This window comes from Cervus canadensis, chromosome 11, assembly GCF_019320065.1.
Source record: "Cervus canadensis isolate Bull #8, Minnesota chromosome 11, ASM1932006v1, whole genome shotgun sequence".
NCBI classification, from domain to species: Eukaryota; Metazoa; Chordata; class Mammalia; order Artiodactyla; family Cervidae; genus Cervus; species Cervus canadensis.
In genome coordinates, this window is record NC_057396.1 from 49,496,770 (window position 1) to 49,613,053 (window position 116,284).

The following is a 116,284-nucleotide window of genomic DNA, read 5'->3' on the forward strand; positions in this document are numbered from 1 at the left end:
GATGTGAAAACCACCAACATCCATTGTACCCATGGGAAGACTTGGACCAAACATTGAGAACTACTATCGGAAACTCTGCCCAATGGAATGATGCCTTGTCAGAGGTTATAGTGAGATACAATATTTATACAGAGCAGAACTGTATAAAGCCTAAATATATAGTTTAATTGTAAAGAAAATATTCATGTCACCATCACTTAGCAGAGAATGAAACATTGACAACACCTCATAAGCTCCTTGGCAGCTGTCTCTGAGAACAACCCTCTCCTTATCCTACAGAAATAACCATGATTTTGATGTTTGTAATAAATATGCCTTCTCTTTTCTTCATAGTTAATGATGTCTGTATGCATTAATAAAAAATGTATTTAGCTTTGCCTGTCTTTAAGCTTTATACAACTGAAATCATTATCACATGTGTCCTTTTGAGTTGTGATTCTTTCAATACTGTGAGATTCTTCTAGGTTGTTGCAAGTGTATGTAATTCCTTCATATTTTATTGGCATATAGTGTTACATTTTAGGAACATTTCACAAATTGGGGAAATGCTGCTGTTGCTAGATCGTAGAATATGTGTGTCTTCAATATCATAAGAGAATGATAAAGTATTTTCCAAAATGGCTGTACCAATTAGCATTCCCACTCTCGGTGTATGAGAGCTCCATCCATCCACATCCGAGCCAACCCGGGTATCATATTTACCAGACTTTGGCATTTTAGCCAGTCTGATTGGTTTCTAGTGGTAACTATTTGCTGTTGTAATTTACACTTCTATTACTAAAGAGCTTGAGCACATTTTCTTGTATTTATTGGACATTTGTTTATTCCCTTTTGTGCAGTATTTTTCTCTAGCAGTATTTTTTTTTTATGGCTTGACTACCTGTTTAAAAAATTGAGTTGATTTTCTGTATATCCTGGCTATGAATCTTGAGTCTTTTTGTTGATAATATACATAAGAAATAACTTCTTTTGTTCTGTAGCCTGGCTTTCCAGTCTCTTTTTGGTGCCTTTGGATGAATAGAAATATTACATTTTAAGGCAGTCAAATTTATGTTTTTTTTCTCTACATTTAGAGTTTTAAAAATCTTACTTAAGAAATACTTTCCTTCTCCAAGATCAGGACTATAGTCTCCTACACAGTTGTATAGTTCCACCTTTCCTATTTAGGTTGAGATTAATTTTTTTTTGACCAAGAAACTGTTTTTATTTTTAATTTTTTTATTTACCAAATAGATTTTATTGTTTTTTTTTATTTTTTCATTTATTTTTATTAGTTGAAAGCTAATTACTTTACAATATTGTAGTGGTTTTTGTCATACATTGACATGAATCAGCCATGGATTTACTTGTGTTCCCCATCCCGATCCCCCCTCCCACTTCCCTCCCCATCTCATCCCTCTGGGTCTTCCCAGTGCACCAGCCCTGAGCACTTGTCTCATGCATCCAACCTGGGCTGGTGATCTGTTTCACCCTTGATAGTATACTTGTTTCAATGCTATTCTCTCAGAACATCCCACCCTCGCCTTCGCCTACAGAGTCCCAAAGTCTGTTCTGTACATCTGTGTCTCTTTTTTTGCTTTGCATATAGGGTTATTGTTGCCATCTTTTTAAATTCCATATATATGCGTTAGTATACTGTATCGGTCTTTTTCTTTCTGGCTTACTTCACTCTGTATAATGGGCTCCAGTTTCATCCATCTCATTAGAACTGATTCAAATGAATTCTTTTTAATGGCTGAGTAATATTCCATTGTGTATATGTACCATAGCTTCCTTATCCATTCATCTGCTGATGGGCATCAAGGTTGCTTCCATGTCCTGGCAATTATAAACAGTGCTGCGATGAACATTGGGGTGCACGTGTCTCTTTCAGATCTGGTTTCCTTGGTGTGTATGCCCAGGAGTGGGATTGCTGGGTCATATGGCAGTTCTATTTCCAGTTTTTTAAGGACTCTGGGATTAATTTTTATGTATGTTTGAGGTAAGAGACAAATTTCATCTTTTGACAAGTGGATATCTGATAGTTATAATACTATCATACACTGACCTACAGTGTCACTTATATATCAATTGCCCATCTATTCAAGGGTCTGTTTCTGGGCTCTCTGCTGTGTTTCATTGATCTACATGTCCATCTATGTCTTAATAACTACTTTGTCTGCATTCCTGTCTTTATTCTTACTTTAGACCTATTATGTTAAAAAATCTAATTGATACTTTTAAGAAGATACTTTACACACTGTATCTGACATTCTTATTTCTTTCCACAAAAGGATTGATTTCATTACTTAGCTTTTCATTAATTTTGGAAAGGGAAGCTCCAATAGTGCATTTTTGGTCTTGCTATAAGTCATTCTTTCCTTCAAAAAAAATTTTTTATGGCATTCTCTCTTCTTAACACACAGGTATCCTGGGTGCAGGATTAACTATATCTAAGGATCAAAGGTCCTCATGATGCCCTAGGTCTTGAGGACATGCTATTTTGGTGATGGCTGCTTTGACATCCTTGTTCCTCAGCGTGTAGATGAGAGGGTTGAGGACAGGTGTGAGAATAGCAAACACCACGTTGCCCACTATGTGGAAGTCAAGGGGTAGGTCAGCCCTGTAGGCCACATAGGCTATGGCAATGGATGAGTAGTAAGTGCCAACCACCAGGAGGTGGGAGCTGCAAGTGGAGAAGGCTTTGGAGCGTCCTTCTCGGGAGCTGATGCGAAGCACTGAGGCCAGGATGTGGGCATAGGAGAGAAGCACCAGGAGAAGGGGCAGGAAGGACACCACCATGGCGATGCAGAAGCCCATGAAGGTCTGGGGTGTGGTGTCAGAGCAGGAGGCTTGGACCACAGCTAAGTGGTCACAGAAGCAGTTGTATATGTAAACAGTGCTGTCAAAAGCCATGTGGGAGGTCTGCACCACTGCTGGGATGGGCAGAAGGAGGGCAGTGAGCCAGGCACTGGCTGCCAGGGCAGCACTGGTCTGTGGGGTCATGAGTACAGGGTAGTGCAGTGGGCGGCAGACAGCCACATAGCGGTCATAGGCCATGACCACCAGTATGAAGGCTTCAGAGCAGGAGAAACTGTGGAAGAGGTACATCTGCAGGAAGCAGGCAGAGAAGCTGAGGTAGTGGTCCCCAAGTAAGAGGAGGGATAGCATCTTTGGGACAGTGGATGTGGTGAAGAGGATGTCCAGGGCTGAGAGGTTAATCAGGAAAAAGTACATGGGTTTATGGAGTCTAGGCTCTATCACCATGGCCACCAGGATCAGGGCATTACCCACCAGGATAAGCAGGTAAAAGGACAAGAAGGTGAAGAAGACAGGGAGAAAGAAGACATCCTGTAGAGAGGGGATGCCCACCAGGTAGAAGATGGGTGAAGAGTCTTTTGACCCGTTACAGGCTGAGGCATACATGGTGGGAGAGAGCTATATGCCAGGGTGACAGGCAGTCAGAGCATCTGGAAACTAGATAAAACAGAAGTTTGGAAGGAGAATTCTGTATAGTTCACTCTACAATGATTGCAATCCAAATCATTTATGACTGAGTTTGAAGGACTGGGGCTATCATTCTTCCATCTTAACCCACAATTTACTCCTTCCTTCTTCCATAATGTATTTAGTAAGTACCTACAATGCACAAGGCCTTGAGAAGGTAAATAAGGCACATAAGGTCCCTGCCTTTACAAGGCTTAAATTCTAGTAGAAGGATGGTGGGTTTAAAAGCAAACCACATAGGATTTCCCTGGTGGTCCAGTGGTTAAGACTCTGTACTCCCAGTGCAGAGGGCCTGAATTCAATCCCTGGTCAGGGGACTAGATCCCAGATACTAAGACGAAGATTCCCTATGTGGCAACTGAGACCCAGAAGAGCCAAATAAATAAATAAATATTTTTTTAAAAGCCAATCACTTGGTTAATGATTAGTTATAGCTATGATAAGTGCCTTGAAAGAGCTACTGTTCCTTCTCTGCTCCACGTCCCACAGTATCTTTTGAGCATCAGATCTTAGATGATCGCTTAAGATTCCTACGTCATTACTTCTTCTTCTGCTCTTGTTTCAGGTTCTACTAAGTGATATCACTCTACCACATCACTAGAAAGAGCTGACTTTTCCAATATTTTCTGCAGCATGCTGCTTGCCCAGGCTACTCATTACCCAGGGAAGGGCTCCCCTTTCATTTTCTGGGTTCAGCAACTCTGCTGATTTCTCTCCCTGCCAAGTTCTCTGGGTGCTCTCTCACTCATGTTTCAGTGATGGGAAGGACCCATGCCTTCAGAGGGACTGCCTTCTTCCTGATGGAGCCCAAGCTGACGGGGCATCTTCTCCTCCTTTAGGGTCTGTCAACATCCTTCCTCCTGGCTGCCACTGCCCAGCCAGTGTTGTATTTAGCTCTTTGATGCCAACAGTGCTGTGGGCTCCTCCAAATACCAGCTGAAAAGACACAAGGAGCTGTCATGAGAGCTAGAAAGGACCCAGAGAACTGAAAACTGTAGCTGCCCAAATACAAAAACCTCATACCATAAGTTGTTCGTTAAATGTGTGCTGGGGTCAATTCAGGGACTGCTGGGGCAATTTTGGCTCATCCCTACTTCAGGATGAGCCTCTAATGTGCGGTCCAGGTAGTTTTATATTTATAACTCTATCACTGCTCTTTGAACTCTTTTGATGTCATCAAGCAATTTTCCTTGAAATTCTTAGGAACAATAGCTACTTTCTTTCTTTTCTGAAATAAATGCAAAACAGACTAGCTACAAACACCTCTCATGTCCTACAATCATAGAATGTCAGACTGAAACAAAAAGGTTTTTTAAATCTTCAATTCCAACACATCTTGCCCACCTGTTAAAAATGCACTAGTTTGCTCTGAGATGGATTTGGATTGTACAGCCTGGCTTCTAGATTTGGACGTGGGGACTGGCAACTGCATTGTCTCAAATGAGCACGGGAGGGACAGCTGTCCTGTGTGTGTGCTCCTGGAAAGAGAATCTCAGAGGTCACACCAAGGACCTGGCAAGAGACTGACCTGATTGTCTCCACGTTAAAGCATTCACTCTCAGTTAACCAGAACCTTGGTCCAACAAGTATGGTCACCAGGTTTTTTTCACACCTGAAGGAATGTAGATTGCACTGCCCTGGACATTTCTGCTCTCAGAGAAGCAATTATGGCTGCTGGCCCTGGGTGAGGCAGAGCAGGGGACTGAAGGGGCAGAAAGGCAGGGAGCCGAAGCCAGCATGGCCCTAAGGGAGCCATCAGATCAAGTTCCCTTCCCCCTTGCAGATGGAGAGAGGGATGCTGAGACCCCCAAAGGAGAGGTGGCACGCGGTTTTTCACATCAACTGGTGCTGGACTGTCCAACAGGCAGACTAGGCATATGCTGGGTCACCAGCCAAGCAGGGGCACCAAGAATACTCTTGGAAAGAATTTGACATTTAATCTTTCAAAGCACAATTCAGCTGGTGATCTTAGGAAATATCTAGAGTTAGCTGGACTTTCTTACACTATTTTACACATTAGGTTCTCATTTTGTTTTGGACTGTGCACCACATCTGAGGGATGCAGTCCTGTGCTTAGGGTCTTTTGTTGCTGTTCTTAATCGCTTAGTCGTGTCCGACTCTTTGTGATCACGTGGTCTGTAGCCCTCCCAGCTCCTCCATTTGTGGGGTTTCCCAGGCAAGAATACTGGAGTGGCTTGCCATTTCCTTCTCTAGGAGATCTTGCTGATCCAGGAATCAAACCTGCATCTCCTGCATTGCGGGCGAATTCTTTACTGCTGAGCCACCAGGACCTAATAGGTACTATTTCCCAGGGCACAGAACTTGCCCCAGCAGGTCCTCCCCGTTGGGATTGTCTAGGAGAATGTTACAGTGCAGGTGGGGACAGGGAAGGATAGAGAATCACCAAGGATCCAACCTGATGCTTTGCTTCATGTGCATCATCTTCTCCCATCATCCAACCTTGCCAGGGAGTAGTTGTTCCCTTCAGCATATGGAACAAGACCCTTGTTTAAGGCAATGGTTGGTGAGGGGCAAGAGCACAGGTCCTTCTGGAGCCAGCCTGCTATAGAAGAACCCTGCCTTTAGCAACCAGAAGTCCTGGCTCCTGGACCAGCTCTGCCACTCACTTCTTGTGACTCTGGTGTATGGCTGTTAACAAAACCGACACCATCTTGGCCCCTTTCAGTGTCTCCCGTCCTTCCACTGACCCTAACCAAGATTGTACTGTGCAGTAAACCACTTCTCTGTTATCAAGGGCTTTGTAGTTAACAAATATTGCTTAATAATTAAAAAAAAACCCAAATGTTGCTTAATAATTAGGATCATGTGGCCTCTATGCTGTTAGTCCCCAAACAATGCTGGAAATCTTCCGTGATGTACTCCCGGCACTCACGAGACCAGTCATCCAGTCATTAATCTTGATTTAGGAATGCATATCCTGTCTCCAAGCACTTACCCCCATGCCCTAGATTAACTATAAAATTGTCCCAGTGGCCCCTCCATGGTGCATAGTGCAGCTATGAATGCTTCCAGATTGTTGTCTACTTGATCCTGATGTTACCCTATAATAAAACCACCTTGTAAGTTACCCTATAATAAAAAGATCCATTGATCATATGGAGCTGCCTGCCTCATTTTACAGTCTCAGAATGCCTTCTCAATTTGGCGGAAACTTTTCATTCCCTCCATCCTCCAGCACTTGGTTTTCTCATCTGTGTAGTGATGGGTTTAGGGGAAAAGAACTCCGAGGGGTTTCTAATCTGATGAACCCTTTTCCAAGTGTCTGCTCTGTGTCTGGCAGAGCACATTTCACAAGGTCCATGACCCAAAGGGAGAGGGCGAGGGTGAGGGCTCTCCCAGCTAGTGAGCACCTGCTGCCAGCCAGGGGCTTTATCTGCAGCGTGTCCTGAGGGCCTTAGTGGTCAAGTGTGTGCACTGTGAGTCAGAAAGGACCAGATTCCCATCCCAGCTCCTAACTGCAAGCTCATTTCCTTCATCAGTGACCCCCTGGGGTTGCTGAGTCCTGCAGAGAGAATACTTAAGCAATGCTACACAAGAACCTGGAACAACTATAAACCCCAAGCGGGCTAGTGTCTCCAATGTTACTGCTGCCATCAACCTTGCTTTTCCATGGAAGGCCTTGACCAGGACAGTTTGAATCCCACCTCTGAGCACATAGAGCTGACAGGGTATGTGGTCCAAGGTCCCACAGCCCACATACACACAGCAGACCTGGCTCCTGGGTGCCTGCCTGTTGTGCATATCCAACTAGTCTTCCTGATCCCTGGTCCCAGTTCTAGCCCCCCTTCCCACATCCTTGCCCTGTCTCCACACTCTGGTCTTTGCTGAGCTCTGGCACATCACCCTCAGCTCACTCACCTGCCAAGTCCTGTCTACCTTGATGCCTCTCGTGGTGTCCCCTATGTGTCTTCCAACCTGGCTGGCAGAGAAGAGCCTGGTAGCAGATGGGCTGTGGCTAATTAAACCCCTAACCCTCCCTTTCAGCCAGGCCTGCTGGAGTACTCTCCCTAGAGGCAGGGATTGAATCCCTACTCACCCAGGATTGACTTCATGGCCCCTCCTAGAGTTTATGTTGGAATGGGATTTACCTCTGAGATTTGCCGATAGTGAGAACAACATTGTTAATAGCCCTCATGGGTTCCAGAACTTTACAACCAATGGGGCAGCTTTTACTGACATTATTCCATTTGGTCCCCAGAACAGCCAAGGGAGACAGGCAGGTCAAGACGAGGAAATTGAGGTCCAGAGAAGTGAAATGACTTACTGATGCTTATGCTAATGTTTAATATTAAAGCTACATGGCAGACCCAGAACTTCATCCCCAGGACCATACTCTGCATATGGGTCAGGGCAGAGGGTCTAAATAGGGTCCTGGGTTTGAATACCAGTTCTAATATATTTTAGCTATGGTTGGGCAGATCCCCTAGAGAAGGGACAGGCTCCCCACTCCAGTATTTTTGGACTTCCCTGGGGGCTCAGACAGTAAAAATCTGCCAGCAATGTGGGAGACCTGGGTTCAATCCCTGGGTTGGGAAGATCCCCTGGAGGAGGGCATGGCAACCCACCCCAGAATTCCTGCCTGGAGAATCCCCATGGATGGAGGAGCCTGAAGGGCTAATCCATGGGGTCGCAAAGAGTCAGAAACAACTGAGTGACTAATCACAGCATGTCACTTAAGCAAGTTACTTTAACTCTGAGTCTGAGTTTCTCCATCTATAAAATGGAACATAACAATATTACCCACCTCATAGAGTTGTTGAGAGAATTTAATGAGATAACTTAAATTGAAGAAAGTAGGGAAAACCACTAGACTATTCAGGTATGACCTAAATCAAATCCTTTATGGTTATACCATGGAAGTAAGGAATAGATCTGATAGACAGAATGCCTGATAAACTATGGACAAAGGTTCATGACATTGTATAGGAGACAGGGATCAAGACTATCCCCAAGGAAAAGAAATGCAAAAAAGCAAAATGGCTGTCTAAGGAGACCTTACAAATAGCTGTGAAAAGAAGAGAAGTGAAAAGCAAAGGAGAAAAGGAAAGATAAACCCATTTGAATGCAGAGTTCCAAACAATAGCAAGGAGAGATAAGAAAGCCTTCCTCACTGATCAGTGCAAAGAAATAGAGGAAAACAATAGAATGGGAAAGACTACAGATCTCTTCAAGAAAATTAGAGATACCAAGGGAATATTTCATGCAAAGATGGGCAGGATAAAGAACAGAAATGGTATGGATCTAACAGAAGCAGAAGATATTCAGAAGAGCTGGCAAGAATACACGGAAGAACTATACAAAAAAGATCTTCATGACCCAGATAATCATGACGGTGTGATCACTCACCTAGAGCCAGACATCCTGGAATGCAAAGTCAAGTGGGCCTTAGGAAGCATCACTATGAACAAAGCTAGTGCAGGTGATGGAATTCCACTTGAGCTGTTTCAAATCTTAAAAGATGATGCTGTGAAAGTGCTGCACTCAATAAGCCAGCAAATTTGGAAAACTCAGCAGTGGCCACAGGACTGGAAAAGGTCAGTTTTCATTCCAATCCCAAAGAAAAGCAATGCCAATGAATGCTCAAACTACTGCACAATTGCACTCATCTCACACGCTAGTAAAGTAATGCTCAAAATTCTCCAAGCCAGGCTTCAACAATATGTGAACCATGAACTTTCAGATGTTCAAGTTGGTTTTAGAAAAGGCAGAAGAACCAGAGATTAAATTGCCAACATTTGTTGGATCATGGAAAAAGCAAGAGAGTTCCAGAAAAACACCTATTTCTGCTTTATTGACTATGCCAAGTCCTTTGACTGTGTGGATCATCACAAACTGTGGAAAATTCTGAAAGAGATGGGATTACCAGACCACCTGACCTGCCTCTTGAGAAATCTGTATGCAGGTCAGGAAGCAACAGTTAGAACTGGACATGGAACAACAGACCAGTTCCAAATAGGAAAAGGAATATGTCAAGGCTGTATATCGTCACCCTGCTTATTTAACTTATATGCAAAGTACATCATGAGAAACACTGGGCTGGATGAAGCACAAGCTGGAATCAAGATTGCCAGGAGAAATATCAATAACCTCAGATATACAGATGACACCACCCTTATGGCAGAAAGTGAAGAAGAACTAAAGAGCCTCTTGATGAAAGTGAAAGAGGAGAGTGAAAAAGTTGGCTTAAAGCTCAACATTCAGAAAACTAAGAATAGGGCATCTGGTCCCATCACTTCATGGCAAATAGATGGGGAAACAGTAGAAATAGTGGCTGACTTTATTTTCTTGGGCTCCAAAATCACTGCAGATGGTGACTGCAGCCATGAAGTTAAAAGACACTTACTCCTTGGAAGAAAAGGTACGACCAAGCTAGACAGCATATTAAAAAGCAGAGACATTACTTTGTCAACAAAGGTCTATCTAGTCAAGGCTATGGTCTTTCCAGTAGTCATGTATGGATGTGAGAGTTGGACTATAAAGAAAGCTGAGTGATGAAGAATTGATGCTTTTGAACTGTGGTGTTGGAGAAGACTCCTTGAAGTCCATTGGACTGCAAGGAGATCCAACCAGTCCATCCTAAAAGAAAACAGTCTTGAATATTCATTGGAAGGACTGATGTTGAAGCTAAAACTCCAATACTTTGATCACCTGATGCGAAGAACTGACTCATTTGAAAAGACTGATGCTGGGAAAGATTGAAGGTGGGAAAAGAAGAGGATGAGGTGGTTGGATGGCATTATCGACTCAATGGACATGAGTTTGAGTAAACTCCGGGAGTTGGTGATGGGCAGGGAGGCCTGGCATGCTGTGGTTCATGGGGTCGCAGAGTCAGACATGACTGAGCGACTGAACTGAACTGAATGAGATAACAGACATAGGGTATTTGGAGTGAAACACAATTATGGAAAATTACTCCAAGAGTTTTGTTTGCATTTTCTAGCAATACCCAGGGAAGAGGCTGCCTGCATAGATTCAGTTTCCCAGGGGACTAGTGATGTTCCTCTCCTGCAGGGAAAGATGCACTTTTCATGGGCTCTTAGGGTCTCTAGATGCCTAACAGCTGGCTTTATAGATACTGTACTTCTATAGGATGTCAATAGCTGGCATCCAAGCTTTGACTGCTTAGTACCCAGTAGTTGGTTTGTTCTACTTATAAAGTTGCTCTCTTATTCCCTTTCCCCCAAAAAGGAAAGCACTGAGGGTCAGGGTCACCATGCCGCTATCTTAGGGTATATGTGTGTGAGTTGTTAGCAGCCAGCACTCAGCTGCTAGAGGACAGACCACTGTCTACTCCAGTCTATCCCTTGAACCTCTCAGATGCATTCACTTTTTAAAAAGTTTTTCTAACATGGACCATTGTAAAAGTCTTCACTGAGTTTGTTATAATATTGTTTCCTTTTGTTTTGGTTTTCTGCCTGTGAGGCATGTGGGATTTTAGGCTCCCCTACCAGGGATTGAACCTACATCCTCTGCACTAGAAGGCAAAGTCTTGGCAACTAGACCACAGGAAAGTCCCAGATTCATTCATTTTTCATAGGTTCACTCCATTTGGACATAGGGTTTCCAGAATTCTGACTGGTCACATTTTCAAGGGAAATTTCCAAGAAAAAGATTAGTTGAATTAACGACTGCCCCTGCAGTTGCAGTCAGTCCCAAGGCTGCAAGCAATCCTCCTCTTCTCCCTCCTCTTTCACCCATTCTAGCTCCCCTTCCCCTTTTCCTTCACATTCAATCATTTCAGTGGATCTAGATGGAGTCCCTTCTAGCATGATCCAGATCCTCGTCCATGTCAGTTCTGAACCCCTGGTTGCTATGCCTCATCATGCTATGGTTGTTTTCATGGTCCACTAAGAGTTAGAGTTGGCAGAAATAAGAAATGCTTACTTGCCTGAGTGCCAACCTCCCAGTCCCCATTGTGGAAGAGCAGTTTTCTTTCCTCCTGAAGATCATGGTAAATTGCCCTTGTAAACAGGGTAACTCCTCTTTGTGACTGCTGGTCTACTCTCACAGTGAGCTTAAAATGACCAGGCAGAAGGTGTAGCTTTAAATTTAGTGAGATTTATTGTGTCTCCAGTTGAATCAGGACTGCTTAATCCACAGAGGCCAGAGTCATCAGGACTGGAAACACAAATTTCCCCAGTTGGGTCACTGATGAGTGGAGCCACTCTAACTTCCACCCACCAGTTCTTGGCAGGAAGCATCCCTTTTTAATGGACATCCAAGCTGAAAACGGATCCATTCCATTGGACAAGAACACAGACCCCGTGACCACTCCCTGACTGGAGAAGCTAGTGGTTTTCTTATGCAATCTTCTCAAGCCTTTCACCCAACTGTATTGCTGACTCATGAATATTTGCTAACAAACAAGTGATATCAATGCCCAAAATAGAAGAACTTACAGGAAAATTTTAACATTGAATCAAATGCTAACTTCTTGGCTCCTTCAGTCCCCTCCCCTGTTGCTTCTCTCTGTCATATTGCCTTATACTACTTCTATGGGTCTGACTCTCCAGTTAAATGATAAATACCATGGGAGCAGCAAATAGGTCTGGTTTATTTCTGTCTCCTGCAGATCAAGTAAAGATTTTTAATATGAATCACTGGATGATCAAATTTTATTCATCATGTTAATGACTGGGGGAAATTGTGAAAATCAATTATTCTGTGGCACCAGTGGGAAGACTTCTTGATCCATTGTTTGAGGACCAGGTTTTAGGTGTCTGATCAACCAAATGAAGTCAATTTGGGTTGCTATAATTCATTTAAAAACATTTATTGTGTTTATTCTGTACTGGGCACTGTCATTTGTGTCCAGGGAGCTGAATTAGTTGTAACTAAGGATCAAGGGCCCTAGAATTCCCTAGGTTCTGGGGACATGCTATTTTGGTGATGGCTGCTTTGACATCCTTGTTCCTCAGCGTGTAGATGAGAGGGTTGAGGACAGGTGTGAGAATAGCAAACACCACGTTGCCCACTATGTGGAAGTCAAGGGGTAGGTCAGCCCTGTAGGCCACATAGGCTATGGCAATGGATGAGTAGTAAGTGCCAACCACCAGGAGGTGGGAGCTGCAAGTGGAGAAGGCTTTGGAGCGTCCTTCTTGGGAGCTGATGCGAAGCACTGAGGCCAGGATGTGGGCATAGGAGAGAAGCACCAGGAGAAGGGGCAGGAAGGACACCACCATGGCGATGCAGAAGCCCATGAAGGTCTGGGGGGCGGTGTCAGAGCAGGAGGCCTGGACCACAGCTAAGTGGTCACAGAAGCAGTGGTAGATGTGAGCGATGTTTTCAAAAGTCATGTGGGAGGTCTGCACCACTGCTGGGATGGGCAGAAGGAGGGCAGTGAGCCAGGCACTGGCTGCCAGGGCAGCATTGGTCTGTGGGGTCATGAGTACAGGGTAGTGCAGTGGGCGGCAGACAGCCACATAGCGGTCATAGGCCATGACCACCAGGATGAAGGCTTCAGAGCAGTTAAGGCCATGGAAAAGGTACATCTGCAGGAAGCAGGCAGAGAAGCTGAGGTAGTGGTCCCCAAACAGGAATAGGGACAGCATCTTGGGGATGGTGGTTGTAGTGGAGAGGATGTCCAGGGCTGAGAGGTTGATCAGGAAGAAGTACATGGGCTTGTGAAGGCTGGGCTCTATCACCACGGCCACCAGGATCAGGGCATTTCCCACCAGGATGAGCAAGTAGATTAAGAGGAAAATGACAAAGACAAGGAGGAAGAGGGATTCAGGCAGAGAGGGGATGCCCACCAAGTAGAAGACAGGTGAGGAGCCCTTTGATCCATTGCAGGTGGCTTCCATTGTGAGTTGGTGCTGGATATCAGCAGACAGACACTGGAAATATTAATACATTCCTGTTAACCAGAACAAGCATGAAAATGCCAACTGAAACACGTATCTTTTTCCTTCCAACCATGGATTTCAATCCTAACAGTTTCTTTGTGTCTAGAATTTCATTGCACGACTAAGATGCCCAGGATGGTGAGTTGTCTAAGGAGCACTGGTTGCAAAGCTGGTCCTGTCTGGTGGGGAAGAGAAATGAACATAAACCCCTGAAGGGCTGTCAAAGGACAGGTAGAACACACACCAAGAACTGGGGCCAGTGTGAGCAGCTCCAGGGATGCAGAGAGTCCCACACATGAAACAAGTTTCTTACAATCTGCATTATCCCATGTGGCAAAAGACTGGCTTGAAAATGAGCAAATTCCATATAACTAGAGGTATGCAAAGCTGGGGTCTTTTTGGCTAAAATGGTGCAGAGGAAGTTTAATATTTAGATGGGAGCTATATTAAAAACCTTTAAGCAACTGTCTGACCCTAGGTCCATTGGTTCTTTTTAAAAAGTAATATAACTTTACAATATTGTAGTGTTTTTTGCCATACATTGACATGAATCAGCCATGGATTTACATGTATTCCCCATTCCGATCCCCCCTTCCACCTCCCTCTCCACCCGATTCCTCTGGGTCTTACCAGTACAATATTGTAAAGTAATTAGCCTCCAACTAATAAAAATAAATGAAAAAAAAAATAAATAAACATACCTTTTAACACACACACAAAAAAAATAAAGAGAATGTGAACTGGGGGGGAAAAAAAAGTAATATAACTGAGTGACATTAATCAGAACTTGGAGGATTCCCTTTCTATGATGTCTTATTGATACAGACAGCTGCTTTCCTCAAGGACCACTACAAAATGCCATCTGCTTCAGCTGAGAACAGCTCCTCTTTCCATGCAGCTGCTGCTGGGGCTCTGTCTGTCTCAGTCTAACATGAATGCCCTGGGACCTGTCCTTGGATCCTGTCTCTTCGTCATGTCCAGGGACCAACCATCCTGCTCTGCCCAGATCTGCCTGGTTTTAGCACTGCTAGTGCCATGTCCCAGGAAATCCCTTAGTCCCTGGCAAACTGGGATGTTAATCTCCCTACAAAGGTAGAAGCATTTTATATGCCTTTGGTAAAAGGAGTCATTTCCCCAGTGAATCCAAGTGGAACATGGATTCTCCACCTATTGGGAAAAAAAGAAAAAACCAGACTCCCAGGCACTTCCTGGACCACTCCATGGTCTTCCCCACATCAGGCTGCTGCAGCTCAGCAGATATCACTGTTTAGCCACTTCATGCCCACTGCCTGGGCCCCAGTCCAGAGCGCACCACAGAGGACTAAAACATCTCAGAAGCAGTGTCAGGAGAGACGGCCAAGCCCTTTGCAGAGAGTAAGTCCGCTCCTAGGACCACTGAAGAAAGCTACTGAGGATGCGTGGCAGCCCAAGCCCCCCTGAGTGAGACTTTCCAACCCTCAGAACTGAGCCAATGGCAGTGTTGACTCACCCTTCACCTTGACTGAGCAATCCAAGGCCAGGTTACATTGATGTTCACTGCCTCTCTGCCCCAGGAACCCCTGGAGCAGATCCACTTGATTTTCCAGAACCATCTCCAGCGTCTCTCCCTCTTCTAACAAAACGTTCTTGTGTCAAAGATTATGTAAGCACGAAAAATTGCTTGCAGACAGTTGAGTCCCTGACCCTTTCTTTCACAAATGAATCTTCAGGCTGGGGTGGGAATGGGGAGTAGCCTCAGGTCAACAGCTAGTCTGCACCAGCCTTGGTCCTGGAATCTAGGCCTCTGGATCTGGTCTTAGACTCTTTCCACCAAGACAGGCCACTTGGAGGATTCAGAAGCTTTGGTTTCCACCTGGGAAAAAAATAGGCCAAAATTTTTCTTTTCCTCTCTCTGTTTCTTAGACTGCTATCAGAGACAGTTGTGAATTTCTCTTTTGTTCTGAGGGTGTTTTCAAACAGTTTCAAGTGGACTGGTTACTAAACAGAGGCTCTGCGTGACTAGTAAAAAAAAAATGCTATTCTCAAGAAGTGACTTCCCTGGTGGTCCAGCGGTTGAGAAACAGCCTTGCAATGCAGGGGACCCAGGTTTGATCCCTGGTGAGGTAACTAGGACCCCTCATGCTGCGGGGGAACTAAGTCTGAGTGTCACAACTACCGAGCCTGCGAGCTACAACTAGAGAGTCTGCAACGCAAGGAAAGATCCCACATTCTGCAACTAAGACCTGATGCAGCCAAATAAATTTTTTAAAAAAGAAAGAAGTGACTTAAAGAAGAGGTGGACTGGATGCATTTGCAAGCAGAAAAGTCACGGCAGTCAGTGCACCCATCCTGAGTAAAACTGCTGTACACTTTGTGCCTGGTAGAAGCTAGCTCATAACAAACCCTCAACAAATACTTTTAAAATAAATGAATTAATGAATGAGACGGTTAACCCAAGTTCAACTTAACTTTTTCCTATAATGGACAATCAGCAGGGATTTTTACTTTTTTTGTTTTAGCATCTAAACTAATACAAACCATATTTCCGGGGAAGCTGATTCACTTCTGAGATGCTGTTCTCTCCCCCCGACTGAGCCCACGTAAGTGGGTTATGTGAGGTTTGTGCGAGGTTTGCAGGGCTGCCACAGAATATCAGAGCCAGAAGGATCCTTAAAAGCAAGCAAGGTAGTCCAATTCCCATGGCCCTCCACTCATTTATCCAATAAAGTAACTCAGAGAAGGGAGCGACTTGCTCAATCAAGGTCACACAAGGAGATGAAAGTCAGATCCCCGACTCCCTGCCCAGGGCTCCCAAGGGTCCACCACAGAAGAGGCACGCCCCTGTCTGGCAGCCCGGATCATTCATGTTTCCCTCAGCAGCCTGCGGCTTTCTTGGGGCTGGAGACTGAGCCGGCTCCTCTCCTGTAAAACCAGCATCTCCGTGGGGCCTGGCACCTCACTTAGTGTTTCCACAGAACTGTCCTGACCACCCCCAGGGCTTTCCCTCCAGCGTTCTGTGGAATCAGACCCTGATTCTGTGAAAGCTTCTGGCCCTGCTCCCTTACTGTTGCTAATAGGGAGGAGGAGGCCTAGAGAGGGGCTGTGCCTGGCCATGGTCACACAGTCAGTGAGTCAGCAGCCAGCCTACATGCCCAGTAGCTTCAGCCACGTGCTATTCTTTGCAACTCCATGGACTGTATGTAGCCCACCAGGTTCCTCTGTTCATGAGATTCTCCAGGCAAGAGTACTGGAGCGGGTTGCCATGCCCTCCTCCAGGGGATCTTCCCAACTCAGGGATTGAACCCATGTCTCTTACATCTCCTGCATTGGCAGGCAGGTTCTTTACCACTAGCACCAACTGGGAAGTCAGCCTGCAATGCTATAAATTGAGGCAGAAAGAGTTTAGCCCATTTCCCTTCTCTTGGAGCCCCTCTCATTGTGGGGTGAAGGTCCCTGACTGTCTGCCCCTTAAACCATGTCCTTCCAGAGCCTTGTCCCTCCCTGGGCTCTGACAGGCTCTGGGCACTTCCCTGTAGCCTTCAAGTCTCCATGAGGGGGGCTCAGCTCACCTGCAGCTCAGCCCACTCCAGCTGCCCCTTCCTCTCCCCAGGCCAGTGTCACCTCAGTAGGGAGGACCAGGCTGGGGCTGAAACTGGTTTCATTTGTCCCCTAAGCCCTCATCCCTAGCCTGCTGGGGTCCTGTCCCCTGAGGCCCCCTTCTATCAGGGCCCTGTGTATTGCTTTTCTGGGGACTCCCAAGTGGCTGGTTAGCAGCTACCACTGGGCTTTGCTAGATATGAGAACAACAATATTAATAGTCCTCACTGGGGCACAGAACTCTGTGGTCTATGGAGGCTTTCCCACCAATTGAAAAACAATTCAGAACCCCATGTGACAGGTGAGGAAACTGAGGTGCAGAGGTGAAAGGAATTGCCCAATTCACACAGGACAAGCAGAATTGAGATCTCAGGTTTGCTAATTCTTAGTCTAGCCTCTGAGCCAACCAACCACACAAATGAGAAAAAGTTTGTGGAAAAATCTCCATGTAATTGTAAACTGTGCTATTGGCCAGAGGATGGGGTGTGGAGAACTTCTGAGGGTTTTGAAGTTAGAGGAACAGGTATTACAGAGCAGAGAGTTACTCAGTTTCCCAAATGTTCACTCTCTCTCTCCTTGGCTTCTCTTACTCTGTCTTAGATGGAGTTTGTTCTCCATTGAATGAGTCTGGGAGGCCATAGAGTGGATATGTGCTCAGACCCTGGTGGCAGACCAGTTTGGGTTCAAGCCTGGCTTGGAGCTCTCTGAGATTCTGTTTCCTCTTCTGTTGAGCGGGAGTCTGTTCTGTGCAAGCTCTGTACTGCTGAGGTGCAGGGTGAGAAGAGGCAAAGGGGGCCGTCAGTTGTCAGAAGCATCTTCCACCCAGTTAACATGACCCTGCCTCTCTCCCAGGACTGTGGGAAGGCCCATAACATTCCCAGTCCAAGTCTCTTCCATCTAAGAAAGTGGATGGGGTGGCCCAGAAATGTCTCCAGAAGGAGTCCATGTATCTCAGGAACATTTTTTTAAATTTATAGGTTCCTTTTTATTTAAAAATTATTTTATTTATTTTTGTGGCCATACTGTGTGGCATATAAGATCTTATTTCCCTGACCAAGGACTGAACTTGTGCTCCCTACAGTAGAAGGATGGAGTCTTAACCACTGGGCCACCAGGGATGTCCCGTCTCAGGAATATTTTCGAGTTCCGAACAGAAGGCACAGCCTGGCCCTCTAAATTCCTCCCCGCCCTGCGCCCACCCCCAGTGGAGGCCAGCTGCCTAAGCCACTCTGCCCTGGAAAGTCGTCAGTAACGCCCTGTCTATCTCCGTCTCGCCCCTACTGCTCCTCACCTTCCCTGGCGTCAGGCTCCGACAGATCCAAGAGGCTGGAAAAGGAAGGCGCCAAGGAGAAAAGGGAAGCTATAAATACACTGGGGGAGAGACTGGGCTGCCTCCTGGTGGGGGCAGGAGGCTCCTGGAGTGCTGGGGAGGAGAGTCCAGAATCCAGGGCCATCACTGGGGCCTCCAGCACACTCATCACTGTCACCATCGTTTCTTCCACCAGGAGGCAGTGTGCCATTGGCTTTGGGGGCCACACACTTGAGTTCAAATCCCAGCTCCTCCACTTGGGCAATGACATCACTTCTCTTTGTCTCCCCTTCATGAACAGTAGGTAACAGTAGCGGCTATATTGGCTGGAGTGAAGGTTTAGTGAGACACTCTAGGTGAGAGTTCTTTGCAAGCTGTGAAGTGCTGTGAAGAAGATTTCTATATTATCACCACCATAGTCACTGAGAGGCCACCCCTTAGATGTCTTCCCCTCTGAGGGGGGACAGCCTTCTCTGATGAAGTGGCTTGTGCTATTGGCCGCCTGAGGTACAGGTACTGTGACAGCTGGTCATGCGAGGGGATATGTGCCTGGTGGTCAGGTCTTAGGTACAAGTGTATCACTGTCACTGTCTCCCTAGGTAAGGGGACCTGAGGTGATCAGTCACCTCTGAGGTACCCTTGAACTGCTGTGACAGCCTCCACTGGTGAGGAGGGGGGTGGTATCAGTCATGTCTGAGGTACACATACACTGCTGTCACAGTCCCCTCAGGTAGAGAATTTAGGCTTAGTGGTCATGTCAGGGGCACCCCTGCACCACTCTCACAGCCTCCTCAGGTGAGGGGGCTGTAGTATCTGTCACATCAGAAGTAAGTGTGAAATGCCGTGAAAGCCTCCTCAGGTGAGGGGAAGTGTGGTGATGGTTCGTGTCTCACCACACGCTCCTGGCCTGTGGAACTGGGACATCACTTGCATGTGTACCTCAGACCTCATTGCACAACACTAACCTGTATAGGGTAGGACATGTAGCATTATCACTGGTTAACCAATGTTAATGGGAACCAACGTTCCCAACCAACCAATGGTATTCCTATCTCTTTAAGAATTTTCCAGTTTGCTGTGACCAAATACAGTCAAAGGTTTTGACGTAGTCAATAAAGCAGAAGTAGATGTTTTTTGGAAATTCTCTTGCTTTTTTGATGATCCAATGGATGTTGGTAATTTGATCTCAGGTTCCTCCTCTGCCTTTTCTAAATCCAGCTTGAACATCTGGAAGTTTATGGTACACATACTGTTGAAGCCTCACTTGGAGAATTTTGAGCATTACTTTGCTGCTGCTGCTGCTGCTGCTAAGTCACTTCAGTCATGTCCGACTCTATGATGAATGCAACTGTGCAGTAGTTTAAACATTCTTTGTCATTGCCTTTCTTTGGGATTACAATGAAAACTGACCATTTCCAGTCCTGTGGCCACTGCTGAGTTTTCCAAATTTGCTGGCTTATTGAGTACAGTACTTTCACAGCATCATCTTTTAGGATTTGAAACAGCTCAACTGGAATTCCATCACCTCCACTAGCTTTGTTTGCAGTGATGCTTCCTAAGGCCCACTTGACTTCGCATTCCAGGATGTCTGGCTCTAGGTGGGTGATCACACCACCGTGATTATTTGGGTCATGAAGATCTTTTTTGTATAGTTCTGTGTATTCTTGCCACCTCTTCTGAATATCTTCTGCTTCGGTTAGGTCCATACCATTTCTGTCCTTTATTGTGCCCACATTTGCATGAAATATTCCCTTGGTATCTCTAATTTTCTTGAAGAGATCTGTAGTCTTTCCCATTCTATTGTTTTCCTCTATTTCTTTGCAATGATCACCGAGGAAGGCTTTCTTATCTCTCCTTGCTATTGTTTGGAACTCTGCATTCAAATGGATATCTCTTTCCTTTTCTCCTTTACCTTTAGCTTCTCTTTTTCAGCTATTTGTAAGTCTTTGTTAGACATCATTTTGCCTTTTTGCATTTCTTTTTCTTGGGGATGGTCTTGACCACCGCCTCCTGTATGATGTCATGAATCTCCGTCCATAGTTTTTCAGGTACTCTGTCTATCACATCTAATCCCTTGAATCTATTTGTCACTTCCACTGTATAATCATAAGGGATTTGATTTAGGTCATACCTGAATGGTCTAGTAACTTTCCTTACTTTCTTCAATTTAAATCTGAATTTTGCAATAAGGAATTCATGATCTGAGCCATAGTCAGTCTTATTTTTGCTGACTGTATAGAGCTTCTCCATCTTTGGCTGCAAAGAATATAATCAATCTGATTTTGGTATTGACCATCTGGTGATGTCCATGTGTAGAGTCTTCTCTTGTGTTGTTGGAAGAGGGTGAAGAAGTTCTGGAGATGGATGGTGGTGGTTCTACCACAATGCAAATGTACTTAATGTCACTGAACCACAAACTTAAAATGTTTAATAGGGTAAATTTCATGTTTTAGATATGTAACCACACTCACAGAAGGCTATGGTTTTTTTCAGGAGTCACATATGGATGTGAGAGTTGGACCAAGCGGCAAAGAATTGATGCTTTCGAATTGTGGTGTTGGAGAAGACTCTTGAGAGTCCCTTGGACTGCAAGGAGATCAAACCAGTCAATCCTAAAGGAAATCAACCCTGAATATTCATTGGAAAGACTGGTGCTGATGCTGAAGTTCCAATACTTTGACCACCTGATGCAAAGAACTGACTCATTGGAAAAAGACCCTGATACTGGGAAAGATTGAGGGCAGGAGGAGAAGGGGACAACAGAGGATGAGATGGCTGGATGGCATCACCAACTCAATGAACATGAGTTTGAGCAAGCTCTAGGAGATGGTGAAGGACAGGGAAGCCTGGAGTGCTGCAAAAGAGTCAGACACGACTGAGCGACTGAAAACCACCACCACACCCCTCCCCCACCCCAAAAAATTAAGTGACACAGCTACCAAGTGGAAAAACCAGTACTCCTGCCCCAAAGCCTTGTTCTTGTCCACCCACAATTTCCTCTCATTGCAAGTGGAACTTCTAATCTGGGAGAAGACAGAGGAGTAGTAGGCATCCACATCAGGCTCAGAGAGAGGTTGATCCTAAGGGCCCAGGGTGTGGGCCAGGGCAGGGTTTCAAGCAGGGAGGGGCACGGTCAGATTTAAGGGCTGGAAAGTCCCCTCTGGCTCACAGCAAGATGGAGACTGGAGATGGGCAAGAGGCTGGGACACTGCCCAGGCCAGAGCTGCTGGTGGCCAGCACCAGGGCAGTGACAGCAGAACGCGAAGAAGTAGGCTGGTTTGAGAGAGGAGCGTGGAGGAGAGGGAGAGAGGGGAACAGGCAGTGACTGCACCCACTGCCTCCCCTGGCCTGTCCACTTCAGCCTCCTCTGACAGTCTCCTTTCCAGCCCCCTCCTCCCCACCCCCGCGCCCCGCCACTAGAGTCTTAAATGAGGAGCCAGGGGCGCAGATCTCCTCTCTGGCCCCCAGGGGGCAGTGTTACAAAGTCTGCAGGGCACTGGGGAGCCTGCAGCCAGGGGCAAAGGCTTGCTCCTCTCCGTCGCCGCTGCACCCCTACCCCTGTGTCCTCTCTCCCAGAAGTAAAATTATTAATAACTGTAATCTCTCATGTCCCACACTTGATACTTTACAAAAGCAGTGGTACATCCATTAGCTCACATGTTCCTTCCCCAAAGATGGGGCAGAGCAGGAAGAGACCCAGAACGACCACTTTATAATAAGGAAACCTAGGACCAGGCAGGAAATAGGACCTGACCAAAGCCAGTGTGTTAGTTACAGCTGGGGTTGGGAGCCACAAGCCAGCCAGTGCCCAGTCTGGACCCTGTGAGAAGGAAGAGTCTGCAGCAACCACGGAACAACAGGCCACCCCACCAGCCTGGGAGCCCCAAATTCACCCTCGAACTCCCTTCCACCTCAGAGGTAATTGAGTCCCATGTCAGTGGGGTTGTCAGCGAGGTCGGACCGCCCTGGCATGCACCTGATTTACTTCTTCCTCATCCTCCGCCTCCAGAACTACAAGAGTCATCGCCATTACCATCATCACCATATTAATAACGGCTTGTGTCTGCTCAGCTCTCAGACTTAGTGAGCACTAATACTAATCCATCAACTCATCTGAGCCCTCGGACAGCCCTGGGAAGGTATTTCACAGACAAGGGTACCGAGAATCAGAGACAGCAAGAGACCAACCTCAGATCACCCAGCTAGGTCTCCAGAGAGTTCACAGTCTCCTGGGAGAGCTACGCATATAGAGTTGAAGACAGAGTGAGATGGTTGGGTTTAGTGCAGCCCTGCTGGGAGGTTTCCCATCATCTCTGCAGATGAGGAAACTGAGCCTCAGAGATCTTCTTATTGGGTCAGGATGAAACCATCTGTTGCCACACTCATGCTCTGTCTGGGCACAGTGCATGCAGAGTTTCTAGTAGAGTACATATTCTCTCCAGGCTGGAGGGAGAGGCTGGTGAGAGTTAGAGGCAGCTGGCCGCAGGGGAAGGCTGCTGTTAGGGCAAACGGGCTTCTCCAGGAAGAAACTCCAGGCCAGCTTTTAGCTGCAGAGAGCAGAGCCGGGGCTGCACGGGGCTGGATGGGCCGGAGGAGCCAGTGGCTGTGCTGAGCCAAGGTGGATAGGGCTGAGTGGCCAGGCTGGACGCTTACCTGCCTGCAGACCTGTCTTCTCACCCAGTTGGGAAATTTGCTGTGTTCTGATCCAGGAGCCATGCCAACAGTGGGAAAGTCCCGAAGCCTTGGCAGGAGGGGGCTCTGTTTCTTTTCCACCAGAGGGAGATATCAAAGCCCAGGGAGAGACTGTGATTTCCCCATGGTCACAATGTAGCAGAACCTGCTGGTCTCTTGGCCTCAGTCTCCCAATCTGAAAAAGTGAGGGACTGAATTAAATGAGCTCCAAGTTCCTTCTGGGCTCTGATCTTCTGAGTGCCATCCTTGCTGTCCTTGGCTCAGACCCCAGTCTGGCTGTATCCTCGACATGTAGCCCTGGGCAAGTCACATGGCCTCTCTGAGTGTCAGAGTCCTCATGGCTGAAGTAAGTATGATACTGCCTCCCTTGGGCAGATCTAATGAGCCATGCATGGGATCACGTGGGCACAGCTTGGGCTCTGACCCCCGCACAGCCTCTGGGGGTAGGGATGACTGAGGCTCTGACGGAGGCCATTGCTTGTCTGCCTGGCCAAGGGCTCATTTATAGATATCCGCTCCCTGGCTGCCAGGCCAGAGGGAAGTGGGAACAACAGTGCTGATGTGGTAGTTTAGGACCTTTTTTAGGAAGGAGCCTCTGCCACTCTTCCTCTTCCCCCAGTGCCCTCTCCTGACCTCCATCTTCTGGACATTTTCCCAGTGATCCTCAGAACAGTCCTGAGGTTGGGCCATTTGATGTCAGCATCTCCATTTAACAGATGAGAAGACTGAGGCCCAGGGAAGAGAAAGGGCTTTCTCCAAGTCCCACAGCAATGTTGTTACAGAGCTGGGACCAGAATTGAGGTCTTAAGGCTGAAACCTGGGGCTCTCCCCTTGTCTCCAAATTCAGATAGTTCTACAAAATGAAGAGTCCCCTATCTTGCCTGGTTTGCAAAAGAGCTTGGGTTCTGCAAACGGCTTGGAGTTTCACAAGCAACATCAGACTCGACACAAGATGCAGGACTGTGCAAACATCATGGGACCTTGAAAGCTGCAGAGTTCTATAAACTGTGCCAGGCTTTGCCACCAGCATGGGACTCTAAAAAGGCATCAAGCTTTGCAAGCTGTGTGTATCCACAGATGGTGTTGCAATCCATGCACATCCTAGGGCCCTGTGAGATGTACAGGGCTCAGCAAACACCATGATGGTAAGTGGCAATGGTGGGGTCCAAACCAGGTTGGTTGAACCTCAAGCCTGGGCCACCCAAAAGGAAAACCTCACTGCCGGATTAGTCCAAGAGTTATCTGAAGGCCTGTTAGCCTAACTCCCAGAAGGCCATGGAGATTGGACTCATCCTCTAATTCCACAGCTGAGTTCAGGAATATTCTTGGACCTGGATCAGCCTGGGGAGGCTGAAGTGATAAATGAAGGCTGCTCATGCCTGAGGTTACTGTATGTTCTGCGCCCTGTGGGGTGCTGTGCATGGTTAGACTCAGAGATTGGTGAAATGAACTTAGCCAGCCAAGCTGGTCCCAACATCATTCCATGTGCAGAGTTTCCACAGCCTCTAGAGCCGCGGTGGGGGTAGTGAGCTTCCAGAAAGTTAAAAGGGACCTTTCCTCTCTCAACCACGTGCCTGCAATTTGGAGTCTGGAAGGTGCCTCTGCACCTCTGAGTCTCTGTGAGGACTCACATTGCCTGTCTGAAGGATTTAGAGAGGGAAAGCCAGTTTGGCTTTCTCAAAGAGGATTGGGGTCTGGTTTCCTATTAACTGAAGCCAATTGTTGACCCCTCCCTGGGCCATGGTCCTGCATTCCCATTTCTGATCTCTCAGAGACTCACACTACGAGTATCTGTCAAGGGCCTACTAAGTGCCAGGCTGATCTGTGATTATTTCAGATACTCCCCACTTCCTTCTAGCATCCCTTATGCCACTAGGAACCAAGTGGGGCTCATGTTTATCTCTCTATTGTTGCACTCCAAAAGCTGGACTCCAATCTCACATCCCTGTAACATGGGACTGGGTCGGGTTCACTTCTGTATCTTGGATTTGGGGAAACCCAGAGGTCTTCCTCAGAAAATGCAGCCTGGGTGGAGGAAAAAGCCTGGTTCCTAGCATCAGAGGTTCAAGGCCAGACCCCACCGCCTCCTAGCCAGGTGACCTCTGAGTGGTTACTGAGACTTAATGCCTCATCTGTAAAATGGGGGAATATGTTCCTGGCCCGAAAGGTCATTAGGAGGGGCCAGTGGGGCCTCACGTGTGAAAGTGCTGAGCAAGGCGGAAGAGGCAAACCAGGTTCACTTTCCCTGCCCTGTTCTGAGTCTCGCCTCTGCCACTCCCTTCTCTGAGCTCCGGGCCTCAGGCTTGGGTTCTTTCCCACACTGAACTTGCACGGCAGCCCTGCGAGTGAGGACTATCAGTCCTTCTTTATAGAGGAGGCAGCTGACGCTCAGGGAGGTGCAGGGACTTGCCTGAAGTCACTCGACCATGGAATGACAAAGCTGAGATCGGACTCAGGTCTGTCTGGCTCCAAGGCCTCCAACTCCAGTCTTCGGTCCAGAAAACTCTGGGAATTTCTTATATGCTCTTCTGCTCTCCAACCCCACCCTCTAGTGAGATGGCCATACTTTATGGAGCTGCTGCCATGATTCCCCACCTCCCAATTGCTGCCATGATTCCCCACCTCCCAAGGGCTGGCCACTGTGATTCCCAGTGGATGGGGTCCCTCGTTGCTCTGGATCTGTGGAGCTCAGAGAAGAGATAGGGGTTCAGTGAGAGAGGAGGAGAGCTTGAGGGAGACAGGGGTTCAGTGAAGGAGGACAGTGGGAGAAATGGCCTTATATGGGGCTCATGAAGGGTGAAAAAAGTTCTGTAACTGAGACAAGAGTTTGATGAGGGAGGAGGCTCAGAGTGAGTGCTGAGAGGAGACTGGAAAATCAGGACTGAGTGACCCCAGGGCTGGGAGGGGCTGTCCACATTCCCTCCACCCCCCATCTCTCCACCACTAGTAGGAGAAAATATCCAAGGGAAATGCCACACCAAGAGGCTGGGAAGGAACAGGCTGAGGGGAGGCTCGTCAGCAGCCTCCTCCCATCAGCGGGGCTGGATCTAAACAAACCCAGCCTCCACAACTCTGGTCCTGGGCTGCCCCAGCCAGAAATCAGAGGAATTCAGAGAAAGAGACAGAGAGTAGGAACAAGTGACTAAGGGAGATTGACCCTTGGGGGGCAGGGTCAAGTCTGAGCAGGACTTCCTTACCCACTTGGAAGAGGGGGCTGCTGTCCAGCGTGGCCCAAGAAGCATCGGTCAACCCAGTGGCTGGAATCTGCACAGTGGTGCATCCCCACTGTGGCTCCCCAGCTGCTGTCTCCCGGAGCTCCCATAAGCTCTCACTGCCTCTCCTGCTAAAATCCAGGCCTGTGATTGGAATAGGGGCTGAAACTCACCGCCCCGCTCCAGAAGTCATGGCACCCAGGATAGGTAAGTCTGGACAAAGTAAGAAAGCGGCATTGCTAGGGAGTCTGGGGGCCATGTTCCCAGGGTGAAGGGTGAGGCTGTAGAGCTAACATATGTGAGCTGGGGCCGGGGAAGTAGGGGCTCCCAGTTCCCTACATCTGCCAGGCATATGGGCAGACCTAGTGAGTGTGTGTTGAATGAATGAATGAAGGACCAGAGAGGTAAGAAGGGTTGCTGTTTACTCAGCTGGAGACAGGGCAGCCAGCTTAACCTCCCTGCTGAGGCAGAGAGACCGAAAGGGCAGTGGAAGGGCAGGCCCCCTGTTACTCCCCATGCCCTATCCCCTCTCTGAAGCAGGCAAAGATAGACAAAACAGGCAAAAATAGAGACAGAAGTATATAGTCAGAGATCCAGCAAGTCCAGAGACACTCAGAGTCAGACAAAGACAGAGACAGAGGCCTGAGATGGCAGGAGAAGACAAAGATCAACAGGTGTCAGCTGCAGCGTGCGGAAGACAGGGGCTCCGGAAGAGACCGGAGAAGTAAAGAGAAGCGGAGACAGAGAGAGGGAAAACTGCCAACAGAGATCGGGAGAGAGCAGACTGTGGAAAGCTGAGAAGAGAAGCGGAGTCAGAGAGAGACCTGCAGAGACCTTGGGCATTGGGTTGGGGAGCAGGCGGGCAGGAAGGTGTCTCGAAACCTCGAGAAGAGATGCTGAGACCTGAGGGTGATGGAAGCACCGTTTGGAGAGGGCAGAGGTTCTGGGAACAGGAATGCCCAGTTTCTGGGACAGGAAGAGGGAGGTGGAAGAAACAAAGGCTCTTCAGACAGGGTGGCCCTCGGGCTGGACACCCTGTGGTGATCACCTCTGGCCTCCTTGCAGCTGTCTGTGTGCCTCACACCCACTCAGATGAGGCCTGACTTGCGTCCAGAGGGAGGAGACGTGAGGGCTTCCTGGGTCGAGCGGGCAGACGTGGCTGTGTTGCAGCCCCGATTTGGGGCCCATGGTGTGGAAGGAAGGATGGGGGTGGATGCTTCCTCTGAGGGCCTCACAGGAGAGATGACAATGAAGTCAGATCCAGGTGAGTTGGTTTGGAGATGGGCCACCAACAAACTAAATTCTCAGTCAGCCTTGGCAAGCTGTGGGATCCTGGTGATCCTATGGGAATGGGAAGAAACTAGAGACTTTGGCTGTACTGCACCTGTCCCTCAATTGTTATTCTGATACCAGCAGGGCTTGTTTCTGGAACGTTCTCTAGCTGGTCCTCCACTTCCCACACATACAGTGGGAGGCAGGCTGACGCCAGCAGCTGCCCACTGAGCCACCAGAAGCTACCTCTGGCCTCCCTTCCTGAGCCCTAATCTGAGCTGAGACCAAGCTTCCCCCATGCCCTCTTTCTGGTCTGAGGGTTGTGGGCAGGACAAAGAGCCTGGGAAAAGACCCACACCCAGCTCCCCCGAGGGAGAGGGGCCAGCAGTCCCAGCCAGGGGCAGACAGCAGAGAGAGGAACCAGGGTCAGAAATGGCCCTTAGTGAACCCTCACCACCAACTCACCATGTGCTTTTAGGTAACAGGCAGAGCGTCCTGGTCTGTGGGGGAGGTGCTTGAGAAAAATGATCTCCCCAGGCCATTCCTATTTTTGTGATTCAGAGAAACCACTTTCCCTTCTCTGCACCTTTGCTCAGCTTTGCCTCTACCCAAAGGAAGGCACCTGCCCACATCCCATTATGGTAAAATCTGCATTGTTTCCTAACACTTCCAAATGCCACCTCTTCCAGGAAGCCTCCCCGACTGATCCTTCCGGTTGGAAGTAACCTCTCTCCCATATGCTGTTTGACCCTCCCTTTGCAGGGAGGTTCCTTGCAGTGTTGTTTCTGTTGTTCTCCCCAGTCCTAGGTTCAAATGTGGGCCAACCCAGGGTAGGAGGTAGGGCAAGGGCCAGGTTCACACTGCAGCTCTGCCTCACTGGCCTGATGAGAATGCATTCTCACCCTTGTTTTAATATGTGAGGAAACACATGCTCACAGAGGGTAAGTGACACATCCAAGGTCACCAGTTTCCGGGAGAGGCTTGCTGCAAGCAAGCAGCAGAGTGGGGGGCCAGAACCAGATCAGCCGGATGCCAAATCCCTTTCCCTTCTGTCTCCTCGCCTTCGGGGCTTCCTCTTCCCTCCACACACCCCACACTGGCGAGTCTCCACCCACCTTGGGCACTTCTCCACTGGCTCCAGACAAAGCAAGCTGTTGTCTGGGAGCTAGTGACTGCAGAGGGGGCAGGAGAGTTATTCCTCCCAGGCTGGGCCGTGCCCTCTGGGCCAGATCTCGGGCAGCTGGAAAACACATGGCAAGCTTGCTTAGACCCCACAATTGGGTGCCAGGTATCTACTCCCCAGTCTGTGTCTGTTTCTCTCTGGGATTCACTTTCTCCATCTGTGCAGTCGATGGTAGGGGTTGGCTGAGGTGGTCACTTGGTCCCTTCCACTGCTGAGAAGCTCAGCTTTCTGTCTCTGGAGGGAAGAGGCCTCTTGTATGGGGCAGGGGCTTGGCTATCTCCAGGGTGCAAGTCTGGACCCATCCACACCCTGGGGGTAGAGAAGAGATAAACTTGGCTCCTGCTAACCCTCCTGGGCTGCAGTCCAGAGCCCTAAGTGCTAATGTTTGGAGTAATGGAGAACAAGGCCCACCTCTCCAGCCTGGAGTTCCCTGGGAATGGGGTCTGACTTGATCCATTCCTGAGGCCCCAGAACCCCGCACAGGCTGGGCAGAGGTCAGGTATTGGGGAAGGTGCAGCCCGCAAGTTGTTTTTTTTCTTCCTCATTCTCCCACCCCCACCCCCACCCCCATGACATTCCTTCCCTCCTCCAACCTGCTTTGAAAGCCTACTCTTGTTGAGGACTGGAGATTCATGATAAGGAGTGAGATGGGGCTACAGTGAGGCGCTTGGGAGTAAATGTGAGCACAGACAGAGATGAGCCAGGACTCGTGGTTGGTGGACAGGGTGTGGCCTGGGCCAATGACCATGTGTCTCTGAGCCTCCGGCCCTGTGTTTTAGGTCTAAGAAGGCCGGCCTGGATTCCCTGCAGGCTCAGGGCTCACCCTCCCTTCTCTGTGCCTTCATCTCTATTTTTAGGGTCATTTTGGGTCTAGATGGGGTAGTCGGGGTCAGAATCGGGAATAGAAAGTCCCAGCCCAGGGTCTGTGACCCAGCTTGGAAACCACCAGAAAAAAGCAACAGCTGGAGGCCTGCAGCATGTTATTGTCTTCCCAACAGACCACCCAAGGGTCCTGCTAGGAGGAATTTCCCAAAGATGAAAGCCAAGTCCAAAGCCTGAGACCTGACCCCACTTACTGTCTTTGATTCTAACCTCCCCCCGCCCCCACCGCATAGAAGCCCCGTGGGGCCACATGGGGAACTGAAGCCCTTTGGAGCCCCGCGCTGCAGCCCCTGCTTCCCCAGACCCCCACACTCCAGCCTTCTCTTCTCCCTCATTCAGTTTAGCTCAATTCAACAATCATGTTTTTAAGCTGAGCCCTTGCAAGATGAGAAGTGGTTTTCTGAGAAGGCAGGACACCTTGGGAAGCCAGGCTGAGGGTATAACATGTGCGAAGGCAGAGAGGTGGAAAAGAACAGAATGAATTTGGGGAATGGCAGGCATCTACTGGAGTTACAGAAGAATGTTCACTAGGGTGGCCTTGATCTCCAGGACGCTGAGGCGTCTGGACTCACATGCTGCTGATGGGGTGGAAGGGTGGTTAACCATTGTTGAGGACCACAGTGTACCAGGCAGAATGGTCTCCTTTAATCCTACCAAAAATGCTGTGTGCCCAGAGAGGGTAGCTGAGGCTTAGAGAGGCTAAATAAACTGCCCAAGTTCATGGGTACAATGTAGCAAACAAATATTTGAACTCAAAGTCTTCTGACCCAGAGGGTTTCAACACGGACCTGCTATAGTCCATCAGGACCCAGGAAAGGAGAGCCTCTGCCTGGGGATAGTCCACTGGCTTATCAGGTAGATAGGAGGGGGACATAAATGATGCAGGGGGGTGACATCCTAGATGGGCCTGGCATCCCAGAGAAAGGGCTGAGGGAACTGAACCAGGGGAGGGAGGGGAGGTGGAGGGAGAGGGAGCTGGCATGGGCTGCAGGAGCTAGGCGGGGGAGCCAGCAGGCCCAGGGAAATCTAGGAGGTAGGAAGGGCTGGAGGTGGGGCTGACCTTGAGGCTAGCCTCCTCCTATCCCAACACATTCGGAGGGAGGTACCTGCCATCATTGTGACAGATGGATTGCCCAGTGTCTGCTGCTGTGAATATTTGCCTCCCAAGGCTCAGGCTGTGGGTGTGTGAGTGTTGGAGGTTGGTAGGTGTTCCAGAAACATCTGGACTCCTTTGTGACACTGCTCTATCACCTCAACCTTGGCATCTGAACATGGTTCCAGCATCGGTTCCTCCTTTTGCTCTGTCTTCCTCAGTCTGGTCATGTATGCATTGGGTCTTCTCACTTTCCAAGCCAAGTTTGCCCATGTGTGGCTTTTCTTTCCTTCTCTCCACACATGCCTTCCAGATGGAGAGCCAGAGGACTGGCTTTGGCCCATGTCCTCTCATGGGCTCTCCTGGGGCCCATGTCCTCTCATGGGCTCTCCTGGAGCCCATGGGCCCCTAGGCCTCTTCCTCTGGGAGCGCCCCTACCAGCCCAGACTCATATATTTAAGGCTGAGCTCACCATTACCCTACAATCCCACCTTCCATGGCAGTACACCCAGACCAAAAGCTGTACCTCTCCCCACTCCCCACTCCCCTGCCCCCAGGGCTCCTCGGCTTCCTGCACTCCCCACCCGCCTGCTTTTCCAGCAAATCCTGTCCATCCCACCTCCCTGCTGTGGTTCATCAGCTCATTGCTCAGCATCCCTACAGCCCCTACCTGGCCCAGGCCCCACGACCATCTGCTCCCCTGCTCCTTACTCCTGCCTTCTCCCTGGTCCCGGCCCACAGCCTGACCTCTCCACTCTCCCCCAAATGGCACGGAGGTCTTCATAGGAGGCCAGATTAGACCTCATCCCTGAGCCCAGGATGAAGCCCAGCCCTCCAGCCTGGCATTCAAGGGCAGTCATAGACTGACCACTCCAGCCTCACCTCCCCACCTTGACCCCAGAGTTCCTGTCTTCCTGGACTATTTGTTTCCTGAGCATTCTTTGCAGTTTCATACTTCTGCCCTTTACTCTGATGTTTCTTCCCTGAGGAAGCCTTCCAGAACGTTCCAAAGTAGGTTGGAGCCTCTTCACTATGTTTCTAAAGTCTTGGAACTCCTTATGTCACATAGTGAGCACGTGCTGTGATTCTGTGTTAGAATTGCCCTGTCACCACACATACACACACACAGACCCTCATAGCTCCCTGACAGCAGGGACCTAGGCTGCTTGCTTCCAAAACCGTGGCCACCTGTTTTGTGGAGCTGTCAGCACGTGTGGAACCTTTGTTCTTACTCCTAGAAGCAGCAGAGACCAGCTGTGTCACCCACCGTGGTGACCCTGGGCAAGTCATGGCCTTTTCTGGTCTTGTTGCCTCATCCTTCAAAGGGTTCACCCAGCCCTGGCTTCCTGTCCAGCAGCACTCCGCGGGCCCAGGGGTGCTGTGGGTCACAGACAGGGAAGCCCACGGGCAAGTGTAAAAGGTTCTGGAGCAAGCCAATTGAGCTCAAAGAGGCTCTCACAGGGCAAATTGCCACATGAAAGGCCAGCATCTTAGACCAGCTGTTTTCATATGGGAAAATAGGCCCAATGTGGCCAGATCTGCTAATCTTTCAAGAAAAAACAAAAACTGGGAGTTTTGTGTGAAATTTCCTGACTTTTAAATGCTGGCAACTAACTTAAAAACACTCAGTGAGCCAGCATTGTTGCATTGTTCAAGCCAAATAAAAACGGCTAGGAGTCAGATGCGCCTCCAGGCAGGACTGCCATCCACCGCACAACTGCAGAGGGCACCGTTCACCTCACAGCACACAGCTCACACAGCTGCACAGAGGGCCTTTGTCCAGGCCCTCCGTGTTGTAACCATTGTCCTGTACTATCTCTCTGCCAGTTCCTCTGACAGCCCAGGCAAAGTGTGTGTGGTGGTAGGTTTCCGGGAGAGGCTTCTCTGTTTTTGGAGTTTACGATGTTTATTTTCTTGGCTGTGCCGGATCTTAGTTGCGGCACATGGGAAATCTTTGATCTTCATTGTAGCATGCGAGATCTTTAGTTGCAGCATACAAACCCTTAGTGGGGGGCATGCAGAATTTAGCTTCCTGACCAGGGATCATTATCAGGAAGAAAAAAAAAAAAGGTCATGGAATGCAGCAAGTGATTACGGAGCACAGAGGGAAGACAAGAAGACAGCAGAGGGAGGCTTCCTGAGGGGTCTGTGTCTCTTCAGGGACCAGGAGGAGGTGAGAGAGTAATACCAAGGATGGGTGCCCCCCTGGAGGACAGTAAGTTCTGAGGCCTGGTGACCAGGCCTGGAGATAGCTCCCAGGTAAGTTTGGGGCAAACGCGGACAAAACTGACACTGTGTGTCATCCTGGAGTTAACAAAGGATGTTTCCTCTGTGATCCTCATGCAGGCTTGAGAGTCAAGGTTCATTATTTCTATTTTGCAGAGGCTCAGAGAGGTCTAACTGCTGGCCCAAGACCATACTGGGTCTGAGTGATCCTAGGTCGTGCTCTCTCTGCTGAGGGATAGGCTGGAATATTTTGGAGAGGAAGTGCCCTTTGCTTGTCCCTCCTTGGTCCGAGCCCTCCTGCTCCATCCTTAGGATGTGAGAACCCTCTCAGGCTCTCTTGACATTCCTCAGCTCATCCCTCCTCAAAGTTCAAATCTGGGCCTTTTTACGAGTCCCGAGCTTTCACTGCACCCAGGTCCCCTAGACTAGGGGCCATGTCCTTCTCACCACATTTCTCTGTCCAGCCTTGAACTGACCAATGAACTAAGTAACTGATAAGCTGAAAAATCAGCTGGTAGAACTGTCCCCGTACAACCACCTTTGGCAATTCACTGGAGGGAAGCCAGGCCAGAATCAGAAATGGCTACAGGGGGAGTGTTTTTCATAGGTTCTAAGGCCATCATTTGTAGCCACCATTTCATGGCTGCTGTTAGGGGCCCAAGAGTCAAACAGGTCTGAGCTCCAGTCTAGGCTTTGCTGTTTACCAGCCCCGGGACCTGGACAGGCCCCCTCTCCTCTCTCTGCTTCAGTTTCCTCATTCACAGAGTCACAGCAGCTACCTCAATGGTTTGCTAGGCAGATGGGTGAGTGTGCCCAGCGCAGCACATAGGGTAGCCTCAAGGGGAGACAGTGAGCCTCTTCCATCAGGGGGTGACCGTGAGCCAGAGAGCTGGGTCTCCTGCCCCTATCTCCTTGGCCCTTCCGGGTGGAAGTTTCTCCTGGTTCCCAGGTTCTAGATGCAGCAATGCTCTTGCTGTCCCAAAGCAATTATGGAGGCAGGCAGAGTGTTTATACCTGACAGCGAAGAAAACAATGCTCACTGAGCATCTATGTGCGCTGGCTCCCGTAGGTTAGTGACACAACCTGTTGATAAGATAAAGTCTGTTATTTACCAAGATAAGGGCCAACACACCTCTTGAAGTTTGGCAGTGTCTCAGAATGGGGAGGAAAGATCAATAGCATTGAGCAAGAATCATGATACAACAGTCCAGGGTTTGTTGGCAGAAACATCAAGGTGAGGATTTCGCGGGTAGAGGTTCAAAGAATCAGAGGTGCACACCCTGCTGACAGTTTTTCTTGAACAGTTGCTCCGTCTTTCTGGAAGTTTCTGTAATGAAAAATCAAGCAATTTTCTGGGGCTGCTCAGTCTAAGAAAAGTAAGAAGAAAATTGCTAATGAAGACAGTGGAGTAGCAAAGTCAAGTTAATGTCATTGTTAAGGTGTCGTTCGGGGCTTTTAGGGTCCTCGCTGAATGTGGAGGGAAGGTTCAGGTTCTCAGTAGGCGCTCTCAGCAGTGGGAAGTAGGGGTTGCCATCCCTGCGTTGAGGATGAGGATCCCAGCTGGAGGATAGAAACCTGTGCAACTGTCTGCATGGCTATGAGTGTGCACGGTGGGAAGGAACCCAGGTCCTTGGGTCTTATGGTTGACTGGGGCTTGAATGGGAGGGAGAGAGATAATCCAGAGATGGATGATGGTGGCACTGTCAGAGGAAGAGGTTCACGTGGAGGAGCCAGCTGTGTGTGGAAGGGTTCAGTTGGGCCTGTAGCCTCAGAGGTGCTTGAAGGTTTCAGGAGAGGGGAAGATTGGCCCTCAGGGGGCCTATGGTGTGTCAGGTCTGAGCCAGGCACCCAAGATGCCTTACCTCCCTGAGTAGAGGCTGTATCCTCACTTTACAGAGGAGACAAGCTAATCAGGGGCACGTCTATGCTCCACAGAGGACCAGTGGCTGGGCTGGGGTTCAGACCCAGGTCTGGGGACTTTGCAGCCTTTGTGTGTGTGCGTGCTAAGTCGCTTCATTCGAGTCCAACGCTTTGTGATCCCTATGGACTGTAGCCCATCAGGCTTCTCTGTCCATGGGATTCTCCAGGCAAGAATATTGGAGGGGGTTTGCCACGCCTTTCTCCAGGGGATCTTCCCAACCCAGGGATCGAACGCACTCCTCTTATATCTCCTGCACTGGCAGGCGGGTTCTTTATCACTAGCACCACCTGGGAAGCCCCTTGAAACCTACACTCAGTCCCATATCTGCCTGAGATTTGCTATTTATAGCTGGGAGGTGGCTGGAGGAGGCAGATCCCTGAGTCTTTAAAGAAAACAGAACAGGCAGAGAAAAGCAGCCCTTCCTGTCAGGCTGCTCTCTGAATCTCTGGCACTCATCTCCCAGACTCAAATTCCTGGCCCTGGAGGGGGTTTGGCCGTGGCCAGGACACTCTGCCTTGTAGACATCTGAAGAGTCTGACTGAACTGAAGGTCTCTGGTTGACAGACTTTCAGGGCAACTTTCTGCTGACTTTCTGAGCAACTGCAGGACCGTGAGTGACCAACTGACACACCTGAACAGACAAGCCTCCTAAAGGACAGTGGACTAGTAGACCAATGACTTACCAGATGACGGACACGAGTGTGCCTGTGTGCATGGCCAGCCATGTGACCCACCGACAGGCACACAGATCCCTTGCCTGCCAGTTCTGGGGCTATAGGAGGCTAGCCCTTGGAACCACCTGGCCTACCTGGGGCCCCCAAACCTGGCTGCCCCATTGGGAGAGGAAGAAGCTGTAATTTTCTCCTGGGGCCTGGCTGCCTGCCTGTCCCCTCATTCCTACAGGGCCCCCAGGCTCAGCTCAGGTGCACTCCCTCAGCTGCCCTCTCTCCTGCAGAGCTGGCCCTTGAAAAAACCATCAAAAGATGGTAAGGACCTCCGAGACAGCAGGTGAGGTGGACCCTGGACTCAGGACTTTCCTGCCAGGGGACGCTCTACCCTTTATCGGGGAGTTGGACTCTCTGCTGCCAGCCCCTCTATAGAGGACTCCAGCCCACAGGAAGGGCTCAAAGGGGACTGACAGCCAGTCTGACCAGCCCTGGTCACTGGCCACTCAACACACTGACTGGCAGCTGCTCTCAGAACGCAGGGGTACAGGGCCAGGGCTTCCCCTTCTCCCCCCAGAGGCTCATACTACAGACTGTCACAGGAGGGTGGAAAGTTCTGAGCTGGTCCACTGACCTTTTGTCCCCTCTCTCACCCATGCCCTGGGCTTCTTTCAGAGCTGGGGATCCACATCAGTGACTTCTGCCCTCCCAACCTCAGCTCCCACCCCATCATCTGATTGGCCTGCCCCTTGAGAAGCAGGCACTGCTGCAGCCTTCCAGGTGGCCTGGCTAGGACAAGCTGGGCCAAGACAGAGAAGAATGTTGTGCTTCTACCCCTCATTAAATCTGTGCAAGTAGTACAGAGCAGCATGAGGTTAACACCTGGGCTTGAGTTCTCAGTGTGAGCTAGCAGAGCTAGTTACCTGTGAACCTCGGTGTGCCCATCAGAAGCACAGAGCTCATGAATGCACCAAAGGCATGGAGCTGTGGAGAGGCTTCAGGAGCACTTACCATGTTGGCCAAAAAGCTCATTCGGACTTGTTCATGAATGGATGAACCCGAACCAACTTTTTGGCCAATTCACAGAACGTGCATGCAAGCCTTTACATACACGGAAAGCATGTAGCACGGTATTTATGTTATTATGGGTGACTGGGCTCTACTTGTGAGAAGAACTGAAGTTCAGAAATTGTCCTGTCAATCTCCTCTGGTTGAGTTTGCTTGGAATCCCCTTACTTTCCCTTCTTCTTCAAAGTGATGTCCACGGAACACTGCATCCACTTCCCTCACCTAGGCCAATCTCTCATCTCTTCCCTGTAAAGTGTCACTTTTACTTCAGTATCTCCTTGTTTCCTCTGAGTTTTCTTTTTTTTTTTTCTCTGTTTTCATACCCACCAAAGGGACTCCTCCCCAGCCACACATGCCTCCAATTCCTCAGCCAAATTACTCAAGCTATTTGAATAGATACTTTTCCAAAGATATGGCCAATAAGCAATGAAAAGATGCTCAACATCATTAGTCATTAGGGAAATACAAATCAAAACCACATGAGATATCATTTCACACCCATGAGAATGGCTGTAATTAAAGAGACAGACAATAAATATTAGTGAGAATGTGGAGAAATTGGAACCATCACATGGGTGTTAGATAGTGTTACAAAACAGTTTGACAATTCCTCTAAAAGTGAAATAGAGTTACCCTATGGATCAGGAATTCAACTCCTGGCTATATACTCAAGAGAACTGAGGAAATGTATCTACACAAAGGTTGGAATATGAATGAATGTTCACTGGACCTGAAACAACCCAAATGTCCATCAACAGATAAATGGATAAACTAAATGTAATTGTATGTATTTATATATATATACATACACTGGAGTATTATTTCAGTCATTAAAAGGAATGGAGCACAGATACATGCTACAACATGGGTAAGCCTTGAAATATTATGCTAAGTAAAAGAAGCCAGTCACAAAATATCACATGTATGACCTCCTCTATGTGAATGCATTTGAAATATCCAGAATAAGCAAATTCAGAGAGCCAGAAAATAGATCAGTGGTTGCCAGGAGCTGGAGGGATAGAGGAATGGGGAATGACTGCTCATGGGTATGGCATTTCTTACTGGGGTGGTGAAAGTATTCTGGAATTAGACAGTGGTGATACTATATTACTAATTAGATAGTCATGACTTTTTGAATATACTAAAACCACTGAAAGGATAGATTTTATGGCATATGAATTATATCTCAATTTTAAAAAATTCCTTAGGCTCCCAGGTACCTTGTGTAAGGAGCACAAAACCCTCACTGGTGGCGGTTGCAGGCTCCCTTATCCCTCTTGCTGACTTGGTCTTCCAAGTCTAGAGATGTAGTGAAAGGGCCCACACCCCTTCTCTCGGTCAGGAGTGGCCTCAGGGCAGCTTTCAGGCTACATAAGGAGCTTGTTGAATGAGGGGAAATTCCTACCAAGTTGAGAGACATTTGAGACAATGGAGAGGCTTCCGCAGGAAGCAGGGCCCCAGGAGGGGAGGAAAGTCCTAGAAGCCTGGGCTGCCTGAGGTACAGGTGGTTTTCCTCTAAACAGAGAGGTGGAGTCTCCCAAGATTGGGCTTCCAGGCTGTTCACTGAGATTAAACCTCAGGAAACCCTGAAAGATGCCTCTGAAAGGGCTGCAGTGAGAGGGAGACTGACAAGGTTACCATGGTTACCGTGGGTCATGGGACCATGATTTGGGCATTGGACTGGTGAGTTCTGTGATTATATGCCATGTAGTGTCCTGTGGAAGTATTGCTATCTATTCCAAACTACCCCTAGGAAAACCCTTTATGCCCTGACTTTGGACCAAGCCTTGACCACACACGGGGCCCTAGACCTCTGATCCTAGACTAAGCCAGACAAACCCTGACCCAGAGTTAGCCTCCAGGAACACTGGACATCTCACAGATACAGGCCCCAGGAGGGTAATGCTATGCATTTCTACACTAGCGCCACAGCTCAAAGGCTGTGTGACGGCAGCAGCAGCTTCTCACTAGAAGGAAGCTTTACGCTGGGAATGGAATGAAGAGGTGAATAGGTGGTCCCAGTGGGATCTGCCCAGCTTAGGCACATGGAGCACACACATACCCTCTGAGGAAGGGCTCCTTCAGCTCCTGAGATGCAGGAAGGCTGTCGGTGCTTTGACTCAGATTCTCACCAACCCGAGAAACACCTTGGGTTGCCTGGTCAGGGTCATTCTCTGAGATTACATCTCCACTCTCACCCCCTGGCTTTCTGTTCCACAGGGCCGGTTGGTGAGGAGCTCCAGGTGCCAGACAAGGACGCCAAGGCCATGGTGGGCACAGAAGACACACCTGGAGGCAAAGCCAGCCCAAATCCTCAAAATTTGCGGCCAAGTGTGTTCCACAGCATCAAGGTACCTCTCAGGACCTGGCAGGAGAAGGATCATCTGAGCCTGGCAGAGCAGGCTCTGCCACTTACAGGCCGTTAAATGCCAAGCAAGGTGTTGCCTTTCCCTGAGCCTCAGTTTCCTCATCTGTAGAATGGGTGACTGTGATCTCTAGAAGCACTTAGCTTGATTTCAGACACATGTTCTCTCCTTCCAGAGAGGGTCTTCTATGGGCACTGGGGGACCAGTCTTCTTGGCGCCAGTTTTTCTAGGGGGAAAGAGAAGGACCCCCAGGGGATCCTGAACCTGTGTGAATACTGGGAGCGCTGGCTCAACCAAGGGCAGCCCTAAACAACCAAATCTGTACCAGCACCTGCACGGTGCCAGGCCCTGTGCCAGGGGCCACTCCACACAGTCTTATTTAGCTCTCACAGTAACCTGGGGAAGCAGGGGTGTCATCCTTGTTAAACAGATGAGGAAACCAAAACTCAGAACAAACATTCTATTTTTTAAGCTCCAGCATAAACACACTATTTTTAATCCTTTGAGACAAGTTTTTCTCTTAGGAATTTGACCAGGTTTTCAGGAGGGCTGCAGGCAAGCGGCATGTTTGTGTGGGGCTGAGTGAGGTGAGAGTGTAGCTTGGGGGTTCGCTGTGTGCAGGTGGTCTCCCAGGGAAGTTCAGGCGAGGACTGGGTGGGGTGGGGCAAGGTGAGATCTGGGGAGCTTCCTGGGGACAGGAGGGCTTCTAGTCCAGCCTGGGAGACCTCTGGGGACAGAGGGGCTCCCACCATCCTTGGCCCCATGAAGACCCTACTCTCAGTCCTGTGAATTTCAAGTGTCCCCCAGACCCCCGGGGTACCCAGGACAGCTTTCCTATTTTTTAGGGCTGTGAGAATCCATGCGCTACCCCAATAACACTGTCTCTCCTCTTGCCCCGGACTCTGCCTCCCTTCCTCTCTCTCCTCCGGCTCCTCCTGTATGTCTGTCTCCTCTGACTCTGTTTCTCCATCTTGCGGCCTCCCTTTCTCTGTCCCTGTCTCTCTGCGTCCTCCCCCATGACTGTCTCCACCTGCGGCCCCTCCGCCAGTTCTTCGTCCTGTGCCACAGCCTGCTGCAGCTGGCACAGCTCATGATGTCCGGCTACCTCAAGAGCTCCATTTCCACGGTGGAGAAGCGCTTCGGCCTCTCCAGTCAGACCTCAGGGCTGCTGGCCGCCTTCAATGAGGTACTGGCCCTGGCAGCACAGCCACGGTGCGGGAGGCGGTGGGGAATTGAGGGAGATTCTCACCTCCTCTCCCCTCCCTCATGGTCCTAATGGAAACCCTTACCCCAGTGCCACGTGTAACCCCATCACAGATCCTTCCGATCCCACCCTTGGTGGCAGTGGGTGGGTGGGGGGGCTTCTGCTGGGGTTCAGGGAGGATTTTAGAGCTAGGCAGTGTCCCCATTACCCTCACCTCCCCACCATTCTCTTTTTGGTTCCTTCACCTTTTCAGGCACCTGACAATTGTCTGGCCCAGGAAGGAATCAGAGGAAGCCAACTCAACAGTAGGGAGAGAGGTTTAAATGAGATCAAAGGCAAAACTTTGGGACCTTAGGGTAGAGAAGGGAGGGGATGATATTAGGGCATGGAGTTGCCGCAGGATCCACAGGCCTCTGCCTCTGGGTTGACAGCCCTGCCACGAGGACTGGACAAGCTCCTCTGGGTGGATTTGGAGATCAGAGTCCAGCTGTGCGCAACCCCTCCCCCACCTGATGTTTTCTGCCTCGGAGAAGGCTGTTGTCCAGAGAACACTCTCTCCCCAGCCCTCAAGATTTCTTTGAAATTGTCTCCCCCTTGGGTGGTATGTCACATTCCTCCCAACCCAAGGCCCATAGTCTCCACTCAGTCCCCAGACTCTCCTTATCACCCCACTCCCAGATATCAGAGATGGGAAAAGAATGTCATTACTGTCATTATGCAGTTGTGGGACCTCCCTGACTCTAGGTCTCAATGTCCCATCTAAAAAATGGAGAGTGGCTGTCCCTCCCAGGATCAGTTCCCCCAAGGCCCCTCTGCTGATACTGCCCCACTCCATCAGCAAAGAACTGGGGTTCACAGGTAAGTACCCCACCCACAGTCACAACCAGGAAGCGGCAGAGGGGAGCACACACACCCCAGCTTCTGACAGCAGAGCCTGCCCTGCCCTGCCAGCTCTCCACACCCAGCCACGAGGACTGGACAAGCTCCTCTGGGTGGATGCCAGAGGTTGTGGTGCCCCTCCAGCACCCACATCCAAGGATTTTAATTCTAAGGCTTGAAATACCAGCCTTAGTCCTGTGGCTTTAGACTTTTTTTGCGCTTAGTCGCTCAGTCGTGTCCAACTCTTTGTACTGTAGCCGGCCAGGCAACTCTGTCCATGGAACTTTCCAGGCAAGAATACTGGAGTGGGTTGCCATTTTCTCTTTTAAGGGATCTTCTTGATCTAGGGAATCGAACCAGGGTCTCCATGTCTCCTGCATTGGTAGGCAGATTCTATTCTACAGCGCCACCTGGGAAACCCAGGCTTCATTTATTTCTCATTCATGATGTCCCGGAAGCTCAAATCCCTGTCCTTGACTGTCCTACTACCCCATGTTTTAACATGGGACCAACCCACATTCTAGAATGAAATTGAACTTCTAGCCCTGTCCATGCTGCTCTTATTTCTCTCCTCTATTGGAGCAGTAAGTAGAATACATCCTAGGAGGACCCAGAATCTGTGTTTTTTAACAGGGACCCGAATAATTCTTATTCAACCATTCTGCAGAAGGGAACACTGAGATTGGCGATTGAGAAAAGGATGGCCCTCTGCTCTACTTTCATGGGTCCTCTCATCCCTTTGCAGGTGGGGAACACAGCCCTGATTGTGTTCGTGAGCTATTTCGGCAGCCGGGTACATCGGCCCCGTCTGATCGGGTGTGGAGCCATCCTTGTGACCCTGGCGGGCGTACTCATGACTGTCCCGCACTTCATCTCAGAGCCGTACCGCTACGACCACACCAGCCCTGGTAAGAACAGGAGGGGCTGGGCTAAGGGTGGACATGAGTTGCCACATTACTGTACCCAGGGTCCACCCCCAGGCTTCCAGCGGTCAAGATGGGCCCAGCTTCCTAGAACACCTACTAGTCCCCCACACCCCACCCCACTGCCTCCTTCAGCTTCAGCCCGGATGAGTCCTTCTGGCAGCCCTGGGCAGTGATGTTAGGGGGGTAGTCCTGGGGCAGAAAGGTGAGGCCCTCTGGGTTTCTCTTGGTGAGGGCCTGTTTGTATGTTGCTGCTTTTTTTTCCTGCCTTTTTTTTTTTTTTTTGAGATGGAGGTGGATTTAGGCCCTGGCCTGTGTGGGTCCTCAAGAAATATTTGTGGAATAATACTAACAGTATTACACACCACTTACTAGGTACCACTGTTCTAAGCACTTAATGTGTACTGATGCATTTAATTTACACAAAAAGTCAAAGCATTGATGAAAGAATGAATGAGTGAAAGAACAAACAAAAACATGAAAGAATTTTAGACAGGAATAGTGAAACAGGACTGTTTAGCCCAGTGGGATTTTGTTGAGAGTCAACTTGATATATGGATGCCTGTCCCTTGGAGAAGGACTCAAGCAGCCTTCCCTGTCCCTTCCATCTCTCCACCCATTCACTCATCTACCCATCCATCCACCTACCCATCCTATCCGTCTACCCATCCATGTACATACCCATCTACTCATCAGTTCATCCATCTACCTACCCACCTACCCATCCACCCATCCACCTACATATCTACCCATCTATTCATCCACCCATCTACCTATCCATCCACCTACTTATCCTCCCCTCCATTACCCCTTCTACCCTCTCCACCCATCTATCTATCTGGTGGTCCACCCAAGAAAACATTAGTGCTTCCTACTTTGTGCTGGACCCTCTTGAGGGACTCAGTCCTTGCCCTCTGGGAGCTCCCAGTCTGGTAGAGAAAACAGAAACAAACAATACCTCCCCTCCCCCCACCCAGTGTACCAGCTGCATGAGGAAGGAAGAACTGGGCAGAAGAAGCCCAGGGAAGGAGCCCACAGCCCATCCTGGCATCATGGAAGGCTTCCCAGGGGAGGAGAGCTGTCAGAAAGCATCCTTTCTCCCTTGTCCTCCCATCAGCTCAGACCCCAGAGCTCCTACTCTGTGCCAGGCCCAGGAATGGAAAAAGCAGATACAATCAGCCCTAAGAAGCTCTGAGGGAGCGTGGGTTGGTGTGAACATGGCCAGCTCTGCTGCAGACCAGAGTCCAGCACAGGACAGCCAGGGGGAGCCGGTAGAGACCTGAGTAGGGGATGGACCCTGGAGGCTGGAGTGAGCTGGAGGAGGTGGTGTATGACTGTGATGTAGAAAGAAGGTAGAAGCAGCTGCTCAGGCAATGGCTGGGAAGTGGGGGAAGTCCCAGAAGAAAGCAATGTGGTTACCTAGGCCTGAGCAGAGAACTGTCAAGAGGTCTGACTCAGATGTCAAAAATTATCAGTTCAGTTCAGTTCTGTCGCTCAGTCATGTCCAACGCTTTGTGACCCCATGAATCGCAGCATGCCAGGCCTCCCTGTCCATCACCAACTCCCGGAGACCACCCAAACCCATGTCCATTGTGTCGGTGATGCCATCCAACCATCTCATCCTCTGTCGTCCCCTTGTCCTCCTGCCCTCAATCTTTCCCAGCATCAGGGTCTTTTCAAATGAGTCAGCTCTCTGCATCAGGTGGCCAAAGTATTGGAGTTTCAGCTTCAGCATCAGTCCTTCCAATGAACACCCAGGACTGATCTCCTCTAGGATGGACTGGTTGGATCTCCTTGCAGTCCAAGGGACTCTCAAGAGTCTTCTCCAACACCACAGTTCAAAAGCATCAATTCTTCAGCGCTCAGCTTTCTTTGTAGTCCAACTCTCACATCCATACATGACTACTGGAGAAACCATAGCCTTGACTAGACGGACCTTTGTTGACAAAGTAATGTCTCTGCTTTTTAATATGCTGTCTAGGTTGGTCATAACTTTCCTTCCAAGGAGCAAGCGTCTTTTAATTTCATGGCTGCAATCACCATCTGCAGTGATTTTGGAGCCCAGAAAAATAAAGTCAGCCAGTGTTTCTACTGTTTCCCCATCCATTCGCCATGAAGTGATGGGACCGGATGCCATGATCTTAGTTTTCTGAGTGTTGAGCTTTAAGCCAACTTTTTCACTCTCTTCTTTCACTTACTCATATTTCCCCATCCAGAATTTTCACTTTAACAGAGCTTTTCCTGTGCAGGGTCGGGTCACACACATTCTTCATCCTCACCGCCATACAACACCCTTCTGCTCTTTATGGAACCCCAGGCAAACTTCTTCTCCTGTCTGAGCCTCAGTCTCCACATCTGTCCAATGTATGAACTGGACTTGGTGACTTCTAAGTACCCACCCTAAACTGACATACAAGGCTATTTCATTCACTCATTCCTCATCATTAATTAATTAATTATCATTAAGGTGGCTCAGATGGTAAAGAAACTGCCTGCAATGCAGGAGACCCAGGTTTGATTCCTGGGTTGGGAAGATCCTATGGAGAAGCAAATGGCAACCCACTCCAGTATTCTTGCCTGGAGAATTCCATGGACAGAGGAGCCTGGCAGCCGACAGTCCATGGGGTCACAAAGAGTCAGACACGACTAAGGGACTAACACACACACACACAGCCTTCAAAAGATATACTTGGGCTTCCCCGGTGGTGCTGATTGGTAAAAATCCACCTGCCAATACAGGAGACTTAAGAGACCCAGGTACAATCTCTGGGTCGGGAAGATCCCCTGGAGGAGGAAATGGCAACCCACTCCGATATTCTTGCCTGGAAAACCACCATGGACAGAGGAGCCTAGATGGCTATAGTCCATGGGGGTGCAAGAGTCAGACATGACTGAGGCAACTTAGCATCCAGCACATTAATATTTATGTGCCAGGCCCTCTGCTGGGGACTCAGGGCTGGAAAAAAGACAGATCCCTATAATCATTTTCATATCTAGTAAGCACTGTGCACAGGCATCACTCACCACTCCAAATGCTTACAACCCTTTGAGCAGGTGTTATCATTATCCTATTTCATAAGTGAGGAAACTGAGTCTCAGAGAGGGAGGTTCTTCCTCAAGGCCCACAGCTAGAAGACATCCCCTGCTAGCCTGGCCCTAGAGCCTCTGCTCTGACCACTGAATTTTTCTACTTGTAAGTTCCATATTTCTGTAGAAGTTCCATTCTAGGAGGCTTGTTCAACAGGTGAGGAAACCGAGGCCAGAGGGGCCGAGGTCCTCTGCCAAAGTCTCACCCGTCCTTCAACCCAGGCAACCTGGTTGAGGGTGAAAGTCCTTGAGCTTGCTTCACATGGCTTTTTCCAGCCCTAGAGAGTGGCTCTCTGGGCTGGGTGCACATGGCTCAGAGACCCAGCTCCCAGAAAGAACTTGGCCAGCCACAGAGAGGAGGCCACTTCTATACACACATTTGGGATAATAATAGTATGAGGGTCTTCTTAAGTTTGCTCACCAAATATTGGTGAGCTACAGGAAACAAATGTCTGGCACTAAATTAAGAAATTTCCCTTTATTGCACTCTACCTCTGTGTCCCGAGCTGACACGGAGCCCTTCCCAGAATGAAGGCCTAAGGGCTCCAGTGCTCTCCACAGCCCAGACCCAGCGCCCCTCCCTTGTCGGGCCCCGCCTTCAGCCCTGGCCTTGACCCTTACACTCTGTGAGCCAGCCATGCTGAACTTCGCAAAACCTTGGTTTTACATGTGCTGTGGCCTCTTTCTAGACCCCACCCCTGGCCACCACCTTCCCTTTCTGGAAAATCTTGTTCGTTCTTTTCCGCCCAGTTCAAACCGCCTCTTTCAGCGATCCTACCCCACCCTCACTCAAGATCCACTGTTGCCGTGGCACTTCCACATACCCCTGCTCAGAGAAGTGGCATAGGGTGATTTAAGAGCATGGACTCAGAACTGGACTGCCCGGGTTCCAATCCTGGCTCCACTCCTTGTTAGTCGCTGCCTGAGCATCAGTTTTCTCACCTGTAAAATGGGAGTAATGAGAGTACCCATCCCTGGCTTTGTTGTGGGGCTCAGAGAGATTCAGAAGAGTACCTCCCATCAGTAAGTGCTATATAAGTCTTAGCTATTGTCTTAATACTTTTATCCTCTCTTAGCAGACATGCCACAAGACTTCAAGGCTTCCCTGTGCCTGCTCAGCACCAAGGCCCCAGCTTCAGCCTCGTCCAACAGCAGCTGCTCTAGCTACACAGAGGTTCGGCACCTAGCTGTGGTGGGGATCATGTTCACTGCCCAGACCCTGCTCGGCGTGGGCGGGGTGCCCATTCAGCCCTTTGGCATCTCCTACATCGATGACTTTGCCCACAATAGCAACTCGCCCCTCTACCTCGGTGAGAATCTGTCCCACCGCTCAGGCCCTCAGGGAGGGCGGGCTCAGGTCGGGCTAAGTACGAATCCCTGCCTTATGCCCTCTGTGGCCACTAGAGGCCCAGAGGAGCCCTGGAGAGCTTTCCAAGGCCTGAGCAGGGGAGATGGGCTGCTCCTGCCCAGTGGAGGCTGAGCAGGCCCTGACCTGTGGAGGGAAGCCGGGCCAGAAGGCACTAACCCAGGTTTCCTGTTGCAGGTATCCTGTTTGCAGTGACCATGATGGGGCCAGGCATGTCCTATGGGCTGGGCAGCCTCATGTTGCGCCTTTATGTGGACATTGATCGAATGCCAGAAGGTGAGCTTCGGAGCACACAGTTGTCCCCAGGGGCACACAGAAACAGTTGACCAACTGCTGGTCTCATAGGAGATGCTGAACCAAAGGACCCAGCAACTCCACTGACCTGGGACATGCCTCTCTGAACCTCAGCTTCCCCATCTTTGAGATACTCTCTTCTCTGTCCACCTCTCAAAGCTGCAATCAGAGTGCAGTGAGAATGTGGCGATAAGCCAGAAGTTGCTATCAGATGGAGAGTTGTAATTGTTGCCACTGTTGTTATGAGTCTTCACCTAGTTCCACTCTGACTCCCCACTAACCCAGGCCCTCAGCCCTCTGCTCAGATATACTATGGGGCAGACAGGGCCATGTATTCTCTTGGTCTCTGGGGTGCTCCTATCTTTATGGGGGACAGATTTCAGGACCCAGAGGGGACACTGGCATGATAGAGAGAGAGTTTTGAAGCAGGACTCAGTACCTTGGGCCATCTCAGAGGGGAAATTCGGGGTGACCTCTAAGGACCCTTCTAGTTCTGACCACCTCAAAGCCTGGCCACCTAAGCTGAGGGCACCATTTGGGGAAAAGGGGTCTCTGATCCAGGTGGTGGTCAGGGTGGGCCAAGGTGTGGAACTGAAGCTTGGTCTGAAGATAGTCAGGAAGGGGGAGTGTTGGGGGTCTCAGAACTCTGGCGTTCTGTGGGGAGTGGGAGTGGATTGTTTCTAGAACAGGTCACTGTGGCATCTCAGCTGCCTGCTGGTCACACCAAGCAGCTCCAAGCCCCCAGCTCTGCCTTCTGCATCCTGCTGCTCAGATGTCCCATCCCTCACCTGGAGATTTTCCAGCAACCCTAGAAGCCTCAGGTGACACATGCACAAGAAGATGGACAGGCAGATTCTGTTTCTTGCTATCCAGATTTTGCCCAAGGGTACCTCTAGTCAGGATAGGTCTGGGCAGCTCTGAACAGGAGTCACTAGGGGTGGCCCTGCCCCAACCCCCTTCCTTCTAGAAACCTGGGTCCAGGAGCCCAGCATGGACTCTGGTTGCAATTCCATTCTCCCTTGATGAAACAGTCCTAAAAGTCAGGACTCAGATTCCCAGACACACCCCAGTTTCAGGAGAACGGAGTATGTTTCTGGCTCTGTTGACATCATCCTGGTGGTGCTGACACCTTCACAGGCAGACATGGCATTACTGTGGACTGTGAACCGAGGTGCTGTCTCCCTATTCCTTCTTTCTCTCTGGGGGATTTCACTGGCTGGGTGGGTCACATCTACTGCAAGCCCAGACCAGTATGTGAGAAGCAGAAGATCTGAGATGGATGTGCGTGAATTCCCACCAGCCTGGAACAGAAGATAGGGGAATAATAAGTGGAGGGGGAAATTGCACAAAAGTCAACCCCACCCCCGGTTTTACAGATGTATTTGCTGAGTGCTGACTGCGTCCTCTGGGCCTGGTTCCAGAGGCTCTCAGGACAAAGCATCTGGGAGCCAGCCCCACTCATGAGGTTGATGTTGTCATGCATCCGTATTGTTAGAAAGTGTTTGTAGGTGCTGTGGAAGTTGAAGAAGGAGGTACCTAACTCAGCCTTGGGGTCAAGTGGTCTGATGGCAGAGGTGGGCACTCCAGTCAAGAGGCACATCTGGGACTGTTGTTGTTTAGTCGTTAGGTTGTGCCCAATTCTTTTGCAATCCCATGGATTGTTGCCCGCCAGGCTTGCCCATCCATGGGATTTCCCAGGCAAAAATACTGGAGTTGTTTGCCATTTCCTTCTCCAAGGGAATCTTCCCCACCCAGGGATCAAACCTGCATCTCCTGGGCCTCCTGCATTGGCAGGCAGATTCTTTACCCATGAGCCACCATGGAAGCCCACATCCGGGTTAATCTTGTCCTGATTATACCTAGATGAGGCTCAAAATCACCTGGGGGACTTGTTAAAGGTACAGATACCTTGTCCACCTTTCCACCCCATCCTGTGGCAGTTTTAAGTTGATCTTGGAAAAGGCTGAGTATTTTTGATAAGCACCCCTTGTGATTTTAACCACCATGCAGGTCTGAGAACCCTGAGTCATCCTAGCCATCAGTTTAATAATAACAATCACAAAAGTAACAGAAAACAAAGACCAAACACTGTGTGGACATCCATGTGCCAGCACGATTCTAAGTGCTCTACACATATTAGTTTCTATGATTCTCACATCGGCCTTATGATATAGGTACCACTAGCATCTATCCTTTACAGGGGAAGAAACCGAGGCACAAAGAGGTTAAGTAACTTGCCCAGGGTTACGCCATTTCCAAAGTCCATGACCTTAACCATGACACACACTGCCATAAAGTTGAGAAAGTCAAGGCCCAGGAAGGGTCAGGGACGTGCCCAAGGTCACACAAGACACAACTGGCAGAGACACAGCTGATACCCAGATCTCCTGACCCCGGCCCAGGTCGCGTCCTCCCTCAGAGGCTGGTCCGAGGGTGGTGGCCAAGAAGCTACAGCCCATCCCGACCCTAACACCTTCTCTTCCAGGTGGCATCAACCTGACCTCGAAGGACCCCCGATGGGTGGGTGCCTGGTGGCTGGGCTTCCTCATCTCGGCTGGCGTGGTGGCCCTGGCCGCCATCCCCTACTTCTTCTTCCCCAAGGAGATGCCCAAGGAGAAGCAAGAGCTTCGCTTTCGGCGAAAGGGCTTGGCAGTTTCAGACCCACCTGTCAGCAAGGTAAGCCCCCTTCCTGCCGCACCCTAACCCAAGCTCCAACCCCCACACACTTGTCTTCCTGTATAACCTTCAACTCCATTCTCTTGGGCACAGCACGTCAGAGCTTCCAAAGCCATCTCCATAGAGCTCTGTTACATTCCCTGGCATTCCTGCATGGTGCGTCTTCTCTGCCCCTTCCGCAGCTGAGGGGATTGAGGGCCAGAGCCGGTAGTGACCCACCCAAGGTCACAAGGCCCACCAGGACACCGCTGGAACCAGAACCCAAAGCCTGTCTGAACCCACTCCCCTTGCTCTAACCTACTGCCTACTGCCTCTCTGCTTGTTGCTGAATGTGTTTAGTAGATTGTGAACATGCTACTGCAGTGTTGAGAACTGGGAGGAGGTGGAGGGTTTACAGGAGAGCCTAGGAAGACTTCTCTGAAGAGAGGGGGTTTCCACTGGACTTTGAAGCCTGTGTGGAAGCATGGCAAAGAGGGGGAGGGCCATTCTAGGTGGGAAACAGCCTGGACAAAGGACTTGGCTGTAGAAATGACCATGGCCCTTTCAGGGACAGTGAGGGGACAAGCAGGTGTTGAGTGCCTCGCTGGGGACCAGGCATCAGGCTGGACCCTGGGGCTCAGCATGTGAGCCCCACCCTTAAAACGGGCATAGCCTAGTGAGGACAAAGTCTCTTTGATAAGTAACAACTGGCTGGGTGCTGCAAGAGGATCTCACTGAACCATTCTGCTCAGCTCATGGGGCAGGTGGTCACTCCTCAGAGGACCGTACTGAGACCCAGAAGGTGCAGGGATGTGCTCAAGGTCACATGTGACAGGAGAAGGCAGGACTATGTGAAGCCACTGGATAGGAGAGAGGATTCTGGGCTAGGGTTCTCTAAGTTTTCCAGGGACCCACAAAAACACGAGGCCCGAGAAATAATACGTTGGCTCTAAAATACAAAAGAAAAATGACAAAATGGAAATGTCTTATAAAAGCTCAATTATATGTCATTAGAGTCAGCTTCATTCACTTTTCTTTAATACTCATACACATTTCATTATATTCACCACTCATTATATTCTGAAAATTTGTGCGTTAGATTTTCTCTTTTCCCAAGTCTGGGTGTATAAAGACAAATACTCCTATTTTACGTTTACACCTCACCCCCCACCCCCCATGCACAAACACATAAACAATACTTCAGTGACCAGATGTATGGGGCTGTTCCTACACTGATCAATTCCCTGCAACATCCACTGGGTGTCCTACAACCTAACTCCATCCTGACTCTGTCTACCTGGAGACAGTATCAGATGCCACAGGGTAAGGCTCACTCCCACAAGACCGCCCCTGCTGCAGACGCTGATCACAAGTAGGAGGCCCCCGAGTCACCTTCAACTTCTGTCTGACTTGGCTACAAATCAGAGTTTCCCACAACACCCTCCTTGGATTTGATTATTTGCTGGAATGGCTAACAGAACTCAGGGAAACACTTGTTTACCAGTTTATTACATAATAAAGGATATGATAAATGATACAGATAAACAGCCAGATAAAGAGATGCCTAGGGCGAGGTCTAGCACAGGCGCTCTGTCCCTGTGGAATCTGGGTGCATCGCCTACCTGGCACGTGGCTGTGTTCATCAACCTGGAAACTCCCTGAACCCTATACTGTTAGGGTTTTTATAGAGGCTTCATCATGTCGGCGTGATTGATTATTAAATCTATTTTTAGCTCCTCTCCCCTCTCTGCAGAATTAGGTTGCAGTGGTGGGCTGAAAGTACCAAGCTTCCAATCATGGCTTGGTCTTTCTGGTGACCAGCCCTAACCTGGAGCCCAGTGGAGTCATCTCATTAAAACAAACGATGTTCCTATCACCAGGAAATGCCAAGGGATTTAGGGGCTCGGTGTCAGGTGCTCTTACCACTCAGGAAATTACAAAGCTCTTAGGAGCTCTGGGTCAGAAACCGGGATCAAAGGCTAAATATTAGAACAAAAGATTTTCCTAGCACCCTTATTTACAGGAGTTTTTGGATCTCTGTGCCAGGATTTTGAGAAACCACAAACAATCATAAATTAAGGAAGTTAGTTGTTGCTAAGTAATTCTAATTTCAAAGGGACAATTTATAAAAATCCTGTCAAATATTTTGCAGCAAGAATAATTCAATTTAATGTTGCAGGTTGGTGCATTTGAATACATTTGCCATAATGTGAGATAGTGTCTCCTTCTTAGAACAAGAAAGTCTGGGCTTAAGACAAAGGGCTGAAAATGTCTCTGCTGGGAAAGCTGAGACTCAGCCCCCGAATCAGTCTGATACAGCACTCGCACCACTCTGTTGCCCACTTGCTGCTGCAGCAAAGGGTGTATACATGGGGCTGGGGGAACTAAAGAAAACTGATGTCGGGACAGCCAGCAGGGGCCAGAACAATGAAAGCCTTGCCTGCCAGCTTCAGGAGCAGCGGGTAGCCCTGGAGGGAGTCCTGTGGCTTTATCACCAGCTGCTAGCACAGAAAGGATTGGAAGGCAAGCGAAGGTGTGCAGAGAGCAGCTGGGGCAGGAAGACTGGTGTGACAGCTATGGCGTTGGTCCAGGCAGGAACCGGTGCATTGGCAGTAAGGCAGGGCGTGGGGATGAGTCAAAAGAACCACGCAGGAGGGGAAACACATAGACCTGTATCCTGCTCTGCTATGGGTCAGTCATCCCAGAGACAACGAAGGGCTGATGCTGGCTCAGAGGCAGGGGGAGGCAGGCGTTGGAGAGAGATCAGTTTCAGGGAAAGGAAAAAGACAACTTGGAACCACAGATGGTCCTTCCCGCTTCTGCCTAGCTCAGGCCAAAATATGAATGAGATGGAATTCCTGGAACTTGCAGAAGAGTTCTTAGAAGCAGGGATGATCACAGACCAAGGGAAGATACTGGTTACCAGTTATGGGTAATCTCCAAGTTGGGTACTAAATCTGAACAGAGAAGTGTTACTTGGGCCATGGAGTGGAATAGGTGGAAGAAGCAAGGGTGAGACTAGGCTAGGCTGGGCTCAGTCATATGTCCTTGCTCAGTCATGTGACTTTGAGCAAGTCACTTCCCCATTCTGTTCTATTGTGTAAGATCCTGGGTTTAGATTCCTGAAGCAATGTCCTGTGTGCCTTGGATTCTGAGAATACACAATTCCTTGAGTCAAAGCTGCTGTGATGCAGAGATTCTCATTTTAAGAGCTGTGTCTCTGTGATGCCTTGAAACCCTGGCTCCCAGGCTGTGAACCTGTCTGACTGTCTGGATTCGTTCGTCAGCTCATGGGGGATGGGGAGTGGGAAGGGAAGGGGGTGAGAGGTTCTGAAAAAAGAACCGAAGGCCGAGAACATGATGATCTGCTTCCAGCAGCTCTCAGGTAATAAATATTGAAGTGGGAGGAACTGTTCCCCCGCCTGCTGAGGCTGCCTCAGCTTGCAGTTGCTTGGGCTGGCCCAGTCTGCTCAGGCCACTGATGAGCTGGATAGACCAGGAGGAAGGGCCCAATTAGGTGAAAGTCCAGGTGTTTCGACATTGTTGTGTATCTTTTGCAGAAAGTAGAAACAGGCAAGAGAAAATGAAGGGTCAGGCGGGAGGTTATTTCTGGAGTCCCTTCAAGCACCCCCTCACAGGAGTTCTCTAAATACCTTCCTAGAAGTAATTGCAGCTTTTACTGGTGTCCAGGAGATGGTGGTATGTAATAGAAAGGATTGTATGACCCAGAGAAGGTCTCTGGCCTCAGTCTCTCTGTCCATGCAATAGGCAGAAGACTGAACAAAGTCTGCTAGCTCTGGGAGGTTTGCTAGTGTCTCGTCTAAATGACTGCCTGTCTCTGGGGCAGTGAAATGAGTACTTTCACAGGGGCACAGTGGGGTGCATCCCACAGCCCCTGCCCCAGGGAGCTCTCAGGTCGTGAAAGAAGGCCAGGTGCAGAGAGATGAAGATGACTGAAACACAGTTGAGGTTTGAATGACAGAGTTCTCTGCCAGGGCGCAGGGGACTAACAGTCTCCATAGAGAAGACTATGAGGTGGGGGGTGGGGGAGGCCATACCCGTACAGGAGGGTCAGGAGCCCAGCTTCCCTCCCTTTAGCTCTGTCCATGTGTCTGTGACCTCAGAGCTCGGGTGGCTACGCAGACATCTTTCTAGAAGGGAACCAGGGTAGGCCTCACCTCTCTCAGGCCTCTGTCTTCAATTAGCCAGTTTCCAAGGTCCTGTCAAAGGCTCAGGGCTCCTGGCAGATGGCTCTACAGGGCCCATGTAGTAAAGATGGTCTCCTAGGTACACCTTAGCCGATCATCCGGCCCCATCTGGGCAGTGGCTATAGGATCCCATTCAGCCAGCAGCCCTCTTTGCTCTCCTGGCCCTTTGGCCCTTCTGAGCTGCCCGTGGTCCTGGGCCAGGGACTGAAATCAGATCCCCTGGGGACGCAGGTCCGCACCCAGCCTCTGAGCACCGCTGGCCTCTGTCATATTTCCCAGGAGCCTCCATGTCTATTATTTTAGGGTATTTCCCAGAGTCTGGGATTCTAATATTATCTGGTTTTAAAGTTCTAAGTTTATACTAGTTGTAGGTTCTTAAGTATTTGTGTTCTACTACTTTAAGATTCTATGCCTCAAATGCTGTGTGACTTTCAAAATTCACTTTTCTGAGTAGCTACAGTTTTGGCCTAAGACTTTGTGCTCCCTCTTGTAGCCCCTGCTAGATGCTGGGTGACAAGGTCTTCCCTGTGCCCAGTGTCTCTCCTTAGCTGGCACTGCCTCCAGAACCCTCCCAGTGGGTTTAGGAGTCCTTCCCCTTCCCAAGTGACCCAGCTCTTGTGACTCCATCCTCACCCCACCTCATCCAGTTCAACCGTCACTCTGTCTTACAGACAGAGGGATTGGGTCAAGATTGTGTCCAAAGCTAGGCCAGCGGCACTTCCCCCTGCACCAGTCTGTAAAAGGTCAGGGCTTGGCCCCAAAGGGCTGAAGAGAGGCTTCTTCTCCCTGGCCTGATATAGATCCGAGCTTCCTCAGTCACTGGGTGTGAAAGGGCCCTTGGGGTGATCTGCTCTGTGGCTTTTAAACTGCACCCCATAGGACCCCAAGGCTGCCACCACAGGGAGACTGAAGAGAGGGGTTCCCCAGCAGGGGCCAAGGACCTTCCTCCCTTATACACACACATACACACACACTTTAATCAGACACGTTCTACTTTTTGATGTTTTTATACCAGTCTTTTGGATGAGATATAAATTGAGAAAGGGGTTCTATTGCAAAAACCAGTTTTAAAAACACTGGTGTAGTCCAACACCACCAAATGATAGAGGAGGAGACTGAGGCTAAAGAAGAGAGCTGACTCTAGCTGATCTGGCCCAAGATGCACCATATAAGCATTTCCTTGGTGTCTGAGTCTAAGGCCTCCCTCTGTGGCAGGGAAAAAGGCCAGCAGCAGGTTTTTCTGCACCGTCCCAGCCTGCATGTGAATTCTAACTCTGGCACTTACTAATCTGAAATCTGTAAAATGGGAATAACCAGACCATCTACATCCGGGGGCCGGGGGTTGCAAAAGGAAATAAAGCGAAGTTGTGAGGTGGGTGGTTCAATACCTGGCCTGCAGTCTCAGTAACTAGAAGTGCTTGTTCTTAGCAGGATCAGGCCAGCTCTTAAAAGGAAAAATGACTTTCTTTCTGATATTCTTCTTAGATGCTTTTCTGTATCCTACTTCCACTATATTCCATAAAAGGTTTACAGCAACCTCACACCAAATACATGTACAGTACCAGTAAGAGTGGGAAATAAGCCAACTTGTATTGCCTACTCTGTTCTAAGCCCTGTGTATTAATTAGCCCATTTAATCCCTGTAACTTACCTATGAAATAGGTTCAGTTTTTACCCCTGTTTTACACCCGAGGGTCTGAGTTACAGAGAGATAAAATAGCCTAGTATAATTGCTAGTAAAAGGTGGAGCTGGGATTCAGGCTCAGAAAAGCTGTCGCAGGGCCTGTGCTGAGTCACTCAATCAAGACCAAGACAGAAAGAGAAATAACAGCAAAAGCTTATCAGAATGAGAGAGAAACAGAGACGAATTTAGATGCTATTATTGAAACAGTCAGTTGGTCCTGAGCTTTCTGGTAGCCACAGGGAAGAGACACCATCAGTTGCAAGAAACCCATGGATGTAGGAGAGCTGGGAGCATACCACCCTCCCCCCACACCCCCTGCCGCATAGAATCTCTTTTGCCCAGAAATGCTGCTAGAAAACACCATCTTCCTCCTGTGTGAGATAAGAAGTTGAATTGAAAACCCTGGAGGAGCCTCAGTCTCCTCCTCTAAAACCTGGTGGTATTGGACTGTACCAGTGTTTTTAAAAATTGTTTTTTTGCAGTAGAACCCCTTTCTCAATTTATATCTCACTCAAAAGACTGGTATAAAAACATGGAAAAGTAGAACTTGTCTGATTAAAGCATGTGTATACGCGCACGTGTGTGTGTGTGCCCACATGTGTTTGTATGCATGTGTTTGTGTGTGCATGCGTGTGTGTACAAGTTGAGCAGCCATCCTGTGGCTGCGTCCCATGACCACGTGTGATGGAAGCTGAGGGCTGGCAGAGAGTTCCACATCATCCACTAGGGTCAGCACTGGCTCCATGGGGCTGGGGTCACAGTCCTGGCGCAGTGCCTTCGAGGAACCCAACTTCCTCCGAGAATAGCTCCTGGCCTCTGCAGGCCCCACAGGCGGCGGGTTCTCCCACGTGCTGGACCATACACAGTGTCCCCACTGCTGCGGGCTGCAGCAGTCAGCACACAGCCCAAGAAGGGAAGTTAGGACCGGATCCCAGACCTGCTGACCTGGGCAAACCACAGCCCAGATGTGTCATTCTCTGAACCCCGCTCTGAGCAAAGGCTCAATGATTCCTGTTTCTGGAGCCCGCTCTTAGTCAGGAGTCCTCAGAAACAGGTGTGAGGAGGGAGCAGAAACTTCTGAAGGCCACAGAGACAGGGACTGGAGGTCAGTGCACCCAGTACCCACAGAAGAAAGCCCAAATCCCTCAGCCTGGCCCTCTGGACTGCCCCACTCTTGCCCCGAGAGGTTCTTTGTTCCCCTCAAAGTTAACAATGACTGTTTATTCATAAACTTGACAAGTGAACCCATCTGCTGTTACTTTCATTTCTTGAGAGGATCAAAGGTGTTAGAAAGAAAAGTGAGTTTTAAAGAGTATAAAGAATACTGAGACAATTTCTGATTGGCAAGCTTTCTATTAAAAGTGTTTCTTTGGAAGTGAATCTCTAACTGGTTTCCAGATATATTTGGCAACCTATGGAGGGAAAAAAGAGTAGTTTGTGAGTATTTCAAAAGAGAAATGGTTGTTCAGTGTTAAACCTGGCGGGTTTTTGTGTCTGGTCATTTCTTGTAACAAGTAGAGGTTGATGGGGTGCTTTTCTGTGGTGGTACTTTTACCATGGTCCTGAGAGGCAGGGTGGTTCCCCCCACCTCCTGCACCCCTCCCTTCCCGCCACCACCCTTCTGCTAGTACTATGCCTCTGCTTCAAATAACCTCTCCCTTCCTGTTGATCCAGTCTCAAACCTCACCTCTCCCTGGATGCCCTCTGGACCCCCTCAGCCCCTGAAGGACTGTCCCTCCCCTCCTGTCTCCAAACCCCAGAGGGCTAGATGGTGCTGGGGGTGGTAACAGAGACTACTCTGCCAATTACTCCCCGGTGACACTTGCCCTTTTGGGGGAGGCCCTCAGTTTCCTCTTCTGTGAAGTAGGTGCAATAATAATCCCTCCATCAGACTGTTGTGGGAATTAAATGACAGGGTGGATGTGAAAGTGCAGTGTAGACCACAGAGGGTTTGCACATGTCGCAGCAGATGACACTGTGGCTTTTACTGTTTACTTGGGGACAAGGAACCCCAGGCACGGAACTTACAAGATGCTGCGTGTCTGAAGGATGGGCCTGCTCCACCCCCAACAGGAAGATTGGGAAGAAATCAGTATATTCCCACCCTTCTTACTCCCCTTCCTGGGGCGGCACCCTCTCCCTCTGGGACCCAGGACCTCCCACATGCTCTTCTGTAGCTATACTAGGACTGAGAATGGAGTAAGGAGAGTTTCTAATTCTCCTCAAGGCAGCAAGTCCAAAAGAAATATCACGTGAGTCACAAACGTCATTCTAAATGGTCTAGTTGTTATTTAGTCGCTAAGTCGTGTCCCACTCTTTGTGACTCCATGGACTGTCTGTCACTTGCCAGGCTCCAAGAATGCTGGAGTGGGTTGCCATTTCCTTCTCCAGGGGATCTTCCTGACCCAGAGATCAAACCCTGCATTGGCAGGCAGATTCTTTACTGCTGAGCCGTCAGGGAAGCCCAAATGGTCTAGTAGCCACAATTCAAAAGTAAAATAAATTAATTTTAATAAAATATTTTCTTTAATCTGCTATCTTTTAAATATTTCCATTTTAACCATATCATAAGTATAAAAAACTAATTGTGAGATATTTTCCATTCCTTTTTTTCATACTGAGTCTTTGAAATGCAATGTGTACTTTACACTTCCGGCCCATCTCAGTTTGGACTAGTCATAGTTCCAAGTTGGTGGCTGGTGCCTCAGACAGCACAGCTTTGAGACACAAATGAATAACAGATCCACAGTGCCTCATCCAGAAAAATAAGACTCAGATTTCAGGCCCCTTCACGTCCTCCCACAATGGTGCTTCCTAATTCTGCCAGCCCTGCACCAGATCTCTGATTCATAGGCTTGGTGGATGAGCTGTGTGTTTTCAACTCAGGCAGGCTTAAGCTAAAGCTTGGTTCTGCCCTGTGCTAGTTGGGTGATGTTGTGCAAGTTACTGTCGACTGGAAAAAAAAATCACAACACGAGAGTTGTGAGTTAAGTTTTATTTGGAGCAAAAGGAGGACTATAGCCTGGGAGACAGCATCTCAGATAGCTACAAGCTTCCTGCCAACACAATAGCCTCTCCTATTGATGTTCTCATGTTTCTTCCAAGAGCCTGGTGTTGCTTATACCCACTGCCTACTGGAGCCATCTCTTGCACTCTTTTCCATAGAAAAGGAAAGGAGTTCCTCAGACAGCCACCATTTTGCTCCAGGCCTTGTGCTAGGCACCAGGGTTTCAACAGGGAATGAGGTAAACGTGGTCCCTGCTCTTGCAGAGCTCAGAGTTCAGCAGGAGAGAGACAATTAACAAGGTTTGACTCAGACTTTAAGTGTCTATAAGGTAGATTATTCTTGGTTTCCTCTGAAAATCAACTTAACTTCTACACTGAATGCCCATCCTTCTGGCTCAGTAGGAAAGTCAACCTCAAAAAAAAGAAAGTCAACTTCAGCCTTTCTCAGGGCTCTCCCACCAAGGTGAAGCAAATGTCCTGAGATCTTACAGGATATCCAGGCACCAGGGAGGTCTCATCCTTACCACCACCGCACCCCCAGCAGGCATCAGCCTCAATTCCCCATGGCCCATGTGGTCCCCCTTAACCTGCTTGGGGCTGAGGAGCTCCATGTGCGTGGGAACTCAGCCTTGTCAGTCTGCAGCCTGCCCCTTTGAAGTGAACTGCTTCCTTGGGCACTGTCGCAGAGGCTATGTGGCTTCCTGCTGCTCAGGGAACCCACAGACTGCTCAGGGGCCTCCCTCTCGCCTCACACTCCCCACAACTCTCAGTGTAATCTTCTCGATGGAGTCAGGCTTGGGAAACAAAAGCCAGAAGGGGGAAAATCTTGCAGCCATGACTTTTTGCCCTGCCACAAACCTCCCCTGAGGCCAGGGAACCCAGAGCCCAGTACCTGCTGGGATAGTAGTAGAGAAGAGGAAGGGAGACACCCACAGGGGAACAAACACACTTGAACTGATTTTGGAATATATTTCCCTACGGGGGCGAGGCTAGGCTTAAGCCAGTCAGTACCTGGAAGCTAGGTGGAAGAGGCTTGGAACAGAGCACTCTTGGTGTGGGAGCCCTCATGGAGGTTCTAAAATGTGGGGAAACTCCACATTTGCTCCTTAACAAAAAAGATGGGCAACAAAAGAGAAGGTGTCATATACCAGCCAGAGGGTGAAGCTTATAGGGGTCTCACAGAGGCTCTATGGGGAGAAAAGAGGTGGAACCTGAGACCCCAGATGGATTCTCCAGCCCAACCCACCCTTCCCCAGGGTGGACAGCCCTCCAGACCAGGGGAAGCCAGCTTGTGTTAGCATGCTCCTAGTTATGGGGAACTCACTTTCTCCCAGGACAGCCTTGTCCAAACTGCTTGTCACACTGGCCTTCAGTCTTAATCCATGGAACTTGTTGCTTCTAATCCTCGTCTCGGACTGCACATAAAAACGTAGTAAAATCAGGACTTCCCTGGTGGTACAGTGGACAAGAATCCACCCACCAATGAAGGGACATGGGTTCAATCCAAGGTCTGGGAAGATTCCACGTGACGTGGAGCAAATAAGCCTGTGTGCTACAACTACTCAGGCCATGAGCTGCAACTACTGAGGTTCATGCTCTTAGAGCCTGTGCTCTACAACAAGAGAAGCCACTGCGATGAAAAACCTAAGTGCTGCAATGAAGAGTGGCCCCTGTTCTCCACAACTCAAGAAAGCCAGAGCACAACAATGAAGACTCAGTGAAACCAAAAAAACAAATTAAAAAAAATTTTTTTTAATGTTGTAAAATCAGACTTCACTAGATCACTTATATTTGAGTGACCCTGTGCCAGTAGCAACTTCTCTAAGACTTAGTTACTCATATAAAAATGTGCACAGTAATAGTATCTGTATGAAAGCCTTGTTGTATTGGAGCGGGGCGGGTAGACTACGCAGCATTCAGTGGTGGGTCACTCAGGGCATTGGCTCCCCCCTGCCTTTAGGGTGAGCTGACCAAATGCACACTGGCCCTGGAGTCAAGCCATCTGGATTCAGGTCCTAGCCAGACCACTTACTAGTTGTGTGACCGGGCAAGTTATTTCATCTCTCTGTGTCCCAGTTTTATTTCCCTGAAAAACAGGGATTATACTGTTCTTAAGAAAGTTGCTGTGGGGTTTCAATGAGTTAATGGACTTGTCATTGGAACAGCATTGGGGTGGTAGTAAGTGCTTAAAAACCACTTACCGTTATTTATCATTTTATCCTTCCCTCCTTGGTGCAATCAGAAGACTATAATTGTATCACCCCTGATCTCCTCTTTTCTGGGACTGAAGACCTTTTTCTCAGGAGCTGCGCAGAAGCCATCCTCTCCCACATGGAAGAGCATACCCCAGGGTAGCTGTGAGCTTCCTTGCAATGTGGTCCAGGGGCTGAGCAATCCCCTCTGGCTGTGATCTGACTCCTCCAAGAGGAGAAGCGGGCTGTTGCCTCTTGCCTCCCCCAACCCAGATCCCTTCCTGTTGCTGCAGACAGGATGGAACAGGACAAGCCCTGGAGGCACCTGCTCATGGTGACTCTCCAGGTGATGACAGCCATGAGTGATATAAACTGAAGATAGCAGTGTGGTCATAACCTTGCATAGAAGCTGGTGATGCTGCTGGTTGTGGTGAAGACAGTGCTAGGGATAACAATGATGGGAGAGACAGCGATAATGAGATAATGACATTAGTGATTCTGATAATGACGTTGTTGCTGGTGATGTGAAGGGTCAAGTGACAGTGATGATGACAATGATTGTGAGATTGTGCAGGTGGTTGGTGACCTTCCCGGAGACAACGACAATAGTAAGGCCAATCTTGGTTGTTTATTGGTGGTGAAATTGGTGATATGAACGGGGGTGATACTTAAGATGATAAGAATAACGATGGTGGTGGTTGTGGGAATTTTCATGGGCGTGTTGGTTATTACGATGTTAATAATGGTGATGACAAAGTTCAACCATTGTAATTTCATCCACTTTTCAGAAACCACTTGCTAAGTATCTATGGGGCCAAGAACAAGTGGGACGCTGCTGGCAGTGACAGACCCCTCGTCCTCTCCTCTCTCAGAGCTCCCTTCCCTCGCCCACAGCACCTCTGAGCAGAATGTTGGGCATCTAACTGACTGCCTTTGGCTGTGTGTCTTCCCAGGGTGAGGATTCCTCTTCTGAGCAGAGCCCTGCAGAGTCCCTAGAGAAGAAAGACAACCTAGCTCAGATGGCCCCAGACCTGACTGTGATCCAGTTTGTCAAAGGTAAGTGAGCTGAGGCCAGAGGTGGGGCCAGAGGGGCAGGTGAGACTGTACAGAATCCAGCCCCCCACCTGCCTTTCTTGATTCATCTTCCACACCTACAGGCCCCTCATGAGCACCATACATTTCTTGTAAGACTTTGCTCATAGGATCCCTTTTGCCTAGAATGTCATTTTTTATCACTATCTATTAAAAGCTTCCTTGTGCCTCTAAGTCAAGCCACTCTCTCCATCCCCCAGCCTGGCTCTCCCTCCTCTCAGCTCTCTGAACCCTTAGGGCTCCTGTATCAGCTCATATCTGTGCTGTCCAACCCTTCTACTAAAGAGTGAGCTCCTGAGGGTCTGGCTTGTGATGGCTCGTCTGTGACCCATTTTCTCCTCCCACCACAGAGCCTGCAAACAGGAGGCTCTCAGTAAATATTTATTATTTTTTTAATTAAATTCTTTGGCCGTAGCATGGGTGAAAGGAACTCTGGGCTGAAGTCCAGAAATCTGGACTTTCATCTCGGGTCCTTGCTCCTCCTCTCTGGGCCTCAGTTTCTCCATCTGTACAATGAGGGGTGAAATCCATGTCCCTCTGACCCTGAGACTTTGAGCTAAATTGATCAGTAACCAGGGCCATGCTGTGACCACGTCATCCTATCTAAAGAGTCTAATCCCGCAAACACAGTGCCTGCTGTGCATCGGGATCTTGTAGGGCACAGGATGGCAAGTCAGAAGAAAGGGTGGTTTAGACGCCCACCCCTGACACTGCCCAGTGTATGATCTTTTAGAAGTTACTTTCTTCCCCTAACCAGAGTTTCCTCATCTAAAAGACTGGGTCAGTAATCCTTGCTCTGCCTCTTTCAAGGACTGTTAGGAGACTCAAATGGGATGATGAATGGAAGGTCCTTTACATACTATTAAAAAACTATGCTTATATAAAGTACAATTATTTTTTCAATTATCATTCCTGCCCTGCTGTTATTAGTCTGACCATATCTCAGGACAGTAAATTGAGTTGCCTATGGTTTAAGAGGGTGATAACCACAGGGTTTGCTTAAACCACCCCCCATCTCCAAGGACTTTTGCATTAGGAAGTTAATTAGGGGAGACTTTCTTGGGGAAAGTTTCCGAAGATTTGATGTTGGGGTACTAGTAATCTAGCCCCTTGTATCTTCGGATTTGATATTAGGATATCAGCAACCTGTCCCCTGGTGTCCTAGGATTTGATGTTAGGGTACCAGTAACCTAGTCCCTGGTTGTCCTCTATTCCTAGGGAAAGAAAGGCCTGAAACCTATGAGGCTGGACCTAGAGGTCACCCCCAGCTGCTAGAAGGCCCCAGTGCCCTGCTCCATGGAAGAGCTTATTAATCATTGCTTTGGCTTCAGCCCAGAAGAAAGCTGGGGCCAGTCGCAGAAATTGGATCCTAGAGTGGGTGTCCTGGGTCAGATTATCTCTGATGGTTTCAAGCTCCTACATGATCCTAGGAGAGACCAAGACAGGGCTGGCAAAGGCCAGCTTCTCAGCTTCCTGCTGAGCTCCAGGGAGGCCAGTCTGATCTTAAGGCTTGGCCTTGACAACCTGGGACTGGGAAAGGGAGAGGCAGAGAGAAGAATAAACATAGTCTTTCAGCTGCTGGAATACTAAATTCTTAGAAGACAGTCTCTGAGCTCAGGAAAGGCTCTCTGATGGGGGAGTCATAGTCCCTGAGCTGGGAGAGGCACTGTTTGATGGGGAGACATAAGTCCCTGTCTGATAGAGGATACCTAGTCCCTGAATGGGGGGAGAACTTGCCTTGTCTAGTGGAGGAGACCTGGTTTCTGTGCTGGAGGAGGTTCTGTCTGATAAGGAAGACACAGTCTCTAAGTGATGAGAGGCCCTGGCTTGTCCAAGGGGAGGAGACATTGTAATGACCCAAGGGAAGCACTCGTCAGCTAAAGTCTCTGAGCTAGAGACATCCCTGGAATTCCCCTTCAAGTATCCCTTATCTAAGCTATAGGCATAGCCCTGCCCTCCAGGAATTTTCCATCTGTCCTAGGGACAATTGAAGATGATGAAGGGAGATAGAGAATAGGAACGAAGTGCACTGCAGTGATCAGCCCAGGAGAACGGGATGGAAGCAATCCATGAGATGGAGCCCTCCCTCTGAAGTCAGGCAGGCAGAGTCCTAGGAATGTAGGCTGGGGTGGGAGTTGGGGCACAGAAGGGGAAATGACCCTGACACCAGGAGTCAGGAAACCCCCAGCAACTCCTGGCCTGATTCAGACCTTCCTAGATGAACTTGGGCCAGTCCCTGCCCCACTCCTGGCCCTACCTGTACCATGAGGTCACCTGTATGACTTGGACCAAGCCCAGGCTACTCCGGGCCAGGGCAGTTCAAGGAGGGAGGAAAGTGGAACAGCTGGCTGGGGTGAAGGCCCGGTGTCACATCTTTCCAAGAGCCGGCTGGATACGCTGTGTGTGTGGCCAAGGACTTGGACAGGAGGAGGCCTGGGACACGAAGGAGGGGGAATTCCACAGCCCCAGCTCTCCCCCCTACACCCTGCCTAGACTCTGTTTTTATTTTCTGGCGCCCAAGGAGAAGTGTTCTTGGCCAGGCCAGGGTGCTAGGGGACCAGCTGGCTTGGCTCTCGCCCTGCTCCGAGGACAAAGAGAAACTTCCCATGACAGGGACCCTGGCTCTGCTGCTGCAGGAACAGAAGGGACTCCCCGCAAACTCAGCCCCGAGGAGCCCATGTCCATCTCTCCCCACCAGCCCAGCCTGGCAAGTAGTTTGCTCCTCTGAAGCCTCTTTTCTTTTTTCTTTTTCAATAAATACTGTTTATTATTTTAGACATAATCCTATAGAATGACCTATTGGTATGAATCAGGATTTTCTTTCTTTATTTTTTGGCCACAATACGGCATGCAGGATCTTAGTTCCCTGACCAAGGATCGAATACATGCCCCCTGCAATGGAAATGTGGTGTCTTAACCACTGAACCTCCAGGGAAGTCCCAGATACCCTGATGCCTCTTCTTAGAAAGGCCTCTTCTCCTGTCTCCTTCACGCCTTATGTCTCTAACTTCATCTTGCCTTCTGAGGGCAGAAACTTGTCTTTCTCTTCTGCTGTCAGTGGAGAGAGGTCACACAAAGCCTTCTTGGGCATCACCTTGGGTGGCCCTGCTGATGAAGGCCCTGAAGCCCAGACCTCGGGACTGACTCAATGTGTCGACTTGCAGCAAGGAGACCTGTACATAGGCATTGGGTTTAGGAGGTGGCAGGAGAGGGGAGAGCCATCTCTTCTATTCTTGTCTACGGGCTTTTGCCCTGGCTTCTCTCCTGTAGGACTCCCTTCCTCTCCCCCATTCCAAATCTTCCCCTTCTTCAGGGCCCTACCTCTGTCCTACCTCCAGGAAGCTGCCCAGCACCAGGCCTGCCCAGTTTTCAGCTTCTCTGAAGATTTTAGTTTCTACCTCAACATTTTGCTGTTTGATCACCTTGAGTCTGTATGTGCATTCATTCATTTTCTCACTCATTCCATAAATATTTATTGAGTGCCTACTATACCCTGGGCTCTGGAGATTCAGCAATTGATATAATAAAAACCCCTGCTCTGATGATGTTTACATTCTGATTGGGTGACAATAAAATGGCTAACTGAGTGAAATGTGTAGTATGTTAGGTAAAGTGCTATGGAGAAACATAAACTAGGAATGGGGAAATCAAGGCAGAGGGTGCTGTCCCATGTTGGAGACACAGAAGGGAAGACAGAGGCCTGGGTTACCTTGGAAAGAGCTATTGCAGGACAGGTTGGAAAGGACTGAGTTGGGGGAAATGAGATGGATAATAGAACAGAAGAAATGAGATGGGACGAGCTGAATGAGAATCAAACAGGATAATATAGAAGCAAACTACGTGGAATTGCATCTTGAGTAGAATTGAATTGGAAAGAAATGTAGTTGATTAAAATGCAGTCTAACCCAATGGAATGAAATGCAACCGAACTTCAAAGATGAAACAGAAGTAAGTGGAAGGAATGTCGTGGGATGAAACTCAATGCAATAGAATTAAATGGAATGAGACAGGATGGAAGACGCGGAACAAGCTGAGCAGGGCAGGATGGGATGGAAACGTGTGGCACGGCCAGCCCACCCTGACCTTCCCCGCACTCACCCTAACAGTCTTCCCCCGGGTGCTGCTGAGGACCCTGCGCCACCCCATCTTTCTGCTGGTGGTCCTGTCCCAGGTATGCATGTCGTCCATGGTGGCAGGCATGGCCACCTTCCTGCCCAAGTTCCTGGAACGCCAGTTCTCCATCACAGCATCCTACGCCAACCTGCTCATAGGCTGCCTCACCATCCCGCTGGCCATCGTGGGCATCGTGGTCGGGGGCATCCTGGTCAAGCGCCTCCGCCTGGGCCCCATGCACTGTGGCAGCCTTTGCCTGCTGGGGGCGCTGTGCTGCCTGATCCTCAGCACGCCCCTCTTCTTCATGGGCTGCTCTTCCCACCAGATTGCAGGCATCAGCCACCAGCCTGGGTGAGTATGTTTGAGAGCTGGTGAGCATAAGCTGGAGGAGGGTGCCAGAGGCATAGGAGGGGGTGGCCCAGAAAAGGCCAGGGGATGGCCAGGTCAGCAGAGTACCCCCCACCTCACGTCTCCCCACATCTCCCCGCTTGGCTCGGCTGTGAGCAGTGGGACTTCTCCCTCGAAGGCTCAGTGAAGGTATTCAGTCACTACCAAGTAGGGGTGGAACTTGTGGGCAGGACTGCTCAGGTCTGGGGAGGGCTGGAGGCTGAGGCAGGGCAAGGCCACTTGTGTGGATGGCACATGTAAGAAGGCCCTTCTCAGGAACGCAGCCCAGGGAACATATGCCCTGGGAGGGAGTTGGACTGGAGACCTTGGAGATTCTTGGTCCGTAGAGGCTGGGAGCTAAAAATCCTGTAGTCCTGTGACCCTAAAGTACCAGTTTTTTTCCCAGATGTGAGGGGCAGCACCTGTCTCTACCCTCTAGGAGGAAAGCCTCTGATCCCTCTCTCCCTTCCCCTTCTGCCCCCTAAACCCCCACAGACACAGACTCTTTCCCCTTGGGAACCATCTTGGAGAGGATGTTGGAAGTTCCATTGATGCCTCTTCTCCAGAATGATTGCATTTTTCCTGGGAAGCCACTCCAGGCTTAGGCTGGCACAACACCCAGCTAACACCCCTCAACGTGCTCTGTTCACTCCTCTCCCCTGGCCTCTCCTCCCTCCATCCACGTGCCAACTTTCCACACCTGGGGCTCCTTCTGTGTAATTGTGGGCGAGGCTCAGTCCAGATATGCTCAGCTCTTGCCCACCCTGTCCCAGGTCCCACCTCGTCAACCTATCCCCTCTTTCCTTGTCCCTTCTCTTCTCGAAGGTCTGCAGAGCCTCCTTCTGGGCATGGAGGAGGGGCTTCAACCAGGCCCTCATGAAGCCTCTGGTCAGAGGAGGGAGCCAGGGCCTTTTAATCATTTTTAGATTAAAAAGTAAATGAATATTTTACCACAGTTTTTTTTTTTTAAAAGCAAATGGGGAAAAGTCAGCCTACCTCACATGCCCCATTTGTCTCTTCTTCTGAAGTCGCTCACCTTGACCTGACATTTCATCTCACCCAGATTCTCATCTATATTCTTGCAATTTACTCACTGAGCTTTGGGTTCTAATTCATTGAAGAAGCCTTTGGGGACCAACTGAACAAATTGAGAATTTCTCCTACTTCATCATGGCCTTCCCTTGTGGCTCAGCTGGTAAAGAATCTGCCTGCAATGCAGGAGACCCGGGTTAGGAAGATCCCCTGGAGAAGGGAAAGTCTATCCACTCCAGTATTCCGGCCTGGAGAATTCCAAGGATTGTATAGTCCATGGGATCGCAAAGAGTCGGATACGACTGAGTAACTTTCACTTTCACTTTCATACTCCATCATTACTAATGGTATCCACAGCTGCCAAGAACTGAGTCTTCCATGCGCTCAGATGCTCCCATATTCCATCTTACTGAACCCTCGTGGGATCTCCGGGAGAGGTCCTACCATTATCCCCATTTCACAGACGAGGATAGCAAGGAGTGCCCTCCCTTCTGATCTCCTGTCCCCCTGTGCCTGGCCCTGGGCAGAGTAGAGCAGGGGATCTCCTGAGACTTGGGAACAGACCCTCAAAGGGAGTCAGATGGGACTGAAACATGCCCTGGGCAGTGAACAGGGTAGGGAGAGGGAGGTCGTGAGACTGCAGGATGGCAATAGGGAGAGGGAATCTGCAGAGGTTGCAGAGAAACTGAGGCCAGAGAGAGGCAGGAACAGGTCGGAGACCTCACAGCTACTCAGGTACCCTGACCGGACCCCACACGTATAGTTCTAATTTTATCAGAAAAGGAAGCAATCCAGCTCATCGAGATAAAGGTACTTTTCATCTGAGACTAAATTCTGGGAAGAATTTATCTTATTTCCCCTAAAAAGAGAGTCACTGAGGAACAGAGATGTTCATAGAAGCAGCTCAAAGACTTGTAGGATCTTGGGGCTGGAGGGGGTCTCAGAGCCTCTGGCCCATACCCTGCTTCCCACTCCTCCATTGGAGGCCTCTTGCCGCTTCCTTGGCAAGGGGCTCACCACTGCATGTCATGGAACAGCTCTGACGGTAAAAACCTCTGTGCAGAGCTGAAATCTGACCATGGCTCTCAGGGGAGGTTGCAGGGCCGAGGTAGCCCTGGCCTGAGGGAGGGAGAACCAGACTAACCATGCCGGCCTTCTCTCTCACCAGCACCCAGCCTGGCCTAGAACTATTTCCAGGCTGCATGGAGTCCTGTTCCTGCCCCTCAGACGACTTTAACCCTGTCTGCGACTCCAGCACTCGTGTGGAGTACATCACGCCCTGCCATGCAGGCTGCACAAGCCGGGTAGTCCAGGAGGTTCCAGACAAAAGCCAGGTGGGTCAGGCCTCCGGCTGCTCCCTCTGCCTCTCACAGGCTCTGCTCTCCCTGTCTCTGTGTGCCTGTCACACCCTCCTCCTCTGAATGTTCTCATTCTCCGGCTTTTCTTTCTGTTTATCACCTGTCTTCTCCTGTTGGCAGATACAGAATATTATTCTTTCAATAAGTCTTCATTGCCAATCTTGTGCCAGGGCCCCGAGTGCAGAGGTGAGTCAGATCTGGTCCCAGCTGTCCAGGCAGGCGAGGTGCAGAAGGAAGTAACTCAGGAATTCCAGGGGTGGTGACAGACATAAGTGGTCCCTATAAGGACAGTCAAGGATGGAAGGAGATGTAGCCCACCTGGGAGGGTCCCAGAAGGCTTCATGGGACATGGCATTTGTGCTGGATCTTCAAGGGTGAGCAGGCAAACTAGGGAAGGGCTTTCCCGGCAGGGAGGGCACAGCTCATGACACGCAGGCACATATACACACACACATGCACATACAATTGGGGCAGAAGCCTAAGATTTCATGGAGGGAAAGCAAGGCCCAGATACGGAAGGGCCTCGAATAGGGAAGGACCATGAGTAGGGACTTTATCTGGAGAGCAATGGGGAGACTTGGATAGGTTTTGAGCAGGGGAGTGACAAGGTCAGACAAGGTCAGATCAAAGGTGTTTGATCACCTTTGAGGCCATCGTGTGGAGGAAGGTGAGTAGAATGCAGACCAGGAGGCAGGGAGGTGAGTGGGGAGGCTGGAGCAATGAGCCCATTCAGTTAGTCAATCAGTCAATCAACAAACCTTTGTGGAGCCCCACCTTTGTGCCAGGTCCTGTGCTGGGGGCTGAGGACAGACCCAGAGCCAAGAGGCCCTGCTCTCAAGGAGCTCCCAAGGGTGGGGTGCGGGGGCGGGGAGAAGGGGAGGAGTGGGCAGCATAACTAACTGCAGTGCATTCCACGGGAACCTTAGAAAGACCACCAGGACCAGCTGGCTCCTCTCCTCCTCTCTCCTCATTGCCCCCGTAGGACAAAAGCGGACAATACTCACCTTCTTCAGGTCCCCAGGCTGGAATATAGTATGTGTGTGTGTGGTGGGATGGGTAGTGTCAGGCTGGTTGTTGTGACACCTCCCTCTCTCCAGAGTTCCCACCCATATCATGCAGAACCCCTGCCATTGTGTCCTGCTGGGCAACAGCCTCTAAGCCCAAGACCCCTATGGGGAGGGACTTGGGCCCCACAGGCAGGCATGGAGTGAAGCACCTGGTTGATGGTACTTCAGAAGCCAGCCAGGCGCCTCCCGAGCTATGTATGCTGTTTGCATTTGGAATAATTGCAATCCAGGCTCTTGAGTGTCCTAGCACTCACTGTCCTGACCTTGTTTGATCTCCCTGAGACCCTTCTAGAGGTCCCCAGGCCCTGGCAGCTGGGGCAGGATCCCCGAGGTGACTGTGAACTCCTGCAGATATGGGGCTATGAGCACTGAGGCCAGGCTATCTGGTTCAGACCCCTGTTCTGCTTCCAGCTGGCTCTGTTACCTTTGGCAAATGGTTTAATCTGTGCCTCCGTTTCCTGCTCTGCAAAGTGGGGGTGAGAGTACTGAGTGCCTGCAATATACCAGGCACTGTGCAGAACTCATCTAGATACATTTATTAAGTGAACAGCCAGGTGACATGATCCATGAAAAGCACTCAGCCTGAGAAATTTTAAGGATGCAGTGATACACACTTCTGTTATGCCCATTATACAGATGGGAAATGGAGGCCCAGGAAAGGACAAGGCATTGCCCAAAGTTTTGATGCCAGAGCTGGGACTAGAACCAAGGGCTCTGGCCCTCCAAGCCCAGCTCCCTCTCCAGAGCACCCTCAGAGGTGGTGTTAGGGATGGCATTTGGGGGAGGGTGCAACTGAGTCCTGGTTGACACTCAGGAACTGTCACACTGGCCTGGAATTGTTTCTCTTTTTTAAAACTTAATTGCTTTATTTATTTTCGGTTGTGCTGGGTCCTCTGTGCTGCACACGGGCTTTCTCTAGTTGCAGCATGCAGGTTTCCCATCACAGTGGCTTCTCTTGTTGCAGAGCACAGGCTCTAGTGTGCGTGGGCTTCTGTAGCTGTGGCCCACAGGCCCAGCCACACCGTGGCATGTGGAATCCTGCTGGACCAGGGATCACTCTGGACTGCCAGGGCAGTCCTGGAGTTGTCTCCTGATGAGCCTGCCTCCTCAGGCTGACTTGAGCTCCTCAGCCCAGGGGTGGATGAGTCAGTCAGTGTCCATCACAGCTCCACTCAGTAACCATTTATGAATGAGTAAAGGACCAGAGGAAAAACGGGAGATGTGCATGGCTGGTAGCATCTAGGGCTCAGGGGGTGGGGCCCTAGGGAGTAAGACTCAGAAGCCGCTGGAGAGATTGAAGCCATTCATAAGAAGAACTTCCTGCCATGGAATTAGATGAATATGAATAAAGGGCTGGGAAAACTCCAAGAGAAAGGCCTGTAGCTTTTTCATCCCTCCCGGCAACGTTCTGCCTCTCAGAACAGGATTGTTCACTTCTGGTAACCTGGCCTTGGTATATTTATCCACTTACCTGTCCCTCTGTTGTATCTGCAACCCAGTGGGCTGCTCAGTGTAGTGAAGGTCCAAATGGTGTGTGCTCACGGGGGACCCATATATGGCCAGCATAGCCTTGTCATGCAACGGATGGAGCACCCAGTCACCCAAGCTGGAATCCTAGGTCTCCAATCTCTCCTCTCTCCGTTTCTGTGTGTGTGTGCGTGTGTGTGTGTGTGTGTGTGTGTTACCTTGCCCTAATTCCACCTCCTAAATATAGGGTTGGCCAAAAGGTTCGTTCAGGTTTTCCCATATGATGTATGTTTGGGAAAAACCCGAATGAACATTCTGGCCAAAGCAGTATCTCTCGAATCAAAACCCTTTTCTCCATCCCACTCTCCCTCCCTCCTGCCTCTTCACCTGCCTCCTGGATCAGGTCCACCCTCTTGAATCAGCAGAGCAGCTTGTGTGCTATCAGGTCTCGTCTCTCCCATGCTTAAAATCTCCCTGTGGCTCTGGGCATCCACGTCAGGGCTTCCCAGTCCTTTCCACACTAGGAAGAGGCTACAGCTGCCACAGCCTGAAGTGAAAGGCCCAGAGGGTTCTCTCTACCCAGAGCTCACCAGGTCATCCCGAGGGCCGCTGGCGTCCCTGCTCACCTGTCTCTTGGCTGAGGCCAAGGGCCTCTGGGACACACTGGTTGGGAAACTCTGATCTACAGGGCAGAGGAGCAAAGCCAGGTCTTCTTGGCTCAGCTTTGCTCCCTTCAGGCGCCCGAGGTGGTGTAGACCAATTCTGAAAGAATTGGGGGTTTTCCAGGCCACCTGGGGGTGGGAATGAAGGATGGAATCAAATGCACCCCACACCAGCCTGAGGACACTTCCTTGCGCTTTAGAAATCAGTCTGCTTTTCCTCATTCTTCAGCCTTTGGTGGGGTCCCAGTTTTCCAGGCATCTCCTATTACGCTTCTCACCTGGCTGGAGGGAGGGCCAGGACTTGTCCTCTGGCCCTATAGCCCCCAGACCCTGGAAAGCTGCATTCCATCGTACAGGGTTCTGCAAACACCTGGCGGCCAAAACCCGTCAGGACTCTTCTCGCCTCCCTGGGTTCGCCTCACTTAGTTCTGAACCTGAGGATTTTTTTCCTTTTTTCCAACCTATGGATGCTTTTGGAACATTGCTTTCAATATTTTATCCAGTGTTTTAAATCACTGTCAGCAGGATGGCTGACAGGGCACCTAACCTACCCTCTTCTGGAAACGGTAGTCAGGTTCCCTTTTGTGTCCAAGGCTCTTCACAGTGTGGCCCCAGCACACACTGTCCCCTCACCCTGAGGGCCTCCCCTCTGCCTTCGCGTACATGCACTCTGCTGCTGCACAAGGAAAGATTTTCTGGCTTCTTTCATGCCACTGTAATTTTACATTTGGCACTCCCTCTACTCACTCCAGTTTTCCTCTTGGTGAACTCCTATTCTTTCCTCAAGAGCCAAACCCAACTCCTCTCTTTGGTGAAGCCTTCCTTGGTCCTCCCTAACCTTCTGATCCAAGACTGCCCCTGTGATGTCTGCCTCTCTCTCCATCCTGTCCTTGAATCTCTCCTTGAGAATCCACTCTAGCGTCCAGTGCCCGGGAAGACCTCAGGAAGGCAGAAAGGTGGACACTGGATTGGGAAATCTGAGTTCCTTCCCCTCAAATACTCTTTGCTGCTTTAGTCTTTTGCACAGACCATCAGGAATTTCGAACATTCTTAACATCGCTGGGGGAAAAAAATGAGTGAGTGTATGTGGTGTGTGAGTGTGTGTAAGTGCGTGAGCGTGTGTGTGGGGTGTGAGTGTCCATATGTGTGAAGGTATGTGTGTACAGGTATGAGTGTGTGATTATATGTACATGTGTGAGAGTGTGTGAGCACATACATGTGTATGTGTAGTGGACGTGCATGTGTGTGTCTGTGTGCTGTGTTGGGGGTGACTCTCCTCTGCTTCTTTCTCCCTTCTCTCTTCTCCATGCCCCCCTCTCCCCACAGCCTCAGCCCACCTGTGTGCAGACAGCCTGTGTAGAGATACTGTCTGGCGCTCAAGCTATCCTGACTCAGCCAGTGGGTCAGAAGTCCCAGCATCCAGCCAGGTCTGTCCCAGTTTGCTGTCGTTGGTGTCCGTGGCTCCCTCACAAGCCTCCTGGAGCTTCATGCCCTTGGCCAGCTGCTTGTCCTTAGAGGTTCCTGAAGGCTCTTCTCCCCCCCTCCCCGCCCTAGGTCTTCTACACCAACTGCAGCTGCGTGGCGGGGGGCGGCCCCGTGCCAGCCGGCTCCTGCGACTCAGCCTGCAGCCACCTGGTGCTTCCCTTCATGATCCTGATCAGCCTGGGTGCCGCGCTGGCCAGTGTCACCCACACGCCCTCCTTCATGCTCATCCTAAGGTGAAAGCAGGGGCGTGCCAGAACTGGGGGATACCAAGAGGTCCCTAACCACAAGACAGGGAATCCTGAGAGACGGGTTTGAAGAAGCCGGTGTCCCGGGCCCCTGCAGCAGATCAGGCTGGCGTATCATCATCCTCATGGCAGCTGCTGAGATGAAGTTTTCTCCCCATCTTATAGATAGGAGAACTGAGGCTCAGAGAAAGTCAGGAGCAAGTGTTGAGGGGATTAAGTGCCCACTGTGGATCCAGCCTGTGCTGTGCACTCCCTCTTGGTCCAAGATCTTCCTGGTCATTGTCCTGAGGATACCTGCTGGGACCGACAAATTGTCACTTGAGGCCAGAGTGAGCACCTCCTGAGGTGGAGGCTGGAATAAGAGGACCTCAGAGCAGGATATTTCCAAATTTTCATTAGGCTGGGATTATGTTATTCCCTATTTCTTTTCTAGAAAATTAGAAGAGGGATGACTTACAATATTAGAAGGCAGGTAGATCCATCAATCTACCTGCCTTCTGGCTGCAAGGGCAAAAGTAGAGGAATCAGATGCCCCAGCAGGCAGCCCAAGAGGAGTTAATGCAGTCAAGGTGCTGCACAAATTCTGACTCTTGACACCCATCAGCTGTGGGATCTTGGCCAAGTCACTCAACATGTCTAAATATCTGTCAGTCTCTTTATCTGTAAAATGGGCATAATACTATACTTACTACTACATGGTGGTGACATGGTGGGGGGTGGGCACACTAGAGACTAACTGAACCATAGCAAGCACTCTGGGATTACTAAGAGGAGTCAGTGGTCACCAGGGCCACCCAGGCAGAGGTATCATAGTGATCAGGGAAGTTAAACCATGTTTAACTTCCAACCAGTTAAACCAGCTCCAAGTTTTGCCAATTTTGTAGAAGGAAGGGGAGAATTTGGTGGGACCAGGGGGTGGGAAGAGAGGGGTGCTGTGACACATAGGTAGGTCAGCACAGGGCCCTGATGGCCAGTGGGTGTAGCTGGGACCAGGCTCTATAGGTTGAAGGGAGTGTGGAGCCTGTGCCCTACCCCCCAAGGACCTCAGACTGGGGGCAGGCTGATGCTGGGTGGTGGGGGAGGGGGGATGGTGAGAACCCCTTGAAGGCTGGAGCCCTCTCAATCCTCATGTCGCCCTGTCCCTGCTTGTTAGGGGAGTGAAGAAAGAAGACAAGACTCTGGCTGTGGGGATCCAGTTCATGCTCATGAGAGTTTTGGGTAAAGAACATGCTGGGGATCACTGGCCCAGATACCTGCTGTGTGCCAGGCCTGGGGGGCACAGGGATGGGTGGGAACCAGCCCCTGACCTTAGGCTTCACCGGTCCACAGGGCTCCAAATCTGACCTAGATACCCTGGACGTGGGTGCGCAAGCAGCTAAACAGCCTATCAGGGAAAGAGCATCCAACACGAGGGTGAGGGGTGGGCTTGAAGGCTGAGGAGCAAATGGGCCAAGAGGCTCCCAGTGGCTCAGAGCCCAGTGCTTCAGTGCCAGGGACGGGGCGGGGTGAGGGGTACAGGGATGCCAAGGTTCCACTGCCCCCTGAGCACCTCCTCCTTCAGCCTGGATGCCCAGCCCCGTGATCCACGGCAGTGCCATCGACACCACCTGTGTGTACTGGGCCCAGAGCTGTGGGCGTCGGGCCGTCTGCCGCTACTATGACCACGACCTCCTTCGAAACCGGTGAGACCTGGGGGCCAGTTGCCAGGGGGCTATAGGGAAACTGCTAGAAATATTCTTGGGGTCCCATCAGGGAGGGGAGGTCCGCTGACACCCACCTGCAAGGTGACACAGGCTCTCTCCAGTGCTAATCCCCAGGCTTGCCAGCTAGATAGTGTCTCCCCTTTGGATGGATGAAGAAAGTGAGATTTAAGTAAGTGGTCCAAAGTCACACAGCTGATAACTAGCAAAGCGGGGCTGAGTGAGGGGAGACTTAGGGAAGCCAAGCAGTGGTGAGAAAGGCAGGAAGTTGGCATAGGGTAGGAAGATGGCTCTTTCTAGGACACAGAAGGCCTAGGATCCAGGCCCAGCTCTGTCTCCCTCATTGTGAGACCTACCTTTTTTGGGACTCAGTCTTCCCATCTGAATAATGGGGAGCCTAAAGGAACCTGAACCAGAGAGGCTGCTGGCCCTGGGATCGATGGACAGTTGAGGAGAGGGACTTACTAGCATATCTGGAAGCAGGGAGCTGTTCACTTTCAGCTCTGAGGAGTGCATGGTTCCAGGAGGGCTTCCTAGAGGAGGCAAACTCCAAGAAGAGCCTTGGTGAATTAGACAGAGAAGCAGGAATCCTCCTTTTCTTGTGGCAGGCGAGGTGATCCAGAGTTGCAACTAACAGGCCCCTTGAGCCCTTAGAAAGACCCAGAGAGAGGCAGGGCCAGCTCAGGCCATGAGGCAGTCAGGACAGGGCAGGGGAGATGCCCAGGCTTCTCCTCCAACCCAGGGCTCCCTTTTCAGAGCCTTTCCTCCCTTCCAAGGAAGGACTCCTATGGGGGTCAACTTCAGGGGCTCCCCTGTCTCCCCAGCCAAAGCCATGGTGACAGAATCCACTACCTGAGGCTGGAGGCCTCTCCCTGACAAGGCCTCAGTGTCTCCACCGCATAACGGGTGATGACTGCTGACCCGAATCTACTCCCAGCCCCAGCACATCCAGGCTTTGAATGGGGAGGTCCTGAGTTCAAGGGTTCCTCACTCTTTCCCAGGTTCATCGGCCTCCAGTTCTTCTTCAAGATAGGCGCTCTGGCCTGCTTTGCCTTGATTTTGGCCATCCTAAGGCAGCAGGACAAAGAAGAGAAGACCAAGGCGACCATACCAAACCCTGGCCTGCAGCAGCAGCTGTTAGCATCAGAGGCAAAGAAGGAGCCTGAGGAATCCAGAGTGTGAGCTGTCCCAGGGCCCCATCCTAGCCAAGAGTGGCAGCCACGGCGAGTACCTCCTCAGGGCCCTTTGCCTGAAATTGGGTATTGGGAACCCTGTTTTCCAATTGTGAGTCTTCAACTAACTTGCTGTGTGGCTTCGAGCAAGCCACTGACCCTCTCTGGGCCTGTGTTTGTTCATCTGAACCAAAGAGTTCCTTGGGGGTTTGTTGTGTTGACCCCTCCTGGAGCATGAGGGTCTTCTGCCTTTCTCCCTCAGCCACACAGGCTGACCTGAAAACAGACTTTCCTGGGTGGAAGGACCGCATATCTTTCCCCCCAGGGCCCTAGGATGGAGAAGTGGACAATCGTAGGCCAGGCTCCCCCACACACTGGGTCCTGACCCCTCTCTGCTGCTCACCTGGAGCCTCATCCTCCATCTGAACTTTAACCTCCGTCTGAACCTCAGCCTCCATCTCCGTCAGGTGGAAATGAACTTGTCAGCTTTCAGGCCTCTTCCAGCTGGGACCATCTATGTGGCCAGGACATCCAACTCAGGTCTCCTCCCCAGCCCCACTCAGCCTGAATGTTGGGCCAGTACAGCCTCTGCTGAGATGTGTCTATTTGGCGCCCCCTGGAGGCAGAGTCCTGAGCATTGGGGAGGCACTCAGGACATCCAGGCTATGCAGGGCCTTCAGGAAGCCTGATGAAGGCCCCAAGGGCCTTCGCTGAGCAGGGAGCCTCCTCTCTGGACTCAGGAATCCCAGCCCTTGTCCTCAAGGTGTCAGAGTCTGGGTGAGGCCTATTCTTTGCCTGGTGGTGAGGGGGATCCAGGCCACACTCTTGGGCATTTTCTAATTTCGAAGACCAAACCCAGTCATCATAGACTCACTGGTATCCATGTATTACCAAGATTTCATATGTTTGACGTGGGCCCACCACTGTGACTTCTGTGACGAGAATCTTAATTTCACCATTTCCTCCCCAGTGCCTGGCCCTGTGTCAGCTGGGATTGTGTAGACAATGTCTCATTCTGTGACACCCACATATTGGGATAACATCTGGTTCTCTGTGATGCCTGGGTTGGCATAAGAACCTGTTCTTTGTGATGCCCAGCCCTGTGATCCAGGAGCAATAATGCCTGATTCTATGTAATAAGTGGGTCTGTGGGCTGCTTGGGTCTGAACAAACAGGCCCTTGTCTGTGTCAGGCCTTGTCTGATTTTCTGGCAGGGTCTTATCTGGCTTGATTATCTTCCTGGGAAGGGGAGAGAGTTTCCTAACCTGCTCCCAGCCTGTTCTGTCGCCACCCATATGCAACCTTGGGAGACAGGAGACAGGGAGTCATCAGCAGGAGCTTCCCAAACCCAGGCCCAGCCCTGTGCTGGGGGCCAGGGGAGAAGCTGGGGGTTTAGCCAGAAGCTCTGGCCTTCTGTGCAGCTCTCAGTCGCAGGGCTTTGGGCTATCCCCTATGAAAGAAGAGGGAGATACAAACGTTCTAATTCTCATTTTTATTCTACTGGTTGATACCTTTAAATGTTTAACAAATATCTGAGCCTGTATTTATCAATGCCAGGAATTTCAAAGTCTCATCCAACAAGATGAGGCTGTTTCTATGTTCATATTCCTCCTCCTTCCCTCTTGTTTCCCACATTTTGCAGAAATAACCTGGAATCATAAATATAGCTTATCAATAAATTTGTTCTTGCACAGTGTCTCTTCTATTACAGAAATCTTTCTTACAAACTGCATTACAGTTTGCAGCCACATTATTTCCAGTTATTTAGATTTAAGTTTTACTGGATTCATTGCTTACCATTATTTCTTGTATATTACATCTTCCCCTCCCCATATAGTCTGGTCTCATTTTCATTTGGCTGGGCTACTTTCCCTAGTAACATTTTCAGAAGTGGAATAAGGTCACAAGGTTTTCCAAGTCCTTACCTGCCCAAATTGTCATTCACAGTTTACAGAAGAGGAAATGGTTCAGAAAGGATAAGCAACTTGACAAAGATTACACAAAGTAAATGCTGGAGCCAGGATTAGACTTCAATTTTGTGAGAACTGGAGCTTATACAACTCGGGAAGTTCTCTTTAAGCAAAAGAATACAAAATTAGGTAAGAAGGTGAATATTTACTTAGAATTAAAAAAGAAGTCAAAACAATGTATCTCACAATTCAGAAAAATAGCCTAAGATTTTTTTACTGTCTGTTGTGCACACTTCCAAAATTTTCCCCCTAATGATTGGAAATATTTTCTATAGACTAGCTTCTGGTTCTGTAGATTTCAAACCTGTTTCTCCTCTATTGTCCATATATTTCCAGGGCGAGGCAGCAGAAAACATATTCATGTCACCAGATGATCTCTGAATATAACACTTTGATGTCACAATGCCAAATGAGTTGGACTGTGGATAGGAGGAGTCCTAGAAGGCATTCTCTATACAGAGGTAGCTAGCAATGATTTATCTCTTCGTGGAGGTGACTGATAACCACATAAATATATTCCAACCAACCCAAGTTAAATTGATCTCCAACTCCACTCCCCCTTAGCCATATTCCAGAAATGCCCATGCCAACAACCTTACATAAAGGGAAGCTGGGACACAAGGGAAGTTGGAGTGGAAAGAACTAGCAGTCTTGACCCATTCTGGTGAAAGTGTCAACCTTTGCAAATTTCCCGAGAACTTGACAACAGGGATGTATCGCAGAGGCCTCTCCCTGGGCCTGGGTAGAGGCCCTGATGCTCAAGCAGCCTTAGCTGCATGCTGAGTCCACCTCTGGGTTGAGCTGAGATTCGAAGAAGTTGAGCTGTTTAAAATCATCCAGGCTGGTCAGGATGAGGAGACTCCACGAGTAAATCACAAGAGACACATGGGGCTGAGAGCCAGGGGTGGAACAGCTAAGGGCCAGGAGACCTCCCAGATACAGGGAGCAGCCCTCTTCCCTGACAAGGCTTCTGGCCAATGAAAAGCCATGAGCAGTTGCACTTGTGAGCTACCTTCTCATCCTGTCCCTGGGAGTTGGAGGAGAAGGTGTATAGTCTCCTGTTAGATTCTATGGTGGTAAAACCAGCTGAGAACAGCACTGGAACCAGACTGGACATCCTGATTCCTGGCCTGGAGTTCCTTTGGGCCATAGATCCATCCTGAGAAATGGCAGGGCAGGCAGATCGCCCTCAGAAGCCATGATTGGAGCACAAATAACCAAGGAGCAAGAACCTACAGCACTCCTGTCATTCTTTGGATGTGTTGAATTCTTTCCCCCTAGAACCCCACATGTGCTCTTCCTTCTGCCCAGCTGGCATTGTTCACATCCCACTCCATCGTTGGTCTCTCAAGCTTGCCTCCTGAAGTGCTGCCCAAACTTCCAGCTCAAAGGCCACCATCTCCAGGGACGCAGCATCTTATAAACACGGGAGTGGGTGACTACCACCTTAGGGAATCAGATAAAAAATATAGATGCCCCATTAAAGATGCACACAGACTTATACACAATTGTGCATCTGATTTCAGAGGTTGGGGATCATCTCAAGCCTGGCTGTAGACCTCCAGTGGAGTGGAGAAAAAAGAACAGAATTTTAGAGTCAGTTCAAATCTGGACTCTGCCACTGACTCCTGGTGTGACCCTGAGCAAGATTTAACTTCTCTGCCTCTCGGTTTCTTCACCTGTAAAGTGAGGTTGATTCTTCTTACTTCTTGTACCGTAAAAAAGTATGAAGACAAAATAATGGTAATATACCCATTCACAGACAGTACACCTGATGATCAATATTTGTAAGTTTCCCTCCCCTTCTCCTGTCCCTGAAGGAATTTAGGGAGCACATGGCAGTGGGAGTGGACAGTGAAGACAGAGGGAGGAGGCACACTGAGGGAGACACGTTCCCTCTGCCCTGCCCCGGCTGCCGCTCTGCCTGTCCCCTAATCTCTCTTCCACTGTCAGCCAGGGCTCAGCCAGCCCAGTCTTATCTCTCCCCACAGCCAGCCTGGGACAGCTTTTCTCAACCAGATTTACATTTTTATTGATTTCCTTTCTCCCTTCGAGCAGTCCCAGCAGTCCCTTCCTTCTGTTTCCCTTTTGCTATAAAATGGGCTAATGCTGGAAACAGTTCTGGCACTGGCCAAGAAGTGATGGTTCAAATATGGATCCATTGACCATTCATTCATTCATTTATTCAACCACCCAACCAACCAACAATTTATATGGCTGCTCTACACCCCTGTCCTGGCCCTGCTGGGGATGCTGCCTTGGGGCCAGGATGGGAAACTCCCAGTATAAGCAGATAAGCTGACAAATAGTAACAAAAGAATGAGTAGTCATTTCGGAGAGGGGAGAAGGGGATGCTATGGATTCTCCCTGGAGCCACCATGGAAGGCTTCCCAGAAAAGGTTAAGTCAGAGCTGGCCTTGAAGATTAGGCAGGAAATCCCCAGGTAGAGAATATGTGAATGGGCATGAGAAACTGTGGGAAGAGCAAAGATAGGAACAAATAAGAAAGCAAGATGTGGGCTTCCCCGGTGGCTCAGGGGTAAAGAATCGAACTGCCAATGCAGGTGACACAGGTTCCGTCCCTGGTCTGGGAAGATCCCACATGCCTCAGAGCAAGTAAGCCCGTGCACCACACCGACTGAGCTTGTGCACTAAGGTAGGTGAGCCACAACAACTGAGCCCATGTGCCGCAACTACTGAAGCCCGAACACCTAGCGCCTGTACTCTGCAACAAGAGAAGCCCACGGACTGAAACGAAGAGTGGTCCCTGCTCCCAGCAACTAGAGAAAAGCCCATGTAGCAATGAAGACCTGGCACAACATAAATAAATAAAAATCACATTTTTATTAAAAAGAGAGAGGCAAAGGGTGTCTGAGATATGGTACAAGAGTGATGTGGTTGGAAAAAAAAAAAGAGTGATGTGGTTGGGATGTACTACATGTGCAGGGCCATCAGGAGAGAGAGGAGAGCTGAAGCTGGAGATACCTGTGGGGACCAAGCCTTGAGTTCCAGCTGAAGGCTTTGGATGTCTTCCTGAGGGCAAAGAGGAGCCCTTGAAGCATTGATTGATGGATCAGTCAATTGACTGGTTATTTTAAGCAGGGAGTGACATGACAAGATTTGTGCTTTAGAAAGACTGCAGGCTGCACCATGGGGGCTTTGAATGGAAACAAGAAGCTGGATGCCAAGAGCTCAGGCAGGAGACTGGTGTTCTAATGAAGAGGAGACATAGGAAGCCTTGAACCAGGTCAACAGCAGCATCCTAGAAGTTTGGACATCTAAGATGATTCTTAAAAGATGTGTAGGAACATACCGGGTGGAGAAATTGGGAACAGTGTCCAGGGAGAAGAAACTACACAGATAAAAGCTCAAAATACAGAGAGTCCCTGTCAAGCTTGGGAAATTTCCACTAGTTCAGCAGGACTACAGTGTAGTCTAAGAGAGAGATCATGGTGAAGGGATGATGCTGGAGAAGCTGGTTGGGATCTTTGATTGCTCTCAGTATTCTCTGTCTCCTGAACCTAGACTCAGGTGGAAGAAGAAAGGGAGCACTGGCCTTGTGTGTACACAAGGTGTACACACCTTGAGGTGACCTTGTGGGGCTGTCTCCCCTGCAGACTGTGAGAGCTTCTCCATGATCACAGCACTGCACAGCACTACATTTTACAAAGCCCCTTCACACTGATCCTCAGAGCTGCCTGGTGAGGAATGTAGAACAAAAACTATCATCTCCACACAGTGGCTAGAGAAACCAAGGCAGGAACTGGTCCAAGGTTGCTCAGATATCCCCCTCTTAAACCCTAGTGTTTTTTCTAATAAACATACTTGTCCCTGACTCACACACACACAACAGATGTAGTGGCTGCTAACTGATGTGACAGGAACCTTCACCTTGAAGCTGGAGACATTCCAGCTGGGAAAACAGAACCAAGTTCCCTCTGCTTTGGAATCCAATAGACATGAGGACAAATCCCAGCTCATCACTTTCCAGGTGTGGGAAGTCAACTGCATTCATCTCAGCCTTGATTTTCTCATCAGAAAATTGGGAGAGAAAGATCCTATGTTTCAAAGAGTTGTGATGAGGGTTTAATGTGATACTGTAGCACTGTAGCAGTTAACATTGCTGAGTAACAACTTATCCCCGAATTTAGCAGCTTAAAACAACAAATATTTATTATCTCATACAATTTCTGAAAGAGGAAATGGCAACCCACTCCAGTGTTCTTGCCTAGAAAATTCCATGGGCAGAGGAGCCTAACGGGCTACAGTCCATGGGGCTACAAAGAGTCAGACAGGACTGAGTGGATGAGCACAGCACAACATACAATTTCTGAGGCTCAAGAACTCAGAATTGAGAGATTCTGGCTCAGAATATCTCATGGGGTTGCAGGCAAGTGTCAACCAGGGCTGCAGTCATCAGAAGGCTCAACCAGAATTGGAAAATCCACTTCCAAGCTCCCTCTGTGATTGTTGTCAGGTCTCCATTCTTTGCTGCCAGTTGGTCAAAAATTTCAGTTCCATTTTACACAAGAGGCTCCATGAGACTGCTTATGACCTGGGGCTAACTTTCACTAAATGAATGAGCCAAGAAAGAGAATCTGCCAAGATGGAAGCCACGGTATCCTTCATAATCTAATCTTGGAAGTGACATACCATTACTTTTATCATACTCTTTTGGTCACAGACTAAACTTGGCACAGTGTGAGACAGAAACACACACAGGTGTGGATACCAGGAGGTGTGTGGATCTTTGGGAGCTGTTGGAAACAAGCTACCACAAGTGTCAAAACAGGGTCTGGCACCCAATAGGTACTTATTCATTAGTAGCTGCTATTATTCTCCCAGTGCTCACAGTCTAGCCAAGGAGACAAGATTTGGACATGAAAAGATGAAAAGCTTGGCAAAGTAGACTATGACGTGAACTGAGCAATGTTCAATTACATGATGGAAGAGGATCCACAGGACAAAGGGGTGGAAGTAAAGAAAAGCCACCGGGCGGAGGTGGAGCTGAGAAGGGAGGCTTCAGGGAGGAGACAGAGGGTGAGTGTGGCATGCACTGTTGGTTGCCTTCCAACAGCCAATCCCCTTTTCCTCTTTCCAATAGCAAGGTGCCCAGCCACAGGATGATCCAAGCCATTCATGGAGATGCCTTCCTCTTTGCCAGTGAGTAGTCTAAGAATGAACCTGTGACTTTATTTTGGTCAGTGAGACGTGAGGGGATGGTCTTCTTGGAAAGCGCCCCTCTTGGATAAGAGAGAGGCATGAGAGAAGATCCTTTTCATTTCCATGCCCTTTCTTCCTGCTTGGGAGGTCATGATACTTGGTGCCACGTCAGCCACTTTGTGATCACAAGGGGAACCTCTCCCTCAAGGCTTAGAATGGAAAAAGCCTGGGTCATCAGAGACATGGTTGAATAGCCAGACCAATCCTGACTCCACGTCCCTCTGGTTTCCTTGTTAAGGAAATAAAAACTTTAAGCCATCAGTTTTGGGGTTTTTTTTTTGGGGGGGGCAGTTCTGGGTTTTTGTTGCTTTGCACGTGGGCTTTCTCTAGTTGTGGTGAGTGGGGGCTACTCTTCGCTGTGGTGCTTGGGCTTCTCATTGAGGTGGCTTCTCTTGTTGTGGAGCACAGGCTCAGTAGTTGCGGCACATGAGCTTAGTTGCTCTGTGGCATGTAGGGTCATCACAGTCCAGGGATCAAATCCGTGTCCCCTGCATTGGCAGGCAGATTCTTGTCCACTGCACCACCAGGGAAGTCCCCCACCATTGTTTTTTGTTTGTTTGTTTGTTTTGAGGTTGTATGCTCTGCGTGCTCAGCTGTGTCCAACTCTCTTTGGCCCGCCAGGCTCCTCTTTCCATGGAATTTTCCAGGCAAGAATACTGGAGCAAGTTGCCATTTCCTACTCCAGGAGATCTTCCCATCCTAGGGATCGAACCCACGTCTCTTGCATCTCCTTCATTGGCAGGTGGATTCTTTACCACTAGCGCCACCTGGGAAGCCCTTTTGAGCCTGGAGGAAAATATATTTAAATTGTGAAAAATGTATAAGTACTAAAAGAGAATTTTAAACTAACTGGAGTCCCTACTGTGTGGAGACAGGGGTGTGATGGGAGATTGGAGTGGGTGACACAAGAAAACCTGAGACATCCTCTTATCTGGGGAAGGAATTTTGAGAGATATGAGAAAGAAAGGAATAAATACATCAGAGAGGAAGGGTGGCTGGTTACATGACACCTGAGTGAAATTTTTGACAAAGCAATATAGTGAAAATATTTAAATTTCCAGTTGGGCTGATGTGCTGTCCAGTAGAGTGGGGAATGCATGTCCTGAACTCTTCAGCTAAGACTCATGTGATCAATAGTGTGGGGACTGAAGTGTGTTATTATGATGGCCTCTGTTACCTGGAGGAGTGCACACAGGGTTAGAAGACATGGTCAAGTGAGGATGGACAGAAAGTTATAGGAGCTTGATGATAAAACAGTACAGAGACGACTTTAAGGAGACACAATACCTTGCCCTGTCCTCCATGCTCATTTATGGATGTTATAGTTATCCCAACAGAGAAAGTTTAAAATATACATTCTTTTCAATATATGGCTCAGTATTTCCAAAAGTGTAGTAAGCCTAGTCATGGGAGCATTCAGAATAATTTTAGGTGGTGTGCCATAGACATTTGGCTTTTTGGTGTTTATTTTTTTAAAATTTTATTTATTTCTTTATTTTTGGCTGTGCTAGGCCTTCATTGCTGCAAGTGGGCTTTTTTCTAGTTGCAGTGAGAGGGGGCTGTTTCCTAGTGATGGTGTGTGGGCTTATTTTGCAGTGGCTTCTCTTGTCGCAGAGCATGGGCTCTAGGGCACACAGGCTTCAGTAGTTGTGGCTCTCATAAGCCACCAGGCTTTCTCTTACTGGCATTCTAACTGAGTACAAAGAATTCCAGTCCCCTCTAAGTTTCCTTTTCCCCAGGAAGGTAGAGTGAAACTGTGGTACATGAAAGGGTCCTTGGCTGGGAGGCAGGAGTCCTTGGTCTAACCCCAGTTCTGTCTCTGAGTTGCTCTGTGATCTTCAGCAATTCCCTGCCCCTATGGGCCTCCAATAATCATAGCTAATATTTATTGACTGCTTGCTGTGTGCCAAGCATTCTGCTAAGAGCTTCCCTTGCATTATCTCATTCAATCCTCCCATCAACTGTGCTATGTCAATATTATTATTGTCTTTATTTTTTAGATAAGGAGACTGAGGCTCAGGGATTTTAGGTAACTTGCCCAAGGTTACAGAGCAAGTTAGTGCTGGATCTTTGGATTCTGAATTCAGGCTCATCTCTCTTCTCTAAAGACCCGGCTCCTAACCATAATGCTATACTGCTTTGCAGTAAAAGGAAGTCTCTGGACAAGATGACCTCTAAGGGCCTTTCTAGCTCAAATATTCTTTGACTTGCTGTCCCATTTCTAGATACATGATGAACAAACCAGCTTATCCTAGAGAAGAAAGAAATAAGGACTGTCTTTAGCCATCTGAAAAGCTGTCATGTGAGTGGAAGATTAGACTTAGTGTAGCTCAGAGGACATGAACTGGACTGATGTGGGGACACTACAGGGAGGCAGCTTATATAAGGGAGAGCTCCTTAGCTTCCATTCAGCTGGGGGTTGAGGTATGCAGAGAGGCAATGACGCCCCTGTCATGAAATTGACACAAGGCTGTGCTTGATAAACATTTGTCAGAAGTACTGCATTGAGTAGGAATGGAGTTGAATGGCTTAAAACTTGGGGTAGGAATTAAATGGGATCATATACTCTAGTATACTCTAATACTCACAGCACCATAACTGATACAGATAGAGTCAATAAATTGCTATTTCTTTTCCTTTTTGACACTGAGATTCTTGGATTTTAAGATGCTCTAATATGGATTGTTGGCCCTTTGGCTTTAATATGCCACAGTTCTATAGTTTCAACACACTGTAATTCTCCCCTGCTAACATGCCATGATTTTAATATTCTAACTTGCCATGATTGTGTGACTCTAGAAGCTGCACAGTCTATGATTTTGTAATTTAATAGTCTCTAGCTTTAACCATCCCAGATTCAATAAAATGTCTCTTACCAGCTCCAAAAGCATGAAGGAGTTGCTCTGTATGTAGTGCTTCACTGGCTTGGACACACATTGGGCTACCTCTCTGCTCATGTTACCATCCCACTGCTGTCCCCCACCCAGTCTTGGGCTCTCTACTCCAACTGACCCTCCTCCCTGATTCCTACCTCAGCTGCACTCTGCAGTCTCCACACCCACAAAGCAGGTATATTCACGCTCTATCTGCTGGTGATTGTTCATTAAATAAGAACCTTCTCTGTGCCCAGGCTTATTCTTATTCCAAAAGGAATATAAAAGAATGAAAAGGCATGATTGTAATACTAAGGGCTCAAGTCCCTTGCTTTTAGTTTCAACTCAAACTCACCTCTACCAGAAAGCCTTATTTGATTGACACTGAATATCTAGCACCAAAAACCTTAATCAGAAACGTGAAGATCTGACATCTTTGGTTGATTATAGAGCATATTTTATCTGTTATCTTGTCTCTCTGGTTATAATTGAGACTCCCCCATAAATTAAGAGTGTCTCTTCAACCAAACAGAGTTTTCTAGAGGAAGACAATGTCTTCCCCATCAGACTGGAGGCTCCATATAGGCATGGTCTATGCCTCTCTTGTATCATACTTGAGCTTGAGTTAAAGGCAGAATGATGTTTCTTCACCAGATTAATAAATTCCCAAAGGTAAGTTCATTTCTCTGCCATAGACTGAGGACTTTATAAAAGCAGAAGATACATCTCCCCTTAATATGGGGAATCCCCAAAGACCAAGGACTGAGCTTTTGCCCTCATGCTGGAGGCAACTTCCTGAAATCAAGGGATTCAGGGTGCTCCCTTCTCTATTTCTTTAACCCCAGTTCAGGACTCAAGTCTTAAGAAGGGGTATTTTCTCTAAATCAGATAGACAAATGAAGAAGAGAAGATTAGAAACTCAAACCTCTCCCCTAACATGTCCAGGCCTTTTCTTGCTCTATCCTGGGCCATCTCCTAAGACCTGCCGTCCCTCTGCCTAGATTGGGCCCCTCCCAGCAACTCGAGCAGTAAGTGAAGATGTCAGCACCTTGGACAGCGCCCAACCCATTACAGGACTCGGAGCCAGCGGAAGCCAAGCTCCCCAACTCCCTTAGCCTCTGGGTGATGGATTTCCTCCTTTCTCAATTTGATTAAAGCCCAGTAGATAACCAGAGCGCCTTGTTCCTTTCTCTTCTCTCTTCCTGATGAACATAATTAACTCCGTCAGGCTTGGAATACTTGCTCTTAAATACTGCCTGCCCAGCCCCCACCTAGACATGAATCAGGAACACATAGCCAGAACAACTGAAAGACTCGCACATTTTTTTCTTGCAGAACGGAGGTGGGAGAGGAAGCTCTCCCTTAAATGTACAGGGGCTGTGACTGGAGATGAAATGTGGTGGTTGGGTAAAGAAAATCCCTAACTGAAAGTCAGGAAATCTGAAGCTTAGTTCTGACTTTGCCACTAATCTAGATATGATCTACAGCAAGTGGTATGCCCTTTACGAGACTGTTTTTTTTTTTTTTTTTTTCATTTTTAAGATGAGGATGTTGGATTAGGCAATCTCAAATGTTGTGTTCAGTGCTAAAATTCTTTAAAACAGACAGGGGAAGAGATTTGCCCAAGGCCATATAGCAAGCTGATGGCAAAGGTGGATCTTTGGCTGAAGCCAGGAGTTTCAGGATTTTTACCTGAAACCTGGTAATCAGGTAATTCATGGCTCCTGGTTTCTACTTCAGTGCTATTTCCCTTGCATAGGACTCCCCACTTTGTCCACATCACAGACTTTTTGCCTGGGAACAGGGCTGAAGAAGTCAAAGACAGGCGGGATTGAGTTCATTTGTACCAACAAAAGGAAATAAAGTTCAAGATATCTGGAAATGCTAATCTCTCTTCAGAAAGCATGATAAAAATAAGATTGGGGGAAAGGAATACCTGATAGAGACAGAAATTCAGCCCTAAACTCAGAGAAATCCAGAGAAGGTTTGTGTTTTGCCCAAGGCCATCAGCAAGGCAATTGTAGAATCCTCTTAAACAGAAAGAGCGACCTCTTATCCTGATCAAGTGTGGGGGTGCCCCCAACAGAGAAGAAAAAAATATCAATCAGGAAGTATGTATTAGGTTACTAAAATGTGCCCAGATCTGCACTAGGCACTTTGGCAGGAACATACAAAATGGGACATGAATTCTGCTTTCTATACCTTTGCTGTGCTGCTTCTACTTGGAATTACTTCCAATACATCTGTGTATGTCCAAATACTGCTGTCCCATCAAGGCTCAAACCAAAGTTTCCCCTGTGGGGAAAGCATCCATAATCTTATCCAGATGCCACTTCTCTCTCCTCTGAACCTCCCATGCATTTTCTTTCTGTTTTATCATACTCAGCATCATCTGTCTAATCTGCTCCCATCCCCTCCCCTAAGAAGACAGAGAGCTTGCATTTTATTCAGCTTTGAAGCACTCAGAATACTCAACACAAGATCTGAGATGTGATAGAATCTCAGAAAGTATTGGATGGATAGATAGATGGATGATGAATATTGATGTATGGGTGACTGAGAAAGAGAGTAGATGAAGGGATGGATGTGTGGATGGGTAAGTGTGTATATGGGTGGATGGTGGGTGAATGTATGGATGGCAGATAAGTACAAAATCATATAGATGGGGAAAAGGTAATCAGGTTGGTAGGTATGTGGGAAGATGGACAGGTGAATGAGTACATGAGTGATTCTATGCACAGCTAAATGAAGGGTATGTAGGTGGACAGTGTGGTTGGTGAGTGGATAGATTAATACATAGTTAGATAGTTGTGTGGGCGAATGATGTATAATTACATGATTATATGGTAAGATAAATGTCAGGGTATATGGAAAGAATTATGGGAAACATGGAGACATTCTTAAATATCACAAAGATCACTTTCATGGAGACTTTCTATTGCTAACATCAGAAAAATGACCATGGGGGTGAGCTGACTCTGTCCTTAATTTGAGTCAAAAGTGTGTTAAGACCCTAAAAGATCTCAGGCTGGTATCAAAGAAAGTCTAATAACATGATCAAAAAAGGTAATGGTATTTTTCTGGGGCCTGTGTTCTGCTCTGTGCATCAGGAGGGATGATGACATCTGTGTCTTGTCCACATAGGAGATACAGTGAGAAGTAATCTGTCAAGTCTACCAAATGAGGAACTGGTGAAAGAACCAGGAGTATTCAGCCTGGAGAAAAGTCAGGGATGATAATCCCTATGGCTCAGGATCTGGCTGACCGTCCTGGGGCATGCCCTGTGGCCCCAGAGGCAAAGCTAACTCCCAGAGGAAGTCACAAGACTGGGGTCTCAGCCTCATGGGAGAAAGGACATCATACAATGAGAAGGACTTTCTTGGGATTCCCATCTCTAGGGCTGCACAAGAAGGACATCCTCTAGCAGAGAAGCTACAAAGTGGAGACTTGCTTCGTGTGGAAAGCAAATAAAGGCAACTCTAAAGTCTCTTCCCACCCCCAAATTAAATCATCTGCTCATCTCTTCAGTCCTCAACAATTAGGTTTAGCTGTGTCCTGTGTTCACATTAAAATGCGGGGAATTTCCATCTAGCACTGAGGGTTTGGGGAAATTGAGAGACAGAAATAGGATCTAATGGAACCCTCAACTTTCTGTTTGGGTCTGGGGTTTGAGGAATGAGGAGAAACTGAAAATGTCCTTTCAGAGGCCCAAATGACAAGGGAGGGGGAGAATCAGAGCCACCCAGAGCCAATCCATGACCTAGATTCTCTGTAATTAATGAGCCTACGTCACCGACGTGTTGGCTTCTGATCAACACTGTCTCCCCAACCCCGCCCAGCTCTCCGGTATGAGAAGATTAAATCAATTAGGAGGAGGAGGAGGAGATCTGGCTGGCGCTGGTTGGGAACAGGATAATTCACTTACATAACAGGGGATTGAGGTTTAGACTTGGCCCCTGAGTAGTGGGGGTGGATCCCCGACCCCAAGCTTTTGTGAAGAGACCTCAGGGGATGTGAGTAAAAGCAGAGGGGGAAAAGAGGGGCTGCAGGGGAAGGGGCAGCCATGACCCCAGACGGAGGCCCATATTCCATCTTCCTGCTGATAACTCCCTGTTCTCTGGTCTGGGAAAGGGACAAATTGAAAAAAATGACTCCCAGATGAGGGTGTCCCAGCCACCAGGATTTTTCAAAAATGAAAATCTGACCAAGCCTCTCTCCTTAGCCTGGCATTCAAAGCCCTGCAAATTTGCCAACTGCGTCTCCTGTCTCCAAGGGGTGGGGGTGGGTAGAGAGGCAAAAAATACCTCCTAGTTTTCCCCTCTGTGCCTGGTCCTAGCTAGGCACTGGAGGTACAGAGAGAAACAGACCTAGAAGTATTGCCTAGTGGAGGTGACATATACCTACAACGTTCTATGCCAAGTGGTACAACAGAGGCCCGCATGGGCAGGACCCAGAGGGGTCACGATGTGGAAGACTTCCTGGGGCCAGTTCCAGAAGGCTCCCCAGGGAAGGCAGTAATTGCACTCACTGAGCCTTAAAGGAAGGATGGATTAGTGGGAGTTCACTGCGCTGACCTGGTTGAGGGAGGGCCTTGGGTGGAGGGAACAGCATGTACAAAGGCATGGCAGGGAAACAGCTTGGCACACATTCAGGGAACTAGTTGGTGTGGCTGGAGCCTAGAGCAGGACGTAGGAATGGGGAGATGAGGCAGGAGACGTAGCTGGTCCCAGTCTCACTTCTGATGGCATGCCAAGAAGGGACTGAGGCAAGGACCCCAGAATCTCTCTGATCAATCCTTGCTCCCTGAGCACTGACAGTGTACCAGGCCCAGTGCTGGGACTGGGAGCAGATGGGAGTGGGGGATAGAGATGAATGAGAACCAGGTCCTGTCCTCCAGGAGTTCTAGAAGTGCACACAAATATTTCCCCTTACCAACCTGATAGTCCCAGCTTGGCTCTAAGTAGGACTCAGGCCTGGCTGATGTCTCTGGAGCTCTGCTTGTTGGCTGGATCTGCCTGCAACCCCTTGCCCAGGGACTGAGATACCCAGGCAAGAAGTCTTGCTGGTCAAAAGTGACCTGGCCTCTGGAGGCCTGCTCCTGACACCTAACTCCTGAGGGCCAGTCCTGTGGCAAACAAAGGCCCCATGAGCAAATTCAGATAAATCAGGGGAGACTGACCAGTTGAGCTGGTGTCCTAGGGAGGGAGGTAAGGCACGGATCAAGAAACGAATAAAAGTTAGACTCGAAGGGTTTCAGGAGACACCCAGGGTTGTTATCTTGGGTCATGCCATTCTATGGGAAACAGGAGGATGTAAGGTCAGGAGCTGCAACAGTTTCAAGCTCCTCAATTACAGGATTCATTGGGTGGTGGCCCATGGAACCTTAGGAATTCAAGTGGGCCACACACAAGTGGTCTGCAGGAAGTGGCTGGTGGACATTCTTCCCTTACCTATTCTCTACCTTCCTTCAGTCTTTCCTTCAGCAGCTCTCAGTTCCTCTTCTCTTCAAGCAGGCTCTGGGTTGAACAATGAGGCACAGACCTGGGGTCATCCTGTTCTTTGTTCAAATGACATTAAGCACAACATTCCAGCACATCCAGGACTTGTCTGCATTTAAAATGTTGGCTGGGAACTGAAGCTAGGGCCTGAAATTTATTCTACTTTTAAAAGATTTAGGAAGTAACCTTTGTGATTGCAAGCAACAGAAACTTACCAAGACTAAGTAAAACAGAAAAAAAAAAAAAAGATTAGCAATTCCACTGGGCAGCTAAGAATGGATGAGAAAGCTGGAGAACCAAATGAACATGCAGCTGGACTCATAGCCAGGGTTATATAATACCACAAGAACAGCTGGCCCCAGCACTTCCACCGGCCTGCCCTTTGAACATCTCCACCATACTGCACACCCAGACATGGCGCTGCTACATGACGTAAGCACAAATGAATGCAAACGAATCTTCTTTCCAGCCTCACTAATTGTCATACCAAAGTTCTGAGACAGGTACAACTGGTCAAATTGGCAGGAGGTGGCAGTGGGAGAGAATCTGGCTCCTTTTGACTTTGAAATTGAAGATTGGGTCCTAGTTTCCATAAGGACTCACCTAGTGGGAGCTTCACTCAAAATATAATACAAAGCAACAGATTGGTCTTAGGCAGCAGAACATGTGACAAATGTCCACTACACCTTTATTGAGGAGTCACTAAATGCTGGATGTGTTCCAGGAGTTTTACATAAGCAAATCTGCAAAGCAAACTCTCTTTTAAACTGGATATTGGTCGATCCCATTTTATAGCTGAGGAAATTGAGATTTTGGAAGTGAAGTAACATTCATTCAGCTGGTAAGTGATGGAACCAGGATTCCAATACAAGTGGATGGTTTTGTTGTTATAAACACATTATGCTGTCTCCCAAATTGTAACTACAGAGAATTTGTGTTTATGACTCCTAATTTTTTTTTAAAGCGTGGGGCAAATAAAAATGACTAGAAGTAAATGTTCCAATATCTTCACACAATGATTGATGGGCTAATAAAATTGTGAATATTTTCCCCTGCTTTTTTATGTTTTTCTGCACTTTCTTTTTAAAAAAAGAGTATAATTACTCTAATAATTATAAGAAAAAGTAAAATGAAAATAGTTTAAAAGACTATGCCAGTATTAACACAATCATGGAGAAACTATACATAGAAAAAAGACTGGAAGGAAATTTGTCCAAAAAGTCTCTGGATAGTGGGATATGGGTCTGCTTATTTTTCTTTCAACTTCCATTTTTCCAATTTTTTATAGTGAGCACACCCTGAAACAAACAGTAAAATAAGTTTTATTTTAAAACCCAGCATAAAAATTGTATTAACTAAGAGATGGTACAACCCCGTCTTAGTCCTTTCAAGTTCCCATGTGTGTGTGTTAGTTGCTCAGTAGTGTCCAACTTTTTGTGACCCCAAGGACTGTAGTCCGCCAGGCTCCTCTGTCCATGGAATTTCCCAGGCAAGAACACTGGAGTCAGTTGCCATTTCCTTCTCCAGGGGATCTTCCCCACCCAGGGATCAAACCTGGGTCTCCTGCATTGTAGACAGATTCTTTACCATCTGAGCCACCAGGGAAACTCTTCAAGTTCCCATAGTCATGTCCTATAGTGGTTGGAAGCCAAGGTGGTTCTGGGTTTTCTGGGGCAGCCTGGCAGTCCCTTGCAGTGTTTGCTACCAGAGCTGGCATAGCTGGCATGCATCACGGTCACCAGTTATCTCAGGTCGAACACTCTGAGCCACCATGAGAATAACCCAGCATTCCCACCTCTTGTTACAATGTATATGTTATCAGGCTCTACTAAACTCTGAGGATTTAGCTCAGGGGGCTGGACTCTTCCTCTCTGCTGGTTTTATTTCTCATTTCCCAGGCTTCAAGGTTCACCTTCCTTCCTATGAATGGGGTGGGGATGCTCAGTCATGGGAAGCTTAGGTCCATCAGAGGTGCCATCTGTGTCTCCTTGTCTGAGTTGCAGGTCCCCTATCGCCTCTCCTCTCTGCACTGCCCCAGTGCCAAGTGAGGTTTGGTCCTGTCTGGCCCCCGTCTGGTGGGAGAGTCAGTCTTCCAACCTCGGGAGGCTCTAGACTATTCCCTGCCTTAGGAATGTCCCAATCAGGGCTTCCCAGGTGGCTCAGTGGGTAAAGAATCCACCTGCAATGCAGGAGGAATGTCCCAATCAGATGGAAGAGGCAGTGTTTTTCCACTAATGGGGAGTGGAATGGGGAGACAAGATATGAGAGAGTAGGGGTTGATTCACACAGGAAGAAATCAGCCTCAGCCAACCTTGATCCCTAACGTTTCTGCCCCAGGACCCCACTACCTCCTTACCCGCTCCTCCAGGGGGAACAGTCCCAGTCCTAGCCTCCTGGGCCCTCTGCTCTCTCCCTTCCCCCACCTCCCCAAGCACAGGGGGGTTTCTTGTGCCCTGTATATCATCCCTGGCATTCTCCAGTAAGTCACACACACCACTACCCCCAACTCCTACTTCCCCTTTCCTGCTCCCCCGGGCAAAAAGAGGGAGCTAGATCATCTGACAGGGCCTCCATCTCAGTGGGGACATTCTTATCTCACTGCCCCTTCCCAGACCCCTCCCCTTCCCCGTTCCTTCTCAGTTTCTTCACCAATCCGCTCCCTCTTCTTCTCCTTCCTTGTACACCCTCTTCTTGCCGAGCCCCCAGAATCTCCAGGTGGAGGCCCACTTGGCTCCTGCAGTGGCCGAGCTGCCGCAGTAAGGGATGCAGTGGAGTAGGATAGAGGTGGCTGGGGAGGGAGAAGGGCCCAGGCCAAGGCAGAGGTTGCCGAGGCTGGGCAGGGCGGGCAGCCAGCCTGAGAAGCCCCGGCCAAAGCTGCCTCAGCAGCTTCTGCTAAACTCCAGCAAGGCATCTACGATCACGGCTCGCTCCGCTCGGGTGGCCGCTCCAGAGCTGAAAGGCTCTGGGGGAGGGAAGCATCTGCTGAGGTCAGCACAGCCTCCAGAAACCTCTTCAGCAGAGGAGGCGGCCCCAGGGAGTCCCAGCCCCACCTCTGGACAGAGGGATAAGAGGAAATGACACTTCCTCCTCCTTAGGGAGTGTGACTTGTGACTTAGTTTCTGGCAATCTAGAATCCAGGGCTGACAGGGTCCCCAAACAACACCTGCTGGATACAGGAATCTCTTCTACTCCTCAGTGGCTGTAGAGTACTCCTAACGTGCCTTCTGGGGTGGGAAGTGTCTTCCCTCCTACAGCAGCCCAATCCACTGGGAAATTGTCCACGCTCAGTTATCAAACTGTCACCAGTGTTTCCTCTGTGCCAGGACCTGGGCTGGGCCCCAGGGATGCAAGGATGAACATGGTCCCTGCCTTCAAGGAGCTCTCCATCTAAGGAAGGAGACAGACATTGAGCACACACAGTGATGAGGAAGCTATGGGAACCCAGAGGCAGCCCAGAGCCAGCAGGGTGGAGGTCAGGAACTGCTTCCCAGGGCAGGCACTGGATCCCAGGGGGCCTTGAATAACCAAGCAGCTTCAATTACCCCCTAAATGCCAATAACTCCCAGCCTTACAGCTCCAGCCTTGACACGGCTCCCGAATGCCAGACTTAAATATCCAACTGCCCATTTAGCATCTCTACTTGGATGTCTTGGCATCTCTAACGCATCAGAATCAAGGCCAAGTTCACCCTCTCTGCCCACCCTGCACCTGGCCTTCCCTCTCTCAGTGCATGATCGCATCATCCACAAGTTGGACACCCCAGAGCCATCCCTCCCCCAGCCCCATATCCAGTCTGTCACCAGGCACCAAGCGACAAATCCATCGCTACTCCCACCCCCACGCCACCACCCAGGCCAAGCACTGGCATCTTCTACCTGCATGCCCCCAAGAATATCTTCAGTTGTTTTCTCACACTTTCCCCCCTTCTCCTGCAGTGACAGTGGTCTTTCCGAACAGCAGACAAAATTGTCACCTTTCTGCTTAAAAGCCTTCAGTGGCTTCTCCTTGTCTTTGGGAGAAAGGTTAACATCTTGAACAAGGCCTGCAAGGCCCACAAGGCCTGGCCTTTGCAGACCTCGCCAACTGTATCTCAGCAACCCTCTCTCCCATCTCTTGATCTCTTGTCTCTGCCCCACCCCCAGCCTATCCCCCCCACCTCAGAGACCTTTGTACACATCATTCACACTGCCTCCCCCTTGGGCACAAAGATGTGGTCTGCCGTCCTTTCCTTTGCCAAATTGACTCCATGGATATCTGTTCTTTGCATGTTCACTGTCGCTGAACGCCAGTCTCTGGCCTTTCTCACTTGAAGGAACAGCTTAAGGATACAGCCAATGGTCAAAAAATAACTGGCAGATTTGCTACCCAAGGTCTCAGAACCTCCCAGCATTCCCAGAGGCAGAGCCCCAACTCTGGCTCCCAGGTACCTTCCAGAACTCCCACTTTTATCCTGCTTTCTCCCTCCATTTCTGGACTGGGGGCTGGGAGTGGAGGGTGGGAAAATCTTATCATCCCTTCCGCCCAGACACTTTTTGGGCCTTATAACGAGACCAGAGGGGCAGAAATGAAGTGCCTGGGTTGGCACCCTCTGCCTGTGCTTGCAACCCTGGGCATCCTGGGCTCCCAGATCAGCCAGCCATCCTCAGGCCTCAGGCCGGGTCCTGCCTCCTTTGCACAGTTCGCCAGGACTCCCTGAGGCAGGACGGCTGTCTTCCCCAGGCTCCCGCAGCACTCAGCATGCCCAGAACTGTCAACTGGCCTGTGGTTGTGTTGGTTTCTCTGCTCAGCTTGCTTGGGTGCTGGGTATTTCATCTCTGCACCCCGAGTCTGGCTTCAGAGTGATCTCAAAAGAGAATCTCACCTAAACAGACATTTCTCTAAAGAAGACATACAGATGGCTAACAAACACTTGAAAAGATGCTCAACATTGCTCATTATTAGAGAAATGCAAAACTACAATGAGATATCACCTCACACCAGTCAGAATTCCCATCATCAAAAAGTCTACTAACAATACATGCTGGAGAGGGTATGGAGAAAAGGGAATCCTTTTGCACTGTTGGTGGGAATGTAAATTGATACAGACACTATGGAAGATGGTATGGATTCCTTAAAAAGCTAGGAATAACACCACCATATGACCCAGCAATCCCACTCCTAGGCATATACCCTGAGGAAACCAAAATTGAAAAAGACACGTGTACCCCAATGTTCATTTAAGCACTATTTACAATTGCTAGAACATGGAAGCAACCTAGATGTCCATCGACAGATGAATGGGTAATGAGGTTGTGGTACGCATACACAATGGAATATTACTCAGCCATAAAGATGAACACATTTGAATCAGTTCTAATGAGGTGGATGAACCTAGAGCCTATCATACAGAGGGAAGTAAATCAGAAACAGAAAGATAAATATAGTAAACTAACGCATATGTACAGAATCTAGAAAGACAGTACTGATGAATTTATTTGCAGAGAAGCAATGGAGAAACAGATAAAGAGAACAGACTTATGGACATGGGGAGAGGGGAGGAGAGGGTGAGATGTATGGAGAGTAACATGGAAACTTACATCATCATGCGTAAAACAGACAGCCAATGGGAATTTCCTGTATGACTCAGGAAACGCAAACAGGGGCTCTGTATCAATCTAGGAGTGGGATGGGAAGGAAATGGGAGGGAGGGTCAAGAGAGTGGGTACATATGTACACCGAAGGCTGATTTATGTTGATGTTTGACAGAAAACAACAAAATTCTGTAAAGCAATTATCCTTCAACTAAAAAATAAATACATTTTTAAAAAGAAGTAAGAGAGAGTCTCAGAAAAGCCTCAGCTCTAGAATTTTGCACTAACATCTCATAAATGTATACTTCTGTCTTCTCACATCAAGTTAAGTGAGAAGGTGGAGCCTGACCAGCCTTAGTTTTGACGTCAGCTCCACCTGTTTTTAACTTCTCAGGGCCTCAGTTGCTTCCCCTCAAAATGAGAGCAACAGCCCCCTCTTAGGAGTTTCATAATAAAGTGAGTGATCATATGCAAAGGTTATGGCAGATAGTGGAGAATCCCATGGACAGAGGAGCCTGGTGGGCTACAGTCTATGGCGTCACAAAGAGTTGGATACGATTAAAGCAACTTAGCATGCACACACATGCACATGTGCTCAATAATTCCTTCCCCTCTCCCTCACCCAACTTTTTCCCTGATAGGGACTTGGCCAAGTCAATTCAGATCATTTTGAAACCTATTCTGGCCTTCTGACACCATCACACTCCCACCCACAGACTAGATACACATTTTATTTGGTCTCATCCAAGTCCTTCAAAAATACATCAGACCCACAAGTCAACCTGGGGGATGGAGCCTGAGCAGGGCTCTAGTCTGCCCTCCAGGCTGCCATTGATCTGATGACCCTTGATCAATTCTCCTCCACCAGCTAGCCAGGCAGCTAGGGATTCCCCTGGAGTGTCAGTCACTATTTGATCCTGCCCCTGATTTTGCCATAAAAATTCCTTGGGAGATGGTCCAAATGCGTTTTGGGTTTTTTTTTTTTTTTTCATGATTATAGTTGACTTATAATGTGTTAATTTCTGCAGTACAGCAAAGTGATTCAGTTAAACATATATATTCTTTTTTTATATACTCTTTTCCATATGGTTTATCAGGATATAGAATATAGTTCTCTGTGCTATGCAATGGGACCTTGTTGTTTATCAGCTCTCTATATAAAAGCTTACATCTGCTAACCCCAACCTCGCACTCCATCCCTCCCCAAACCCCTTGCTCTTGGAACCACCAACCACAGAACCACCAGTATGTTCTCTATGTCTGTAATTCCGTTTTTGTTTCACAGATAGGTCCATTTGTGTTATATTTTAGATTCCACATATAAGTAACATCATATGGTCAAATGCCTTTTTGAAATCAAGATTTTTTCAAGACTCTGACAGACCCATTGATCTCAGTTTCTCCCAAAGGAGGAGAAGGGAGATTAGCCTGAAAGTAAGTCTATGCTGGGTCCTGATGACCACTGCATTTTCTTCTTCTTCTTCATTTTTTAATGATTTAAGCATTCTGTTTTTGCTCTCTCTGTTAGTGTTGTGAAATCTGAAGAATTTTTAGTCCTCAGTGAAAAGTTGCACTTATAAATGAGCAAATTAACCCAGGCTACTTGCTCATAACAGTTGACTAGTGGCTGAAAACAGCTCAAAACACTTAAATTAAAACCTCCCTCAACCACAGGAAATTTGCTTTCTGGATGAATGAAGGTTTTCTATAGGCAGGTAAATTTCTGTCCTGCTCTTTTGACTCATGATAAATGTGGAATGGTAAAATTCAAATAATCTCTGTCTTCTTATAATACTGAGTCAAACATTCACTTGTTAAAAATATAACAACACTGTGCCTTCATAAAAGCTGAGCTGTATATTTTAAGACCTAGCGAATAAGCTGGGCCGATTATGATTTTCAAAGTTTTGTAAGATTATTGAGAACACAAAAAGCCAGTACAAGAGGGAGAATAATGAAATCCAGCAGGAATAATTTGTAATTAGAAAACCCCATGCAATTCTTCAGCCAAGGATAATGGTGATCCATCTTAAAAACACACGTGTCCCATGCTGGGCACTGATGAGGCTAATCAGACACACTCCACTGACGTTTTTCACAATACTGAGGGCCCCCTAATTGCTGGTGGGTGCAGACAGGCAAGCTTCTCACTGCTCTTCTCAGGAGATCATGATGATTAAGAGCAGGCCTGGAGCCAAAGAGCCTGGGGTGGAATCCCAGCCCTCCTCCTACTCTGTGACCTTAGGCAACTTACTTGCTCGCTCTGTGCCTGTTTCCTCAACTTTAACATCCGACTCGAGAACCACTTCGTTTCCGAGTGGTGGTTTTGAAGACTCAACCAGGCTTTGAAGTCAGCCTGACCCAAAATGCTGCTGCTGCTGCTAAGTCGCATCAGTCGTGTCCAACTCTGTGCGACCCCATAGACGGCAGCCTACCAGGCTCCGCCGTCCCTGGGATTCTCCAGGCAAGGGTACTGGAGTGGGTTGTCCATTTCCTTCTCTGTGACCCAAAATAGATCTCTCCTATTCTCCAGTTGCTACCGGGGTGCTCATAAGACAGGGCCAAAGGAAGCTCCTCCCCTTCCCCATTCTACTGGCTCTCTCCTATGTGAGGGGCATTCGGCACCTCCTAGAAGAAGCAGCCTGCGTGGAGGGGTGCTGCACCCACAGCGGTCCTGTCCTGAGGCCCAGTGTTCCTCCCCTCCCCAGTGCTCCCCCTGCCACTTTGGAGCACAGCCTGGCCCTGGCCCAGCTGGCCTGCTGGTGATCTGCCCGGGCTAAGCAGGGGTGGCTCAGTTCCAGCAAGAGCTAAAGGCTCCTCATTTTGTCTGTGCTTCAGCTTAACCATCTGGGGTGGGTTGGGGGGTAGGAGGAGTGGCAAAATGGAGAGAAGCAATGTACCTCTCCCTCGTCTCCCCCCTTGGCTGGGTACAGGCCGTGTTCAGTCCAGCACCATCCTCAGCCCAAGGGAAGCATCCCACCCCGAGGGTCCCCTGCACGGTGTTCCAGGGCACAGGGGTGATCTGCCTGTCTTGGCGGAGCCTCCACTGTCCCTCCATCTGTCCTCCTCTTTAAGTCCTTCCCTGGTTCAGCCTGTCCTGCCTGTTGAGTTCAACAGCTCTTCTCAGCCCTTGCCACGTGCCTGCCCCTCCCCAGGCCAGGCGCTGGGGGCACAGAGATGACATAGACTGGGGTTCTGCCCTCCGAGCGCTCATTTTATAGCACCCGAGCACAGGTCACAGAGCCCACAGCCTGAACTGGACTCCCCACTTGGCCCCTTTCAAGCTGTGTGGTCTTGGGCCAACTACTTAACCTGAGTGTCCACTTCTTTGTTTAAAATTGGGGCCAAAGTACCTCTATTTCAGGACCACTGTGAGAATTAAATACAACTATGTATGTAAAGCTCTGAACTCAGTGCGCTGGGTACAGCGGGCACTCGGTCAAGTCAGCCTGCCTTCCCTCCCTCGCTCCCTCCCTCCTCCCCTAGAGCCAGCTGCCTCTTCCAGAGGAGAGGGCCATGACTGCTGTGGGTGGATGTGGTGCCCTTCCCCAGCTGGGGGCTGCTGCAGAGTCCAGGGTCAGATGGGCCCACGCACAGCCCTGTGCTGGAAGGCGCGGAGCACAAATCAGGCACGGCTCTGCCTGCCAGGTGCTTTCTTTCAGAAGTAGACTCAGCCCTCTGACCTCCTTTTTTTCTCTCTCAGTGGCTAATTAGGGCCAATTGTGGGCTCCTTTTTAGCCTTTCTTTTTCTGAACTTCCAACTGGCTTCTCTTTTCCTTCCCCAGGGCCGGGCAGGGGACACACTGGCAGAGCCAAGCTGAGGCCGCCACCACCGTCAGGCCCTAAGCTGAGGAGGGGAGATGTCTGTCGCAGGGCTGCTGAGCGTGGGATTGCCTCGGTAGGAAACTGCTTCTTGACTGTGTGGGCTGCTGTCTATTGTCTGCCCCGAGGTTCCTGTCCTAAGTCCAGGAACATGTGGGGCAGCCAATAATCCATGTTCTGGCTAGGCTTCAAGGTCTTGCTACCCATCTGCAGCCTTCCATAAAGTGATGAACTCAGAGAGATCCCCGGGGAAATCAGGCTCTTATTAGAGTTGAGGAAAGCTACTCCTACCACACCTGAGATTGAATGCTTTCTCTACCATTTTGGGATATAGTTGGGAAAACCTAGGGACCTAGAATATGACCCACTGGGGGAAACCAGCACTAAGTCATCCTGGTAAATGGTCAACATGCATCTGGAAAAGTAGCAGAGGCTCCGGGATGGCAGGAAAACACCAAGCCTAGGCTAGTGTGGCAATAGATGGCCTGTCTGCAAAGAGCGGGCTCTCTGGGGGCTGTTCCACGAGCTGGGAGTTCCAGCACTCCAGTGGTGGGAAATGAGCAGTGAGTCCCAGGGTCAAGGATTAGCCGCAAAGGGGGCTGAGCCCCCTTTGGGGCTCAAACATCTTACATCACAAAGAACTGAAACCACAGTAAAGTAAAGCTGCTCCAGCTGGGTAGAGAGGGGGAGGGTGGCAGCGGCCGGAGCTAGGCAGGGCTGTCACTTACCAAGAAGCACAGATCAATGGAAAGGGTAGGCAGGTCAGGGTGATGCCACATAGGAGCTCTGAGCAGAAACAGAGAAAGAAAGAGACTCGGTGGCGTGATGGGGGAGGGGGCAGTGAAGTCATCAGGATGCCTTCTGAGAAGAAGAATGTCACCGTGAAAGTCAGGAAATCTGGTTCAGGAGGTAAACTGGAGGTGGGCTCACCCACAATCTTGAGCACAAACGCCTGTGCTGTGGCTACCTCCACACTCCATGTGGGTGCTGGGGGAGTGATGCTGGAACCACCCAGGCCAAGGTGTCCTCCAGGATCCAGCTCCAGCTGGTGGGAGGCTGCCACATGTTCACATCACGCCTCCTCACCTGGAGCCGGAGCCTGCTGCCTGATGGCTCCTCTGCTAATGGCCTCCAGGTGTGTCCTTGGGCCCCTGGGGGGAGACATCCTGGAGGACACACCCCCTCCTACCCAATTCCCACCCCACCTGGTCACCTTCAGCCACAGAACCTGGGCAGGCCTGGATCAGGCCATAGTACACTGGTACAATCCCTCCCCAGGTGGGAGTCATATCAAAGGTCAGACTGCTTCCTTTCCTGATTGGCTACTGATCTCTGAGCCCCCTCTTCAATGTTACTTCTGGCTCCTTGGTGCCTTCAGGACTTCAGCCTTCAGGACCCAGGGGTGACTTGAAAGTTGTCCTATGGAATAAGATGGCTGGATGGCCTGCATCTCATTGGGGAGAGGGGCTATCCTGATGCCTCTTTGTTAGACTAAGTGTGTCTGGGCCTATGGGTCTCCATGAAAATGGGCCTGTTTCTGCATATCTGTAATTCTCTCTGCATGTCTATCTTTGTAACCATTTGTCTTATGTTGGAGGCTATGTGTCTATGTGTGTCTCTGGATATTTCACAGCAAAGATTTCCTTGAATGAAACAACAAATTCCATCAATGTTTATTGTCTAATAAATGGAAGCCCAATATCACCCTTCCTGCTTCACCTCCCTAAGGCCTTAAATTTTCATTCCACGGTTATTTCCAGCCTAAGTGGGGTGTGGGAGGGATCTGATTCATGCTCTTCTGGACTCAGGAAGGTGAGAGGCCCATGGCTGATGAACTGCAAAGCAGCAGGGGTGCCAGAAACACTCTCTTGTGGCTTGGAGCAGGCCCCGAGCTCCAGACACCTTATAGTCACTGGGTCTATCTTCTGGGTATTCTCCTGGTCCAGGTTGTGCTCCTGGACATGAGCTTATATTGATCACCAGCTTTATTATCACCTCCACCACTATCATCACCAACATCACCACCACCACATAACCATTTCTGTTACCATCAACATAACTAGTATGCCATAGTCACTGTCACCATCAGTAACACTATTTCATCACTAATGTCAGAGATTTCTAGTTACTTTTCAATAACTATTTCTCCTTCTTCCTCAGTAATAAGGACGACCACTTTTTTGCTGGGAAAATTGCCTCCTCCCCCCTCCCCGACCCAGTTAACACTAAAGTTCCCAAGCCCCTTGAAGCTAGTTAGATGTGACCATGCCAGTGAATGTGCTGGATGAAATTATGAGAAGTAACCATAAAAGGAAAGGGCAACTTTATCTTTTGCCTCCACCTCCCATCTGATGTGATGGCTGGTGCCCTAGGAGCCATTTTGTACCACAAGAATGAGGACTACACCCTAGGGAAAGCAGAGTGGGAGGCTGGAAGAAGTACTGATTTCTTATACCCACGGAGAAACCATTCAGACTCTGGACTGCTACATCTAGACTTCCTTTTATGAAAAGAAAAAAACTTCTATTTCCATATCACTTAAGAGATTGTTATTTTGTGCATTCTGATGCCTACAGCTAAACCTAATCCTAGTCAGTATACATCACCTCATATTAGTTTGCATTAAATAGTTCAGGCCAATGATCTGTATATGAAGGATAGGGCAGGGTGAGGAAGACAGGACATGAGGGGTGGTGCAAAGAGAGAGAGGGAAACAGGGAGGGAGATTGAGAGGGAGGGAGAATTCCAAGACACGGGAGAGATTTCTTCCCTTGGGAAGTAGCCATTCTGAGGCAGATAGAAGCAAGGATAGGCATTCAGCACCATGGACAGATCACAGAACTCAGTAAGGCGGGGACAGGGCGGGAAAACATGAGAAAAGCTTTGTGGTGGTAGTGATGGTTGTTTTTCCTCAAGGTATGTTCATTAACCCTCACTCTGTACCAGGCACTGTGCCAGGAATTGGGATAAATATTACGACAAATTTCCACCATGTCCACATTTAGTTCCTAAGACCAGAGCAAGCAGATCAGCATTGGAAGGTTCTCTAAAGAATTAAGAACTGAGGAACCAACTGAGGAGTGGAACAAGAAGACTCTGTGACATGATGGACAGATACTGAAGAATCAGGGACCCTTGAGCAGGGAGCTCCAGGTTGGAAGAGAGTGAGTGGGTCAGCTGCTTTGTGACTTAAGAGGGCAGCACCGAGTGAGTTAAATGAGTTCTCAGGATCCTTCTATCCCTTAGGTACTGCATCAAAGAATCTACAATACTGTGATTGCAGGGGTATGTAGAATCGGTGACTAAGATTCTACAGATCTAATGCTAAGGCTCTGAATCAGTTATCTACCTCTGTGTAACAAACCACCCCCCAAACTTAATGGCTTAATACAGAAACCACTTTATCTGTTCACAATTCTGTGAGTCAGCAATTTGGGCTCAGGTCAGCTGGGTAGTTCTCTTAGTCTTATCTAGGGTCATGCAGGCAGCTGGCATCAGCTGGAAGATCATCTGGGAGCTGGTTTGTCTAGAGGGCTTCAGCAGGATGGCTCATTGCTGGTCTCTTCCCCTAAGAGGCTTACTGGGGTTTCTAAGCATAGAGATCTCAGCAGAGCAAGAAGAGGGGAGGCCCCCTCTTCTTGTCCCCACCAGGGACAAGCACCTTTTAATCTTCTGCTTGCATCACATTTTCTGATGTCTCAGTAGCCAAAGAAATTCACATGGCCAAACCAAACTCAGTGTGTGAAGGGACAGCATAAAAGTATGGATACAGAAAGACAGGTTTCATTGAGGAATATTAATATAACAACTACAACAGGCTCTAAGTGCTTCACCACCATTCATACTACCAGCAGCATAAGAGTCTTATGTTCTGATTGAAACAGACCATGGTTCTATGGCTCCCAGAGTCTGTGGTTCTTAAAATTCAGTGTTTTGATTCTAAAATTATGTAATTTTAGAAGCAGAAGCTTTGGTAGGGCTTCCCTGTGGCTCAGACAGTAAAGAATCTGCCTGCAATGTAAAGAATCTCCTCTGCAAAGACCAGAGGAGACCCAACTTTGATCCCTGGGTTGGGAAGATCCCCTGGAGAAGGGATTGGCAACCCACTCCAGTATTCTTGCCTGGAGTATTCCATGGACAGAGGAGCCTGGCAAGCTACAGTCCATGGGGTTGCAAAGAGTCAGACATGACTGAGCAACTAACACACACACACACACACACACACACACACATACAGAGGGCTTGGTACAGCTCAGGAGGATCATGAGGACCCAAGAGGATGCAAGGGAAGTAAAACAAAGCAAGGTCACTTCCAGACTAAATGGGAACCCACTTGCCTCTTCCATTCGCATCCCTTAGCCCCCAGTTTCCTGCTAGAGCAGGCTTGGATGAGCTGGGCATCAGAAACCCTAGACTATATGCCCTCTTCCATCATTAGGGTCACCTCATCATGAGGTGACCCCAAGCACAGCTCTTAATCTTCCAGTGTTCTCAAATAACCAATGCAGATATCAATCCCTGTCTTCCAAATGACACAGAACAGTGGTAAAGCCAGGAGAACTGGGCCCTCTAACTTTCATTATCAGGACCTTGATCCTGACACAACTTAGGAAGAGGGTTCTGCTCCCACCTTCTCAAATTATATCTACAGCTGCTGAGAACCTTAGTCTTAAAGAAGCCAAAATTTAAATATTATTGTCCTTGGTCTGTCCTGACCTCCACCTGCAGAAGAAAGGAAGGGGGGTGGGGAGGAGGGGACAAAAGAATCCAACTCTGCTCTTTTCCCTTCCCCCCACCCACTCCTGTCTCTGACTTACACTGGAATCCTAGGGCCAGACCCTGCCTGGCCTTGAGCCTCAGTCTGCTCTGCCCTTTAACCTTCCCCAGGCAGAGTATGGAGGCAAAAAGCGGCTCCATGAGAGGAGACTTAGACCAGGACACCAATTCATGAAACATAATAGCTAGAGGTACCAGTGGCAACCCACAGGTTGAACCACCGTGAAGCACAGAGGACAGAGACCTGCTCAAAGCCACACAGCCAGCCAGCAACAGACCAAGACTACAAGTCAGAGGGGGTCAGTCCCCTTTTCTAAACTTCAGTTTCCAGTTCTAAACTTGTGATAACAAACCAAGTCGGGGGTACCACTTAGAAACTCTAAAGCACTGTGCAAAGGTGATAAGGAATCAGGTTTTCCTCCATGGCCTGGGAGTCTGGTTGGGGGAGGGTGGGTTGAGGTGCGGGCAGGAGCACTTATGACTTTCAGAGGATTCATCCAACTTTTATTCTAGGCTTTCCCCAGAGGCCCTGGCCACAGAGTGGAGCAGGAGGGTATTAAATATCTGAGAGTTATTTAAAAGCCGATTGCCAGTCCCTCAGAAGCAGAGTGTGGCCTTTGCTGACTCAATGGAGAAAATGGATCTTGGGTCTATGGATTTTCCTGTGTCTCGTGGCAGTGGGGCGGGGTGGGGGGGGAGTGAGAAATGGGAACAGTAAAGACTGCAGTGGAGTTTTCCCCTCCCCACCAGAGCCGGAGATACAGAAGAGAACCTGGGGCCTCCCCCACTACCTAATGACTGAGCTTCATCATGTCAGGTCTGCCAGGCTGCTCCTCCACTTGCCTCAGAGGAAGGGGGAGCAGAGGGAAAGGCAGGCAGCAGGAGGGCAACCAGGAAAGAGAGAGCCTGGATTGCAGGCTGCTATAGCAGGGGACTCAGGAGGAGCCGCACGACATCCTAGCACACTCGATAATTAAGGGTGGGGCCAACTTCAAGGTCACATATTGAAAAGACGGGGGCACCAACTTGGGCAGCTCCAGGACCCTCGTCCCTAAAAGGCCATGGGGCACAGCACTTAAAAGCCTTCCAAGATCATCCCCTTGCACACACACATACACCTTTGCAAACAGGGAAACAGAGCTGGAAATACAGACTTGCCCACAGGCTCCAGTAACACCAAGTAGCCCCTAAGGGAGAAAATGGAGCTGGAGGCGGATGGGTAAGAGCTACCTGCTGGGCGACCTCAGGGAAGCTGAACACCCCTCCAGTTTCCCTATAAAGGCTTAGTGGAGCGTACAGAGGGTAGGGCCTTTGCAGGGAGAAGAGGATGTAGGAACTGGGGCTTAGGGGAGGCACAGCTCCTTGGAAGGCTGAGAGGGGCTCTGGGACCTAGCGGGGTAACAAATTCAAGAATTCAGGTCCCTCGAGGCTGACATGGTTGATTCACAGCCTGGCTCATGGCAGACACGATCATTCTGCCTGGGTGGGGCTGGGGTGATCTGTTTGCTGAGTCCTGAGGAAACCCTGAGGGCCTGAGCTCTTTGCCCACAGGCTCCCCTGGGATCTGACCCAGTCACATTCCCTAGAGAGAGAACCTAGGATGGGGAGGGCTGCGGCAGAGAAGATGAGCAGGAAACCTGAGCTCCTGTCAGGCTCTGGTTTCAGTTCGCTGTGCAAACTTGAGGAACGCACTTAACCTTTCTGGGCAGCTGTCTCCTGGTGTAAAGCATAGGTGAAGGATCCTCACCTAGCCTGCTTCACACGGGTGGATCGAGCCAGAGACTTTTAAATCATTATTTCACTTAGCAAATGTTCCCTGGTGCCTTTTCCATGCTGAGCTCTAAGCTGTGTGCTGACAACACAAGAAATTAGACTTGTCGTGAGCTCTAGCTGCTGACAGTCAAGGGGCTCAGGACAGCTCTAGCCCTCTGATCACTCAGTGTGAAGTTCAAAGGAGAGAGAAGGAAGCCAGGAAGGCTTCTTGGAGGAGACAGAACTCAAGTTGAGCCCTGAGGGTGAGTAAGCTAGACTGGAGGAAAAAAATCAAGGGGAGAGAGCACCCCATGAGAGTCAAACAGTGAGCAATCCACGGGATGCCTCAGGGAATAAACACACAGCCTCAAGACGCATTTACTGAATGCATTTATTGAACACCTACTACATACCGAACACTGATTACTCCCAAGACGCTGAAGGCTGTTCCTCCAGAGAACAGAGATCCCCCCCCCCAAATGACTCACAGACTTGGTTCCAAGGGAAATTGGACAGAGATAAGGAACACCTGCAGAAAGAGGGGAGACAGGGGAGAAGGCAGGGGAGAGGCATAGAGAGAGACAGCAAGTGGAGACTCATTCCTTGTACTATCTACCATGAATTTGAGGTGTTGGGGGACGAAGGAAGATGGAACAGAGCCAAAAAGCATGGAAACTAATTAGTCCCAGAAAAGGGCAATGCCTCATCCAGAGTCACGTGGGTGCTAAGTGCCTAGACCCTAATGATATGGCTTTTCTTGTTTCAAAACATTTTCCCTTCACGTTATCACAATAGCTCTAAAAGGACCAGAAATGACAGATTCAGAAGCCCAACTACTCTGCAGAAATAGAAGCTGACAGCCCAGAGGTGGAGACAGGTCCAAGGTCACACCAGACCCTACCTGCCATCTGTTCTTGGCCTCAGATCGCTGGGGTCAAGAAGAGATTTTCCTGTGGTGCTGGCCACTCAGACACACCTACTACCTTGGACAGAGCCCTGGGCCAGGTGCTGGGGTCAGGTTTCCAGGCAAAGCCCCGAGGACCACAAGTTTTTTGACAAGTCCCTGGCCTCTGGCCTCACCACCCCATTTATAAAACACAGTCACTGCCTTGTTCTCTGTCATTTGATGGTCCTAGGTTCTCTCTGGGCCTCCTTTCCCCAACGGAGGTGTCTAGCAAATGCACACATATCCCCACCCCCACCACCAAAGCTGCTGGCTCCCCTGCAGGGCTTCCCCTGGAGGGCCATCAGCCAATCAGAAACCAGCCACCATGGGGCCTGAGAAGGGAGAGCTGGCCTTGACAGCTGACCTGTGATGTCTTAGTGGCTGGAGGCTGAAGGGGCTGTACGCAGCAGGACAGGAAACCAAAGACCTTTTCATTCACTCATTCATTTACAAACATTTACTGCATAGTCTCTTGCTCTAGTCTGTGTACCAGAAACACAACAGTGAGGAAGAGCCAGTGCCTCCCACTGGGGAAGATGTCAGAGCTGGGGCTTGGAGTTGACAAGGGCCAGGACTGGAGTGAACGCAAAGCTGAGGGCCCAGCATCTATGGCCTGCTTGAGCTCTTGTGCCATATAAGAAAAGACACCACACCCTGTTAACTCCACAGACCAAAGGTGTGGTGGAGGGCAGGAGTGGGCTCAGAGTGTGTTGGCCGACCTCTGGATGCATGTGCTTGCATAAGTCTGTTAGCTTGTCCCTCTGAGAACACACCCAGGTACCTGCATGGGCCCAGAAGTATGAATGTTCAAATATGTATATGCTTATGAATCTACGGACACATACCAGAATGCACTCAAATCTATGTTCACACGTGCACATGTATGAATGCTCCTGCAAGTACATGTAAGAAGCACATCTGAGCCTGCCTGGAACTGTGCACAAGCTTATGCAAGGCTTCCTGTGGATGTGTAGGCACACACAAGTGAGCATGAGTGTGTGTATGTGCTCACATGTGGACACACCTAGGCCTGCTCACATGTTAAGTTTGCTTCTGCACATACATGTGAGTATACAACCCCACTTCTGAAAAGACATGTCCAATATGCATGTGCAAGTTACTATTCTCATCTGTCAAAGCTTGGGAGTGACAGTAGGGACAGGAGAGAGGGCGGGAAGGAGAAGGCGAGGTCTTCCTCCCACCCCCAGCATCAACAGCCCTGGACCTCAACACTGACCCCTGTCTGAGACCCAGGCCTCTCCTTAGGTGGTATTGATCTGTTGGTTGATCAGTTAAATATACTTTCAGGGAAGGAGGCAACCCAGCAATCCCTAATTTCAGGAGAAAGAGGCTGCTTCTTAGATTGGAGGGAGCCTTTATCCTAACCAGCTCTGCTCATACCAGAAGGGCCTGAGGATCAGGTGTCAACTTCTAAAGCCTGAATAATTCATGCCAAAGCCAGGAGAGCTCCCTTCTCAGGAGCCTGTCTCTTTAAATCAGGCCTGGAGCTTCCCAGTCCTTGGGGCGGGGTGGTGGTGGGTGGGGGGAATCGAGAACAAAACAAACCTATAAACAGTTCGGCCTTGGTCCCTTCTGAGACCCCCTACCCCAACAGTGCAAAATCTGCTCCTGGTCTCACCACCTCCGGAGCCCCAAACCCTCCTACCCATTCACCATTTACAGGTGGGGTACCCTGGAGAGGAGGAGGGGCAGCTGATGTCATCCAACAACCCTAAGGTCCTGAGACCCAGGACAACCAAGCAGGGGTCCAAGGTGCTGGGGCAAGGAGAAGGGCAGCAAAGAGCTGAATCACCACACCCACCGGGTCCCAGGGCCTAGGAGAGTGCTTGGGGGAGGAGTCCAGCCTGGTGGAGAAAACCAGATGGAAGAAATCCTGGAGGAGCAGCCAGTGACTTGAGGGGAGGAGGGGTGGAAGGAAGAGGGGGTTGTCTTGACTTCCTCGGGTAGATGGGGTGGGGTGGAAAAGACGGAGGTCTCCAGGAACGTGCAGGGATGCTGACAGAGCCAGACCAGATGTAACTGGGGTGGCAGAAGAGGGGGCTGAGGCTGGGGATTTTCCTCTCCTAGCACAGCCCTCTCCTTGATCACAGGAATTAGGAAGCAGCTGAAAAACGAGGAACTTTCCCAGCTGACCCCTCATCCCTGCCTGCACTTGGAGGAGGAACTCTAAAATCCTGCCCCTAAATTCTCCCTTGGAGATGCTGACCCACCTGCCAGCTCTCCCCTGCCCGGCCCCGCCCCGCCCCACACGTGCCTGAGAGGTAAGAGGAAGGAACCAGCTTAAACGCGGAGGGTGGGGGAGATGAGAGGGAACTAAGTCAGAACCTCGGAGAGTCAAACTTCACATCAGTCCGGGAGCCGAAAGGGAGAACATCAAGAGCAGCAGCCCAAAGCCCTGGTTCTCAGGAGCCTCCCACCCCGCCTCTCCGCTAGGAGGGCGCGGAGACACCGCTGGGGGCGGAGGAGGCGGCTGGGAGGCGGGGAGGGGGGAGGCAAACCCTGCCCACTCGGCTCTGAGCCCAGAACAGCCGCGGAAGTCGGAGGCCGGTGCGCAGGGCGAAGAGGGCACCGGGGGCGGGGGGCTCCGCTCCCTGCCTGTCCCCTCTCGCCCCAACCAGGAAAGTGAAGGTTCCTCGGACTCTAGAGCCAGCGGACCGAAGGACCACGACCGCCGGGCGCTCCGAGTCAAGGACTTGCCCCACCCGCCCCCCTCCCCGCCCCCAAGGCGCTCCGAACTCACTGGTGAGCGCCGCGACCCGGGCGCTGGATGTGGGGGCAGCTGCGATGGCCCCGCGCGCGGGACAGCCGGAGCACAGGGGCCCGCTGCTGCCGGGGCTGCTGCTCGTGGCGGCGGCGCTGAGCCGACCCGCCGCGCCCTGTCCCTTCCAGTGCTACTGCTTCGGCGGCCCCAAGCTGATGTTGCGCTGCGCGTCCGGCGCCGAGCTCCGGCAGCCGCCGCGGGACGTGCCACCCGACGCGCGCAACCTCACCATCGTGGGCGCCAACCTGACGGTGCTGCGCGCGGCCGCCTTCGCCGGCGGGGACGCGGACGGGGAGGAGGCAGCGGAGGGCGGCGTGCGCCTTCCGCACCTGACCGCGCTGCGCCTCACGCACAACAACATCGAGGTGGTGGAGGACGGCGCCTTCGACGGGCTACCCAGTCTGACGGCGCTCGACCTGAGCCACAACCCGCTGCGCACCCTAGGCGGCGGCGCGTTCCGCGGGCTGCCCGCGCTGCGCTCGCTGCAGCTCAACCACGCGCTGGCGCGGGGCGGCTCCGCACTGCTGGCCGCGCTGGACGCCGCGCTCGCTCCGCTCGACGAGCTGCGCCTCCTGGGCCTGGCGGGCAACGCGCTTAGCCGCCTGCCGCCCGCCGCTCTGCGCCGGCCGCGCCTGGAGCAGCTGGATGTGCACCTCAACGCGCTGGCCGGCCTGGACCCCGACGAGCTGCGGGCGCTCGAACGCGATGGCGGCCTCCCCGCGCCGCGCTTGCTGCTCGCCGACAACCCCCTGCGCTGCGGCTGCGCCGCACGCCCCCTGCTGGCCTGGCTGCGCAACGCCACAGAGCGCGTACCCGACGCGCGGCGCCTGCGCTGCGCTGCCCCGCGGGCGCTGCACAATCGGCCTTTCCTGGACTTGGACGAGGCGCGGCTGCGCTGCGCCGACGGCGATGCCGACGGTCGCGGGGATGAAGTGGAACTCGCCGGCCCCGAGCTGGAAGCTTCCTACGTCTTCTTCGGGTTGGTTCTGGCGCTCATCGGCCTCATCTTCCTTATGGTGCTCTACCTAAACCGCCGTGGCATCCAGCGCTGGATGCGCAACTTGCGTGAGGCGTGCCGGGACCAGATGGAGGGCTACCACTACCGCTATGAGCAGGACGCCGACCCGCGCCGCGCGCCCGCCCCGGCAGCCCCCGCCGGCTCTCGCGCCACTTCCCCGGGTTCGGGCCTCTAAGCTTCGCCTGTTCTGACTTGGGGACTGCCCCAGCCAGCTGATGACCTTACTGAGGCCACCTCGCCCGAGACCGTGGGTATGGGACACCCGCGAGCTTGAGGCTTTGAGACCTGCCCCTGCCCTGAGACCTTTGGATTGTGGCATCTCCCCCATCCAGGGGCCTGGAGCTGTACCCCTTCTCCCCAGCTTCTGAGAGCTGTCACGATCGAAGACCCAGAGACACCCTTTTCTGATTCCAGAACCGCCCCCCCCCCCACCCCCGCACCATCCACTCATCCCAGGCTCTGAAAGCCCTCCTGAACCACCCGAAGCCCCTTCCCCCTTTCAGGACTCACTCGGAGACCCTGTCCTTCTATCCCAAGGCCCTGAGACTGCTTCCACCACCCTGTGCTTTGAACCCAGACCTCTCAGCAGGAAACATGCCCCTAAACTGCACTCCAGCTCGCAGCCCTCCGCTCCCTTCTAGGGCTCAGGGGCCCTCACATCCCATTCTAGTCTCAGAACCAGAGCACCCCCTTCAGAAGGTTTTTGTAGACTTTGAGCCTTTTTTCTCTTATACCAGCTCATCCTGCATACAGACCTACATCTGGGGGCTCTGAGGGCTGGGCACCCTCCCCCAATCTGAGGATGTATTTCATACCACCCACCACCCCAGCTCTAGCTCAAGCCCCTCCTTGGCCCAGGCTTAGCGCTCAGCTCCTAACTCTCCCATCACAAGGATAGGGACACCCTGTTAAACCCTTAGTGTGGAGCCGATCGTCAGCATTTCCCACTTTGGGCTCTCATACCCCAATACTCAGCCCTTGTGCCCAATCTGAGACTCTCAGCTCTTCACCCCGATCTGAGTTTCATCCCTCTACCCAAGTTTTGGGCTCTCAGTTCTCTCTACACCCATTGCTTGCACTCAGTACCCACATCTGCCACTCACTGGGTCAGGTCCAGTGAGGACTCCATCCCTGGAAGATGCCCACCCCCCCTTTCCTCTTAGGATGAGCTCTCTAGCCCTGCAAAACAGGCAGGTGCCAAGCACTGCCCCCCCCCCCAACCATGCTAGCAGATCCTCATGAGAGATCCTGGAGGAGAGAGTCCTGGGGGTGCAAAGTAGATGGACTGACCTTAGAACCAGGGTCAGCTGACCTTTGTGCCACAGAGAGGGGTGGAGGAGGAGGCTCTGAAGGGCTGGGAGCTGTTGGCCACATCCTCTTTCCCACCCATGTGACTCTTCTCCCCTGAGGTTTCCTCGCTGCCACCTTGCCATCCTTGCCCACCCCCTGCCCCATATGACTTCTGGAAGAGGAAGGGGGCCTCTCCTCCTGTCTCAGGCACAAGCCCTCCTGTCCAGGGTCAGAGCCTCAGCGCCCTGCCTTCTGCATGATCCCAAAGCACAATTGGTGAGTGGGAGGGGGCTGCCTCTCCCTGACTCCCACCCCTAGGTCAAGCAGAATGGCTGGCCTGTGCTGCCTCTGCACACAGGAAGTCACCCTCCTCCAACATATTGGCTTGAGGCCTCCCCCCTGCCCTCGCCACCGGAAATCTGGATCTCCTTTGGGCAGTTTTCTATAAAGTCTGCAATAATCTCAGATACTCTGCTCTTGGAAGTGGTGCCATGTCATTCTTGCTGACCTGGGTCACTGAAGGGGGTGGGAGGGGACACTTAGAGCATTTTGGTCCTTCCTGAGATGAAGCAGTGACTCTTGATGTCTTTTCTCAGACTCTGGGGGAAAAAAAACGGGCTCTGACCGCACATTGTAGAATTGGGGCTAGACATATGGAGGGACTTCCTATTGGGATGGCATGGCTCTCCAAACCAGTTTTGCTTTTCATTCTGAGGTAGAGTTATCCACAGCCAGGGTGGGACCCTCTTCATCCTCTTACCCTTCAACTCCTCAACACTCGGTGGAGTGGGGGGTCATGGGGGTGATGTCGTTAGACTGATAAATTAACTAGCATCAGATGAGGCTGTCAAGGGAGGAAGTCCAGCTACAGAGAATCAGAGGCAGTTAATTCAGGCAGTAAAGAGGAGGACGCGTGATCTGCTGCTTTGGCATCATCTCCTCTGTTGAATTGGGCTTCCCTGGTGGCTGAGATGGTAAAGAATCAGTCTGCAATGCAGGAGACCTGGGTTCAATCCCTGGGTTGGGAAGATCCCTTGGAGGAAGGCATGGCAACCCATTCCAGTATTCTTGCCAGAGCAGCGTGGCAGGCTACAGTCCATGGGGTGTCAACGAGTCGGACACGACTGAGCGACTAAGCACAGCACCTCTGTTGAATTACCTGATCCTCCCTTATGTCCTGTCTCATGCCATGCTCTCCTGGCTGCAGGGCTAAGACCTGCACCTTGAGTATATGAGAGGCTGAGGGGAGGCAGCCTAGCAGTGTGTGTGTGTGTCTGTGTGTAGAATAGCTCCTTGAGATATGTGGACAAGAAGACAGGTGAGTTCTAGGTCATTGGGGTCAGGACAAGAGGCTCTCTCCTCCTCAAGGTCCCCAGGCTGGATTATTTTGCATTTAGGGTCTCAGAGCCCTGGAATTGCATGGCAAATGTCTAGAAATCTGGCATTTTAGAATCTTGAAGTTCTAGAATGTGTGTCTTCTAAACATTGAAAGGGACCTCCGAGGTGATGTGGGAAACCTGGTAAATTGTGTCAGCAAGGAGCACCCTCTCTCTGTGAGGAGCCCAATCCCTCCCTTCCACTTTTAGGGCCAGAGAAAGCAACCTGGGACTCCTTGACAGTCCCAGCTTTGCCTTGAGGCCAAGAACACTCCTCACCCCAGCTGGCTTTTCTCCGAGTGGTTGGCAGTGTACGAGTCTCCTTATATTCTCCAAGCAAATTCCCTACCCCTGCTCTCAGTCATTCCTCATGAGAAAGGGTTAAATTCTTTTGAAGCATTTCCATCTGTCAGTGGCCCTCAAAGAGTGCCCCGCCAGTCCCACAGGACAAAATAGTGATGGTTTCTAACAAGGTTAGAGAACTGTATCTCTAACAGGTCACCCCCACCCTCAGTTCCAAAGACATGTCCTCTGGCACTGTAACCTAAGACTGCAGTAAGTCCTGGCATATAAAACATGCTACTAGTTGTGGCTCACTGTCAGCAAAAATCCTTGAGGGTTTTGGATGAGAGCTGATGCTAAGTATCAAATCAATAGTTGTCAAAAATCAACAAATTGAGTACCTAAGTTATGCTAGTTGATATTTAACCTTAGTGTCATTCACTGATTCCCATTAAATGTTGTCTCTGAGCTGCTTCCCTTCTTGCAGCCTTGCAGTGGCTTTGGGCTTTATGGCATGATCAGCAGGTCCCCAGGGGCCCCAGCCTCTTCTGCAGATCCAGCCATTTGCTAACTCTCTACTGAATACAACTTTGCCAGTCCTAGAAAAGCTAATGACCTGGGGGAGAAATTATATTCAATCAAATTCTAGAGAAACGAAGTCATAGGAAACTGCGTGCTCAGAGTAGAGGCTCCTGTATCCAGTCTAAGGAAATTTCTTAAAGTCACGTTTGAACAGGATTTTGAAGGATGAATAGGAGTTTGCTGAACAGAGATCAAAAGAATCAGCTTCTGCAAAGGCGTGGAGACAGGAAGATCTATTAGTCTGAGAATTCAAAAAGACTGTTTATGGCTGGGGTAGATAGGAAGATGTTTGTGGGTAAGATGGTTCTGCGTTCCCCTCACTCTCCACTGCACTAGAGGGACTTCCACCCTCAGAGGAGAACCTAGGGAAGCAGGGAGATGCGATATGTGGGCCAGGAGAACTGCATGCTTCTCTCGCTTGTTCCTTCCT

The 116,284-nt window shown here is 49.8% G+C and overlaps 4 protein-coding genes across 12 annotated transcripts; 2 read left to right on the forward strand and 2 right to left on the reverse strand.

The window, feature by feature from the left end:
• Nucleotides 1-1,861: 1,861 nt before the first annotated feature.
• LOC122450592 (olfactory receptor 2AT4-like) lies at nt 1,862-23,324 on the reverse strand. Of its 2 annotated transcripts, none has more exons than XM_043482971.1 (2): nt 22,891-23,324; nt 1,862-4,422 (listed from the first exon to the last, which is right to left on the reverse strand). In XM_043482971.1, the coding sequence occupies exon 2, from the start codon at nt 3,403-3,405 to the stop codon at nt 2,440-2,442; it is 966 nt and encodes a 321-aa protein (XP_043338906.1). In that variant the 5' UTR covers nt 3,406-4,422; nt 22,891-23,324; the 3' UTR covers nt 1,862-2,439. The 2 variants fall into 2 exon arrangements, 1 of the variants encoding a protein (XP_043338906.1); XR_006272138.1 differs by lacking the exon at nt 1,862-4,422 and adding an exon at nt 14,877-15,204.
• LOC122449325 (olfactory receptor 2AT4-like) lies at nt 12,342-13,737 on the reverse strand. Its single transcript, XM_043480845.1, has one exon. It carries the CDS (start codon nt 13,308-13,310, stop codon nt 12,342-12,344), a length of 969 nt encoding a protein of 322 aa, XP_043336780.1. The 5' UTR covers nt 13,311-13,737.
• Nucleotides 23,325-25,995: 2,671 nt separating the features above from the next.
• On the forward strand, nt 25,996-77,791 carry SLCO2B1 (solute carrier organic anion transporter family member 2B1). 8 transcript variants are annotated; one of them, XM_043481667.1, is made up of 14 exons: nt 25,996-26,348; nt 38,672-38,802; nt 39,866-40,003; nt 41,646-41,808; nt 45,987-46,220; nt 46,454-46,552; nt 49,056-49,246; nt 61,269-61,371; nt 65,514-65,871; nt 68,108-68,273; nt 73,048-73,211; nt 74,377-74,441; nt 74,785-74,905; nt 75,925-77,791. In XM_043481667.1, exons 1-14 carry the CDS (start codon nt 26,333-26,335, stop codon nt 76,103-76,105), a joined length of 2,130 nt encoding a protein of 709 aa, XP_043337602.1. In that variant the 5' UTR covers nt 25,996-26,332; the 3' UTR covers nt 76,106-77,791. The 8 variants fall into 8 exon arrangements, with proteins under 8 accessions (XP_043337602.1, XP_043337604.1, XP_043337600.1 ...); XM_043481669.1 differs by having other exon boundaries at nt 25,997-26,348; nt 45,990-46,220; XM_043481665.1 differs by lacking the exon at nt 25,996-26,348 and adding an exon at nt 27,375-27,405.
• A 33,074-nt stretch (nt 77,792-110,865) lies between these two features.
• Nucleotides 110,866-114,081, forward strand: TPBGL (trophoblast glycoprotein like). Its single transcript, XM_043481617.1, has one exon. It carries the CDS (start codon nt 111,330-111,332, stop codon nt 112,497-112,499), a length of 1,170 nt encoding a protein of 389 aa, XP_043337552.1. The 5' UTR covers nt 110,866-111,329; the 3' UTR covers nt 112,500-114,081.
• The last annotated feature ends 2,203 nt before the right edge of the window (nt 114,082-116,284 follow it).

Bases quoted from the DNA above. Each gene is read 5' to 3' on its own strand.
- LOC122450592 (XM_043482971.1), bottom strand. From the start codon at position 3,405: ATGTATGCCTCAGCCTGTAACGGGTCAAAAGACTCTTCACCCATCTTC.
- TPBGL (XM_043481617.1), top strand. From the start codon at position 111,330: ATGGCCCCGCGCGCGGGACAGCCGGAGCACAGGGGCCCGCTGCTGCCG.
- LOC122449325 (XM_043480845.1), bottom strand. From the start codon at position 13,310: ATGGAAGCCACCTGCAATGGATCAAAGGGCTCCTCACCTGTCTTCTAC.
- SLCO2B1 (XM_043481663.1), top strand. From the start codon at position 28,665: ATGGCAAGCTTGCTTAGACCCCACAATTGGGTGCCAG. The intron at 38,803-39,865 runs GTACCTCTCAGG...CCCCTCCGCCAG, and splicing joins GTGTGTTCCACAGCATCAAG to TTCTTCGTCCTGTGCCACAG. The intron at 65,872-68,107 runs GTGAGTATGTTT...CTCTCTCACCAG, and splicing joins GGCATCAGCCACCAGCCTGG to CACCCAGCCTGGCCTAGAAC.